This window comes from Erinaceus europaeus, chromosome 22 (assembly GCF_950295315.1).
Source record: "Erinaceus europaeus chromosome 22, mEriEur2.1, whole genome shotgun sequence".
NCBI lineage: Eukaryota > Metazoa > Chordata > Mammalia > Eulipotyphla > Erinaceidae > Erinaceus > Erinaceus europaeus.
In genome coordinates, this window is record NC_080183.1 from 1,123,409 (window position 1) to 1,264,930 (window position 141,522).

General features: G+C 48.3%; 3 protein-coding genes across 11 annotated transcripts; 1 reads left to right on the plus strand and 2 right to left on the minus strand.

Annotated features, from left to right (window-relative positions):
• The first annotated feature begins 9,898 nt into the window (after window positions 1-9,898).
• On the plus strand, window positions 9,899-76,080 carry PPP4R4 (protein phosphatase 4 regulatory subunit 4). Of its 8 annotated transcripts, none has more exons than XM_060180963.1 (25): window positions 9,899-10,101; window positions 11,232-11,305; window positions 25,997-26,099; window positions 34,269-34,416; window positions 34,968-35,041; window positions 38,406-38,512; window positions 42,097-42,204; window positions 43,154-43,275; window positions 44,265-44,387; window positions 46,015-46,184; window positions 46,504-46,623; window positions 49,158-49,235; window positions 50,259-50,342; window positions 51,576-51,758; window positions 54,031-54,136; window positions 55,308-55,455; window positions 59,096-59,240; window positions 61,682-61,723; window positions 61,821-61,898; window positions 68,553-68,622; window positions 69,312-69,407; window positions 69,688-69,781; window positions 71,149-71,222; window positions 73,786-73,936; window positions 75,229-76,080. In XM_060180963.1, the coding sequence occupies exons 1-25, from the start codon at window positions 9,991-9,993 to the stop codon at window positions 75,251-75,253; spliced, it is 2,634 nt and encodes an 877-aa protein (XP_060036946.1). In that variant the 5' UTR covers window positions 9,899-9,990; the 3' UTR covers window positions 75,254-76,080. The 8 variants fall into 8 exon arrangements, with proteins under 8 accessions (XP_060036946.1, XP_060036948.1, XP_060036949.1 ...); XM_060180965.1 differs by having other exon boundaries at window positions 75,697-76,080; XM_060180966.1 differs by having other exon boundaries at window positions 69,324-69,407.
• Window positions 76,081-77,460: 1,380 nt separating this feature from the next.
• LOC103118856 (uncharacterized) lies at window positions 77,461-100,125 on the minus strand. Its single transcript, XM_007529074.3, has 10 exons — window positions 100,009-100,125; window positions 96,424-97,037; window positions 93,091-93,367; window positions 90,512-90,650; window positions 88,388-88,568; window positions 85,714-85,802; window positions 82,353-83,106; window positions 80,632-80,905; window positions 79,046-79,190; window positions 77,461-77,819 (listed from the first exon to the last, which is right to left on the minus strand). The coding sequence occupies exons 2-10, from the start codon at window positions 97,019-97,021 to the stop codon at window positions 77,628-77,630; spliced, it is 2,649 nt and encodes an 882-aa protein (XP_007529136.3). The 5' UTR covers window positions 97,022-97,037; window positions 100,009-100,125; the 3' UTR covers window positions 77,461-77,627.
• Window positions 100,126-103,452: 3,327 nt separating this feature from the next.
• Window positions 103,453-109,882, minus strand: LOC103118879 (hibernation-specific plasma protein HP-55-like). Of its 2 annotated transcripts, XM_060180970.1 has the most exons (5): window positions 109,666-109,882; window positions 108,571-109,228; window positions 107,590-107,860; window positions 105,028-105,178; window positions 103,453-103,984 (listed from the first exon to the last, which is right to left on the minus strand). In XM_060180970.1, exons 2-5 carry the CDS (start codon window positions 109,184-109,186, stop codon window positions 103,769-103,771), a joined length of 1,254 nt encoding a protein of 417 aa, XP_060036953.1. In that variant the 5' UTR covers window positions 109,187-109,228; window positions 109,666-109,882; the 3' UTR covers window positions 103,453-103,768. The 2 variants fall into 2 exon arrangements, with proteins under 2 accessions (XP_060036953.1, XP_007529159.2); XM_007529097.2 differs by lacking the exon at window positions 109,666-109,882 and having other exon boundaries at window positions 108,571-109,286.
• Between the last annotated feature and the right edge of the window lie 31,640 nt (window positions 109,883-141,522).

The following is a 141,522-nucleotide window of genomic DNA, read 5'->3' on the forward strand; positions in this document are numbered from 1 at the left end:
GGAACTCAGGCCGGGTCAGCCACGTGGCACATCCGTGGACATATCAGAGATTTCTGGTTTGATACTTGAACCCCTACTGAGACAGCCTCCCCTAATGATAGTAGTCAGAGTATTCTGGGGTGTCTGCAATGCAGTTTACCACTTTCCTTGGAGCTCAGCACCAGCTCTGGCTTATGGTGGTGCAGGGGATTGAACCTGTGACCCCCAGAGCCTCAGGCATGAAAGTCACTTTGCATAGCCATTATGCTGTCTCATCCCCCCCCCCAGTGGTGATTATTCCAGACTTTTAGCCCCCATGTATGAGGCTCTGAGGCCAGATTCTGGGCTCCATAGGCTATGCTGTTCACCTCCCTGAGCTCCTGTGAGGTGTGCAGAACGGGCGAGTAAGAGACTCTAGCCCCATTCACAGTCAAGGCTTAGCCTTGCCGTGCCTGCCCCAAGCGGGAGTTTACTTTGCCGTGAGCGATAGACAGTTCCTTTGCACCTTACCAGAGAATTGTATGTTCTCACTGTTCAAATTACTGCTCTGGATAATTGCTGTGGTGACATAGGGAGTGAAGCTGGCATGTCCTCTCTTAGGAAACCGTGAGCCAGTGTGAGCCAGGGCCCAGCAGCAGCAGCTGTGTGTATGTGGGGGCAGCTGGCCGTGGACCACTAATGCTCTACTTCCCGAGACAGGTGTTCCCATAGCACTGCGTGGAAGGTCCCGGCACCATGCAGCGGAGAGACTGGGCCAGGGTGTCAGGAGACCAGCTCGATCCCTTTCATCCTTACGTTTGCTGTCCTGACCCAGGCTCATCCCTGAGGCACTGGGAGTCCTTTGGGTCGCCACATGTATTTATAGCAGGGCCTCTAAATAGTAAGGGACCGGCGAGAGTTCTGCTTCCTCTCCCCATCCAACCCACAGCTCCTGGAAGCCCCTGGCCGAGCGCTGTGTATGTGCTGTCCCTGGAAGCAGGAGCTAGAGACGCCCCCTCCAGTGGGCTGGTGTCTTGCTCACTCCGTCAGGAGTGAGGCCCCGCCTGTGTTTTTGCTCTTCAATCACCTTTGGTTTGAGAGAGGAGCCACTTCCTTTAAGAAGCAGGGCCAACGCTGCAGGCCAGGCGGTGAAGCCAGTTTCCAACTCTGTCTGTGGAAGCCGCTGGGGTTAGAAGGAGAAAAAGCAGACACCGCTAAGAGTGCAGTGGAGCAATGCAGAGGCCAGAGCCAGTAGGGTGGGCATTTTCCTTTCAAGATCTCTTATGTGATAGGGCAGGGAAAATAGCATAATGGTTATGCAAAGAGACTCTCATGTCTGAGGTTCTAAAGTCCTAGGTTCAATCCCTTGCACCACCATATGCCAGAGCTGATTATTGCTCTGGTTAAAAACAAACAAACAAACAAAAACTTCATTTTTCAAGGAGTGAAAGATGGGGAGAGAGAGAGAGAGAGAGGGAGAGAGACCAGAGCCCTGCTCACTGGCTGATAGTGGTGTTGGGGATTGAACCTAGGACCTCAGAGCCTCAGGCATGAGAGTCTTTTGCAGAACCATGATGCTATCTGCTTTCTCCCCACCTCTTCATATATATTCAATGTATTTTGAAAATGCTCCTGAGCTAGCCCCACACAAAATTCTTTTTCTCCCATGCAATTTGTCCCCAGTTGCAGTGTGGACCAGCTCTGCATTTCTTCAGCCTTCCTGTCTCTCTGATAATAGACACATAGGTAAGTCAGAGAAAGCCAAGCCAGAGCCCCACCCTGATACACGTGTTTCAGGGGATCAGCTTGGGAGACTGCGGCATGCAGGTCTCCTGCCAGAACTACTTCCCAGGCCACTAGAGTGAGACCGTCCCAGGGAACCGTGACAGGACACAGTGGCTGCAGCCACTGACACTTGTTCTTCATCCCCAGACTCCGTCCATCTATCCGGAGAGAAACAGGAAAGAGGCAGAGAGGCCCACAAGCTGCTGCTGATTCTTATTTTTTCCCAGGATTGCTGCCTGCAAGGCCAACCCACTTCCTAGCCTGGTCACCAGGGTAACCAGCACCCCCACCTTGACAGTCAAGTGTGTGTGAGGCTTCTTGCACCCACACCCAAGGCCTGGGGAGCAAGCCCTGTAATCAGCCTCCTGCTGTCTCTGCAGACAGCCCGGGCCATCGCTTCATCACAGCTACTCAGACACCCCTCACACTCGCATGCCCCTGCCCCAGACAAACGTGCAATCTGCTTCTGCCTGGCTCTGGAAGGAGAGAGGCATCTGCCCTGGAGTCCAGGCACAGCCCGACAGACACCCACACGGGTGAGGAAACGCCCCCTCTTGGAGGAGTAGGATGCAGGCAGGGAGCCCCTCTTCCCCTCCAGAGCTGCCGGGGTTCCTGGAGTCTAGGGAGAGTTTCTGAAAGAATAGCCTGCCCGAGGAGGGGCTGAAGTGGCCAAAATAGAGAAGACTACTGAGGGTGGGTGGGGAGAGACAAGTTCCCAGGTCTGTTGCTGGGTTAGGGGGAATAGCACAGTGGTTTATGCAACAGACTTTGATGCCTAAGACCCTGAAGTCCCAGGTTCAACTCCCAGCACCACCATAAGAGCTGAGTAGTACTCCAGGGAGAGGGAGGAGGAGAAGAAAAAGAGAGGGGGATGGGGAGGAGAAGGAACACATGGCTTAAGAAACTGGGCTCCCAGTGCCAGGCAGTGGTGCACCTGGTCATACAGAACACTATGTGCAAGGACCTGGGTTCAAGGCCCTGGTCCCCACATGCCGGGGGGAAGTTTCATGAGTGGTTAAGCAGTGTTGCAGTTCTCTCTCTCTCTCTCTCTCTCTCTCTCTCTATATATATATATATATATATATATATAGATATATACCTATATCTATATATATATATATATATATCTCCATTTCTCCACCAATTTCTATGTGTCCTATCAAATAAAAATCTTAAAAAAAAACCCAACAAAAACTGGAGTCTACCCCACAAGTGATGAAGCTGGGAGCATCACAGAAGCTTCACAAGAGGCCAGGTCTGGGTCCTCAAGAGTCCCCAGGGGGATGTCAAGAGGCCCTCCTCCAGGGCTGGGAAACTGTCCACAGGGCCTGCCTGTGAGAGGCTCTAGAGTCCATCTTCTGTACCACCAGTCACCGGAGTCGAGTGGTGATCTGGTCAGAGAGAGAGAGAGAGAGGGGAAGAGGGATCCCATTCCACCCAGTCATCCAGTTTCTGGGGTTCAGAGCCATTCAAATGGTTGTTGTGTTTGCTCTCTGCCCTGATGGACACTCCTCAGAGGCTGGAGCTGAGCACTGCTGCACCAGCTCCGGGCTGACCTCCCGCCACACACTGGGCTGTGCCTCTGCTCTGAGCACCTTCCTCAGCCTCCCCCAGTCTGTCCCGGCTCCAGGTTCCGAACCCCCTCCTCTGCATCAAGGCAGGAGAATGGCTGCTTCGAGGCTCTTCCCCCCATTTCTGCTGGGGATGAAGTTTCCCTTCCCTCCTGAGAGCTTGGAGTTCTGGTTCCTGAGGGGCTGCTCATTCCTCTAGGAGACAGTTGCATTTCTTTTTAATCTAATATTGGGATGAACTCAGACCTTATGAATGCACGACCAAGTCGAGCTGCTTGACCAGCTTGACTCTGCCATTTATTTAGAGACACCACAGCAGCCCCCCACCATCCGCAGAGCTCCCCAGTGCCACCCACAGCTCTCCCTTGTGGTGCTGGGGCTCTAACAAGGACTGTCTGCATGTGATAAGGCACTTGGTGACCTGTCTTCAAACCCCCAAGGAAGCAGTACTGCTGAACAGTGGGAGGCAGGGATACGCCTCCTCTGCCTTCTCCAGGGGGTTGGACAGTGATCAGGCCCAAATGGAGATGCCCTCTGTGTCCCACATCCCCAGGGAGCATTGTCACTCGGCCTCTGATAGTTCTTTAGGGAATCCAGACTGAACCAGTCCTAAGATTCATCTTCTTCACAGAATTCTTGTTCTATATCTGCTAGTGTTTTGACACAACTGAGCAGTGCTCCTGGCTCTCTTAAGTAAATAAGTCTTAAAAAATACATTAAAAATAGCTCCTCTAGGGTACATAACTTTAAGGAGGTATATTCCACTTTATAAGTTTATTCCAAATCATTTTCTAGAGTGGCCAGCTTTCTCTTCCTTTTGCCATCATTACGTGGATGTTTCCCTTGCCCTACACCCCTGAAAACTCCAGGTGCCCAACTTTAATTTGTTTTTGCCTGTTCAGTATGTCTGTATGTTTGTCTTCCGCTGATTATTAAAGAGGTTGAGTTTCTTTCGATAGCTTCAGTGCTGGTTACTTTTTGGTAAAGTGATTATTTACACATTTTGTCCATCTTCCTGTCTAGCTGTCTTCTAACAGAGTGTTACGAATTCTTGGTTCTAGATGGCAAGCCTTCTTCACACTATAGCAAGCATATGTTTCCAGCTCATAGCTTCTCTTTGTGGTAATTCTTGATGGATCTAATTTATTCATTTGAAAATGGCCAGACATGTCAGTCTTTTATTTTATACCTTATATGTTTTGTTTGGTTAAAAAATGCTTCCTATTCAGATATTACAAAAGTATTCTGTTAAATTTTCTTGTAAACATTTGAGAGATTTGTCTTTCATGTTAAGGCTTTTTTTTTTTTTTTTTTGACAGAGCACTGCTCAAGTCTGGCTTATGGTGGTGCAGGAGATTGAATTTGGGACTTTGGAGCCTCAGGCACAAGTATCTGTTTGCATAACCGTTATGCTATCTACCCCTGCCCTCATGTTAAGGTTTTCATGGACCTGAAATAGATTTTTACTTTCTTCTTCTCCTTCTCCTTCTTCTTGTTCTTTTTCTCCTTCTCCTCTTCCTCCTTCTCTTCCTCTTCTTCCTTCTCCTTCATTTTCTGGTATAGAGAATGAGACAGAAATATAATTTAGATGCTTTATCTCATGTCATTAATTGTGCTAGTTTCCTACTATTATAACAAATGGCCACCAGTCTTGTGACTTTAAACAACATGATTTTATTATCCTAAGGTTTCTGGGAGCTAGAGGTGGGTTCCAGAGGGCAAAAGCAAGGTGTTGGCAGGGCTGCACCTGGGGGACCTCTCCTATCTTCAAGCCAGTCATGGCTGAGTCGAGTTCCTCTTGCACCATATCACCTACACACTTTCTTTTTCTACCCCCTTTCCACCTATCAGGGCCCCTATGATGACCGTGGGCTCATTGGACTAATCCAAGATAGTCTCCCTGTCAGACATTTCAACAGCTCCTTTCCCATTAGCTGAAAAAGAAAACCGGCTAAGGTTTTTAGGTGAGTTTGGTCAAGAATCTAGCTGAGGCATGGAGCTCAGGAGGAACTTGAAGGAGGGAACAGTCCTCACGTGGCTCTGAAAGCTGATTCAAAGATGGTGTCTTGGCGTATAGATTTTCCCCATTGTGTGTGTGGACATGAGGGGAGGGAACAGCTGATGTCTAGGGGATTCTAGAACATGGAAATGCCTACTACATGCCCAGAATTAATAACATTGTGTTATTTCATACCACCCCATGGCACTTTTTGCTAAGTACTACTATTATGCTCTCTTAGAGACATGGGCTGTGTAGAACAGAACCTTGTCCATAGAAGGAAGTGAGAGAGCCAGGATTCAAACACAGGAAGCTGGGCTCCAGTTTCCAAGTGTTACTGCTGAATGAACAAAGGGAGGCATTCAGCCTCCCTTAGCTGTGTGCTCGTGCCTGAGTCACATTAAATTCTCTGAGCTTCCAATTCATTGTCAGTTATCACAGGGGCGGGCATGTGCCTCCTTGGTGCTGCTCAGGGCTGTTGTGTGGGCATTCTGAGACTAGTGGCGAGACAGCAGTTCAGATCAGAAGAACAGGACTGCGGGGGTCACTCCCCTGCAGAGCCCGAGTGGAGGCTCAGGTTCCCTTGGCAGACACACCAGGCTGGTAACTGTAGCAGCTACAGATCCCAGACACCAAAGTGAATATTTTCCCGCCATCAACTTCCTCCCCAAACCAGCAAACTTCAGAGCTCGACGGTGGGTTCAACCAAGTATTCAGCAAGAATGCCATCACGTCTCAGAGGATGCTGTTACAAAATCTGAATATGTGCTGACACTTCTTAGTTGCAACTGGGCAAAGTTCACAAGTTACTTAGTGCCCATTGCAAACCAAGAGAGAAAGAGAATTTCAGGAATTAGAAGAACAGGGATTCCTTTATCTCTCTTTATCTTTGTCTTTATATCTGGGAAAAATAATATTATTTTGTTGGTTAGCTTTTGAATTTGTAAAAAAAAAAAAAAAAAGATGAACAGGGAGCCTTCAAGGTATTTGCTAAGGAAAATTGTCACTTGCCCCAGTTTAAGCCACCAATTCTCTTTTAAAGATGTTTTATTATTTTATTTTAATGAGAGAGATAGACCAGAGCACTGCTCAGCTCTGGCTGATGGTGGTGCTGGGGATTGAACCTGGGACCCCAGAGCCTCAGGCAGGAAAGGCTTTTGCATAGTGATGGTGCCGGCTCCCCAGTCCCAAGTCACCAAATCTTTTTTTTTTCCAATGTACACATCACACATTATTACTAGAAATAGCACATAGTCATTTAAACAGTGGGGGCAGTTCTGAAGGCTCCACCCCAGGCCAGTCCTCACCCCAGGATCCAGCTACTCTCCAGGCGAACTCTGTAAATGTGATGACTTCCCAGACAAACAGACTGCTTACAAAAGATATGCTTTAGTTGAATCTCCTCTGCTAAAACAGCCCTCTCGCCTATGGAAGTCCTGTTTCCTTGCCTCCTTGCCAGCTATGTCCATTTCCTAGAGCTGTCTAGCACATGGCTATGCATTTAGCAGCTATAAAGAACACAAACTGGGTATCTGTGGAAGGCCTTACTCTGCCTATCATGTTAGCATGCAATACTGTTAAAAGGAGGGAGAGAGAGAGAGACGTCTAGGAGGTGGCACAGTGAGGAGGGTGCTGAACTTGAAAGCATGAGGCCCTATGGGGCAGGGTGTTGGTGCACCCTGTTGAGTGTACTTTACCATGTGCAAGGACCCAGGTTCAAGTCCCGGGGCCACCTGCAGAGGGAGGATTCATGAGCAGTGGAACTGTGGTATTTCTTTTCCTTTTTCTTTTTCTTTTATTTTATTTTATTTTTTACATTTTTTTAGTCACTAGAGTCACTAAATCTTTCCTATCATGATTTCATCAAACCTTCTCCTTTCACTTCTCAGTAGAATGGAAATTTCAGTCATGTAACTACTGATCATTTTTGACTGTCAGAGGCAATCTTGGAAAACATTTAAAAAGAGCAGTGGGTGGGAGGAGTCACTCTGTCAGATACTAGGGCATCAAATCAGCACAGCACCAGCACAGAAACTGATCTAGGCCATGGGGAGAACAGCAAGAACCCAGACACAGAGACAGACACACAGACAGAGACAGTGTCCCTGGGGGCTTGGCATCCACTCACTGCAGGGGTTAGGGAGGGCTGCTTGGTTGGTGCGGAAAGACTGACTCACTGTGTAGAGGAAAGAACATCCCATTTCTCCTTGTACTAGAGGTGGGATGAATTCCAGATGAAGTAAGGCCTCATTATGATGGGCAAAAGTATGAAACTGGGAGCTGGCAAGATAGCTCACCTGGATAGGCGCCTGCACTGTCTAAAATTTGGTACATTTGACTACATCAAAATGAAGGATTCTCTCTGCATTGATAGGAAAGACCAAACAAGGAGGCTATGTGACAGGAATAAATATTTTCAGTGTCCAAGGCTGACATGAGGTTAATATTTAGAATATATAGGAAGCTCCTTAATTCATTCAGAAAAATAACGTGGTTCGGGAGATGGTGCTGTGGATAAAGCATTGAACTCTCAAGCATGAGGTCCCAAGTTCAATCCCCAGCAGCACATGTACCAGAGTAAAGTCTGGTTCTTTCTCTCTCTCTCTTCTCCTATCTTTCTCATTAATAAATTAAAAAATCCTTAAAAAAAGAAAAATAATAGAAAATGTGACAGAAAATTGGGAAAGGATGCAAATACTGGCACTTCAGAAAGGAAAATGTCTCTGTCATACTTAGGTATTTGGGAAAAAATGACTAAGTCAACAGTGGTCAAATAGATAACAATGAAAATTATAGTGTGATACTGTTGTTGATATCAACTGGACACAAAGTAGGACAGCAGAGCATACTAAGTGTTAGCATGTTCACCGAAGAAACAGGAAGGGCTGCCTTCAGGTGCCAAAGATGACAATGCCAACTAGCAAGGTCAATTTTAGGAGCGACATGGAGGAGTGAAGACACAGACGCCATGGCCCAGCATTCTCGTTTCTTTCTTACAGCCCATGAGGGACAAACCTAATTCCATTGCAGTGCTGCTGGTGGTAACAAGAAGTGACTAGCAACCCGTCTTATTACCTAAGCAACTGACCAATTCAATGAGCTCAGTGTACAAATCAGTCGCTTTTAGTGGTCGGGACTTACAAACTCTTAGTGTACACTGGGCCTTCAGAAGAGCTTTGTGGCATCAGCATCATGCTGGGGGAGTAAACACGCAATAGAACGAGCTCGGCACAGTGCCGCTCAGGCCTTTCCAGAGCAGACCTATGGGCTAAAACCAGTAGCTTTGCAGGGTTTATGGAAAGACAGGCAAATCTTAAAATATGAGAGAACTTGTAAATGGAGGAAGGCAGAGAAAGAGTTATGCAGAGAGGGAACTAATGGGGGCACAGATAGAATTTTAAAAGATTTTTTGAGCTAGATTAGCATCCGTGTGACTCTTGCCCCTGAGGTCCCTGTATCCCCTGCCCCCCATGTCCCCAAGTCCAACTTCATCACTTACTGGCTGCCTTGAGCACAACTTTCTCCAACCCCCATCCACCTCCTCCTCGCACTTCTCCCAACTCCAGGCTCTACTCTGAGAAGCCGGTGCTACAACCAGGAGTCTGAGCTCCACTTCCAAATGAACTCACTCTTCTTGCTCTCGGGAAAAGTCTTGTTCATTTAAGAATCAATTTAAAGCTTCAGAATCAGTCTAAGGTTTTTGTGACAACTATGGTGGCTATCTTTGGGAGGGTGAAGACACAGAACTTTGATGGTGGGTGTGTTGTGGTGTTAAATTATAACCTGTAACCTTACCATCTTGTGACTTAGTATTAATCACATATAGAAGTTGCAAAAAGTAAAATTCAGTTTAAGCCTTTCTCTGTCAGTGAGTCCTCTTTTGCCTTAAGGTCCCCCAGTGCTGATCCCTCCAGCTCTGCGTGCCCGCACCCCATCTGTATGCCCGCATGCCATCTGTATGTCCGCACCTCCGTCTGTATGTCTGCACCCCCATCAGTGTGCCCGCACCCCATCTGCGTGCCCGCACCCCATCTGCGTGCCCGCACCCCATCTGTATGCCCGCACCCCATCTGTATGCCCGCATGCCATCTGTATGTCCGCACCTCCGTCTGTATGTCCGCACCCCCATCAGTGTGCCCGCACCCCATCTGCGTGCCTGCACCCCATCAGTGTGCCCGCACCCCGTCTGTATGCCCGCACCACGAAGTGACTGCTTTGAGGGGACCCGCAAGGCTGGAGCCGAACCAGGGAGCTCTGTGCCTGTGGCCTCTGCTGCCTGCGGCTCCGGCGAAGGTACCCCAGCAGGTGCGGCGAGCGCTCCGCCCACCGCCCGCCCCCTGCTCCCCGCTCATTGGTCCAGCCCACGCCGCCTCCGGGCCTGCGGCAGGGGGTAGGTTCCGCGCACGCGCAGTGGGGGGTGCGGGCAGGAGGGGCTGGCGGACCAAAGCGACGTTGCGCGGCGGTTGCGTCCGGCTCGTGGACTCGCGGCGTCCGGAGGGGGCGTGGCCAGGTTCGTCTGACCCCGCCCCTGTCAAGCCCCGCCCCTCGGCCGCCCGCCCCGCCCCTCGGCCCGCCCCGCCCGCCGCTCGCCGCCAGCGGACGAGAGCCGGAGAAAGTCCTGCCCGAGGGCGGCACCGGGGCCGCTGCGGCCCGGGCGGCGAAGGCAGCTCGCGGTCCATGCATCCGCCGCCCGCCGCGATGGACTTCGGCCAGAGCAGCCTGTTCGGCTACATGGATGAGCTGCAGGAGCTGACCTTCATCGAGAGGCCGGTGCGCCGGAGCCTCAAGGTGCGCCCCGGACCCCCAGCCGGCCCCCCGGACCCCCAGCCGGCCCCCCGGGGCACCCCTTGCTCGACGGGTCCCGGGACTCTGCGCCTCGAGGGACAGGACCCCCGGCCGTGCCCTGCGGCCCGGGGCCAGCCGGGGCCCCTTGGGTTCAGCACGCCCGGCCGAACCCCCATTCTCCATGGCCGGGGCCCCCTCCCGCCGGCCCTGCAGGAGCTGCCCGGTGGCCGCTGCAGCCCGTTGGTCCCCGATCCCCAACCGGCTGCCTCCCCGACGCGGCCTCCCTGGTGCTGCCCGCGTCTCATCCTCCGTCCACCCAGCCCGACCGCCCCCCCCAAACCCAAAATCTCTCCTGGAGACCCCCAGATCCCACGCTTCCTTGCCCCCCCCCCCCATCCAAGTAGCTCATGTCCCACGGGCCCCTTGCCACCTTCCATCCTTGGGAAACCCCGGACCCTCTCCGCACCCCCATCCCAAGTCACCCCATTTCACCCCAGCCCCTCCCGGGCTCCAGCTGGGGGCCCTGCAGACCCCCCGCTCCCTAGAGGGAGCCCATGCCCAGCCTGCAGCCCCCCATCCCGCGCTCGCACCCCCACCCCGCCTCCCAGAGGAGGGCTTGCACCCCCACCCCGCTCCACTGCAAGCCCCCGCCCCCAGTCAGCCCCTCAATACCCCTCTTTAGCCTCACTGGCTCCCACCTTCCGCAGTGTCGCTAATCTTCGGCTTCCTTCCAGCCCTAGAGTTTCCGGTCCGTCCACCCCCCACCCAGATTTTGTCTGTCCGATTTGCTGCAGTCTCCCACCGTCCCTCTCCCCCTCTCTCCCCGCCCCTTTCTTTCCTGGGATGGAAAATGCTGGAGAGAACAGCCTTGGGATACCAGAGAGCAAGAGTGTGCTGGTATTTTGTACGTGCAGATAAAATTGGTTTCTGCAAGGTTCCAAAGCCATAACCACTTCCCAAGCTCCAGCCTAGAAGCTGGGCCAGTAAACAGACAACACCCAACTCCCGGAACCCCACTCTGGGGTCCTGACTCTTGGTACCCTTGCTTACTTTCCAGGCTGAGGCTTAACGCTCTTGGGGGCTAGGTAGGGTGGGCCCCCTTGTGTGCTGAATTTGTATTTTTCATTTGACAGACAGCAGAAGAAATAGAAAGGTTGACAGTGGACGAGGACCTCAGCGATATTGAAAGGGCTCTTTACCTGCTCAGGTAATTGAATCTCTCTGTGAACTTGTTTTTCTTCTGTTGGCAGAACTGATGAATACTTTCTGGAATGTCATGCTACAGTTTTGTCCAAATTTACTTCACCACTGTAGCAGTCTGCATTGCACAAACAACACTGGCCCTTAGTTATTATTCTACATTAAGATTTGGGTCTGGGCTCACTCACAGGAGAACTTGAATATTGCCTTGATGAGGAGGAGGGGCAGAACAATTAATGAGTCTCTCCTCCTCCTCCTCCTCCTCCTCCTCCTCCTCCTCCTCTTCTTCTTTTTCTTTTTTTAAACTTTCCAGCTTTGAATGTTTTCACATAAGATCCAGTAAGCTCAGATGAGATTTAAGAATACCCAGTGATTGATTAAATTTAAACTTATTGTAGAGTCCGAACAGGACATGCTATTTACTATACAGGGAAAGAAAAGCTCAAATAAGGCAATTTTGCTTTGTACTTTTGCCTGAGGGATTTTTTTTTTTTTTAATTTGATCGATCCAGTTCTCATTCAAATTCCATCTCACAAGCTCTACAGAATTACTTAAGGCAAATGGTCATGACAAATATTTACAGAATTTCCTTTAATTTTTAAAAATCATGTTTTGAATCTTCTTCTGAGGAACTGATGAGGTGATCACCACAGCACACACAGGCATACAACTCTGAAGAAATTAAAGACATTTCCTAAGACGTTCTGTGTGCTTCTGTCTTAATATTTTCATTTCACTGATGCGGCATTTCCCCAAGTACGGCTTCTTCTTGTGCTTTTTAGAGTCTGCTTTTGAAGGTGGTGTTACATTCCTCCGAGGATATCTGTCATCCTTGATACTGCAACTGGGGTCGACGTTGTGGCAGGTGCTGACACTTTCCTTGTCCTCCCTATTTAGAGATCATGTTTCTGGCCCCATACTACTCATGGAGTGATTCTAAACAAAAAAATTCCAATTTTCTCAATTTATTATTCTTTAACCTGTCAGTGGTGTCTTGACTTTTTGTCCTCTGTATATCAGCCAGTTTATAATTTAGACCATTCTTTCCAATAATTCCATCACATAAAATGTGTCCATGTTATTTTTTATTTTGTTTTTTTATTTCTTTATTGGGGGATTAGTGGTTTGCAGTTGACAGTAAAATACAACAGTTTGTACACCTATAGCATTTCCACATAACGATACAACTACCATTAGGTCCTCCTCTGCCGTCATGTTCCAGGACCTGAAGCCCCCCACCCCAGAGTCTCTTCCTTTGGTGCAGCGCGCCAGATGTTGTAACCATTTCTAATGATTATTATTATTGTTACTTTTTAAACTTACTATGTATGAACTAATTGTATGTGTCTGGTGCTTAGAGAATAACCCAACGCTAGACCAATTTTTCTGTGCCTTAATAATTAACATTCACCACCAATGTGTCCTGGAGCTCAGCTTCCCCAGAGACACACCCTACTAGGGAAAGAGAGAGGCAAACTGGGAGTATGGACCGACCAGTCAACGCCCATGTTCAGCGGGGAAGCAATTACAGAAGCCAGACCTTCTGCCTTCTGCAACCCACAATGACCCTGGGTCCATGCTCCCAGAGGGCTAGAGAGTGGGAAAGCTATCATGGGAGGGGATGGGTTATGGAGATTGGATGGTGGGAATTGTGTGGAGTTGTACCCCTCCTACCTTATGGTTTTGTTCATTAATCCTTTCTTAAATAAAAAATTTTAAAAAAAAAGAAAAAAAATTAACATTCAGCGTCCTGAACAATAGCTTTAACATCTGACTTTTCCCTGTTGAACTAGGCAGACAGCCGGTCAAACTTTGGGTGAATCTCCTTTCATACACAGGAGTTAGTGATTTGTCCCAAGCTCCTCCTCATTCCTAGTGAACTCTTTAGTATCGGCCCTGACTTGCCGTTAGGAATCGGAGAGTTTTGCTCTCCTTAGTGGGGACAGCCGGTGCCGATGCTTCTAGATAACAGCAACCAGATAACAGGCTGCTGCTTCTCTTTTTGCAGGATGGCTCATTCGTTTCCTAGTTTGCTTTTACCATTTGTTAGTGAACCAGGTCATCTAAGTTGTCTTTATTTCTCAGACACAGAACCCAAGTTTTATCTACTTCTGGAACTTACAAAGCCTGTATAGAGACAGAAAGATCTCATTCTGAGACAAGAGTTTGCAAAAAAGATCTGATAACTTCCTCTAGTTTCTTGTGGAAGGCTCATCTACCTGGAAGGAGATTTGCAAATGGCTCAGAAGTGGAATACTGGTTTGCTTGTGTCTGAGTCTTCTCTTGTCTTCCTGCCTTCTCACCACCACCTGGGGGCAAGTGGGATTTCAGCTGTTGAAATCCCTTCAGCTTCTGAAGGGACCATACCAAGCTTCAAAGGGTCTTTCTTCTCTGGGATTTTCAGCGTGTGCCCTAGATGAGCTGGATACTTTATACCTGCGAAAGCCTCCTCTGCTTTTATTTGTTGAGCCTTCCATTTTAAATATAGTTTCATTTTCTTTTTTCTAATTTCTGTTTCCTGTCGCTATAAATTCTGACACTTATTCCTGTTTTCATTTTTTCTCTGTCATTTTCAGGTTTGCTTCTGAGTACTTTACTTTTCCTCTGTGAGTTGAGTATTTAATACTCAGCTTCTCTCTCTCCCAGGCTTCTGTATGTCTAATCTGTTTCTTCAGAGCCCTTCGTCTGCATATCAGAAGTATGTGCTAACTCAGAATTCAGAGTCAAATGTGTACAGCCAAAAAGGAAATGCTTTATATTAGTGGTGATTCTGGTAACTTTTGAGTCTAATATCTAGAAAACCATACAGACAATAGCAAGGAATCCCTCTGATCATTCTCTGCCACAAAAGCATGGCAGGTCAACACTTAATGCTACTTTCAGAATTTTTAGAACATTATGGTATTTGGAGATTTGGCACAGATGAGTTTGTAGCTTTGCATAAAAATGATGCGATATACCCATCTGTGGCATTCAGCGATGAAGCAAAACAATTTCCCTAATAGTCACAGCTTGTGACTTAGTCACAATCCGACCACAGCATCTTTTTCTGTTCTCTCTCTTCCTTGTGGCTTTGGCATAGATATTAATAATGTACTTAAAATGTGCATGATTTTGTTAGAAACTTGAGTGTATATATTGTAATTTGATTAGATCAATCTTTTAAAAAAGTATTTATATATGTATTTTGGCTAGAGATAGAAATTGAGAGGGGTGAGGAAGAGAGGCACCTGCAGCCTTGCTTCACTGTTTGTGAAGCTTCCTCCCTGCAGATGGGGACCAAAGGTTTCAGCTGGGTCCTTGTACACTGCAGTATGTGCTCAATCTAATTAGATAATTTTTTTTAGTAAGTATATACTTTTTAGTGATTGAATAGTGATTTACGAGGTTATGAGATACTAGGGGTCTAATTCCACACACTCCCACCGCTAGAGTTCTGAGCCCCTCATATGGTGACCACCATACTTCTCCCTAAACCATAGCTATGGGTTGACTATGTTTTTCCTTTCTCTCTTTTTTCCAAGTTCCTTTTTCTCAATTTTCTGTATTCCAGTTATGAGAGAAATCACTCTGTATCTATTTACCCTTCACCTCCTTCATCAACCACAGTCACTGTCAGTGGCACTGATCAGATGCATCTTTACCCACTAGTGCATTCCCATAAATAAGTGACGCCATCTTAGCTGTGCAGCGATGCCCCACCAGGCCCTCCCTCATGTCTTGTTCCTGACTTGATTGAGATGCGTGCAGTTCATGTGCCACATGCCACACAGTTCACTTACTTGGCACGTAGCTCCGTGCTTTGTTCTGTCTTCTTGGAGGAGACTCTCACTGCCACTCCAAGTCAGTTTTGGAATGTTGCCATCACCCCAGAAAGAAATTCTGTGCCCAGGAGTGGACCCTCTTCACTTCTCCCAACCTCCCCAGCCTTTTGAGAATGACTAATCTGCTTTCAGTCTCTGTGCTGGTGCCTGCCCTGGACCTTTCATGTAGATGGAAATTTCTTTCTTTCTTTTCTTTTTCTTTCTTTTTTTAAAAATATTTTTCTTTTTTTAAAAATATTTATTTTCCCTTTTGTTGCCCTTGTTGGATTTCTGTTTTTCTTATTGAGATAATTTAAGCTGTATTTGCAATATATATTGCATATTTAATGTGTAGCATAGCTACTGCACTTAATCTAGATTTTTCTATTGCTCATTTTGCAGCCACCAGTCAGTTCAAAACTATTTTACATTTCGCACTGTGAGTTTGAGAACACTTTTGCTTTTCACCTTGCACGGATGGTCAGATAAAGTACATTTTGAATTATGGACACACCCCCTCTTCTTATTTTTGGAGTGAGTGCTCCCTTTAGTGATGTCAGAGTAGGATTTAAAAAATAATTTAAAGAAGATTTTTATTTCATTTAAAATATTTATTTATTACTAGGTAGAGACAGAGAGAAATTAAGAGGGGAGTGGGAGATAGAGAGGGAGAGAGACACCTGCAGCCCTGCTTCACCACTCATGAAGTGTTCCCCCCATAGGTGGGGCCAGAGGCTTGAACCCCAGTCCTTGCACACTGTAGTGTGAGCACTTAACCAGGTGCACCACCGTCTGGCCCAGAGTGAGATTTTTGTAGTAAAATCTGGCACTTAAAGGAGTAAACAGAAGCTTAAACTGTGACTGTGGCCAGTTTCCATCCTTGATTACAAATGACATTGGGGGTGCTGAGGAAGGACCCCACTTATCTCCTTGGCCACCTGCCTAGCTCCTGGCTATTTCATTTTGAAAAAGACACGTTCCGTTTACTGTCAAAAGCCATGTGGAAAATGTTTTTATATGTCTACATTTCTAAGTTCTTCTGAATCACCACCTGTCATTTCCTTTCTACCTTTGAGTGCTGTTTTTATGAGGTAGGGATGTGAGGGGTGTGTGTGTGTGTGTGTGTGTGTGTGTGTGTGTGTGTGTAAGAGGGTCTCCTGGCTGTGCTGAAGGTGGGCATCTTCAGTGGTTGTTGGTGAGGATTGTTTTTAACAACTTACAAATGGGATGGACCCCTTTTTATTTTATTAGACAAATCGGTTGAGGCTGAGAATCATAAAAAGGATACAGACTTTAAACATTTCACTTTAGCTTAAGGATACACACACACACACACACACACACACACACACACTCTTCAAATCATGTATCGTGTGTGTGTGTGTGTGTGTGTGTGTGTGTGTGTGTATGTGTGTGTCAGTCTTTTGATAGGCTTGTTAGCTTGTCTTTCTGTGGAGGTCTGGTGGCTGCAGTTCAGAATCCTTTCTTTCATCAGTCACGCCCATATTACGTTTACAATATCACATCTGGCTTCTCTCAAGTTGAGCAAGAATTTCAAGATGCATACTAAGTGATCTGCAAACATATGGGCTGAGACTTTTAGGATCCATTATGTTTGCTGTTGTTGTTTCTTATTTCCTCCGTCAGCAGCAACATACCTTCATTGAATTTTTCTAAAACTTTCCAACTAGGTTTTCACAGCGGCAGCTCTTTCTCACATTCCTATGATTATGTAATCCTTAATCAACTTATGCAACTGCAGTGTCAAGTGAACCTGGGGTAAACCTGTCTGGGAACAAACACAGCAGACTCATGGCTACACATTCCTGAGTGAGAATGTTCTGGAGAGCAGCCTGCCAGCTTTACGTTTGCACCATGCCTTTGGCAGGCAGGTGGACAGTGGTGCTTGATTGGGAGACTCTCCTTGTACCTCTTGGGAGAGGCACCCTCCCTCTCCAGAGCGCGCACATGCTCGTGTGAGCTTCTCGCTTCCTTTCTGCCTCCCCATGGTTTCCCTTTTCTGTCTCTGCCGAGTTTGGTTCATGATTGGGCCTGTGCTGGCGTCACCTCCATTCACGCTAAGAAAGATCGAAGCTTAGTTACCGAAGTGCTCTTCTCTCATATCATGTTTTGTTCTTGAAACCCAGCTTTTTTGAACACAAGTTGATATGGGCACAAGTAGTTTGCTGAGTTCTCGCCCATGAGCACACCCTTGTAAGCCAGCACCCAGAGAAAGAAGCAGAACACTATCTCCGGTGTAGTCTGCAGGAGGGCCTCGCCCTCCCTGCCCAGTGACCTCAAGGGCAGCTTGTCTGACTCTGCTCTTTATGTGGTCGCTGTATTATACGAGTGTCTTTAACTCAACTCTGAAAAGAGACTCCACCGTGTTGCTTCATGGGGAAATGGATTGTTTATCTTTGTGGCTGTATGAAGTTCCTTTACCTGGCTACACACCAGAATTGCTGGTATTCCTGCTGTTGACAGACACTTGACTTAGCTCTGGGTCTGGGCCGTTATGAACTGAGCCACCCTGAACGTTGCCGTCTAGGTCTCTTGGTGACTATACCCACACGTTTCTTTTAGATAACGCCACGGAGGTAGAAGCAGATGTCCAGGTTATCGTCATGAAGCAAATATGGGTTTTGTAGTGCACCTAATTGGCACTGAGAGAAATGAGTTTTGGGTCAGACATATTTGATCTGTGAGGCTTGTGGTTAGCGTCTCCCAGGAAGTGACTGGCACTACCCTGCAGAGGATTGTGCTCAAGGAAGCATGTAAGAAGGCAGAAGCCAGACCTTCCACCTTCTGCACCCCGTAATGACCCTAGGTCCATACTCCATGTCGTTAAAAAATAGGGAAGCTATCAGGGGAGGGGATGGGATACGGAGTTCTGGGGGTGGGAATTGTACCCCTCTATCCGGTGGTCTATGGTCTTGTCAGTGTTTCCATTTTATAAATAAATACATTAAAAATAGTAATGAATTACAGGAGCCAGTTGGTGGCTCACCCAGCATTAAAAAAAAAAAAAAGAGGCAGTGCCTTTTTCTGAATTTCATTAGATGTCACCTCCAGTTAGCAGATGTGTTGGACACTGAGGGAGCAGCTGTGCTGTGTCACAAATACTGTATATTCAAACAGAGTCAGGTTTATTCCTGGTGGTCGAGGCCGACTCATTCACTCACCAAGAGACTGTAAATGATTTCTCTAAGTCAAGTCTGCTCATCCCAGATGGGAGAGAAGACCCTTACATAGTAAAGAAAAGGAGAATAAATGTCTGGTGAGGCTGTCGGACTTGGGCAGTCATTCTCAGTAAAGACTCAGAGTGGTTTTTATTCCTTTCTTTTCTTATCTAATCAGTGATATTTATTTATTTGCTTACTTACTTATTTATTTTAACAGAGCAGTACTCAGCTCTGGTTCATAGCGGGCCTGGGGACTGAACCTAAGGCTAAAAGTCTCTTATATAACCACTAGGCTGTCTCCCCAGCCCAGAGTGTGCCTTTAGTTCCAATACACCCGGGACTTCACCCAGAAACTTTATGTCCTTATACAGCTTTTTCCCTGCATGGTGACCCAAGGCAACCACCAATTGGCCTTTTGTTCCCAGATATTAGGCTTTCCTGATGTGGGCTATAGACGTGTGTGTGTGTGTGTGTGTGTGTGTGTGTGTGTGTGTGTGTGTGTGTGTGTGATGTGTGCTGTGGGATCTCCTGTTGTGGCAAGTCCTGTGAGGGCTGCATGTTTCTGCACTTTTACTAAGGCATTTAATAAGGTGTGCATTTGGGACTGTTCCATTGGATGATTTTTGGTGTTTATATTACCTGCAAAAGCACTGTCACAGTTAAGCCCGTTAAGATACCCCCAGCCCCCAAGTAATTTAGTTCCCTTTGCGGTATCTTCTCTCCCTCGATTCTCTCAATCCCGGCACCCAGCAGACAGATCTGCTTTTTGTCAATAGAGGTGAAGCTGCACTTGCTGGTGAATCACATGACAGTCACTCTTCTATATGGCTGCTTTTACTGCTCAGAATTACTTTGAAGGGCCGGGTGGTGGCACACCCGGCTGAGTGCCCATGTCACCAAGCACAAGGACCCAGGGTCACTCTCCTAGTCCCCACCTTGAGGGGAATGTTTCATGAATTGTGAAGCAGAGCTCTAGGTGTCTCTCTTTTCTCTCAATTTTTCTCTGTCCTGTCAGGGAAATAATGAAAAAAATTAAATATTTGAACTTCATGACATTGCGCTCCCTTTTCACAACTGATAATCACTCTACCTTAGGAACCTGCACATTTTGTTTACCCACCCCTCCGTAGATGGCGTTTGGGTGCGTTCCGGCGTGTGGCGATCACAGGCATCGTGGCTGCACACATCCATGCATAGGTCTTCCTCCTCTCTGGTGATCAATCAGCCAGCGGTGGGGTGATTGGACCCAACAGTAGGCGTCTGCTTACAGTTTTAAGAAACTGCTGTTTCCCAAGTGATGGCCGTTTTTTCATTTCTACCAGCAGCGAATGACACTTCGTATGTTTAGTTTGCCTAGCGCTGGTTAGTCTCTTCTAGCGGCTTTCTTGGCTTAGAACATGGCGACTCCCTGTTGTGTTTGTCATTTGGATTTGCCTAACGGACTGTGGACACGGAACACGGTAGCGTGTCTGGGAAACCACCATGTATCTCGCTGGGTGGTATGTCTGTCTCTTCCCATCCTTTTCCGGTTTGTTGAGTATGTGCTTTGCAAATATTTTCTCCCAGTTTCTATGACTGGTCTTCTTTTGTTGTCAACTGGCCCTCACCACTTGGGGCCACGCTTTTCAAGTAGAGAGAGGCAGGAGGCAGAGAGGGAAAGACAGTATAGTACTGGCCCTGTGTTGTGAGGGCTGGGCTTGCAAAGCAAGCACCCTTCCAGGTGAGCTATCTGGCCCCTGTGACTTACCTTTTAATTTTTGTAAGAATAGTTTTTTTTTGGGGGGGGGCTGGTGGTGGTGCGCTTGGTTGAATGCACACATTACAGTGCACAAGGACCTGGGTTCAAGCCCCTGGTCCCCACCAGCAAGGGTTAAGCTTCCTGAGTGGTGAAGCAGGGCTGCAGGTATTTGACCACGCCACCCTCAATCCTAGTGATGAGATGCGGAACCTGTTTCTTATTTCTTCCACTAAATAGTGCAAGTGGACATTGCCTCTAGAGCAGAAGCCACATGGGTAGGTGAAGTGATGGAGTTTTTGATCGATGCTTACTTATTATTATTATTATTTTAAGTATTTATTTATTTATTTTTATTTGGCAGGACAGAAGGTGAAACAGGAAGGGAAGACAGACAGACACAGAGAGAAAGACAGACACACCTGCAGCCCTGCTTCACCACTTGTGAAGCTTCCCCCCTGCAGGTGGGGATTGGAGTCTTAGACCCTGTCCTTGTTCACGTGACATGTGCACTCAGCCAGCTGCACCACCTCCCAGCACCTGTTCTTCTTATTTTTGCAGAGCTAGTATCTTATGTATGCAGACGTCCCTACTCTCAAGAAGATCCCCTCCCCCTACCCCATTCAGTTAAAAAGATCGTTCATTTGCAAGTTAGATTTTCCTGATCCTGAATGGGCCCAGGTTCACAGGAATCGACTGCAGTGATATAACTGAACCAAAAAGGCTGTTCCTTTAGTCACACTAAAAATAACCAAGTATTGAGCAGTGTGGTTCTTTAGCTTCAAGAACTGTGCACATTATAGAATTGGCTAGAGTAGATCTGGGGCAGAGCGAGAGTTCTGTGACAACATAAAAACTGCTCTGTGTTCTGGACGAAGAAGTCTGTTAAGTCCTCTTGGTTTGAAATGTCTCTTGGTAATTAAACTGTGATGTTAACATGAACCAGCTCTATATACTCTGTGTAGATTATTTTTCTAAAACTAACTTCAATTTGAAATACTTTTATATATATTTCCAGGAAAGTTACAAAGAGAGTTTCTGCAGGCCTTTTAAGTTTCCTCTAAAGTATCTTACATAAGCAGGAACATTTGTGAGCGTCGCCACTCACTGAACTCCATCCAGGCTTTATTTGTCTCTCACCGTTTTTTGTTTTGTTTTTTTCCACTAATGTCTTTCTCCCATTCTGCCCCTGTCTTGGGACTTTTTCCAGAAGCCCACGTTGCACTTACTGCATACATCTTGCTGGGCTCTATCTGGCTATAACAGTTCGTTAGTCTTTTCTGGCTTTTCATAATCTGATGGTTTTGAAGAGCACTGGTTAGGTGTTTTTTAGACTGCTTCTCAGCTGGGGTTTGTCTGGTATTTTCCACACTTGCAGGTTGGATGATGGAGACTGGAGGGGCGGGGACCCAGGTGATGGACTACCTTCTCCTTCCATCTCTTGACTGGGTGATGCTCTCAGTGCGATTTGTGGCTGATGATGGTAATTTCTTTTGAAGCAGGAGCTGCTAGCTTCCTCTGCTATAGGACAGGTGGGAGAGGATTCCCAGCCTTGGGTCTCATGTCAGGGGAAAATGTCCGGTCTCTCACCGTCATCTGTGATACCGGCAGGAGGTGTTTATAGATAACAATAAGTTAAGCATGTTCCCTATAGTCCCAACTTGTGGACTTCTTTTGAAATCTTTGGTAGGTATTGGATCTTGTTGTGTGTGTGTGTGTCCCCCGCCCCCAAATCTACTGATAAACTACAAAAACTACAAGGATTTAAAAAAAAAATTATTTATTTATTCCCTTTTGTTGCCCTTGTTTTATTGTTGTAGTTATTATTGTTGTCATTGATGTCCTCATTGTTGGATAGGACAGAGAGAAATGGAGAGAGGCGGGGAAGACAGAGAGGGGGAGAGAAAAACAGACACCTGCAGACCTGTTTCACCGCCTGTGAGGCGACTCCCCTGCAGGTGGGGAGCCGGGGGCTTGAACTGGGATGCTTACACCCGTCCTTGCGCTTGGCAAAGGATTTTCTTACTTAGCCATTAACACAGTGAATTACACTGCTTGGTTTTAATATGATGAGTCAGCCTTGTGTTCTTGAGTTGCAATCTATTTGGTTGTGAATAGATTGTTTCGCTTATGAATCTTTTCTTATTCCTTTTGACTTTTTTCACTTAGAAAGAGGAAGAGAGAGAGAGAAAAGTCACAGAACCAAAGCTTCTTTCTGTGTGGTGGGGGCCAGGCGCGAGCCTAGATCGTGCATATGACTAAGTAGATGCACTATCCATGTGAGCTTTTTTTGCCAGCCCTCTTTATAAATCCTATTGAGACGTGTGCTCAGCCAGGTGCCACCACCCAGCCTCAATATAAATTCTTTTGTATGCTATTTACATTGTTTCTGTATTCTTGAGGTTTTTTGTTTTGTATCTACATTAAGTAGAGATAATTGATTTGAAATGTTCTTTTCTTATATATTCTTTGCTTAGTTTTAGGTGAATGCTCATGAAATGACTCAGGAAATGATTTTCTCTTCTCTGGGAGAGGTTGTTTAGAAACGGCGTGTTTTTCTTCCATAATGTTCAGTAAAATCCACTGTTAAGTCAGCCAGGGAAGGGATTTTCCTTTTTGAGAGTTTTTTTAAAATTTTTATTTATAAAATAGAAACGCTGACTAAACCATAGGATAAGAGGGCTATAATTCCACACAGTTCCCACCACCAGAACTCCGTATCTCATCCCCTCCCGTGATAGCTTTCCTAGTCTTTATCCCTCTGGGAGCATGAATCCAGGAGTTACAGAAGGTGGAAGGTCTGGCTTCTGTAATTTCTTCCGTGATGAACATGGGGGTTGACAGGTTGGTCCATACCCCCAGCCTCTCTCTTTTTCCCTAGTGGGGCAGGACTCTGGGGAAGTGGAGCTCCAGGACACATTGGTGGGGTTGTCTGTCCTGGGATGTCCAGTTGGCATCATGGTAGCATCTGGAACCTGGTGGCTGAAAAAGAGTTAAGATATAAAGCCAGACAAATTGTTGAATAATCATGAACCTAAAGGCTAGAATATCCCTTAATGTAGGGGTACTTGGATCATCTGTTTCTTGAATGAAGTTTTGATAATTTTATCTTTCAAATACTTAACGAACTGTTATTTTATAAATTCCTGGCACAGCTTGCCAGGCTCCTCCGCTAGGATGATTCTTCCAGAATATCTGGTGGCAATTCACATGCAAAGGGCCAGAAACTGAATCCATCACTTTCTCTTTTATTGTCTTTTCTTCTTTTACTTTAGGGGGCTGGATGCTGGTGCACTTGGTTGAGTACACCTGTTACCATGTGCAAGGACCTGGGTTCAAGTCCCTAGTCTCCACATGCAGCAGAGAAGCTTCACAAATGGTGAATCAGTGCTACAGGGGTCTCTTTCTCTCCCTGTCTCTCTCTTCCCCTCACTCTGAATTTCTCTGTATCCAAAAAAAAAAAAAAAAACTAAAAAACATTTTAAGGGGCTGGGTGGTGGCGCACCTGGCTGAGCGCACATGTTACAAGGCTCAAGGACCCAGGTCTGAACCCCCCGGTCCCCACCTGCAGGGGGAAAGCTTTGCAAGTGGTGAAGCAGGGCGGCAGGTGTCTCTCTGTATCTTTCCCTCTCTGTCTCCCCCTTCCTCTTGACTTCTGGCTGTCTCTATCCAGTGAATAAGTAAAGATAATTAAAAAATTAAGAAAAACATTTTAATGAATGATTTAATAGTTATTTACAAGATAGTAAGATAATGGGGGCATGGTCCCTCACCACTTCCACCACCAAAGTTCCCTGCCTACCTCCTCCACCCCCATGACAATCACTGTAGTTCTCCCAAGGCCTTAGAGACAGAATCCATCATTTCACCAAAACACACCAACAGAATTCTCTGTCATTCAGCTGCGTGATGAAGTTATTCTAGACAGTGAAGGGGCTGAGATGACAAACCTTTTGTAATGGGAAAAGGCTTGAGTGGAGTCACACGTGTTTCTCCTTAGCTTAAGCTGTTCTGGTAACTGACTCTTGAAAATCGGTGCCTCTCTCTCCCAGAGGAGATGGAATAATAACACCTTCATTTAGAATTCAAAAGATAGCTGTCCTAAATCCAGTATTTGACTAGTCCTTTTATGTTCTCCTTCCTATTTCCTTTCTGGCCATTGGCGTAGTGCTGGAGCAGTGATTTGTGGACCGGGCTTCTGTGTCTGTGTCCCAAAGACTGGCGCAGCCGGGGCAGCAGAGGACAGCTCCTCTATACAGACGGTCTCCTCAGAATGGCTTTTCTTGGTGCATTTGGGTTGCAAGTTAGGGATTTTGAAGTCTAAGAAGTGTCTTTTATTAGAGGGGGGGGAAAGGATGATATTGAAACAGTTATTTTGAAATTATTGATACCTATACCATCTCAAATAGCATAAGCAAATTTACACTCTTCATTTTAAAAAATTATCTATTTGGGGCTGGGTAGTGGTGCACCTGGTTCAGTGCACATGTTAGCAATGCACAGGTTTGAGCCTCCAGTCCCCACCCGCAGCGGGAAAGCTTTTTGAGTGGTGAAGCAGTGCTGTAGGTCTCTCTCTGTCTTTCTCCCTCTCTATCTCCCCTTCCCCTCTTGATTTCTGACTGTCTCTATCCAACAAATAAAGATAATTAAAAATTATCTGTTTATTATTTTTTAATTTGATAGGACAGAGAGGGGGAGGGGGAGATAGTGGTGGGGGGAGCAAGATGGAGAGACACCTGTAACCCTGCTTCACCTTTTGAGAAGCTTCCCTCTCCCCCCCCCCCCCCGCAGGTGGGGATGAGGTTCTTGAACCTGGGTCCTTGAGCATAATAACGTGTGCAGTCGCCTGGCCCCTACATTCTTTATTTCAGCCTGTGCCCAAAGGGATGGGCCTGTGACACAGTAGTCGATGCACTTACCCCCACTTTAAGCAGTGGTAAGACATTTATTATTCACCAGCACATTACCCATAATGGGATTTTTCTCCCTGGGTGGGATTCTAGAAATTAAATTTAGATTTGATATGGGACAGAGGTTGTGGTGCTGACAGTTTCGGTGCTGGTTAATGTCTCTTCCACGCCCTGTTCACACTGAGATGTGTCAGCTTCAGACTCACTCACTTTACCACTGTTGAGAGCACATATGAGTGAAACCCTTCAGTGATGGCCTTTCACCTCCTTACTTATTTCTCTAAGAATAATCACTTCCAGTTCCATCCATTTTTTCTCTCAAAGGACCAAATATCCTCCTTTTTGACTTCAGAGTAGTACTCCATGGAGTGTATATCTGCTCTTCCCTCCCATCCTCTTCCTCTTTTAGGAGAGCTGGTCTGTGGTGCTGGGGATTGAACCTGGGAGCTCAGTGTCGCAGGCATGAAAGTCATTTGCGTCACTATCCTGCACATAGTCTATTTTTAAAGCAAAGAATTTTGTTTTATGGAAACACTCCTTTTCTGAGGTCTGTAGGCCTCTACAGTGTCACTGAGTCTTTTCTGATAAAGCCTTAGTTACAGAATGGATATGATGGCAAGAGGGGCTGTACAGATGTCCCGTGTTGGCCTTTGGGAGGGTTTTAGACAGTTCTGTCAACTCATAGATTCAGTTTAGTGAAGCAGGCGGCTAGAAGCAACTCCCATGCTTCTGAAGTTGATCTTATGACTATCAGTTTTCACACACTTTGTCTTTTATGTTTTTTTTAATATACAACACACAGATCAGACACTTTCAAAGTAGGTATTTAATAATATTCCCAAAACTTTTGGATTTAAGACATGTATATAGGATAAAAAATATCTTGTTTGATTGTAAGTATGATTTTCTAACATTTGATCATTATTTAATAAAATTTCAATTCTAGGTCTTGCTTTAATATGCAGATTCAGTGTTTATTACTAAAAGCAGTTTTTTTCGAGTTAATAATTGTAAACCAGGCATTCATCTTAGAATTATAAATCTGAAATTTGTGTTTCCTTTGGAAGTGCTGGTCAGGATATCCAAGGAACCAGCGCAATTGCCAGTCTTCCATTTCTGATGCGGCAGAGCCCTGCGGAGACACTTCGGACCGTCTTGCCGAAAGTCAGAGTAAGTGGTTGTGAAGGCAGCTTGGTGGTGACCACCAGCAGAAACATCCCGGCACTCCCAAAGGCTGATCTGTATGTACCTGGTCACTGAGTGGAGGCAAAGTTGTGCTGCTCAGAATTATGATGGACATATTCAGAGAATTGTCGCAGGAGGTGGAGAAATCAAATCCGAAACTGTAAAGGTATCTTTAGCTATTTTGCACAGCTGAGACATTTTAAGAAGTTCACTTTTTAATAGTTTAAATCGAAATTTAATTATAGCTATCTGACTGAAGTCTTTTGACTTAACCTTCTTTGTGGCCATCACTGGGACTTCACTGCAGCTGCCTAACTTTGTCAGATAGAGAGACAGGAACAGCGATCGAGACAGACACCACGGCACCCAAGCTTCCTTCAGTGTGGAGGGGACTAGGACATACCTGGGCGACATGATTGTTTCACTGGTAGTATTTCTACAACGTTGATCATAAAATGTCGCTAGTATAATGACTGGAATGTGACATCACCATTTTGCCTTTATGCTTACTGCTTCTGCAATCCCTCCAGAAGCAGCTCTGTGTCGGTAAGCGAGTTATTTGGCCTTCTACTACATTCTTTTCTCTACTATTTACTAATTATGAATGTAGAATACCAAATACTTAGTAAGTACTTGTTATCTTTTTTGGCTTCCTGGGTAAGGCACGATCCTTATAGGCGTTTAATGAAGAAGCAGACAGTCATACATGCGGCCTCATGGAGCTTTCCTGCCTGTGGGGCCAGGAATTACCTTGGCTAGTAGTGTGTGCTGTGTATTCACTTGGGATTTTCATTGGCATAAAAATATAAAGAGCACAAGTATTAAAAGACCCTAACGATTTGCCCACGGGCTTTGTGTGTAAGTATTTGAGTGCCCTGGCTCTAGTGACTGGGTTGGATCAGGGGTGTACTGAGACCACGTTGCGACACAGAACACCCATGTTTCTGTGCAGGTGCTAGGATTTTATTATTATCACTGTTATTGGTTATGATGGTGAATTGAGAAGATGTGTATTTTTGCCTAGTATGTGATTCAAAAATGAACCGAACTTTTTCATACCTGTTTTCCCCAGAAGCAAGTCATAATTTGTGCAATTTGCAGTCCACATTCAGCTTGAGTTGCGTTAACCCACCTGAGCATCTCAACATGACACCTGGAAGCCCCAGTTAACAACAGTAGAAGGGATCAGGTGGTCAGGGGTTCCTGACGAAGGAGTCATCATCTACAAACCGAAACCAAGATTACCGTGCAGTCATGATGCTTAATGTGCTCTGTGGGACAGGCTGAGTCTTGCCTGCTGGGATAGACTACATTTCTAAGGAGTCACAAAACAAGAATGAGAAATGAAGAATAGAGAGTACTGACCTTTAGAGGTCGCTAAGATAGTTTGAAGATATTTTACTTAAGGAGTTTGTAATAAAGTCAATGAAATAATTCCTCCAGGGCCAGGCAGTGGTGCACCTGGGTAAGTGCACCCACTATCGTGTGCAGCGATGCAGGTTCAAGCTCCTGGTCCCCACCTGCAGGGCGAAAGCTTCACAAGAGGTGAAACAGGGCTGCAGGTGTCTCTGTCTCTCTCCTCTAGCTCCCTCTCCCCTCTCTATTTCTCTCTGTCTCTACTCAAATAAATAAACGAATAAAATTTAGAATTAAAAACTCAGTGTTTTGCGATGAATATTTTGTTGGGAGGTTCCTAGGAAGCATGAAATTTTATACCTTGTGCAAGAAAAAAAAAGGTCTTAATTAAAGGAATGCAGCATAAGAATGCTAAAAATTGCCGTTTTCTTAGACTTGAGAAACAAAAATCAAGGTACCTGACTTCCAGCTCATGTTTCCTGAGTTAAATGAGATGAGTTCAAAGTTAATTTCTTAGAAAAGCAAGATGACTTTGTGAAAGCAACGCCATTACAGAAAACAAGCAGTCCCAGACCCCCCCCCCCCCACCACCACACACACACACATTAGAAAAAGCCCACAGTCAAGTATCACATGGTGTTGGCAGGCTAGGCAATTGGGACACCGATGGAAAGAGAAACACCATCCGTAATGTCAGGCTAGTGGGGAGAAACAGGACCAGCATTGACCTCGCTGGGAGTTCTTATGGCCCAGAAGCATCAAATTATATGTCATTCTTTTGGCTCACTCAGAACACAGACAGCGATGCTCTTGATTACAGCAATAAGAAACCGTATCTCTGAGGATACGGTTGCTCTTTCTTTCATGGTGTTTAGCCACCCAGATAAAAGTACATTGACCACAAGCATGTGGAAACCTTGTCTGTGATGCTTTTGATTTTTTTAAATTTATTTTCTCCTTTTGTTGCCCGTGTTGTCTTTTTATTGTTGTAGTTATTATTGTTATTGATGCCGTCATTGTTGGACAGGACAGAGAGAAATGGAGAGAGGAGGGAAAGACAGAGAGGGGGAGAGAAAGACAGACACCTGCAGACCTGCTTCACCACCTGTGAAGTGACTCCCCTGCAGATGGGGAGCCGGGGGCTCGAACTGGGGTCCTTTTGCCAGTCCTTGTGCTTTGTGCCACATGTACTTAACCTGCTGTGCTACTGCCCGACTCCTGATGCTTATAAGTTTTATACTGACTGCTTTGTGTTTAAGGACAAAGTAGGCCAGCATTATGTTATCTTGTAGTCATAAATTGGGTGGAAGCAGTTACTGAGTACACGCTTTTTTCCTGTGTTAACGTGTCTAATAAAACAGACTACCTTTCAGTATATTCTGTGAAAGACCAGTCCTCTCACACTGTTCCCTTCTTTTTTTCTTTTCCTTTTTTCTCTTTTTTTTTTTTTTCTGGCACCAGGATTATTACTGGGGCTTGGACCAGCACTACAAGGCCACAGCTCCTGGCAGTGAAGGGGAGATAGAGAGGGAGAGATAAAGAGAGATACCTGCAGACCTGCTTCACTGCTAGTGAAGCGTTCTCCCTGCAGGTGGGGAGCAGGGACTCGAACCCAGAATGACACGGTGTCTTTCTCATCCAATCACTTGCTATCGTCCACCCTGCCTACAATAAAAATGAAGTGGAACATCTGAAATTCTTGATCAGAAGATATTTTATTTCTGGGGCAGTACTAGGATTATTTAATATTCTTTCTTACTTGAGCTAACATGAAGTCCTTGTAGAATTATAAAACAAAAAAGGACATTTACACGCTCTGCTGCAACAAAGGCCAATCGTCCTTTTGACAGCGTGGTCACCTGTGTCTCCTAGAAACCCTGTCTGCACCAGAACTTGGAGAAACTCCTGACAGATTACAGTGAGTTTTCTTTACAGTGAGAGATCAAGCTGCTAAGAGAGGAAAGACTATATCCAGGACCCTAAACCGAAACAGTCCGTCTGCTACGCTTCTACTTGAGAGGAAGATTGTGCCTGAGAACATTGCTCCTCACGACAGCGGGGTTAGCAGCACAGTCCGCGTGACTGTCACTTTCGACATGTTCAGAGGCAGCTCTGGACACTGAATTCTAAGGAGCAACCACTCTCTGAGCTTTGAACGATATCTTCCTTGGGAGGGTTGGAGAGAGCTCACAGTGGGCCTTTCCTTCCAGTGCTCTTCCTCCCGAGTCATCACACTAACCCTGAGCACATCTGCATAGCCTCCTACCCCCACACCCGGAGATCCCCCCCACCTAGGAATCATTCTTAGCCCCACACAGATCAATCGGCTGCTTTCTAAATTATTAGAAAAAAAAAATCCAGAATTTGCAGACATTCTGCTATCTTTATTTCGACTTCAGTTATTCATTTTGGTTAGAGGCAGAGAGAAATTGAGAGGGGAGGGAAAGAGAGAGAGAGAGACCTGCAGTACTGCTTCACCACTCATGAAGCCTCCCCCACTTCAGGTGGGGACTGGGGGCTTGAACCCAGGTCCTTGCACTCTGTAATGTCTTGTGCACTCAGCCAGGTGCACCACTACCCAGCCCCGCCATTTAGAGTTTTAATTCCACAGCAGTCTTTTTAATTGAGTGGAATGTGTTTCTGGTATCCGTTCTCCACTCTTGGTGTCCTTTCCCAGTTGGCGGGTTCCCTTACACCTGTGTCCTCAGGTACCGTTGGGTGGGCCATCAGCCCGCCTACTCTGTGGAGTTCCCAGCAGACCTCAGTGTCAGGTCTGTGTGTCCAGTTCCCTGCATGTGAACTCACTCGGAGACATCAAAGGCATCTCAGGACCACCAAGTCCCAACGCCAGCCATGGATATTCCTCTGCACATCTGGACTTGCGCTGGCATCCTGTTTTAATGGCACAGTGTTTCCCTTCTGTTTGAACATCAGGACTTTGAGTCATTCTGTTAGCATCTGTTCTTTCACTTGTTGTCCTAAATGTCTCTGTAGGCTTTATTGAGGCAACATTGGTTTATACCCAGTATAGTTCCAGTGAAAGGTACAACTCTGCCAATGTGTAACCACCCAAGTCACTATCTACTGTCTTCCACGTGCGGTCCTTCCATCAGCTAGCAGCTTGCGCTATAGAGCTGCACCATCTCTGCTTCTGCTCAGGATGAAGTCTCTAGTACCTGGCACAGTGTGCTGAGCGTAACTGAAGGAACATCTGCCAGTGATTGGCTTTTACTGGAATTCCATCAAAGGTGGGGAGCCGTAGCTCTGGTTTTCCAGGTTGCCAGAACCCTCAGTGTATTGCTAGTACACCAGTTGTGATTGGAAGTAATGGTATTATCAGAATTGTGTTGTCACTGGGCTACTTCAGAAGGTGTGGCTAGGGGCAGGGATAGATAGCATAATAGTTATGCAAACAGACTATCAAGCCTGAGGCTCCAAAGTCCCAGGTTCAATCCCCTGCACCACTGTAACAGTGCTCTGGTAGAGAGAGAAAGAGAGAGGGAGAGAGAGGAGAGAGAGAGGGAGAGAGAGGAGAGAGAGTGAGAGAGGAGAGAGAGAGAGAGTGAGAGAGAAGATAGGATAATGTTCAGACAGATGACAAAGAAAGTCCTATTTGTTACAACTTCTCTGCCCCAGAAAAGCTTATAATTTTTTCCAAACTGTTTAACTTAATAAAATAGCACTGCAGGCTGCGAAGACAGCATAATGGTTCTGCAAAAGACTTTCATACCTGAGGCTCCAAGATCCCAGGTTCAATCCCCAGCACCACCTTAAGCCAGAGCTGAGCAGGGCTCTGGTCTTTCTCTTTGTATCTCTCTCTCCTTGAAAATAAAATTTAGAAAATTCTAGCTGCAGTGGATTATTAGGAATTGTTATGTGTAGCTAATCTATCCATTATGTATAGATAACTCATTTCAGATCACTTTTTAGTTACTTTTAGAGCTCAAGTCATAAAGTCACTCCTGGTTCTGGTTTATTTATATATAGAAATGACTTGGCAGAATAAGCTGGCTAAAAGCTAGCTTTGAATTCACAATCTTATCATTTATTTCTGTGCTGTTTGTTCTCATGGTTCTTCATTGTGGCAGTTATGTGAGTTGCTTTGCTGTTTCTTCTACAGAAAGGAACCTCTGGGGTTTTTTTGGATGTACCTCCACATAAACCCTGCCAGTCACTGAAATACTGAGTTAAAAAGGGTAAAACATGCTTTTTATTCCTGTTTACTGTTTCCATAGCCTTCCTCTCCCCGTTTCTCTCTCTGATCTTAGTTTTGATTTTTAGTGCCCTAAATGACTTCTCCTCACACTTTATTTTAGTGTAGCACTTGGCTATAAGTGGAAGGAAAAGACTGAAGCATCCAAGCCTTAGTGGTTAGAGATAGCTAAGGATAGCGTGCTCTGACTGTTTATGTTCATAAGGATAGCGTGCTCCGACTGTTTATGTTCATAAGGATAGCGTGCTCCGACTGTTTATGTTCATAAGGATAGCGTGCTCCGACTGTTTATGTTCATAAGGATAGCGTGCTCCGACTGTTTATGTTCATAAGGATAGCGTGCTCCGACTGTTTATGTTCAATTCAGTTTGAAGGTCTCTTACAAAATGTGCTTCTAGTGAAAAGAGCTGTTCACCTTTCATTAGGTAGTTACTGAAAAATTTCACATTTATGCTATTTAAGTGCTTGAGCCGGGTCTTCAACATTTTAATATTTAAACCCCTCTTTTTTCTTGTCTTCAAAATCATTAGTGACACTATCTTTAAAAATAAGCAAAGATGCTTTGCAGTTTTAGGCCTCCTTTCCTTGTTGTACCCAATAACCTTTATGGTGAATGCATTTACCAAGTTGATACAGTAAGTTTAGCTTCCAGACGTTGAACACATTGTGTCGGCTGTTTAAGCAAAGCTGGTGACTTATGGAATACGCCTCTATTGTGTGTACTGTAGAGAAATATCTCCTAGGTGCCTGGAGTTCCAATTCATTAGAGGGGAACAGAGCAATTTCCCTCTCCCGACAGGGACTGTATTTTGTGTTACAAATTACCACATTTATAAAATCTCATTTCACTTTTGAGGGCTTCCGGTTGGAAATGCCAGGCCCGCAGTAGTGTGTAAGCGGAGCCATGAGGGGCACTAAACCTTGCTCTTAAGCAAGAGAGGAATCTACTTTCCAGCGTCTCCCAAGGCCCGTGAAGATGCACAGTTGTCTGCAGACCTCACTGCCCGTGAAGATGCACAGTTGTCTGCGGACCTCACTGCCCGTGAAGATGCACAGTTGTCTGCGGACCTCACTGCCCGTGAAGATGCACAGTTGTCTGCGGACCTCACTGCCCGTGAAGATGCACAGTTGTCTGCGGACCTCACTGCCCGTGAAGATGCACAGTTGTCTGCGGACCTCACTGCGTTTGTCCCGAGTGCAAGACTGTGGAGAATCCTTACTGCTAAGTGTCAGACTTACTGGATCGTGTGTCTGAAAAATGTATTTGTGAAATCAGTTGACTTCTAGGAGTGATCAAGTCACTTAACTAGTGCTGGTTTCTTCACAGTGGACCATCCCCGATGGTGAAGTCAGCCCAGGAGAAGAACCCTGATCCTGAGAAGACTTGAGGAATTTTAGACAATTCAGTTAAAAATAGTTGTAGCGGATGTTACTGTAGGAGTGAAGACTAAATCACAGAGTCTGAAGATAAGAAGGCAGAAGGCATGTGTCCTAACCCAGGGTTTCAGTGACTCCAACACGGGCCAGAGTCACATGTCTGAGCCTAAAACGGGAGCCTCACGTGAACCCAGATGTGCATGGTGGCCCTGATGACTCCTCTGAATATTTCTTTGCCAACAGCTTTTCTGTCCCTAAATAAAGACTATTGCTTTCTGAAACTCGTCTTCGATGCATACTGGCCACAGCAGGTGTTTCGAGTGTTTTCCATCCTGACTTGCTAGTTGGGTGGAACAGTGTTTATTTTGGAAGCAATCTCACCAGGGGAGGTGCTGACTAAGCAAAGCACTTTTAACTGCCTTTACATTACACACACACATATACACAAATACATACACACACACAAACACACATAAATACATACATACACACATACACGGACACACATGCATACACACGCACACACATACACACATGCACTTTTAGAAAACTGGAGGTAATATCTTTGATGAGATTTACATGAATGATAAGGTTTTGACTTTGATATCTTGATAATGAATATTCTAATATGTGTTTTAACTTTAAACAGTCTATGGAGGTGGTTGTAAATACAATTTTTAACAGTGTTCTTTTGCTTTTAAAATTCCGTCTTTAACAGCAGTCTACTTCATGTCATTTTGTGTTCTTGTCAGTCGTTCAATTTGTGCGGTCTTAACTATATTCTTGGCTGCAGTAGGACACATGCTGCTTATTTTTTGAAGCAGAAATACAGGTAGTGAGAACCGGTGTGATTGTCTGGTCTTTGACCTTGCTGATAGACAGGATGACGGACTGCCCATAGTAACAAGTCTCTCCAAGCACCCAGTGTATTATTTAAAGGTCTGTGTTCTTCCACCATTTCTGTTTAATGAAACAATGAACTGTTATTTTATAAATTCCTAAGGCGCTTGAACTTTGTGTGGTCAAATGGATTCAATAAGCAGAAGCAGATTGTCACAGTAAAGAAAAGTAATAAAGAGGAAGATGTCCTCAGAGGTGAAGTGATTTTGTGGAACTAGAGTTGTGCTTGATTTCTGTGGCCTTGGGCTTTTAAAACGACGACTTCTGCTCCCTGAGTAACAGCCAACCCTTTCTGCTTCCTTCCACAGGAAGTGCTGCAGGCCGCCGGGGCTGAGATGCAGCTGACTGCCGCACTTGCGTTTCTGACCATCCTCCAGGAAGAGTCGGTGTCCGTTCACACCTACGCCCACTCCTTCCTTCACGTCATTCTACTCCACCTGGAGCACAGGGACACAGGTCAGGGCGCCGCTGTGCTCCCCCCACGCCCCATGGTCGTCCCCGGGACATGAGCGCGACGTTTGTCCACCTTGCTGGCCTTCTGAGGGTGACTGCCTGAGGCCCGGCTCCCGGAGGCTTGGCAGGCCTGGCTGACTGCCTCACAGTTAGCATCTCTGAGAACTGAAGACCTCTCTGTTCCTCTTATCAGTTCTACTTTCTTCTTAGATTTTTCTTTTCTTTCTTTTTTTTTTTAAGATTTTATTTATTTATGAGTAAGATAGGAGGAGAGAGAAAGAACCAGACATCACTCTGGTACATCAGTTGCCGGGGATTGAACTCAGGACCTCATGCTTGAGAGTCCAGTGCTTTATCCACTGCAACACTTCCCGGACCACCTTAGATTTTTCTTTTACAACATCTGTGTTTATATCAGTACACAGCAAAGGTTTTTGATGTTAACTAAGGAGTATAGCTGAGAAACTTCTCACAGGTATAAAAATAGGGAGCATACCTGCCACCTAACACCGCTGTGGGGACCACTGCCTGAATTTGCTGTGTTTGTCCACCAGGGGTCAGCAACGCGTGGCTGGAGACCCTTCTGTCTGTGATAGAAGTTTTGCCCAAGGAAACCTTGAGGCATGAGGTAACGCTGTTCTTTTTGCAAATACTAAAAAGGGAGACTTGTTTCACTGTTAATAAAAATATTTTCAAAAGAACTTATCTCCCACTCTTATTAAAGCAATGCATGTTCACAGCAGATCATTTGAGTCACAAAAATGGAGAAAAACCTATTTAATCACCTTTAGCTCTCTGCCATTTCCTCTCTCTGTCCGGCTGCTGTCCACGCCATGTTTAGTGATCATATTGAATTCTTCAATGGAAACACTTAGCACTATCCTCCTGTGATACTTTCTGTTTGGTTGTAACCGCAAACCAGTTCACTTGCTTGTTAAACATTTTGGTCTGTTTTGTAATATTTCCCTATCAAAATAAGGCTTTGGTGAACAGATTTTCTACAAAGATTTTCTTGCTTTCCAGAAAGCTTCCTTAACTTTAACTTCCAAAACAAAAGTGGAATTACTGGATGAGAGGCATTCACTAGCCATGTATAAAGTGCCTTGTGGAGTGACTGTTCCAGTTTTAGCAGAATGACTTTTTAATTGGGATAACGTTCCTGTTGGATATTTTCCTACCTACTGTGTTAATGCCTGTTCTGGTGTTTAGGAATTGTCTGGCCATATCCTTTGTTTGCTGTTTGTATGAGCCACTGTGACTCGTCAAGGCTGACAGCCCTCTGTAATACTTATTACAAGTCTCCTTACCAGGCTGTTTGCTTTTGTTCATCAGCACTTCTCAGCATACTTCTCTGTAACTTTAGTAAATTAAGATGAGATAGTTAGGAAGTTAGAAGAGAAATGTATTCCCCGATGAGACGGGTTTTTATTCTTTGAACAATATATATATATAGGTATATATGTATTTCCTTTCAACTATATTATGGTTGACAAAGAAATTATCAGTTGGGAATGCTGTCTGGATGTGTTTTTACCCTGTTGTCTCTGACAGATTATGGTCCTATGTTGGTGCCCAAATATTTACCTGAAAACAGGAAGATTCACACATTTATTAGACTGTATACTTGGTGCCGTGCAGCTAGATGCACTCGTCTGAATAGCTAGCATGATACTGGCCGCTGTGGTCGATGTGCTTGAAGAATGATATGTAGCAGAGTGCAGTTTTCACTCAAGGATTCTGTATTATTTTGTGTGAAGCTTTCAGAATTTTCAGTATGCCTTCTATTTCAAGCCCTCCCCACTTACAGTTAGCACTGTACGGCCACTGTGAGTGGGGAAAAGCAGTCCTCCTATTATTACAGTCTCAGGATTTTAAGTTTTTGCTCATTTTTTTTGAGGTATTGTTGGTTTACAAGGTCTGCAAATTTTGGGGGGAGGGGATTCACTTTCTGTATAACTCGTTACCACCCCACACCCACCACCAAAGTATCAGTATCCTGCCCCCAAAGTTGATTGGGCCCCCTGACCTCTGTGCCACAGTTCTGCAGTCAGAGTCCGAGGTCTGCCTACCTGCTCACTTTCTTTATGTGGTGCACGTGAGTGAGCTCACTTGGTGTTTATTCCTCCTTTCCCCTCTGAGCTATTTCACTTGGTGCCACCCTCTCCAGTTTACCCGTGTTGTAGCAAGAAGCAGGCCTGGATCTTCTCTGAGAGCTGAGGCCTATCCACTGTGGATGCATACCAGCTTCTAGACCCAGTCTTCTGACCCAAGCAGGCGGCGTGCTTCCTTACCTGGGCTGCTGTGAGCACAGGTGTGCTCAGAGCCTGTGGGCGAGGCTCCTGTGTTCTTCAGGCAGCCACTTAGGAGTGGAATTGATGGACCACATGTTAGTTCTATTTTTAATTGTTTGGGGGCGTCTGCACGGCTTTCCACAGAGGCCGAATCAGTGTGCATTCCCACCAGGTGTGTACAAGGACTCAGCATTCCTTGTTCTTTCCAGCTTTTTTTTTTTTTAAATCTTGACCATTCTCACAGGTGAGAGTTGATATTTTATTGTTTTGACCTGCATTTCCTAAAAATTAGATATAATAAGCTCTTTTTCATGTGCTTGTTGATGACTTTATGTTTTCTTCAGTGAGATGTCTTTTTGGCTCTTTCCATTTTTCAGTGGGATTTTTTATTTTGCTATTGAATTTTGGGAGTTCTTTATATAGCTTGGACATTTGATCTGGGAGACGACGTGTGAGCATTTTCCCGTGTTGGTAAGGCGCCTTTTAGATTTACTGTAGCTTTTTTGACTGTGCAGCAACTTTTAATGTGAGGTGATCACATTCATTTGTTCTGACTTTTGATTTCCTTTCTGTGTGAGTCGACACTTTGAAGACATCCTGAATCCAGCCTCACGGACAGCTTTGCCTGTGTTATTCACTATATTTTACGACTTCAGGCTAATCCCCAAGTCTTGAATCCCTTTTTGTTTGTTTTCCCTCCAGGGTTATTGCTGGGACTCGGTGCTGGCACTATGAAGCCACTGCTCCTGGTGGCCATTTTTTCCATTTATTGGAGAGAAGAGAGAGATTGAGAGTGATGGGGAAGATAGAGAGGGGAAGAGAAAGACACCTGCAGACTTGCTTCACTGCTTGTGAAGTGACCTCCTCCCCTGCAGGTGGGGAGCCGGGGGCTTGAACTGGGATCCTTGCTTGGGTCCATGTGCTTAGTACTATGTCTTTAATCTGTTTTGAATTTGATTTTCTGTGTGTATGCTGTGGGCTAGTAATCCCATTTCACCCTTTTGTGCGTGCTACCCAGTTTCCCCAGCACCATTTATTGAAGAGATTCCTTTCTCCATTTTATGTTGAGTCATAGAAGGTTGGAACTCATAGTGCCAAGTAGTTTAATTTCCACTTTAATTAGATGCAAAGCCTGGGGAATGGAAGGATTTCTTTTTTTCTTTTTCTTTTTTTTTTTTTAGCAGAGCACTGCTCAACTCTGGCTTATGGGGGGGGGGGGGGCGGGGACTGAACCTTGGACTCCGGAGCCTCAGGCATGAAGAGTCTCTTTACATAACCATTATGCTATCTACCCCCTGGAAAGATTTCTTGAGAAAATTAAAGAGCTGAGGCCAGAACTAGGGTCTAATCTTTATTGTTGTGTCTATTCTATACATAGTCAAGCCAAGGGCTGTGGCGTTTTTGAGTGTCTAATATAAGACCACACACTTTGGTTATTGTACCTACAATGCAGAGACACTTAATAGAGTCTATTTGAAGCTATAATACTTTGTTACCCTTTTGGGATAAATGTAAAAAATTGTATGGAATAAAAGCAAATTTCAAGTTATGTGGCAATTAATTTGCTTCTTGGCCATCAAAATATCTATTATAAAATTATACTGTGTTAAAATTTTATTTGAAGATAATAATTGACATTAGTAGCAGCAGTATGTAAAATTTTGTGTATTTGTTCTCTAAATGTTTTTTTTTTTTCTTCAGATTTTGAATCCACTTGTGTCCAAGGCACAGCTTTCTCAGACAGTTCAGTCTCGGTTAGTTAGCTGTAAAATTTTAGGAAAACTGACCAATAAATTTGACGCCCACACGTGAGTATTGCATGTGACTTTTATGTACTTAGTGAATGAACTTAAAGATGTGTGACTTTATGATCGTTTTATTAGTTGTGTATTATGCCACACCACATCTAAGTTGAGCTGTCTTAACTATGTTATTCTTAGAAGTCTACTTATTCAGACTCAGTTCTAGAATTCATGACTTCTAGAATCAAGATGGTGAAGCTTTCCCTCTGTTTCCCTTGATTTCCCATTACACATGGTGCAGTTTTGAGGCTAAAATGGTGTTATCTTATAGACTTCAAAGATTGGATGATATAACATGAACTTTCTGTTTTGTTTCATTATTATTTTGTATTCATTATGTGACTATTTTTTTTTTAAACTAGAGCAGTGCTCAGCTCTGGCTTATGTTGCTACTGGAGTTTGAACTGAGGACTTGGAAGGCATGAAAGTCTTTTGCAGAACAATTACACTATCTTGCAGGCCCTGAGTAATGTGTCTTATTTTGACACTTTTTTGTCTTCCATAGCTACTCTCTTCCCATGTGACAGATCCCAAGTGGGAATAATGGAGCCCGCCTAGCATGGCACCAGGAAAATGTCACGTGGAGGGCGGCTGCTAGATCAGACCCACTTGCTTGTTACAGCCTTTTAGCTAAGATAGTTAGCTGCACATCCAGACTTATCCATTATCTTAAAAGACTCAGTCAGTTATCAAAAACCTTGCCAAGAATAAAAGTCCTGGACCAGATGGTTTTACAAATGAATTCTACAAAACCTTCAAAGAAGAACTAATACCTCTACTTTTAAAAGTCTTCCAGAAGATTGAAGACACTGGAATACTCCCTTCCAGCTTCTATGAAGCCAACATCACTCTGATACCAAAAGCAGACAGGGACACAACCAAAAAAGAAAACTACAGACCAAAATCTCTGATGAACATAGATGCTAAAATACTGAACAAAATTCTAGCCAACCGGGTACAGCAGTATATTAAAAATATTATTCATCATGACCAAGTAGGGTTTATCCCAGGCATGCAAGGTTGGTTTAATATACGTAAATCAATCAGTGTCATCCACCACATCAACAAAAGCAAGACCAAAAACCACATGGTCATATCAATAGATGCAGAGAAAGCCTTTGACAAAATACAAAATCCCTTTATGATCAAAACACTACAAAAAAAATGGGAATAGATGGAAAATTTCTGAAGATAGTGGAGTCTATATATAGCAAACCTACAGCCAACATCATAATTTCTCCTCAGATCAGGTACTAGACAGGGATGCCCACTATCACCATTACTATTCAACATAGTGTTTGAAGTTCTAGCCATAGCAATCAGGCAGGAGCAAGGAATTAAAGGCATACAGATTGGAAGAGAAGAAGTCAAACTCTCCCTATTTGCAGATGACATGATAGTACACATAGAAAAACCCAAGGAATCCAGCAAGAAGCTTTTGGAAATCATCAGGCAATACAATAAGGTGTCAAGTTACAAAGTTAACATTCAAAAGTCAGTGGCATTCCTCTATGCAAACACTAAGGTAGAAGAAGTTGAAATCCAGAAATCAATTCCTTTTACTATAGCAACAAAAACAATCAAATATCTAGGAATAAACCTAGCCAAAGAAATGAAAGACTTGTATACTGAAAATCATGAGTCACTCAAGGAAATTGAAAAAGACACAAAGAAGTGGAAAGATATTCCATGTTCATGGGTTGGAAGAATTAACATCATCAAAATGAATATATTACCCAGAGCCATCTACAAATTGAATGCTATCCCCATCAAGATCCCAACCACATTTTTTAAGAGAATAGAACAAATGCTTCAAATGTTTATCTGGAACCAGAAAATACCTAGAATTGCCAAAACAATCTTGAGAAGAAAGAATAGAACAGGAGGCACCACACTCCCAGATCTCAAACTGTATTATAGGGCCATTGTCATCAAAACTGCTTGGTACTGGAACATGAAAAGACACACTGACCAGTGGAATAGAATTGAGAGCCCAGAAATGAGGCCCCACACCTATGGACATCTAATCTTTGACAAAGGGGCCCAGACTATTACATGGGGAAAGCAGAGTCTCTTCAACAAATGGTGTTAGAAAAAATGGGTTGAAACATGCAGAAGAATGAAACTGAACCACTGTATTTCACCAAATACAAAAGTAAATTCCAAGTGGATCGAAGATGTGGATGTTAGACCAGAAACTATCAGATACTTAGAGGAAAATATTGGCAGAACTCTCTGCTGCATACATTTTAAAGGCATCTTCAGTGAAACAAATCCAATTACAAAGAAGACTAAGGCAAGCATAAACCTATGGGACTACATCAAATTAAAAAGCTTCTGCACAGCAAAAGAAACCACTACCCAAACCAAGAGAGTCCTCACAGAATGGGAGAAAATCTTTACATGCCATACATAAGACAAGAGACTAATAACCAAAATATATAAAGAGCTTGTCAAACTCAGCAACATGGAGACAAATACCCCTTCCCAAAATGGGGAGAGGACTTGGACAGAATATTCACCACCGAAGAGATCCAAAAGGCTGAGAAACACATGAAAAAAAATGCTCCAAGTCTCTGATTGTCAGAGAAATGCAAATAAAGACAACAATGAAATATCACTTCACTCCTGTGAGAATGTCACACATCAGAAAAGATAACAGCAGCAAATGCTGGAGAGGGTGTGGGGTCAAAGGAACCCTCCTGCACTGCTGGTGGGAATGTCAATGGGTCCAACCTCTGTGGAGAACAGTCTGGAGAACTCTCAGAAGGCTAGAAATGGACCTCCCCTATGATCCTGTAATTCCTCTCCTGGAGATTGATCCTAAGGAACCCAACACACCCATCCAAAAATATCTGTGTACTCATATGTTCATAGCAGCACAATGTGTAATAGCCGAAACCTGGAAGCAACCCAGGTGTCCAACAACAGATGAGGGCTGAGCAAGTTGTGGTCTATATACACAATGGAATACTACTCAGCTATTAAAAATGGTGACTTCACCATTTTTAGCCGATCTTGGATGGACCTTGAAAAATTCATGTTAAGTGAAATAAGTGAGAAACAGAAGGATGAATATGGCATGATCTCACTCTCAGGCAGAAGTTGAAAAACAAGATCAGAAGAGAAAACACAAGTAGAACCTGAACTGGAATTGGCGTATTGCCAAGCACGCGCTCTACCACTGAGCTACACCCCCTACCGTTTTGGAATTGGCGTATTGCACGAAAGTTAAAGACTCTGGGGTGGGTGTGGGGGAGAGAATACAGGTCCAAGAAGGATGACAGAGGACCTAGTGGGGGTTGTATTGATATATGGAAAACTGGGAAATGTTATGCATGTACAAACTATTGTATTTACTGTGGAATGTAAAACATTAATTCCCCAATAAAGAAATTTTAAAAAGACTCAGTCATATGCATCATGAAGAGTCACTGACGATTTCCTATATGACACATGCAAAATGCATTGTAAACTAATGGCTTTGTAGTGAACATGACTTATTAAGCTGTACGTTTGATAATTGTGTGACAGTGTTAATCAGGCTGAAATACTCACCTGTTGGCGTGTTTTTCCTCTCCTCTGCTAAGCATTAAAAGAGAAATCCTTCCCCTGGTAAAATCCCTCTGCCAAGATGTGGAATATGAAGTTCGATCTTGTATGTGCCGGCAGTTAGAAAATATAGCTCAGGGCATTGGGTAAGTGCACCTTTGCGCCAGTCACATTCTTGTTTCTGAATTCAGAAACTGTCAGACACACTCTTTCCTCCATTCCATGAGTGTGTGCTACTGGAATAGTAAAATGTCATCTGGTTTTTATTTTATTTTATTATCTTTTATGTTGTATCATTACTTCACTGCTCCAGGATGACTTTTTCAGATGCAAACAAGAGAGAAGAAGAAGAGACAGGGACGGAGAGACAGAGAGAGACAGAGACCATGGCATGGAAGCTCCTTTTAGTGTTGTGAAGGCTAGGCACCAGCCTTGGCTGTGTATATAACCAAGCAGCCACGATCCAAGTGAACTGTTTTGCCAGCTCTGATTTTACTTATTTTTATTATTTTGTCTCCAAGGTTATTGCCGGGGCTCGGTGTCTGCACCACAAATCCGCTGCTCCTGGAGGCTATTCCCCCCCCCTTTTTTTTTTTATCATTGTTGTGGTTATTATTGTTGTTATTAATGTCGTTGTCATTGGATAGGACAGAAAGAAATCAAGAGAGGAAGGGAAGACAGAGTGGGGAGAGAAAGATAGACACCTGCAGACCTGCTTCACCGCCTGTGAAGCGACTCCCCTGCAGGCAGGGAGCCGGGGACTCGAACCGGGATCCTTAGGTTGGTCCTTGCATTTCACACCATGTGTGCTTAAGTGCTGTGCTACCGCCGGATCTCTGCTAGCTCTGATTTTTAAATGTGACGACAACTAGAGGTATCTCATGATATGTCTGGACTAAGAGAGATACAAGTGAAGATGCCTGACACAGTGGCAGGCATTCTGTGAATGCTAATTTCTTTCTAAGTCCCTGCATTCTAGAAGGGCCAGTGGAGGCAGCATGATAGTTACATGATAGAGTCCAGTGCTTTAAAAGCTGCACCACCTCCCGGGTGGTTTAGTTTGATTTATTGTTTCCATTTCTTCTATTGCTGCAGGGCAGAGCTCACAAAAAGTGTGGTTCTCCCTGAGTTAATAGAGCTCTTCAGGGATGAAGGCAGCAGCGTGCGGCTTGCAGCTTTTGAGACCTTGGTGAACCTGCTTGACAACTTCGATACAGGTAACCATTCCATGGACATGTCTTCTGCGGCCAGTGGTCTCACTGTCTCTTGCTTTTTACCTGTTTTGTTTCTTTGCTGGTCTGAACTGGTCAAGATTAGACACCGTTTATTCCTCATAATTCTGCTTCAGCTGTGCATAATAGCGCTCATTCTGTTGTCAAATGAATGCCCTTAAAAAAACAAAGAATGAGACACCAAAATGTGACAATAACATTAATAGTGGAGATGCTAATAAAATTTTACCCCAAATGAAGTCGGGATTCGTTTTGGAAAGCTTTAAGGGACTGTGGGGGAACTCGGAGATTATTTAAGGTTAAGGCTTAAAATGTGCTTGTGGGACAGGAAGTGGCCTAGTAAAACAATTTGTTTTAAGGACAATAGCATCTAGGAGTCAAAGTTAATTTTTTTTTTTTTTGCTGCTCTTTGAGAGATTATTTTTATTTGACAGTTTCCACAAGCCATCATTTTAAGGATCCACCCATAAACATCTGAATTCACGAGCACTTTGATTTTATAAAGAAATCATGGTGGTTGTGGTGCACAGAATCCTTCTGAGTGATCGCTGGTGTCCAGAAAGTGGATGAATGGATGTGGAGAACATAGAAATTCATTTGATCTCACTCACAAGAGAAACGAGAGAAGAGCCTGAGCTTGAGCTCGGCAGATGCACACGCAGGAGGGACTGAGCGTCATTCTCAGCGGTTCTGGTGATTTAGACGCAAAGTCGCAGTCACCTCCGCTTTTCAGTTTGCAGTCACGCTGTGTATTTCATGTCCCTTGGCCCTCGAGCTAAGGCCCAAGCTGCATCATGGGCCTTTGGCCATTTCAGTTTTTCTCTCTGCCTACTTCAGTATTGTTCTCAGATCTTTTCAGTCGCCAAGAGGCTAATGGAGGTGTTGTTCTCCCTGGGATCTGTGAGTCTGTGTGGCATTCATGTCCCCACGTGTAATTGCATCTGAAATACCTCTTCTGTTGCTTTGCTTTTCAGATGACAGAAGCCAAACTATACTTCCCTTAGTGAAATCCTTCTGCGAAAAGTCTTTCAAAGCTGACGAGTCCATTCTCACCTCCTTATCTTTTCACCTGGGGAAACTGTGCCACGGACTATACGGTAGGATACAGCCTAAGAATCTCCAAGTTCATTTTCCCCTTTCTCCTCTGTCTTACACACTAGCTGATCAGTTGTAAAGCGTATATCTGCGTGTGTAAAATCTTGAGACCTTTACGCACTGACTGCAGTTTAGTTCCGGAGTGATGGTGGCACTCTTTGAAAGCATGCTAACAGTGAAGGAGGAATAGCATTTTCAGTTCTGAGTACTTTATTTTTTAGTTTTTTTTATTTTACAGAAAACATACTTCTTTTTTAACTGGGGAGAATGAAAACTGTACCATTTGAATAAAAGATCACTTCTAGGAGAATACACACAGAGAGCCACAGCCAGGGGCAGGAGACACCCCCAGCTGCCCCCCCCACTCAAGTAGTCCTGTGTGTTCACATATGGATTGAAGCCTGACACCTAGCAAGGACGTCCTCACACTATTTGCTGGCTGTTAGATACCGTGTGGCAGGGTCACGTTAACATACAGAGTAGCACTCGTAGCTCCCAGCATTTTGAAATTCCCAGTTTTTGGCTTCCTGTCATAATAATAGCACTAGTTAAAGTGTGACCATTGACACAGTAAAACATTTGAATGTGGGTGGGGGCTGCCTGGCCAGCTGCTGAGCAGAACATACTGCAACACCTCCCTGACACAGCGGCTCTTCTCACTTCTCAACAAGATGCTTTTTTAAAAAATTTTTTTATATTATTTATTTTCCCTTTTGTTGCACTTTTTAAAAATTGTTGTTGTAGTTATTGTTGTTGTTATTGATGTTGTCGTTGTTAGATAGGACAGAGAGAAATGGAGAGAAGAGGGGAAGACAGAGAGGGGGAGAGAAAGACAGACACCTGCAGACCTGCTTCACCACCTGTGAAGCGACTCCCCTGCAGGTGGGGAGCCGGGGTCTTGAATCGGGATCCTTACTCTGGTCCTTGTGCTTCATGCCACGTGCGCTTAACCTGCTCCCAACAAGATGCTTTGAATTCACTTTGCTAGCACTCAGATGCAGTTCCTGTGTGGACACACCCATCTTCTCTGCAGGCAATCTTAGAATCCTTACCATGAGCAAAGTCCTGGAATGGCCATCATATTGTGATCATAATGGCTTGCTGGGAGTCTTGGCGTGAACCATGCTACAGATACTGATGTCTGCAGGATGCTCGCCTTGAAGTTTAGCAATTTCTGGCGTTCGTGAATTAGAACACGATTAGAAGGATCCAGTGAACCTGTACATTCCCTCATGACAGTGCTCTTATCCCTGTTGCTTTATTTTTAAAAAATTTTTAAGCTTTACTTATTGGATAGAGACAGCCAGGAATCGAGAGGGAAGGGGGCGATAGAGAAGGAGAGAGAGAGAGAGAGAGAGACCTGCAACCCTGCTTCCCCACTCGCAAAGCTTTCCACGTGTAGGTAGGGAACCGGGGGCTCGAACCCCCAGGTCCTTGCGAATTGCAACATGTGCACTCAACCAGGTGTGCCACCGCCCAGCCCTCCCTGTTGCTTTTACTCAGGATCTCTCGTCATTTATAAACAGTTTTTGGCTCCAGCTGTGGTTATGTGTGTGCACTCTGTACTCGTCTCTTTTCTTATTTTGTTTTTAGCTAAAGTGCTAAGCAGAGGTTTGCACTTTGTTCTAGGAATTTTTACTCCAGATCAACATTTGAGGTTTTTGGAGTTTTATAAGAAACTTTGTACACTGGGCTTGCAGCAAGAAAATGGACACAATGAAAGCCAGATTCCACCCCAAATCCTAGCACAGGAGAAGAAATACATCACAGTACGGAAGAACTGTGCTTATAACTTTCCGGTAATAACTTATGTGTTTGTATTGACTGGATGTTTTTATTATGACGTGGAATTACCCAAGTAGCCTTCAAAAACGTTGTACGGGCACTTGTTACTATCATGCCTGCTCTATACAATGTGTGTCAAGTAAATATTGGGGCGATTGGGATTTATCTGTATAGACGAATTCTGTGCCCGTGTTGGCATTTCCAAATGTGGTTTCTAAGTGGGCTGTGATTTCAGGGGCCCAGTTTCTGTGTAAGTGGAATGATTTTAATACTGAGTATCAATGCGCTTTCTTCTCTCCCCCCCCACTCCTCTTGTCCTTCTACCCCCACCAGGCCATGACTGTTTTTGTTGACCCTAAAAACTTCCACATGGAACTCTATTCTACATTCTTCTGCCTCTGTCATGACCCGGAAGTACCAGTCAGATACACGATTGCTATTTGCTTTCATGAAGTAAGTCAAAAGACCGCTACCCCTTTCTATGTGCTTAGATTCTATCTATATGTGCCAGGTGATTTTTTGATACTTTGTTCATTTCTTTTTACAGATATATGATACAGGCTCCATAGCTTCCATAGCCAAGTCCTAGATCTTATTTTAAGGTTTCCATAAATCTCTCTGGTAGCAGGATTCACCTACGTAGGTGCATTATACTCATGTGTCTGGTTCATCTTTTCAGTATTTCTCTGCCGAGTACCTGCTAAAAGCCCGACAGGGAGGTGTAGAGATGTGTGTTGGAGATCTGGAAGTGAAATAAGTCTTTACATGCTTAACAATACTGATATTTCCCTTTGTACCTGGACTTGGGAATTGGAGGATAGCTGGAATACTAGATTATTTAAATTCATTTTATTTTGTTTATTTTACTGCACATGGATCATGTTCATGAGTATAGCTTTTGTTTTTATTTATTGGGGAATTAATGTTTTACAGTTGACAGTAAATACAATAGTTTGTCCATGCGTAACATTTCTCAGTTTTCCACATAACAGTACAGCCCCCACTAGGTCCTCTGTCAGCCTTTTCCAGGACCTGAACTACCCCACGCCCCGCCTACCCCAGAGTTTTTTACTTTGGTGCAATACACCAACTCCAATATGAGCATAGTTTTTAGATAAAGCTTTTTCAATCCTTGATAAGAGCAAAAGTAAATATAAAACTTTGATATTGAACAGAGTTGCCTTTCTAACCCTTGAAGCTGAAACTTGAGGCAGCGTTCTTAAAGGTTCACATAGAACAGATAAACAAACGTTTGCTCCAGCAGCTTCAAAGCTCTTGCATGAAATCTGTTTTGTAACAAGACATTCTCTTTTTAGGTGACACAATTCTTATATCAGTGTGACTAGTTTGTCCTGTATCAAAATATTGCTAGCTTATTTAAGACTATCTTCCTGCAAGATATTCATAGCATCTTTGTAGATACTAAGATTCCTTTCTCTGTTGGGTGACGGGTGCGATTCTTCAGTATCTTCCTTTTTTTTCTGGTATGAATGTAGTGCTTGTTGTATAAAATCTGGGAGACACTCCCTTAGCTAGTGCGATTATTAATCAAGTCATCTTTACAAATATACCACTGGAAATGAACTTTTAGAGCAGAGGAGAGGGCAGAGGGCATTGGCCTGCTGAGAAATCCACTGTCTTGAGTACAGAGTAAGCAGTTTCAGACTTGATTTCCACGCATAGTTGCAGCTTTTATTTTCTCCTCTCCTCTCCTCCCCCCTTCCCTCCCCTCCCCTTAGAGCACTTCTCAACTCTGGCTTATGGTGGTGCAGGAAATTGAACCTGGGACTTTGGAGCCTCAGGCATGAGAATCTCTTTGCATAGCCGTTATGCTATCCACCCTGCTCTCATACTTGCAGTTGTCTAGATCAGTGGTTTCTAGAGATCACTGCATGTGACTAGAGCTATAGAATGAGATTATTTCCGCAACACGGGAGTTCCTATTTATGTGCCTTTTTGTCTCTTGCAACAATATTCCATTTTTACATATGCTTTGTAGTGGCCTTAATGTTTCCGGACCACGTGAGTAGACCTATTTAAATGAGTGTGCACACATAGTTCCCCAGTAGGAGGGAGTTAGATTGCTCCATGGGTCACGAGCAGCCAGTGGGGAGGCTGTGAGTGATATTCTGCCATCTAGAGCAAGGATTTTTAAAAGCACTTATCCACAGGTCTTTTTGCTTTCTATTTATTTTGATTTTTATTTATTATTGGGTAGAATCAGAGAGAAATTGAGAGGGGTGGGGGAGGTAGAGAGGGAGATAGAAGGTGAGACAACTGCAGCCTTGCTTTACCACTTGTGGAGCTTACCCCCTGCAGGTGGGGACCAGGAGCTTGAACCCAGGCCCTTGGATACTATAACGTAAGCAATTAACCAGGTGCACTACCGCCTGTCTCCCCCCTTGTTGATTTCTAAAGAAACCCTACTTAGAAGCCTCAAACGTGGGAAGAAATTAAAGGGAGATGAAGTAGTGAACAGTGAATCTACTACAAGGGGCTCTGAGTTGGGGAGCAAAGAAGCCTGTTTCCCAGAGGAACTGGGTCAGTGGGAACACTCCCTCTCCCCTTCCTGTCTTGCTGACCAAGGAATCAGATGGGGACGTCTTGGACCTTTACCTTGCTCTCAGGTTGATCTCTGCCACTGTCAGCAGAATGCACACCTTTGGGGGAACTGACCTGAAGAAATGGCCTTGCCCCTGGGTGCCCTGTGAGGCCCTGTTGGCTGGTCCTGGATGCTTAGAGTAGGAACTGGAGGCCATAGTTGTGTCCTTGCTTGTGTCAGGGAAGTTAGGACTCCAGTAAGTCCCTTCTGCTGAGCCTCCCAGCCCTCCAGTACTTAGGACACACTGAAGAACCCTGAAATCAAGTTTGATGTTTACATTGTAACCTAGCCTCATCTGAGAAGAAGTGTCTTTAAAAATTATTATTATTCCAGTTTTCATTTGCCTAATAGTCTCAAATCTGAGAGCTTTATTGCTGCATTTTAGGTGTCTAAACTTCTGGATTCTGGAGTGTATCTAATACATAAAGAACTGATAACATTATTACAAGACGAGTCACTGGAGGTAAAGTCTTCTTACTCTCTGGTTGTCCTTCTCTGACGCTTGGTGCCAGCCATCTGTCCCTGTTCTTCATAGAGATTTGCATGAACTCAGCGGAATAGCCCCTGGAGCTCAGTCTATATGTCCAGTGTTGCAGACTGGGGTTTGGAAAGATCCTCTAGGTTTAATATGTGCAGACACACACAGCTATGTGTTTGCTAAGGAAAATTCAGGAAATGCCAAAAAGTGGACAGAAAGCAGATTACCTTTAGTTCCAATCACCATTACTTCTTTGTTACATTTTATTATATTCTATATAAATATATTCATTTTTTCTATACATATAAAAGTTTTTATTTGACACAGTTGTAATCATATATCATACATCTTACACACACAAACACACACACACACACACACACACACACACATTATCTGTTAGTCTTGTTGGGGAAGTAATACCTGTGAAGATTTTTTTTTTGGTCTCTAGGGTTATCGGCTCAGTGCCTGCACTACAAATCCACTGTTCCTGGCGGCTGTTTTTCCCATTTTACTGGGTAGGACAGATAGAAATGTAGAGAGGAGGGGGAGAGAGGGAGAGAAACAGACACCTGCAGACCTGCTTCGCCACTTGTGAAGCCTCTCCCCCTGTTGGTGGGGAGCTGAGGACTCGAGTCCAGATCCTTGCACTTTGTACTATGTGCGCTTAACCAGTGCGCTACTGCCTGGCCCCCAAGATTCTGAACTACCTTTATTTTAAAGCTGCATTTCATCTGTCTGTACCACCTAAATTACCCCTGGCTGGTCAGAGGCTGAGTGCTCATTAACATATGGACGCCACTGGGGCTGTTACCTGACTTAAACAGTTGGCTGTGTTCATCATCCCTCTCAGCAAGAATACGTTAGAGTAAGAAACTAGAAACCTCTTACCCCCATATCATTTGGCAAATAACCCACTTCTGTGTAGAACCTGCTGTGAAGTTAACTAATCCGAGGTCAGAACAAGATCTTAATGACTCTGAGAGTAACTAATGTCTCTATTAAAAGGTGCTCGATGCTCTCATAGACCACCTTCCAGAAACCCTGGAACTTATGTCTGCTGGCGGAGAAAGCACCACTCAGGAAAATAAGGTAACCCCCTAAACATGTGGGAGGTTTGTGACCATCAGAAGTGTTGCTCCAGAGTCATGAGTCAATGAGGGAGGAAGACGAACACTCAAGTAGTGCTCCTCACGTCCGCCAGTCCATGTGACTGGTGCTCAGTAGCTGTCACATTAGACGCTTGCATTCCTTCTCCACCTCTCACAATACTGCTGTCCTTATTTATTGTCCATTCATGTATGTATATGTGTATATGTGTATATATATATGTATATATATATATATATATATATATATACATATATATATACACATATACACACACACACACACACACATATATATATATATTGTGCCTCCAGGGTTATTGCTGGGGCTCGGTGCCTGCCCTACAAATCCACTGCTCCTGGAGGTTATTTCTCCCCTCTTGTTGCTCTTGTTGTTTATCATTGTTGTTGTTGTTGGATAGGACAGGGAGAAATCGAGAGTGGAGGGGAAGACAGAGGGGGAGAGAAAGATAGATACCTGCAGACCTGCTTCACCGCCTGTAAGTGACTCCCCTGCAGGTGGGGAGCCAGGGGCTCAAACAGGATCCTTACGGCGGTCCTTGGGCGGTCCTTGGGCTTTGCGTCATGTGCGCTTAACCCGCCCCTATTTTTTCCCTTTAGTTGCCCTTGTTTATCATTGTTATTATTATTTCTTGTCATTGTTGTTGGATATGACAGAGAGAAATTAAGAGAGGAGGGAAAGACAGAGAGGGAGAGAAAGACAGACACCAACAGACTTGCTTCACCATTTGTGAAGCAAACCCCCACCCCGGCAGGTGGGGAGCTGGGGGCTCGAACCAGGATCCTTGCGTCGGTCCTTGGCACTTTTAACCTGCTGCGCTACCGCCCACCCCCCATCCATTCATATTTTTATTTTTATGAATTTCTGAGTAGTAGCCCCTGATAAGGCAGACTGGAAGGAGTTTATATGGTCAAAGTCTACAGTGAAATACGTGGTACAGTTTTCTCTGGCAGCAATGTGGCTGGCTGTTGGAATCAACCAAACAAGAAGTATGCTTGAGTCCCAGTTTTGGTTGCAAAATGTAATTTCCAGTGACTGTGTGTTTCACTTACGGATTTTCTGTCTAAAGTATTTGACTTCACCAGATACTCGACTCCCTGTGACAGCTGAGGCGCCTGCCAGGTTTGAGACACGGGACTGGACAGTGTGACCGAGGGACACCCATTGCTGCTTCTGCTGTGTCTTCCCTTCCAGCTGTCATCTCTGCCTGATCTGATCCCAGCGCTCACGGCCGCTGAGCAGCGAGCTGCCACATCCTTGAAGTGGAGGACTCACGAGAAGCTCCTGCAGAGATACGCCTGCCTGCCACACGTCATATCCAGTGACCAGATCTACTACCGCTTCCTGCAGAGGATGTTCACCATCGTGATGACCAATGTGAGCCCAGCACCTTTCCCTCCTTTGAATGTTCTTCTGGAAACAGCCCCCTCTGCCTGGAAGGTGGTGTCCTTCCGGGTCCTTGAGGAGGGGACTCCAGCTTCCCTGTGCTTTCCCCGTTTCTCCTGTAGTTCAACTTCTTCTGTCTAGCTGAAGAGAGAAAAGAGCAGATGCCCCTCTCCCTACCTTTACTTAAAGCTGAGGCGGGTGTAGTAAACTCACTTCAGTCTCCGTAGTTCTACTCAAGGGAACGTTGGCAGGAGTTGGTGGTGTCTGTTTCTCTGGTGTAAATTAGTCTAATGTAGCCCTTGTATGGATCAAGGTCTCTGCTCAGCCATTTTTCCATGACATTCATTTTTTTTTTATTTCTTTGTTGGGGGATTAATGGTTTATAGCCGACAGTAAAGTACAGTAGTTCGTACATGCATCACATTTCCCAGTTTTTCACAGAACAGTACAACCCCCACTAGGTCCTCCTCTGCCATCATGTTCCAGGGCCTGACCCCTCCCCCCCTTTGCTTTGGTGCAGTGCACCAAGCATTCACTTCTTCAAAGATTTATCATGAGAGAAATACAGAGACCAGCACACTGCTATGTCGTGAAGTACCAGAGACTGAATTTCAGGCATCTAACAGCTGAACCACCTCCCTGGCTATCTGCCTCCTTCCTCTTCCTGCTTCTCCTCCTCCTCCTTCTCTTTTCCCTCTTCCTTCTTACATTATATATAATGTATATGTTTTAGAAATTGGTTTTTAGTAAGAAGTACTTCTAATTCTTATTGTTTAAAAGAGAAATAATAGAATCTTGCAGTCATCTCCAAAACCTCAAATTAGTTTTAGTCTTAAAGATTAAGAGTCAAATGTTTTTATTTAGTTTATCTAAAATTAACTTCCCCTAATTCTGGTGGTGATTCTGTTTATTAACATTTCCATTTTCGGTTCTAATTCAGAGTGAATATTGTCTTCTTAAGTCAACAGATTAAAAACACCACCCAGAATAGTAGCCCGAAGAGTGGAGATAGCTTGTATAAAATATGAGAAGCAAATATTCTCTCAGCAATGTGAACATTTTACTGTATTTGAATTTCAGGAGTTGAATATTACAACACTGACATGTAAGTTGAGATGATGGGTGTGAGTCTGCACCGCAGAAGATTTTATTTTCTCTAACACATACTTTGTACTTAACTTTAGTAAAGATGAATGGTCAAGTCTGTGGCATCAAGTTTCTGCTTAGAGCGCAGACAGCAATTCATGCTCTTCAGCCCTGCGCTCTAGCCACTGCACCACATCCTGGGCCTCGACAGAAACTCAGTGAGGGGGCTGGTGTGGTGGCGCACCTGGTTGAGCGCACATATTACAGTGATCAAGGACCCAGGTTTGAGTCCCCAGTTCCCACCTGCAGGGGGAAAGCTTTGCAAGTGGTGAAGCAGGGCTGTCTCTCGCCCTCTTTGTCTCCCCTACCCTTTCAATGACTGACTGTCTCAATCAAATGATAATTTAAAAACATTTAAAAAATTCAGTGAGCAAAGGTGTTTAGAACACTCGTGTGAACAGTTTGACATGGTGTCCCCTGGACATGAAGCTTTTCCCTGGAAACCTCCGAGTTGGGTTGTGAAGGATCCGAGCAGACCTGCTGAGAAATATACATTCATCACTGGGAAGCTAGGTAGGATACTGCACAGGTGTGACTCTGAGGACATCCTGTCTACATCCATCACTGGGAAGCTAGGTAGGATACTGCACAGGTGTGACTCTGAGGACATCCTGTCTATATCCATCACTGGGAAGTTAGGTAGGGCGCTGCACAGGTGTGACTCTGAGGACATCCTGTCTACATCCATCACTGGGAAGTTAGGTAGGGCGCTGCACAGGTGTGACTCTGAGGACATCCTGTCTACATCCATCACTGGGAAGTTAGGTAGGGCGCTGCACAGGTGTGACTCTGAGGACATCCTGTCTATATCCATCACTGGGAAGTTAGGTAGGGCGCTGCACAGGTGTGACTCTGAGGACATCCTGTCTATATCCATCACTGGGAAGTTAGGTAGGGTGCTGCACAGGTGTGACTCTGAGGATGTTCTGTCTATATCCATCACTGGGAAGTTAGGTAGGGCGCTGCACAGGTGTGACTCTGAGGATGTTCTGTGGTGTTTAGAAAGAAAGCCTCTAGGCCACTCTTGGCCAGTAACTTACAGTGAACTTGTGAGGCGACGTTGTGCAGAACAGATACTGTGGGACTAGTCTGACTGTCTCTCTCCCATTTCTTTAAGAATGTCTTACCTGTCCAGAAGGCAGCATCAAGGACTCTATGCATTTTTCTGCGGTATAATCGCAAGCAAGACCAGAGACATGAAGTCATTCAGAAATTAATTGAACGTAAGTCATCTTTGCCTTTCATTTTGAGAAAAAATAAGTAGTGGATTGGCCTTATACTTGATAAATGCTTGTGGGGTGAGTTCAGCTGTGCGCTTGAAGGATCAAAATAGTGTGTTTCACTATTTATGAAATATTTATGGAATTAGATCCATTTCTGTTTTTGTTGCTTTTTGAGGTATTTTTAATTTGTGATGTACAAACTAGGGATCTGAAGGTTGTTTTTGTTTTTGGGAGCCCACCAGTGGCACACCTGGTTAAGTGCACACATTTCCACGTACAAGGACCCAGTTCGAGTCTCTGGGGGGGTGTGCTTCACGAGCAGAGAAGCAGTTCTACAGGTGTCTGTCTTTCTATTTCCCCCTCCTTTCTCAATTTCTCTCTGTCCTATCAAATAAAATATATAGAGAAGAAAGGCCACCAGGAGAGGTGGATCCATGTGCTGGCACTGAGACAAAGTGATAACTCTGGTGGCAATAAAAAAAATAAATAATCAAATATTTATATCTGGGGCCTGGTGGTGGTGCACCTGGTTACACACACATAGTACTAAGGACAAGGACTGCTCCCCACCTGCAGGGGGGTCGCTTCACAAGTGGTGAAGGAGGTTCTGCAGGTGTCTCTCTTTCTCTCTCTTCCTCTCTATCTCCCCCTCCTCTCATCTTCTCTCTGTCCTATCCAATAAAATGGAAGAATAAAAAAGAAGCAAAAAATGGTCACTGAGAGCAGTGGATTCTTAGTCCTGGCACTCAGCCCCAGTGATAACTCTGGAGGCAAAAAAGAAAAGAAAAGAAAATGAAAATGAAATAAGGAAGGCAGAATATAACTGGAGGAAGCAATGACAGAAGCCAGACCTTCCACCTTCTGCTCCCCACAGTGACCCTGGGTCCATGCTCCCAGAGGGATAGAGAATGGGAAAGCTCTCAGGGGAGGGGAGGAGATGCAGAGTTCTGATGGTGGGGATTGTTTGCAGTTGTACCCCTCTTATCCTATGGTTTTGTCAATATTTCCTTTTTATAAATAAAATAAAGATTGTTTTTGTCTTTACTTCCTTGCAGCTAACAAGCCCGTTGAGGGTATTCAGCTTGTCATGGATTCTGTTTCTGATTTTGTCAGATGTCTCTTCTGTGTCAGAAATCTAAGCTGCTGCTGTTTGTCTTCTTCTTACTCTTAGAACTGGGCCAAGGGAAGAGTTACTGGAACAGACTCCGATTTCTCGACACCTGCGAGTTCATCATAGAGATCTTCTCCAGATCGTTCTTCTGTAAATATTTCTTCTTACCTGCGATTGAGCTGACACATGACCCTGTAGCCAATGTGAGGTACGGTACACCAAGCCCAGAAAACACCTGGAAATTTCTTTCTTTTCTCCTTTATTGGGGTGGAGGACTCACAGTTCACAGTCATTGGTCCATGTGTCACACGTCTCATGTTTCCACACGGCACTCTAGCCCCCACCCAGGTCCTCCTCCGCCATCATGTTCCAGGACCTCAACACTTCACCTCCCCTCCCACATCCTTTACTTTGGTGCAGTGCAAGACACCAAACCCAGCCCCAGTTCTGCTGTGTGTCGGAAATTGCATTCTTGTTTATCTATTGAGTATATGTAGCATTTTCTTCTTGGCCAATTGAAAAATCAAAGAATCTATACTTGTTTAGAAGCGAGTGGTTGCAGGGGGCTGGAGGGGTGGGGGGTGTTCCCCATCACCTAAAACTGTCTCAGGTCCTTGTGGGGCTGGCAGAGCGGTTATCAGAGCGAGGCCGGCAGCCTTGTTGAACCGAGAGAAGGCTGAGCAGCACTGATTAACTTTGTAAGACCCGAGGAGAGCTTGTTTACTTTTTGCTTGGGGAGGACTAGTGTGTCTTTAGGATCCCGCTCATTCAGAAAAGCAGGCCTGTCTTCTCCAGGCTGCCTCACAATTTTGAGATCCAGTAAGTGTCCATCGGAGGTGATTCATGAACGGTTAGCTTAGATGAAACAGACCTTAGAATGCCTTGCTTGTCAGCAAAGACAAATCTGTCTTGTTTCTTCCCAAGCAAGCATTAGTATTTCTTCTTTAAAAATCATGATTAGATAGTGCTGGCCGTTTTAACCAGTTCCAGCAGACAGCCCAGTGACACTGAGGTACACGCAGAACTTCTTACAAGTTATGTGTGCGCTGCATACCGGGCTGAGGAGCAGAGACTTTTAAAAGCGCTCACCAGCCAGGCTCCCGTGTTCATTCTGTGTGTTCTCTGCGTCTGTTCTGTAGGAGAGGGAGATACTGAGTCAGTGGCCGTGATCCCCTGAGCAGAGCTCCAGAGCTTCTTGCTGAGTTGCCATATGCTGGCCCCACTCGCTTTTATGCTGTGTGGCATATGTGCGTCTGCTATAAACAGCCGAGACAAACTGCAGGCGGCAGTAACACTCTCTAACTTTATGGAAGACTTGGCCAGGCAGCTACCTGTAGTGTGGAAGCTGAGACACACACAGCCAGCAGCACTGCCAAGGGCAACGGAGACATGCAGCCAAAGGATTTGCTGAGCATGGTTTAGGGGAGCAAATTGAAAGGGTTCTCGCTCTCAGTTATAGTGTGAAAAGACACAGAAAGCTGAACCACACTAGCTTCAGTGTTTTTACATGTCTTTGTGTGTGTGTGTGTGTGTGTGTGTGTGTGTGTGTGTGTGTGTGGTATAAAATGAAAGGAAGTTTGCCTTGACTTGTGTCTTTTTTTTCTTAAGATGAGGAAATTTTTCTTTCTTTCTTTTTTTTTTTTTTTTTTTTTTTTTTACCAGAGCACTGATCAGCTCTGGTTTATGGTGGTGCAGGGGAGGAAATTTTACTTTTCTTCCCAAAACCATTATTGTTCTAGGCGTACGGTTTCCCAGTTTCCTTAGACAGGTGTCAGCATACCTCATCCACCAACAAATTGTCTTCTACCTCCACCAAAGAAGCCTGCACTTGAAATTTATGGAATATGTACATTAAGCTGTTGATAATTCTTTAGAATTTAGCTCTTGCTAAGTTACTGATGGGTCCAACCTTACTGTTAACACTGGCTGATTGAGGTTGTGATCCTGGAATAGAAGCCTTTCCAATGTGATGAATTATCACTTCGCAAGCACTTAACAAGTTGTTCGAAAGGACACGAAGTCATTTCTGGCCTGGTGGTCTGTGGCCCAGATGGTAGAGAGAAAGCAGTGAGCTAGTAGTGCAAAAGCCAAATGAAGACCAAGGGAATGAAGCTTTGTGACTTTTTTCAGAAAGAACTGTGCTCACAGTCAGCCTCAGAGGGGCCACGTGGTGGTAGTAAGGACAGGGCTCTCTTGCACACCAGTGGGCTTCCTCCTACCTTGATAATGTCTCGATTCAGCGAACAATGAAACGGAGTCTTTCAGGAGGAGTTTGGGCCCCTTAGTTGGAGGAATTATCGCCGGACTCAGGGGCACCTGAGAAGCACCGAGTGAATCTCGTCTGCTCAGAGCTGTTTTCAGAGCAGAGAAATCCAGAGAGGGATCTTCTTTCCCTACTTTTGGTGGAATGAAAGGCAAAATTTTAATGTGCATACTTCTTTTTAAAAACATTATTTATTTCGTTTTGATGAAAGAAATAGAGAGAGACGACAGAAAGGCTCAACTCTGCCTTATGGTGGTGCTGGGGATTGAACCTGAGACTTCAGAGCTTCAGGCATGAAAGTCTCTTGCAGAACCATGATGCTATCTCCCCACCCCATTAGGACTTCTCCTTCTCCTCCTCCTCCTCCTCCTCCTCCTCCTCCTTTTTTTTTTTTTTTTGCCTTCAGGGTTATTGCTGGGGCTTGGTGCCTGCACTACAAATCCACTGCTCCTGGAAGCCATGTTATTCATCTTCGTTGCCCCTGTTTTATCGTCGTTGTGGTTGTTATTATTGTTATTGATGTCGTTGTTGGATAGAAGAGAGAAATGGAGAGAGGAAGGGAAGATAGGGGGAGAGAAAAGCAGACACCTGCAGACCTGCCTCACCACCTGTGAAGTGACCCCCCTGCAGGTGGGGAGCCGGGGGCTCGAACCGGGATTCCCTACACCTGTCCTCATGCTTTGCGACATGTTCCACCGCCTGAAAAGGCAGCTAGGGGTGTCAAGCAGTTGAGAAAACATCCTAAAAATCTAATTCTAGGAAGAGGACTTAACTGTCTCAAGAATATACATTGCATCATCATCATCATCATCTAGCTACAAAGAAATACAGAACACCCCAGAACTCAAGTCAGTCCCCACAGTGCCTGCAGAACCCGGGAAGGTTGGCTTCCCATTGCCTCTGGCAGGTCTCTGGCCAGTTGCTGGTCTGGGCAGCTCTGAAGCCCCCTTTACAGGAAGCTTGCTCTTGCTGCAGCTGCTGCCTGCTCTGGAGTCCTCCGTGGTTCTCTGCCTCATTTTCTTTAGTTCAGTGCTTGAAAATCATATTTTCACTGAAGCTCTCCTTGACTATCTGTTGTAAAATTACAGCCCTCTGGGGGCCAGGTGGTGGTACACCTGGTTGAGTGCACATGTTACAATGCACAAGGACCTGGGTTCGAGTACCCAGTCCCCACCCGAAGGAGGAAAGCTTTCCAAGTGGTGAAGCAGGTCTGCAGGTGTCTCTGTCTCTCTCCGTCTATGTCACCCCTCCCCTCTTGGTTTTTGGCTGTCTCTATCCAATAAATAAAGAAAGATAATACAAAAAAAATATTAAAGTACAGCCCTCTCCCTCTGAGACTCCCTGGTTGCTTTCCTATTTTCTGCTACAATGTAAGCTCCGTACCAGCAGTCCTGGTGTGGGCCTCCCCCATCTCTCAGTAAACAGCGTGGTGAATGCTTGACTAGAGGACAGGCCCTCTAGGCTCATGTTGCTGCTGAGTAACCAGACCATCTGAAACTTGAGCTGCCCGCTTCCTGTTACTATTACTCAGCTTGCCGTGACTCATCCGCTCAAAAGCAAGCAAGCACTGTTGGATTTCTTCCAGAATGAAGCTTTGCTACCTGCTGCCCAAAGTGAAGTCCACCTTGAAGATCCCTGCAGACAAGCACTTACTCCAGCAGTTAGAGATGTGCGTGAGGAAACTCCTGTGTCAAGAAAAAGATAAAGACGTCCTGGCTATTGTAAAAAGAGTAAGTGTTACTCCTGACACAGCGCGTCAGCGTCTTCCATGGCAGCCGTGCTGGTCACACTGGGGCTAGTGCAGTTTGATGCACAGCAAGCTGTGTGTCAGGTGATCCTTGCCGGAGTGGCTGGACTAGTGAGCGAGCTGGTCTGCTGCTTTTAATGGGCACTGAGACCTTAGGCCCATTTTATCCGTTTTGGCATAAACTCCATTAAGAGCTCGGCACACTCAAGGGCTCAGGTAATACTGTTCAGTTAATACTCAGTACTGTTCAGTGAGTACTCAGTTAATACTGTTCAGTTAATATTCAATACTCAGTTTATACTGTTCAGTTAATACTGTTCAGTGAGTACTCAGTTAATACTGTTCAGTTAATACTCAGGTAACACTGTTTAGTGAATACTCAGTCAAATACTGTCCAGTTAATACTCAGTTAATACTGTTCAGTTAATACTCAATACTCAGTTTATACCATTCAGTTAATACTGTTCAGTGAATACTCAGTTAATGTTCAGTTAATACTGTTCAGTTAATACTCAATACTCAGTTTATACTGTTCAGTTAATACTGTTCAGTGAATACTCAGTTAATACTGTTCAGTTAATACTCATTCAGTGCTGTTCATCACCAGACCTGGTAAGCAGTTATTATCCAGGAAGACTTTTTGGTGACATTGAGGAAGTCACATTTGACAGGAACTTAATCCTGCAACTTCCTCAGAGTTAGTTCCCTGTTTGACTTTTAAAGGCTCTTGAACTAAAACCCTTGAATCCCTTAAGTAAGAGGCAAAACCAAACTCTGCATACTTGCTCTGAGGGCCTTCTGATTTCAATACCGTGACGTTGTGTCTTGTAGTTTTTGTTTTGTTCCACTTTAGTCTGTGATTTCATTTGTAGTGGTTGGCAGTGCTGGAAGTCCGAAACTGTGACAATCTGGATTTCTGAAATTAAACCTTAAAAGACTCTATAGTTAACAAAAATTATTCTACGTGATATATTTTTATGAGGCTAAATCAAGTCTTAGCAATCTGAATGTAAACTTCAGGACAGTTTTTGAACATTTATTTATAGCTAGAGAAATCAATTTATTAGCGTATTGTATATTAGTATTGATGGTGACACTTTTCTTTTTTTGCTATAGATTAGTGCTAAATGACACATGAAGGATTTTTAAAAATAAAGTGACTTGATAACAGTATCAGTACACATTTATTTTTACTAAGATGTGAACTCCTCTTTCATCTACAGAAATAGCCCAAAACATATCAAGTGTGACACACACATACACTTTACAACATACATAAACTTGCTTCTGCTAGCCAGTTCTGTGCTGCCATTTAATTATAGAAGTTTACTCAATAAAGTTAACTTGTCAAGAAATAAAAACAGCATGAGAGGATTAGTTAAATTCCTGGAAGGATTTATTAACTCAAACTAATCTGGTAAACAGACACAAAATGACATCACAGAGTTAATGGATAACTAATCTTCAGTGAATTCCCCTGGAATACTTGTATTTTAAATGCAAAGTTACATTTATCCCATGGGGGAGAAAAAGTGTGGTATAATGTTTATAATCTGAGGTACTCATGAGGTGCCTTGAGAGCTACTCAAAACTTCGGGATAAATGTAGAATAGCTGGGCAGGGGGAGACAGCATAATGGTGATGCAAAGAGACTCTCCTGCCTGAGGCTCCACAGTCCCAGGTTCAATTCCCCACACCACCATAAGCCAGAGCTGAGCAGGGCTCTGGTAAACATAAATAAATAAATAAATAAAATAAAAACAGAATAGCTCACTCTAGTTGATGAAAAGTGATTTTGCTTAGAAGGAAGATTTCATGTCATAAATCGTAGAATTTCCATCAAGGCCAGCATGAAACAGCGATTTGAATAAGCACTGTGTTCGCAGTAGATGCCTTTGGCATGTGAAGGTCTGTAGCCTCATTTGATGCTTTTAGTAAGGTTAAAAGTGGGACCAGGTGGTGGCGCACCTGGTTAAGCACTCACATTGCAGTGCAGAAGGACCCAGGTTCAAGCCCCTGGTCCCCTTCTGCAGGGGGAAAGCTTCCTGAGTGGTGAAGCAGGGCTGCAGGTGTCTCTCTGTCTCTCTCCCTCTCTGTCACCCTCTCCCCTCTCCGTTTCTCTCTGTCTCTATCCAATAATAAACAAATATATTTTTTAAAAAATAAGGTTAAAAATCTAAGAGTTCAAATAGATTCTGGATTGAACACACAAAGGCCGACCAACATACAGAGCAGAATTAGGAAGAGCGGTAGAGGCTTTCCCGGTTAGCCGCCTGCATTGCAGGCTGAGCCTTGGCAGCACAGGAGCTCAAACTCGAGGGGGGCAGAGAAGGCTGGCCCAACCACACAGCAGGTCTCCTCTGGGAATCCCACTCTGGGAAATGATTGAATGACTTTGATTAATTCGTGAAACTTCCTTTGTAGACGGTATTAGAGTTGGACAGAATGGAGATGTCTTTGGATGCTGTAAGTACATTTTTTTTTGCCTTCTATTAAAAGAAATATTTAAAACTCGGAAGAAGCTGTTCACTAATGTTCCATGATTTTGCTTTTAAACATTAAGCAGTTTCAGAAAAAAAATTACGAGAAGGATTTGCTGGATCAAGAGAAAGAAAGAGAAGAGCTGCTGCTTTTGGAGATGGTATGTCACTGTGCTCACGGGCTGACAGGGTGTTTACTTTCAGAGATGGTGTGTCACTGTGCTCACGGGCTGACAGGGTGTTTTACTCTCGGAGATGGTGTGTCACGGTGCTCACGGGCTGACAGGGTGTTTTACTTTCAGAGATGGTGTGTCACGGTGCTCACGGGCTGACAGGGTGTTTTACTCTCGGAGATGGTATGTCACTGTGCTCACGGGCTGACAGGGTGTTTACTTTCAGAGATGGTGTGTCACTGTGCTCACGGGCTGACAGGGTGTTTTACTCTCGGAGATGGTGTGTCACGGTGCTCACGGGCTGACAGGGTGTTTTACTCTCAGAGATGGTGTGTCACGGTGCTCACGGGCTAACAGGGTGTTTTACTCTCAGAGATGGTGTGTCACGGTGCTCACGGGCTGACAGGGTGTTTTACTCTCGGAGATGGTGTGTCACGGTGCTCACGGGCTGACAGGGTGTTTTACTCTCGGAGATGGTGTGTCACGGTGCTCACGGGCTGACAGGGTGTTTTACTCTCGGAGATGGTGTGTCACGGTGCTCACGGGCTGACAGGGTGTTTACTCTCGGAGATGGTGTGTCACGGTGCTCACGGGCTGACAGGGTGTTTTACTCTCAGAGATGGTGTGTCACGGTGCTCACGGGCTGACAGGGTGTTTTACTCTCAGAGATGGTGTGTCACTGTGCTCACGGGCTGACAGGGTGTTTTACTCTCAGAGATGGTGTGTCACGGTGCTCACGGGCTGACAGGGTGTTTACTCTCAGAGATGGTGTGTCACGGTGCTCACGGGCTGACAGGGTGTTTTACTCTCAGAGATGGTGTGTCACGGTGCTCACGGGCTGACAGGGTGTTTTACTCTCAGAGATGGTGTGTCACGGTGCTCACGGGCTGACAGGGTGTTTTACTCTCGGAGATGGTGTGTCACGGTGCTCACGGGCTGACAGGGTGTTTTACTCTCGGAGATGGTGTGTCACTGTGCTCACGGGCTGACAGGGTGTTTTACTCTCGGAGATGGTGTGTCACTGTGCTCACGGGCTGACAGGGTGTTTTACTCTCGGAGATGGTGTGTCACTGTGCTCACGGGCTGACAGGGTGTTTTACTCTCGGAGATGGTGTGTCACTGTGCTCACGGGCTGACAGGGTGTTTTACTCTCGGAGATGGTGTGTCACGGTGCTCACGGGCTGACAGGGTGTTTACTCTCGGAGATGGTGTGTCACGGTGCTCACGGGCTGACAGGGTGTTTTACTCTCAGAGATGGTGTGTCACGGTGCTCACGGGCTGACAGGGTGTTTTACTCTCAGAGATGGTGTGTCACTGTGCTCACGGGCTGACAGGGTGTTTTACTCTCAGAGATGGTGTGTCACGGTGCTCACGGGCTGACAGGGTGTTTACTCTCAGAGATGGTGTGTCACGGTGCTCACGGGCTGACAGGGTGTTTTACTCTCAGAGATGGTGTGTCACGGTGCTCACGGGCTGACAGGGTGTTTTACTCTCAGAGATGGTGTGTCACGGTGCTCACGGGCTGACAGGGTGTTTTACTCTCGGAGATGGTGTGTCACGGTGCTCACGGGCTGACAGGGTGTTTTACTCTCGGAGATGGTGTGTCACTGTGCTCACGGGCTGACAGGGTGTTTTACTCTCGGAGATGGTGTGTCACTGTGCTCACGGGCTGACAGGGTGTTTTACTCTCGGAGATGGTGTGTCACTGTGCTCACGGGCTGACAGGGTGTTTTACTCTCGGAGATGGTGTGTCACTGTGCTCACGGGCTGACAGGGTGTTTTACTCTCGGAGATGGTGTGTCACTGTGCTCACGGGCTGACAGGGTGTTTTACTCTCGGAGATGGTGTGTCACTGTGCTCACGGGCTGACAGGGTGTTTTACTCTCGGAGATGGTGTGTCACTGTGCTCACGGGCTGACAGGGTGTTTTACTCTCGGAGATGGTGTGTCACTGTGCTCACGGGCTGACAGGGTGTTTTACTCTCGGAGATGGTGTGTCACTGTGCTCACGGGCTGACAGGGTGTTTTACTCTCGGAGATGGTGTGTCACGGTGCTCACGGGCTGACAGGGTGTTTTACTCTCAGAGATGGTGTGTCACGGTGCTCACGGGCTGACAGGGTGTTTTACTCTCAGAGATGGTGTGTCACTGTGCTCACGGGCTGACAGGGTGTTTTACTCTCAGAGATGGTGTGTCACTGTGCTCACGGGCTGACAGGGTGTTTTACTCTCAGAGATGGTGTGTCACTGTGCTCACGGGCTGACAGGGTGTTTACTTTCAGAGATGGTGTGTCACTGTGCTCACGGGCTGACAGGGTGTTTTACTCTCGGAGATGGTGTGTCACTGTGCTCACGGGCTGACAGGGTGTTTACTTTCGGAGATGGTGTGTCACTGTGCTCACGGGCTGACAGGGTGTTTTACTCTCGGACATGGTGTGTCACTGTGCTCACGGGCTGACAGGGTGTTTACTCTCAGAGATGGTGTGTCACTGTGCTCACGGGCTGACAGGGTGTTTTACTCTCGGAGATGGTGTGTCACGGTGCTCACGGGCTGACAGGGTGTTTACTCTCGGAGATGGTGTGTCACGGTGCTCACGGGCTGACAGGGTGTTTTACTCTCGGAGATGGTGTGTCACTGTGCTCACGGGCTGACAGGGTGTTTTACTCTCGGAGATGGTGTGTCACTGTGCTCACGGGCTGACAGGGTGTTTACTCTCAGAGATGGTGTGTCACTGTGCTCACGGGCTGACAGGGTGTTTTACTCTCAGAGATGGTGTGTCACGGTGCTCACGGGCTGACAGGGTGTTTGCTCTCAGAGATGGTGTGTCACTGTGCTCACGGGCTGACAGGGTGTTTTACTCTCGGAGATGGTGTGTCACTGTGCTCACGGGCTGACAGGGTGTTTACTCTCAGAGATGGTGTGTCACTGTGCTCACGGGCTGACAGGGTGTTTTACTCTCAGAGATGGTGTGTCACTGTGCTCACGGGCTGACAGGGTGTTTACTCTCAGAGATGGTGTGTCACGGTGCTCACGGGCTGACAGGGTGTTTACTCTCAGAGATGGTGTGTCACTGTGCTCACGGGCTGACAGGGTGTTTTACTCTCAGAGATGGTGTGTCACGGTGCTCACGGGCTGACAGGGTGTTTACTCTCAGAGATGGTGTGTCACGGTGCTCACGGGCTGACAGGGTGTTTACTCTCAGAGATGGTGTGTCACGGTGCTCACGGGCTGACAGGGTGTTTGCTCTCAGAGATGGTGTGTCACGGTGCTCACGGACTGACAGGGTGTTTGCTCTCAGAGATGGTGTGTCACTGTGCTCATGGGCTGACAGGGTGTTTTACTCTCAGAGATGGTGTGTCACGGTGCTCACGGGCTGACAGGGTGTTTACTCTCAGAGATGGTGTGTCACGGTGCTCACGGGCTGACAGGGTGTTTGCTCTCAGAGATGGTGTGTCACTGTGCTCACGGGCTGACAGGGTGTTTTTTGTTGATTGTGCTCTGACATTAAGCTTACTGGCTAGAGAGGAGTTCTGATCCTTTGATTCTGTTCTCTTCCAGACTGAAGGAAAACTCCAGCTTCAGTGGCGTCTAGCTGCTGTGCAGTTGATTGCGTATATTCTGTGTGCATTGCTGGATGAGCGTTGGTTGTTGTATGGCTTATCCACGAGACCATACCACCACCAAAACCACTAGATATTTCCTCATGTCACATAATGCGCTTAAAAAAATCTTTTTACTTATTTATCATTAGAGACAGAGAGAAATTGAGAGAGCAGAGGAGATAGAGATAGGGAGAGAGACAGAGAGACAGCAGCCCTGCTTCACTCCTTGTGAATCTTTCCCCGTACAGGTAGGGAGCAGGGGCTGGAACCCTGGCCCTTGTGCACGGTAATGTGTGTGCTTAACCAGGTGCACCACCGCCTGGCCCCTATAATGCACAGTGTTTGTCAGATGCACATTGCGGAGCTGTTTTCTTCGAGTCTGTGACTAAGATTTTTTCATTCATTTAAGAGTACCACTTGAAGAGCAGACGTTTTTAATTTTAGTGAAGTACTTTCAAAATTGTTGATTTTTCTTAAAATGCTTGCCTTTTTTTTTTTTTTTGGTCCTAAGAATCTTGCAAATTTGTGGGTTTTTTTTTTTTTTCTGTCTTCCTCTAATAAATTTAAAGCTTAGTTTTGCATTCAAGTCTGTGATACATCTCAAGCTGACTTTTTATTCCTGGTTTTCTTTTTCTATATTTATATTTATCCCAGCATCACTTGTTGAAAATTTGCCTGAGTTCTCCATTGCATTGTCATCATAATGTCTTAAACAAATTAAATGTCCAATATGTGTGTGTGTGTGTGTGTGTGTGTGTGTGTATTTCTGTTTTTATTGTGATATAACAAATTAGTTTCAGGTACATGGTATGATTATTTGATATATATATATTGAGATATATAATTATATATAATATAGTATAATATAATTATATATAATAATATAATATATAATATATATAATAAATATATATTATATATAATAATTATATATATGTATATATATATATATATTGAGATTGACCACCACAATAAGCCTCTGTGTGTGTTTCCTGAACATGTATGTTTATCTTTTGGCAATACCAAATCGCCTTGTTCAGTTTCTGTGAGAAGCCTGGTGAAATTCTGTCCACCCAGCTTGTTCTGTCAGTCAGCTTGGAGAATGTCCCTCTGAATACTCAATCTTCTCATCTATCAACACTGGCTGCTGCTCTCCCGCCCCCCACTACCACCACTACTTGGCTCTGGTTTATGATGGTGCAGGGGATTGAACCTGGGACTTTGGAACCTCAGGCATGAGAGTCTGTTCGCATGACCATTATGCTGCCTGCTCTGTTTCTCTAGTTCTCTTTCTTAGTAACTTTTGTGTTGTTGATATAGAGTTCAGGGAAGGCCTTTGTTAGATTTATCCCTAGGCATTTTATGGGGTTTTTTAATGGAATGATTTTTTTTTTTTTTGCCTCTAGGGTTAGCACTGGGGCTCTATGCTGGCTCTACAAAGTCACCCAAGTCACCACTGCTCACAGAGGCCACCCCACACCCCCATTTTACTGGATATGACAGGGAGAAATTGAGAGGGGAGGGGGACATAGTGAAGGAGGGAGAGAGAAAGAGAGACACCTGCAGACCTGCTTCACTGCTTGTGAAGCATTCCTCCGTGCAGGTGGTGAATGGAGTTCAAACCATTGCCCAGCTCCTGTAATGATAATTTTTTATTATCTTTATTTATTTATTGGATAGACACAGCCAGAAATTAAGAGGGGGGGGGAACAGATAGGGAGAGAGACAGAGAGACATCTGCAGCACTGCTTCACTACTTGCAAAGCTTTCCCCCTGCAGGTGGGGACCAGGAGCTTGAATCTGGGTCTTTGCGCATTGTAACATATGCACTCAACCAGGTGCTCCACCACCCGGCCTCAAAATAGTAATTTTTAATTTCACTTTATTTATTTATTTTACAGAGACAGGGAGAAATCAAAAGGGAAGAGGGAGCTAGTGAGGGAGATAGAGAGAGCACCTGCAGCTCTGCTTCACTCAAGAAGCTTCCTTCCTGCAGGTAGGGACCGGGGACTTGAACCTGAGTCCTTACCCATGCGCTGCTGGGGACTGAACTCAGGGATTCATGCTTGAGAGTCTAGTTTTTAATTTTTTTTATTATTTATTTTCCCTTTTGTTGCCCTTGTTTTGTTGTTGTAGTTATTATTGTTGTTGTTGTTGATGTCCTTGTTGTTGGATAGGACAGAGAGAAATGGAGAGAGGAGGGGAAGACTGAAAGGGGAAGAGAAAAAGAGACACCTGCAGACCTGCTTCACCGCCTGTGAAGTGACTCCCATGCAGGTGGGGAGCCAGTGGCTTGAACTGGGATCCTGACCCTGGTCCTTGTGCTTCGCGCCACTTGCACTTAAAGCGCTGCACCACCGCCCGACCTTGAGAGTCCAGTTTTTATACACTGTGCCACCACCTGGGCCACTTTCTCAATATTTTAAAAATATTCCAGGGACTGGGGAGACAGCATAATGGTTATGCAAAGAAAATTTCATGCCTGAGACTCCAAGTTCTCAGGTTCAATCCCCAGTACCACCATAAGCCAGAGCTGAGCAGTGCTCTGGTGTCTCTCTCTGTGTATCTCTCATTTAAATAAATAAATAGATAAGTAAATATTTAAAAAATTCCAGAAAATGGAAGTGAACAAGAATAAAAAGTATCTTTCTGATGGGAATCAGTAAACATCTTCTAGAAAACAGAAGCTCATGATAAAGATGATACAAAACTCATTTCTTTAGTTTGACAGGCCCTCCAAGGGTACAATTCTGAGTAGGTTAAAAAGGGGGGGGGAAGCTATGACAGCAATCCTTAGACCATCATTTTCCCAATCAAGTAAACACACACACGAGAGAGAGACACACACACAGAGAGAGATCTCTAACATTTTTAGATATTAATTTGGAAAGAAAAAATACTTCTTTAATGTATTTTATAAGATCTGCTTATAAAATTAAAAATACTTATATCTTTAAGAAATAGAATGATTTTTCCCACTAGAGTAGTTTTCTAGATCTACTTCTGCTGATTTTTAATGCCAAGATCCTGTTTTAATACTAGGAACAATTAGAGAAAGAGAAGCAACAGAATGATGGAAGGTCCATGAGTGAAAAAACCCTTGAAAAGAAACGTAAGTAATTTCCCTGTGTGTTCAGCACTCAGTCATACTTTTTCGTCAAGAGAAATTGGTTTTCAGATAGACCCCAGAGCCTCAGATGTGAGTCTTTTGCACACCTCCCAGCTCCTTTACAGTCACTGTACAAAGGATTCAAAAGGTTGTGCAGAATTTTCACTGGATAGGGAAGATTGCCTCACTTTCTGTCTTCTTCTTTTGAATGTTGTTTTCAAAACTTGGTCACTGAAAAAATAGCTTGGAATAGTTTGAGTTAGTAAGTGTGTAACCCTTTAACAGAAAAAGCTGGGTGGGGGTAGACTGCATAAATGTGTGGAGGGAGATAGCATAATGGTCATGCAGACTTTCCTGCCTGAGGCTCTAAAGTCCCAGGTTCAATCCCCAGCACCTCCATAAACCAGAGCTGAGCCCTGCTCTGGGAAAGAAAGAAAGAAAGAAAGAAAGAAAGAAAGAAAGAAAGAAAGAAAGAAAGAAAGAAAGAAAGAAAGAAAGAAAGAGAGGGAGAGAGAGAGAAAGAAAGAAAGAAAGATGAAGCTTAAATTTACTCACAGCAATAATACCTTGAAATTGAGCCCTGAGTGACTGAGATGAAGCTATGTAGCTGGAAAACGTGGGTATCTGGCCGAGTGCTGCTCAGCCAGGCAGATGGGTGTGGAGGTGCCTGGAAACTGAGGACGGCACAACAGACTTTGTTTCAGGCAGAGAAATGAAAACACCAGCAGCTCTGCCCAAGAACACCCCCACTGCTGTTCCTGGACCCTCTTCTGGCACCCCGTCAACAAGTAGGAAATGAGTTCAGTTTGTGCCCTCCCAAACTAACTACAGGGACAGATTATTCTGAAACACCTTGTGCCTTGTTGCTAGTTGTGCTGAGAGCTCCTTCTGCTGGCGGGTGTATGGGGGTGGGGGTGAGTCCTGCAGCCAGCTCACTGTGAGGCCAGCGGGCCAGAACCCTGAGGGCTCTGCCAAGAATGGGGTGATGGGAAGAAAGGGGGTGGGGGGCAGGGCTGGGCGAAAGGATGAACTGAACAATGGCGCTTTCCCCTCTGCTCATTGCTCTAGGCAAAGAAGTCAGGAAATCCAAACTGATCCGAAGCCAGTCTTTTAACAGTCAAGCTTTTCATTCTAAATATGGCAACTTAGACAAGTGTGCTAGGTAGGTACGGGCTGTCAGATTTTCACAGCTCAGCTTAATTTTATTCTATAGTCCCTTACTCCGACTTGTGCAGAGTATGTGCATTTTTACAAAAATCGGGATTAGGGGACCAAGTGGTGGCTCAGTTGGTAGAGCAGACATGTCACAATGTGGAAGGACCTGGGTTCAAGCCCTTGGTTCTCACTTGCAGGGGGAAAGCTTCATGAACGGCGAAATAGTGGTAGAGGTGTCTCTCTTTCTCTCTCTGTCTCTATCTCCTCACCTCTCAATTTCCCTCTGTTTCTACCCAATAAATAAAGTATTTTTAAAAATTGGAATTAATTCTGAAATTTTTGTAGGCCAGTCATCTGTAAAGGTTCTCTGTAAAGATTGTTTGTTTATAGTGGTCTGACATTTTGTACGAGGGTATCCCGCTCTCCTGACATTCCAAGACGAGCATACGGCTCAGGTGTCATCTTGGGAAGGAAGTGCTGCTGTCACTTGCCACTGAGCTTCTCAGCGGGCATGGAAAGATCCCATTTGGAAACGGATGTAGGTCTCCGCTTGTTACTGTAAAGAAGCCACTGGCATGTTTCAGGGATAAAGCGAAGCCAATAAAGTTGCTCTGACAACAGATGAATGTTTCCTTTACCCTCTGCCCAGCAGACAATATTATAAAGATTTAAGGTTAGGGGAGTCATCGGCTGGCCAAGTGGCTCACTTGGATAGAACCCTGCTTTGCCACCCGTGCAACCCAGGCTCTAGCTTGGCCCCACTGCATTGAAGGCAACTTCAGAAAAATCATGATGTATGAAAAAAAGACTTTTCTTTTATTAAAAGTAGATTACTCAGGGGGCAGGCACTGGCAAGCCGGGTGGAGGGCACACGTTACCAAGTGCAAGGACCTGGCTCCAGCCCCCACTCCTCACCTCCAGGGGAAGCCTTGTGAGCAGTGAGGCAGTGCTGCAGGTGTCTCTTTTTCTCCCTCTCTTCCCTCTGGATTTTCTCTGTCTCTAGCCAACAAATAAATAAAGTATTAAAAATATCTTATTATGGTTTTAAACTATGCTTTTCATGGTCACTAGATCTACTTGTAGTTTTTAGGCAAAGGGTCATAGTAAGATGGACAAAAGAGGTTAGAACCGAAGGTCACATTATTTCAAGAAAACGTTATACCCCTGACCAGTCTTGGCTGAGCTCAGAAGAACAGATGATAGTCTGACGCAGCGAAAGATTGAGGAGGTACTCCTAAGTCAGACCAGTCAGCCACTGTGATGTACAGAGTGTGTCTGGGAAGTAGAAAAGCATTACATATTTTAGAAAAGATGGGTGAGTGGGGTTGAGGGAAACCTGCTTTTGTATATAAACTAAGTCACGCTCTTTTCCAGTAAAAATCCTACAATGGCTTACACGTCTTCTGCCTCAGGGTTAGCAAAGACTTCTGCTATGATCTCACTAACTGGTAAGTGGAAACCAGGACTCTAAGATTACTTTCATTAAGTAAGATTTCCTTTCAGTGGCCTACCTGTCTGTATAAACATTGTCTTTATAAATTTGTTTTGAAAGAAACCTGAGAGTTGGACAGTTAGGCAGTTACTGCTTTAGGGCGTCCACGTTTCTTGAAGTTAGATCTGTAAGTAACAAAACCGTTGTTTCCTTTTGACAAAGACATACAATCTTTATGAGGACAACATACTTTTTAAAAAAAATATCTATGTATTCCCTTTTGTTGCCCTTGTTGTTTTATTGTTGTTGTTATTGATGTCGTTGTGTCAGATAGGACAGAGAGAAATGGAGAGAGGAGGGGAAGACAGAGAGAGGGGAGAGAAAGACAGACACCTGCAGACCTGCTTCACCGCCTGTGAAGTGACCCCCCTGCAGGTGGGGAGCCAGGGGCTCGAACTGGGATCCTTGCTCTTTGTGCCACGTGCGCTTAACCCTCTGGGCTACCGCCTGACTCCTGAGGACACAGACTTTGAGAGCCTTCTTCACAATAGAGAGCCACCTCTGTGGGAATTGTGGGTGTATGGAAAGTTCAAGCAAAATCAAAAAAGAAAAGAGTCTGGAGAGCCCTGTTTCAGATGTTGAGAGAGCCAGATGTGTATGTCGACAGTCAGTCTGAATGACCTCACCTGGAGCTGAACTCCCACCTTCTGCACCTCATAAGAATTTTTTTACCCATACCCCCAGAGGGGTAAATGTTCAGGGAAGATAGCCAGAGGGCTCTGAACTCCAACTCCATCAGGACCCAGAGAGGAGGAAAAGAAGGGGAAAGGGGAAGGACACTCAGAAGTAGTATGTGTGACTTAGGAAGAGAAGGCAGGACCATGGAAAAAGTGGGCAAATAAGGGGCCCGGGGGTTAAGCGCACATAGTATGAAGTGCGAGGACCCTTGCTTGCAAGGATCTCAGTTTGAGCTCTCAGCTCCCCGCCTGAAGGGGGGGGTCTCTTCACAAGTGATGAAGCAGATCTGCGGGTGTCTATTTTTCTCTCTCCTTATTTTCCTCTCTTCTCTCAATTTCTCTCGGTCCTATCCAATAACATGAAAGAAATGGCCTCTAGGAGCAGTGAATTCATAGTGCAGGCATACAGCCCCAGTGATAACCCTGGCAGCAAAAAAAAAAAAAAAAGTGGGCAAATATATAAATATAGACAGATGGTCATAGAAATAATAATCAACCCATATCTGTGACCTTGGGTTTCCAATAGAGGGAATGGGGACACAACTCTGGCAGTGGGAAACATGTGGAATTATACCCGTTATCTTAGAATTTTGTAAATCAATATTAAATCACTAATATAAAAAATACAGGTTGAATGAAATATCTCTTAAGTTTCTAGGCTAGAAAAAGGTTCCTGTTGTGTATTATCATTTCTTACATGATGAAATATCGACGTAAATGTCACAATTACTCAACTGTAAAGAGAAATTGAAGAAGCTTGTTTAGCATATATATTGTGTTCATATAGAGAAGATATTTTTTTTTCCTTGTGGGACTTAAGATAGTCCTCAAGGTGATGACATCTTTTGAGATAGCTTTTAAAACAGGCTGGCATTTTGACAGGCAGAGGCAGGCATGAGGTACTGTTCTGTGCAGCTGTCTGCTGTGGCAGACACAAGAGGGCCAGGCAGTGGCACACCTAGTTAAGTGCACACATTGCAGTGCACAAGGACCCGGGTTCAGGCCCCTGGCTACAGGGGGGAAGCTTCACAAGTGGTGAAGCAGGGCTGCAGGTATCTCTCTCTCTCCCTCTCTATCTCTCCTTCCCCTCTCAACTTCTCTCTGCCTCTATCCAATAAGAAATAGAGGATTGTAAGTTCTTCGAAAGCTGTTTTGTCAGGTTAGGTTTTGTGTTGAGAGCAGGACAGTCTTAAAACAGCTGCCTCTTCACCCATGGTTGGTGCATTTTAGAAACAGCTAGATAGGCTGGGTGGTGGTGGCCCTGGTAGGGAGCCCGTGACCATGCACAGTGCTCAGGGCTCAGGCCTCTGGTCCCCAACTGGGGAGGCTTCACAGATGGTAAAGCAGCCCTGCAAGCCTGCCTGTTGCCCCTCTCCCTCCCGTCTTTGTTTCTGCCATACAACAGGGAGACGGGTACATCGCGTAGGGCCTGGGCCCCAGTGATAATAACCTTGGTGGCAATTTTTAAAAATAGTCAAATAAAATTTTTCCTCCACAAAAAAAAAAAGAAAGAAATACAGGATTAAGAAAACTCTTTAAAAAGCACTTCGTGTATGATCCCACTTATATACAACTCTAGAAAATACAAGCGGACCTAGAGTGTCCCCTGAGGCATCTAGGAAGGGGAGGAGCAAGGACAGGAGGACACGTCTGCAGTGATAAGCCTGGTTTGTGGAGGCCTTCACGGGCTGCAGTCAACGTCTCACCTTGCCTGCTGTGTACATGCCGCACCTTAGGTGGTTTTAGAAAGAAAAGCGGAAGTGCTCGTGAACCTTCCTTCTGTAAGTGACACCTGTCCGGGTGGATTCAGTGTGTCTGACCGTGTACCCGCCTTCCTTGCAGATGACTCGTTCTGGACTCCTCGGAATGCCAGCAGTGCTCCAGCCACCTTTGCTTCCAGTGCGCCCCTCCCGAGCACCTCCCGGGGGACAGCAAACCCTGTGGACATCAAGAGTGCTGGCAGTAAGGACATGCAGCCTCGGAAAGCTGCCCTGTAAGTGCCCAGCCCAGCCACTCTCTCCCCAGCTACCTCCCTTCCCACTTCAGTGTCCACAGAGCATGGCAAGAGTCCGCAGTGGGGACTTACTAGGAATTCAAGGAGAGGGTTAGGGAGCTAGCATAGTGCTTATACAATAAGATTTTCATGCCTGAGGAAGAAAGAAAGAAAAAGAGATTCATTTTCACACATGCCTCTGGGAGTTAGATACTTTCTGAATGATTGTATTTTTGAGGGTAGAATTTTGATGGGTAATGCATTTATTTTGAAACCTCTAGTCTAAGTGCTATTTTAAGGTGATGTTTTGAGTTTCTGTTATTTTCTTTTTAAAACTTTAATTATCTTCATTTGTTGGACAGACACAGAAATTGAGAGGGGAGGGGGTAACAGAGAGGTAGAGAGAGAGAGATACCTGCAACCCTGCTTCATCACTTGTGAAGCTTTCCCCTGCAGGTGGAGACTGGGGGCTCGAACTCAGGTCGTTGCTCATTGTAACGTGCGCTCAAGCAGGTGTGCCACCACCTGGCCCCAATCTTATGTTCTTTTCTGCCCTTCTTGTTCCACAAGAGAAGTTTGAGGATCTACTTTCCCCCCCCCCACTTAAGGCACTTCTAAACTCTAGTTTGTGGTGATGTGTAGGGAATTGATTGAACCTCAGAGTGTAGGGAATTGATTGACCTCAGAACCTCGGGCATGAGTGTCTATTTGCATAACCATTATACTGTCTCCCCTGCCTGATTTTTGTTTTTATTTAATGAAAAAAAAAAAAAAAAGAAAGTAGGTAGAGACAGGCAGAGAGAGAGTGAAAGAGACCACAACACTGACGCTTCCCACAAAGTAATTTCAGAACGTCTGTCTTCGTGATCTCAGTTCTGGCTGCCTGAATGACTCTGCACAGCACAGGTCGCCTCTTCCCTCTTCCCTGTGTCTCAGTGGTGTCCCCCCAGTGTTGACGGACATCAGTCATAAGTGTTCCCACATGGTAGCGTGTGTCTCCTCAGGCATATATTTAAGGCTATTTCCTCCCATTACAGTTATTTAAAAATGTAGGGAAAGGATGAATGAGTGGAACTGAATGCTCTGTCAGGTGCGTGCGAGGGTTCGGTAATCAGAGGTGACTGTAGTGAGCTTGAAGGCGAGAGCCACGTGTTCATTTTATCTGCGTTCTCATCTGTCGGTTTATTCAAAGTAGACTATATTTATCTTTTCAAGCATAGGATGGATAAGATTTTTCATGGTTTTTTTTCCCCCTCTCTTCCTTTCTCCTTCCCATCCCTTTTCTTCCAAAGAAAATCCAGAAAATCCAATCCTTAAATCACCTGCATGATGAAAGAGGCAAAACAAAGGCGCCTGGAGGCAACGCACCTGGTGGGAGTGGGAGAAGCTCTGCAGTGGCTGGGCCTTGGTTTTTTTTTTTTTTTTTTTTTTTTTTCCAACAAGTGGAAAAGAGACATAAAGGCAGCTGATGCTAAACTCTCCATGTTAGAAATTCGATTCCCTAGGAGGTATCACATGCGCTTCTCGAGTAATAATGTGGCCAGGGAGTTCTAATATTGTGGAAATAATAAGTGGAAAGGGTACAGCACTTGCCCACTGTGACTCGGCCTTGAGTGGAGCCCAGGCCTTGCAAGCTTTACCTTTGGCTAGGAAAATTCTACAAGGATTTCGGGTAACTTTTCTCCCCAACTACCTAAAGAATGATCGATTGATGATTTCCTAGGAGGATTTATTTTATAAATACTTTGTTTACATTTCAGGTTGTTTTTATCCTGACTTATTTAGAATGATGACTCTAGTTTGAACCAGCTGTTATCCCAAGCTATCATGCCTAAGCTCTGTCAACAGCATCTCTGTGTACCACTGCACATCTGTCCATCCGAGTCTGCCTGTGGGACACATACAGTTCTTAAGTGTGAAATGCCAGTTCTTGAGATGAACTGTCTGAAGCTATTGTCAGCTTCTCTATTTCAAAATGCAATCAGCATAGAACTATATTGATATTAGAGATATTTGTTTTTTTAAGTATATTGATGTATGATAAAGATGATCTAATTTGTGAATGCACATGTGTGTGGTTACTTTTTATAATGTGAAATAATGAATAATGGATTTACTCAAAAATAAAACATAGGTTAACGAGATACCTGTGTTTGTGAGAAAAGTCTTAAGTACTTTGCTTTGGTTTTCCTCCTGTGGTGAAAGTGTGAGGCAGTACGCTTTTACTTGGTGAGGAAAGAGTCCGACATCAACTCTGAATCACTCAGGAAATGGAGTCGGTGTGAGACTTTCTCAGGTTGTGTTTGCCCTTTTTCTTTTGTATGTTCTTTTGGCTGCTTCCAGTGGTTCTTGAGAGGCAGCTGGCTAGTTCACTCACTCTCTTTCATGCGAGTTCCTGCGCGGTGACTTAGCACATGCCTTGTGGCTTGAGCTCAGTGCTCAGGTGGTGTCTCCTAGAGTCCCTCTTGTGGACTGGTGATGCTGTGCCCACAGGGACATGGGTGCAGAATGCTTTTTCCACCACTCAGATTTACATTTAGCATCTCCTCTGTTGCTTTAAATAAAATGAAAAAACGTGGGTGTGTGTTTGTTCCTAATAAATGGAGCCAAATGAGAGGCCTTTAAAGGAGAAGAGAAGGGAAGGGGAGGGGACGGGAGGGAAGGGGAGGGGAGGGGAGGGAAGGGAAGGACTGTAACCTGACAGAGAAGAGTCACCACGGTCACAAGCCCAGGAGCATTACACACCCATGGTCATCTTGTTCCCGGACACCAAATTGCCATGACTGCAGCCAGTCAAAATGACTCACGGAAATTCCTGCCCCTCATACACAGAGAACTCAGCAGTCTCTAGAATCACCAACATGCTTTTCAGAGGGACTCTGAGGACAGACATGACAGCAGAGTGAAAATGCTAACACTGGTGGCTTGCCTCATCTATCTTGATTTACTCTGGAGATGAGATGGATCCTCTTAGAAAAAGTCCTCAGCTGGGGGCCGGGTGGCAGCACAGCGGGTTAAGTGCACATGGTACAAAACGCAAGGACCAGTATAAAGATCCCATTTCAAGCCCCCGGCTCCCCACCTGCAGGGGGGTCGCTTCACAAGCAGTGAAGCAGGTCTGCAGGTGTCTATATCTTTCTCTCCCCCTTTCTGTCTCCCCTCTTCACTCCATTTCTCTCCATCCTATCCAATAACAATAATAACAAAAGTGGAGAAAATGGCCTTCAGGAATGGTGGATTCGTAGTGTAGGCACTGAGATCCAGCAATAACCATGAAGGCAAAAAAGAAAGAAAGAAAAAGAAAGGAAGAAGGAAAGAAAGAAAGAAAAAAAGTCCTCAGCTGACCAACTTATCTACAAGGTGGGTACAGAGAAGGTGGCCCTTCAGCTGTTGCTGCCGGGAAACAGTAACAGCTCTTGTTCACTACGGACGCTCGCAGCGCTAGGAGAAAAGTTTTAGAATTTACACCATAACCAGAATCAACTAACCTAGCAAAGTTCGAAACACCCAGCAGACGGCACAAATAGATTCTTAAATTCAACTTTAATAATTTGGGTTCATCTAAGAATGGCCTGGACTTCCGGGACACGGGCGAGGCGTACCCTCCCTCCACCCAGTGCCACAATGCTGATGGCTCAGAGACCTCCCACCCAGCATTGCTCCAGGCCCGTGCAGTGCTGTGTGTCCCGAATCACGGGAGCATGGGATTCACCACCCTGCCCAGAAATAGGAGCGCCCTGGAGACCTCTTCATAGATCATGAAGTGAAAGGGCCGGTCCACCTTGATGACGGGGGGCATGGAGTACGCCATGATCTCCAGCAGGGTTCCTGCGGCCGCCTCGGTTCCCTTCTCATCGACCTCGATCACTGCTCTCTGTACCATCTAGAGAAGGAAGCAGCAGGTAGACAAGTGGCGCCATAGCAGAGCCCCTCGGCCCTCTGATCCTACCCACAAGACTGTGCTCCTGGAATTCAGCAGTGTAGCGCCCGAGCTTACGCCAGAGCAATGTGAGGTGACAGCAGAGACACACCCCAGGGGCTGCCCAGGACTCCGGCATACATTCACTGAATCAGCACTTAGTGAGCACGGACTTTAAGATATTTTAGTCATTTTATTTTAATGAGAGAGAGACCAGAGTGCTGCTTATGGTGGTCATGAGGCTTGAACCTTTCATCTCAGAGTCTCAGACATGAGAGTCTCTTTAATTGTTTATTTAGGATAGAGACAGAGAGAAATTGAGAGGGAAGGGGGAGGCAGAGGGGAGAGAGAAAGACACCTGCAGCCCTGCTTCACCGTCCATGAAGCTTCCCCCTATAGATGTGGACTGGAGGCTTGAACCTGGGTCCTTGTGCACTATAGTGTGTGCACTCTACCATGTGCGCCGCTGCCCAGCACCGAGAGAGTCCTGGGCACCTGAGTAGGGGGACCTCGGGGCCCTCTTTCACCCTGAGAGCTGTGACTTCATGAAAATGTAAATGAGTCTGTGAGCTGGTTCCCTGCAGGCGTGTAGTTTTCCTCAGGAGTTGGGCGAGGGAGGATCCGCATAACAGATACGAAACGAGTTGGAGAAACGTCTCAGTAAAGCTGTTCGAAAGTCCTCAAACACCCAACTGGAGACCCGTTTCCAGCCTCTGGGTATCTAAATGGGACTTTGTGCTGCAGTTGGCACATGAGCCCACTGAAGTGCACGTCTTTCTCAGCAAGGCCCCGGTCATGTGATCTTATCGCTCCTGAACTTACCTTTTTGAGAAAGAGAGAGAAAGGGCCAGGTGGTGGTGCACCTGGTTAAACACAGTACATAAGTACATAAGGACACAGGTTCAAGCCCCTCATCCTCACCAGCGGGGGGAAGCTTCAGGAGTGGTGAAGCAGGGCTGTAGGTGTGTCTCCTCTCTCCGCTATCTCCCCCTCCCCTCTCTAATAATAAAATATTTGAGTATTTGAGGTGGGGGCACACAAGGAGCTTCCTTCAGTGCTGCATAACATCTCATGTGGAGCCAGGGCTTGAACCTGGGCCACACTCAGGCTCAAGCTGTGCCCTGCCTATGAGCTACCTCTCTGGCAGTTTGCAGTTTGGGGTCCGGTCTTGTCCCCAGCCTAGCCCTCACCTGGGACACTCTGAGGTCCTGCGCAGAGACCTCGCTCAGCTCAGCCCCCTCAGAGAAGACCCTGCTGACCCCCAGCTCTTTGAGCAGCTCCTGCATCTCAGACTTCTGGTCCAGCTTGAACTTCGGCAAGAAAACTTCCATTTTTCTGCAACAACAGACAGACAGACGCCCTAGGTGCCCAACTGTCAAGAGAACCCTTCCTCTCGCCCTCCAACGTACTTTCCATCACCCAGTCTTGGCGGACTGAACGCCGCCCAGGCCACTCTGATGGTCCTGCAGACGGGCGCAGCGCCGCTGGCTCTGGAGTCTCTCAGATGTTAGCTGCTCAGCTGTGGCTGGGATTGAAGCTGAGACCTAGAGCCTCAGGCAGCACCATCTTGCCCACGATGACTGCACTGTGTCCCTGGGGAGGCCCCAGAAGCCAGTTTGATCTCCCTGCCAGTGACTCATTCTCTTTGGCCAAGGGTACCCTGACTTTGTATGTACTTCTCCCTGTGGTTTAAAACCAGACCACCACCAACAAAACCCCATTTGCTTCCAGCAGCCCTGAAGATGGTGATTTTCTGCCGCTAGATTCTGCAGGCCCCTGATGGGTGAGCTACTGCCCACCTGCTGGTAGCCAAGAGCACAGAGACCAGCTTTGGATCCTGGAGCTCTCTGAAAAAGTACAGTTTGCAAAGAGGACTTCTACGGCTCAAAAAAAGGGGGGGGGATGTCAAAACTATGGACAGATAAAAAATTAATTTAGAAAAGGCTCAAAGTTCTCTGTGACGTACCGCCCAAAATGCCAACACTAAGACTGATTTCTAATCACAGTGACTAATTTCACAGGCAATTACTAATTAATAATTAAACAATTATAATTAATTAATTAAATTTAAATAATTAAAGTAATTTAGGGAATTGAACAAAATCACAGATGTCAGAGCCCAGAGCGATGCCCGGTGTGTGATTAGGAGCTAGATTATTTCCCCCTACTTTGTCCACCCACCCATCCACCCATCCTTTCCCCTTTCTCCTTTCCTTCCTTTCTCCCTCACTTTCTCTCCCCACCCCTTCATCTCCCTGTGGTCGTCTGTCTTTCTCTCTCACTCTGTCAAGTTGGGGCTGGGTTGTGGGGCTGGGTGCACTGAGGATGCCCCTGTCTTTCTGGCTGACCTGTGCCTTCCCCCCTGTCGTGTTTGAGATCCGTGTGGGGCCCTGAGGGTCTGCAGGAGAAATACAGTGACGCCAACACCAGGGACCTTTGGCTGGACTTGTTTCTGAACCCAGTTCTGGCTTGTTTCTGAACCTAGTTCTGGGGTGACTGGGTTCAGAAGACAAAGCTGTGGTCCCCTCACAGTCCCCGTGTCCTCTGTGGATGGACCGACTCATGTCACAAAGCTCCAGGTGCCCCTGCCAGGCCTCTCCCTCGCCCAGTCCCTGCGTGCAGGCCTGCCCCGTCGCCTGTCCCGGCTCTGGGGTCTCAGTTCCATCCCTCTACTGACTCCCAAGCTGGAAATAGCAGCCGATTATGAGTAACCCCTCACCTCCCCCCAACTGAGGATGAGGAGGGGGACCGAGCTCGTGCAGGGCCAGAGCAGTACCTGGTCTTCATGTTCCTCAGCCACTCTTCCACCAGGGCTGTGGTCAGGAAGTCTTCCAGGGTCAGGTGCTCACCCACTTTCTCTGAGACGACCACCAGCATGGTGGCGTTCCCCTGGTAGGGCAGCTGCAGGACGTGGCAGCGCAAGCTCTTGTCAAAGGTGCTGGCAAACTTGCCGGCCCTGTACATCATAGGCACCTTCACAGCCTGGTACTTGTCCAGGTAGAAAGTGTTGACCTCGGTGGACTCGTGGTCGAAGGGGTTCAGCCATTTCCCTGGAGAGAGGAGAAGTGGAGTCACTGCCCTGCTTGGGGACACAGTGGACACAGGGAGCCAGGCGGGAGAGATGGCGTCTGCCCCGGGTGGGTGGGGCTGGAGGTGATGGTGCTCTGTGCAGTAAGGCAGGAAGTGAAAGGCAGCCACCAGACAATTCTGCACACACATGGAGTAGAAATAAGGGGCCTGGCTGACAGCCAGTGGTAGAACACACACATGTAGCAATGCTCAAAGGCCTGAGTTCAAGTCCTCAGTCCCCACCTGCCTGGGGAGACCTTCCTGAGCGGTGGAGCTGAGCTGCTGATAGCTCTCCTTTGCTCTGTCCCTTTATTGTTCACCCCCTATTAAGGAAAAAGTAATACATTAAATTCTAGTTTTTAATAACAATATAAGTGAAACAAAAGAACTTGCAGAAGATTAATAGTAGTCAGGCTGACTAAAGACTGTTGAAAACTCTGCTGGTTATCAGGACAAGTTGGAGGGAGAGTGGAGGAGAGGGCCGCAGGGCTGGGTGTCTCTGGGGTAATGGTAAGGACTCTGGTCTGATACACAGACATATGTGAAACTAGACCCCTTACACTGAGAATGCTCTAAGTTATTGTTAAATTAATCAAAAACAAAACTAGAGATCCCTTGGCTCTAACCTGGCACCACACACGAATGCTGTAGACAGCACTGGAGTAGCTGCTTGGCGGAGGCATGTTGCTTCAGTGTCTCCTCTCTGTCTCTCCTCTCTCCCCACGCCTCTCTAAGTGAAAAAAATGAAAAGATTGGGTCTGGGAGGTCACTAAGATGTGTGAGGGCATAAATTCATGCCCCAGTGCTGTGAGAGTGGGAAGGTGAGAGGGAGAGAGAGAGAGAGAGAGAGAAAGAGAGAGAGAGAGAGAGAGAAAACAGTCTGGGCGGTGGCACAGTGAGTAAAATGTTGAACCCTCAAGCAAGAGGTCCTAAGTTCAATCCCTGACATTGCATGTGCCAGACTGAAGCTCTTCCTCTTCCTCCTCTTTCATAAATAAATAAATTTTAAAAAGAGAACCCAAGAATAAGAAGCTTTGTCGCATGCTCCTGGTCACAAAAGACCCACAGTGGAGGAGGCAGGAAGTGACCCCTCGTCTCTCCACCCACAGTGGAGGAGGCAGGAAGTGACCCCTCGTCTCTCCACCCACAGTGGAGGAGGCAGGAAGTGACCCCTCGTCTCTCCACGGCCATGTTTCCTTCTCCTTTTGAGTGACCCGAAAGCTGTGTCAGACGTTCAAGGGGAGCAGAGCTGGGGCCCCATCAGGTAAGCCTGGGGGTGGGAGCCCAGTGGCAGGGGCAGCCACGCATTCCCTGCCAGTGTCAGCCATGCTCCCTGGCTCTCTGGGGCGTCAGTCCCACGCTGCTGCCCAGACAGAAGGAAAGAGGGGACAGAGCTGGAGCCTTGGTCCCTTGGTGGCATGGAGGTACCTTTGAGCAGGATAAAATCCACCAGGATCAGCTTAGTGTCAGGATCCACTCGGTCGAGGAGCCTGGGCACCTTCCCCCGAGTCTCCCTGCTAACAAAGCTGTTCAGGAGTCCTCGGGCCTGCGAGGCGTTCTGGAAGTTCACGGACACACACTGGGTATCAAAATACCTCTGGGCCAGGGCCAGGAAGGTGTCCTTGGCCTCCAGGTCCTTGTGGAGGAAGGCCAGGCTACCCTGGGCAAGGCCCAGCTCCTGGCTGTGGGAGAGGCTGTCCCGGAGGCGCTTGAAGAGGGTGGGTAGGCGTCCCGGTCGGCTCAGGTCCAGGGCCTGCAGGCCCAGCCCGCTCTCCAGCTGAGCTCTGGTCTGGCCCGTGGTCCCCAGCATCAAGATGGCCATGGCCAGGGACAGGCCAAGTGGGGAGAAGACGATGTTGTCATCATGCCTCAGGGCAAGCTTGCGGAGCAGGCTGAACCCCAAGTTGGCAGAACCCTCAGAGAGCTGCCTGCTGGCCTCCAGCCAGTCGGCCTCCTCTGCCAGCTGTTCCTGAGAAGTCAGAGTCCCCTCTGTGGTCTGGGCCTGGGCAGTGGGGCTCTGCAGACTCTCAGGCCCCGCCCAGGCCTCTGCTGCCTGGAGACTTGGGGTTGGGGTCCAGCTGGCCGCCAGCCACCCCTCAGCCAGAAGGCAAAGCAGCAGGGGCCTCAGTACCAGCTTCATCTGGTCAGCATGGAGCTCACCCCTCGGCAGCACGACCACCTCCTCGGGAGAGAGCAAAGGACAGAGGTTGAGGTTTTGTCATTTATTTATTTATTTATATTTACTTTGTTTTGAGGTGAAGATGCATTGAACATTTTATTTATGTATTTATTTATTATTGGATAGAGAGAGAGAAATTGAAAAAGGGAGAAAAGACAAAAAGGAAAGAGCCTGCGGCTGTGCTTCGCCGTCCGTGAACGAAGTTCCCCCTGCAGGTGGGGACCAGGGGTTTGGACCCACGTCTCTGTACACAGTAGTGCGTGCACTTAACCAGGGGTGCTACTGCCTGGCCCCTGAGTTTCTGTCTTTGTTTTCTGTGGAGCCTGAGCCTTGCACACACTCCATCCCGTGGTTCTAAGCAGCATCTTCATTCCCACAGAGAGACACGCTGGGAAAGGGAGACACTTCATCACTGAGCTCCCTTCAGTGCCATGGGGACTCCTCTCTGGTGCCTGGCTTGCTGTTTTGTCACAATCCCTGGTCCCCTCCCCCTGCTTTTTTCTGACTGGAACATCACTCAGACTTTTTCTGACTAGAACACCTGATGTCGGTGACACCGGGGGTTGAACCTGGGACTTTCTGCATGCCATTCCTCTACAGAGCCACTGTGCCATCTCCTTGACTGCCGTGTTTTTTCTTTTGTGGGGTGTCAGGATCTCATGTGTGTCATACCTCTGAGCAGCCTCCCAGACCCAGTTTCTCAAATTTTCATGGGGGGGGGGGGCAGGGTGACGCCACAGTACCATTCCACTATCCCCAGTGCTTGCCAGGTGCTGTGCATGGTGCTCCCATGGGGGCCAGGGACTTGAACCCAGGCCTCCTCTCACTCATGGTGCAGTCTCTGGAGACCTCACTTCCTCCCTGCTGCCCCCAGCCTCACCCCTGGAGACCCCTCCAGGCTAGAAGCTGCCTTTGTTACCCCAAGAACGGCAGGTGCTCTGCTTCTCCACACAGCCCGGGTCTCGGCAGCTCCCGGTGCCCCAGCTTCTCACTGTTTCCAACGTGAGCACCGAAGCAAGAGGAGGAAGAGCTTAGGCCACGCCCGGTGCTGACAGTGAGGCCAGAAGGCCTCTTGCAGGCCTGCCACCCTCAAGTGGCTTCCCCAGCCCACGCTTTAAATCTTACAGTTCCTAGCGAGAGCCTCCAGGCAGAGGGGTGGCACACACCACCACTCCACCATTCAGTGAGCTTCCCTGGTTCGGTCTGTGATGCTCCCATGTGGTGCCAGGGTTCGAGCTCTCATGCAAAGTAGGGCTTGTGCTCTACCCACTGAATCTCCACGTTTTCTGGCTCTCCTTAACCTTTTATTCACCTGTTTCATATTTCCTGAGGTTTCAAGGCCTTACAGCTGGGTCCTGGGGACCCAGCCTGAGCTCCTGCAGAGCTGGGGAGTTAGCTGGTTGGGTGGAGGTCAGGGCAAGTGCTAACTAGGCCTGACTTTGTGGTCAAAACCCCCTGCCCTGGCGAGGACACACACACCCCTCCTCCCAGCCCCGGCTCAGCCACCTGGGCCATCTCATCCAGAGCCACCTGAGAAGTGTGGTCTTGCTCTAGTGGCAGCCCTGCTCTCCTCTGTCCCACCTCCCCAGGCCCCCAGCATCCTTGAGCTCGGACCCCAGCTCCTGAGCAACTGTGAATAAATGTCACAGGTGGGGGGGTCCCTGGGGTGCAGCTGAGGGCTCCAGGCTCTCAGAGGCCGGCTCTGCTTTGGGTGGGTGGGACCCCCAGTGTGGTGACTGAGGAGGGTGGATGGTGGGTGTTGCTGTCCCGGTTCAGAGACCCTCGTTCTGCAGCAGGTCAGATAGCTGACAGTGGCAACGGGATTGCGTGGGCCCTCGTGAACGACTGTGTTTCCTCGATTCAGTGTTTGGGCTGCCCTCCCCACTGGAAGAGGGGTTCTGTCAGTCACTCTGGTCTCTTCTGGGTTTTCCCTTTTGCATTTGTAAAAACTGACTTAGCATCGGCTTGCTACACTCTAAGCGTTAGACGTCCACCATGCCAGAATAATCACTGCTGGGAAGTGCCTCCTGCAACTTACCAGTCAAGCGGGGGCCCTTCAAGCGGCTTGGAGACTCCTGGAAAGAGTGACCCTGCTCTGTGAGGGCCATTAGGGAAGACCCCAGCACCCCAATACCTTCCCCCACCTGTGCTCACTCTTGCTGTAAACCTAATCTCTCTCTTTCTCTGTACTTCTCTGTTGATTGGTCTCCAGTCATTAATCTGAGCTCAGCCCAGCCCTCTACAGGACCCTGGTCCCCTCAGTTCTTGGTACAGCTACTCAAGGGGACAGGGGATAGTTTGCTGTATAGATGGCCACCCCCAGCCCGAGGGTGAGTGATCCCAGACAGAAGCCAAGGAAGGGGTTTGAGAAAGCCCGTACCTCTCTCTTTTCTGTCCTTAAGGTGCCCAGAGTAAGGTGCCCCCTGAGCCCTCCACCCCAGAAAGCCAGGAGGCTGCTTGTGGTTGGCCTTGGGGGGGTGTTCAACATCTGGAGCCCAAATCTTCCTGCAGAGAAAGCTCCATGACCCTGTCATGGGCAAGCCCCCAGCCCTGCCCCAGGGAGCCCCCCAGGGGAATGAGAACACCCCATGTCTCCCCTGCACCTCTTACCTGTGAGTGGCCTTGGTGCCCCAGGGTCTTGCCTCGGAGAGAGGGCAGAAGGTTAGGGTTTGCAGGTGCAAGCCTGCTGCAAATATTTGCTGTTCCAAAGTGTGGTCCCCACGGGACTGTTACTGATTGACAGGCTGCTCTGCTCAGAGAGAGGAAGGCACCCCATGTCCCCTGCTGTCTGTGCTGCCCCCAGTGTGCCCAAGTCCCTCCAGCAGGGCTCTGGAGACCCAGCTCCTTGCATGTGGAGGTAGCACCCCATACTGGCCTCCTGAGTCCCTCACCCAGCTGGGCTTCACACGGGGGGGAGCAGGGGGTGAGGTGATTCAGACCTGCTCCCCACAGGGAGACACAGGGTCCTCTAGGCATGAAAAGCCGATTTCTTTCCTCTTGTTTTTATTTTAATTTATTGCCACTAGGGTTACTGCCTGAAAGATGGAGCCACTGCTCCCATTTTTACTTTTTATTGGATAGGACAGAAAGGTGGAAGGAATAGAGAGGAAGCTTTCCCCCTGCAGGTGAGAAGCCAGAGCCTGAACTCAGGGCCTTGCACACTGTAACACGTGCTCTCAACTAGTGGTGTTACTGACCAGTCACTACCCACCTTCTCTTTCTTTCTTTCTTTCTTTCTTTCTTTCTTTCTTTCTCTCTTCCTTCCTTCCATCCTTCCTTTATTTTCTTTATTCCTTTTTTCTTCTCTTTCTCTCTCTCCCCCTGATTGCTAAAGTTAGCCTCTGGGCTAACTTCTTGAGGTAGGAAGGCAGAGAGAGAGGGATGAGCCCCGCAGGACTGAGCTTCCCCCAGTGAACTGGGGGCAGGGCTCCAACCCAAGTGGCCTGCTTCACAAAGCAGGTGCCACCCAGGGCTGTCCTGCCAGCTCTCTTTAGTCTGCTCTAGGCTTTGATGAATGCTTAAAAGCTAGTTTGACGGAGGGGGTCTCCCATGTGTTCTTCTCACACTTGACAGTTTTTAAATAAAAATTAGATCTCTGATTTTTAGTTTACTTCTCCATGTCGTGGGGGGACCTCATTTTATTCTTTTCACCTTAAATATACCCAGGTGCCCCCATGCAATTTATTTAAAAGCCCCTCGTCGAACACTAAGACTCCAATCATACGAGAATTGCTCGCTACACTTTGAACTGTATATCTGCGACATGCCCACCTATAGGTGTGGAAATACGTAAGCACCAGGCCTCATGCAGTTATACAGCCTGTGTGTTTGCTTCAAGGTCTGCTGCTCTCGGGGGCAGGCGGTGGTGTACTTGGTTGAGCGCACACATCACAGTGCACAAGGACCTGGGTTCAAGCCCCTGGTCCCCACCTGCAGTGGGAAAGCTTCTCAAATGGTGAAACAGTGATGCAGGTCTCTCCCCTCCCTCTCAATTTCTCTCTGTCTCTATCCAATAAATAACATATCTTATTTATAAGATTTATTTATCTTATAGCTTATCTCCTGGCCTCTCCACCTCTCTTCCTCCTCAATGTCTTTGTGAATGTTCTTTTGTTTATTTTTCTACATGGACTTTGGAACCACCCTGTTTTTCTCCAGAAAGGAACGTGCGAGGTGGTTTCCTGTCTGATACTATTGAAGTGATAGGTTAGGTTATGACTGTGAGTCATCACACTCAAGAATGAACACTTTCTCGTTTGTTCTAATTTTGCATCACTGAGGGGATTATAATTTTCTCAATGTAGATGACTATTCATCTCCTCTCTTCATGTCCCCCCAACCCTCCTGTCCTTTATTTTATCCCTTCCCCTTCTTTGTCTCTCCAAGTTTCCATCTGGAATCTTGTTTTTTTTTCTGCCTCCAAACTGTAACATTTTCTGGAGGCCATAAACTTCTCAGCTTTCCTTTGAGGAAAAAAATATCTGTGTGCCCTCCCCTTTACCATCCTTTGAACACCGTTTCCCCACTCCCACTCTCTCCCAAGGCTCTAAAGATGCCTTCCTATTGCATTTTGACTTTCATGGTTTTTTTCTGTCCTTTTTGTTTAGAAATACTTTCAAACGTGCAGACATGTACATAAAGAATCATGCTACCATAGGCCCTCCCAGCACCTTGACAACAGATCCAAGACAAAACTGCACAGAAGTCTTTTTGCACAAAGGGAAAAGATTTTATTGGACTGTGTTGAGGCTGGGGTATCTCTTATTCAGATTCATCTTTCTCTCCTTCAAGAAAAGAATGGCTACTTTTATATTTGGGGGTAAGGTGGGGGTGGGGAAGGGCTAGAAGCCTGCAGTCCAGCTCTCCCTGATTCTCAGGCTCTTTCCCCCTACTCTCCTCCTGACTGACTGGATGGTGGAGCTGGACTGGGCCCTGCATCCCCACCTTCTGTGACTTCCTGCCATGGGGAGAAGTGAGGGCTCTGGGTCTCCTGCTCCTCCCCTGAGAAAGAAGTAGGGGTGGGGATGGTTCCCAGGGCCTGTCTAGTGTTGGCAGACGGACACACCAATGACTAGGTTCAAAGTTCCCAGCCCCTAGCTCTCCCTGACTCCAGGGTCCGACCCAACAGCCCACACTCAGTCCATTTTGGGGGTCTGACTAGCAGCTGTACTTCTGTCAGGCACAGTGGCAGTTACGAGAGGAGAGGAGAACCGGAGAAGACTGGGGAAGGCCCCCATCCCGGAAGAGTCTTGTGGGGTCCCTCGTGTCCGAAGACACAGGCCTTAGCTTGGGTTCACAACAAAATTCAGGAAGGTGTTGCTCCAGGTGAAGTGGTCGAACTCCATGGCCATGAAGGGCTGGTTGAACTGGACGGTTATGGGCTCAGGGTCCGACTTCTTGCTCAGGGTGGGTGGGGCGGGCTCAGCACCCTGTTCGTCCACCTGCAGCACCGCCTTGTGCAGCACCTGTGGGTGAGGGCAGGAGGTGGAGTGAGTCCCCCCGGAGCCTTCCAAGCCTGGTGTCAGATCCCCCCACCCCCCCCACAGCCACCGTTCTCAGGAGGCAGAGAGGGGCTCAGTCTCCTGCTGGCTTCTGGCCTGGTGGCAGCCCCCAGATTAGAGCTGAGGTCTGTTCACCTCCCAGACCCAGGCACCTGCTTGATTTCTCCTTCCTTCCTCCCTCCCTTCCTTCTTTCCTCCCTTTCTTCCCTCCTGGGAGCTGGTGGGCCCCATCCTGTGGAGGTTAGGCATCTCCTGGTTCAAACTCAACCTACCAGTGGGCAAGCCGCAGGATCTGTGGCTCCCTTTCTTCTTCTTTTGATAAAGAACCAGGTATCCAGGGGCCAGGCATCACCATGTTCAAAGACCGAGGTTCAAGCCCCTGCTCCCTACCTGCAACAGGAAGCTCCCCCGGCAGTGGAGCAAGGCTGCAGGTGTCTCTCTGTCTCACCCCCTCTCTATCTCTCCCTCCCCTCTTGATTTTTCCCTTTTCTACCTAATAAAAAACATTTTTAAAAAAAGAACTAGGATACATTTCTGCAGGATATTCCCCAACTGATGAGGCCCCTCTGTTAGGACAGAGAGTAGAAGAGACTGTCACATCAGTACGCTTATGCAGCTGGTATAAGAAGCCTCAAGCCTCGAGGGGCTCAGAACTGGCTACTTAACATCCTGGAGGAGGGAGGGGTGAGTGTATGGTTCAGAGAGCAAAGGCTCCCATGTGAGGCCCTGGGTTCAATCCTGGGCGACATATGGTGACACCAAAGACAGCACCAAGAGAACTCTGTGGTTGGTGGAATGGTATATCTCCCTGGTTATCCTCTTTAAGTATAGAATTGTTGCTATTTTTATAATTTTATTTATGTATTCATTTATTTGATCAGAACGAGAACAATTAAGAGGGAAAGGGAAATAGAGAGGGGAGAGACAGAGAGATACCCGCAGACCTACTTCAACACATGCAAAGTTCCCCCTGCAGGTGAGAGCTGTGGGCTTGAACCCAGGTCTTTGTGTATTGCAACCTGTGTGCTCAACCAGGCGCACCACCACCCGGTTCCTCTAAAATTCTACAGAATTCTTAAAAAATTGGGTCAGGAAGGAGGTTTAGCAGAACTGTGTGTGTACGTTAGACCCTCGGTTTGTTCTCTGGCTCAGGGAAAGGAGGAGGAGGAGGAGGAGGAATGAGAAAGAGGAATAGGACAAGGGGGAGGAGAATGAGGAAGAGGAGGATGAAGAGGGGGAGGAGGAGGAGGAGGAAGAGGAAGAGGAGGAGGATGCCTTGTGAGGTCGGGATTGTCACTGGTAACAGCTCTGGGCACGAATATGAGGGGGACAAGCCCTCCTGCAATGAGTTTTTTGGGAAGTGAGTTTGTCGTCCAACAGGATCCCTGATCAGATGTCATGATGAAAGTCTCCATCTCTGTGATAAGTTGGGCACCAGCCTGGGCCGGGTGAATTACCCACCTGCCAAGGCAGTAGGCAGGACTCATGCCAGCATCACCCATTGCACATTTTACTGAGCCACTACTCTGTGCCTTGTGCCACAGTGGCCAAACCTCATGTTCTGGGTGGCAGTGAGGGCTCCTGACAGCTTTGTCCTACTCTCTCTTCTGCTCTGTCACCCAAAGCTGGTGAGTTCCACCAGGGAGGGGCCTGCCTGAGGATGGGGGCTCAACACAGCCTGGCAAAGTTGGACACAGAGTAGGCACCCCAGAAATATTTTCTGAATGAATGGAGGGCTGGCAGAGCAAAATGGCTTGGGGGGTTTTGAGTCTGACCCTGTGGGGACATGGTTCCACTCTGCTTGCCGAGCCCCGCTTTGTCCTGGGCCACTGGACCCGGGCCTGAGACCTTCCTGTCCTGGACTGCAGTGGATTTCAGGAAAGGAGATAGGCACCTGGAAGGCCTACCTTGGGCTTCTTGAGCTGGTCCTTCTGGGCCATGCCTGAGAGGTCCACCTGGTCACCCACGAGGCCCAGGGTGACCATGATGTTCCAGAGGTCGTGGACCCCGGAGATAGAGACCTTTGGAATGGACAATTTCATCTGGCTGCAGGGGAAGCAGAGGGGTTATGCCTCCTTTGGGCTGGTGTCACTCTGTGTCCCCCGGTCCTTCTGCCCCTGCCCGCCAGCTGCTTCTGCTGCCCGAGCGCCACAGGAGGGGGGGCAGGGCGAGAGGAACTTGCCTTCCCTTCCATCCCTCTGGGTCTCTCTCTCAGCCTCACACCCCCTCCCTCCCCAGGCCACTCTGCTGCGGTTGAGGCCACTTCTCCCGCTCCCAAGGGGACGGCCAGGGCAGGGCACCGGGCAGCCTCCATCGTTCCTTCCACTCTATTGAGGGTTTGCGGGCTGACACTCAGTCACTTTGCACTTTTTCTTGCTGTCCTCGCTTCCTGTCCTCTGGCTCAGACATGTATGTAAGGGGTGACTCCCCTCCTTCCTCCCTCCTTCTTTGCTTTTCTCTTTCCTTCCTTCCTTCTTTCTTTTCTTTCTCCTTTTCTCCTTTCTTTCATTCATTCATTCTTTCTTTCATTCATTCATTCTTTCTTTCTTTCATTCATTCATTCTTTCTGTCTCCTCCCTCCCTCCTTCCTTCCTTCCCCCTTCATTCTTTCCTTCTTTTTTTTCTCTTTCTTCTCCTTCACTCCTTCCTCCCTCCTTTCCTTCCTTCCGTCCCCACTACTTGCCTGCCCAGCCCAGCTCCCTGCGTGTGGACTCTCGTCTGCCCCTCCCTGGGGGCTGAGGCTGGGTGGGAGGGGACCCCCATCTGGGCATATAAACCATCGCTCTTCACACATCACTCATTTGTGACCTACTTCCTCCCTCCCTTTCTTACAGATTTCTTGCAGCTGAATCAGATCCCAGAGTGACTAGGAAACCATTCCCTAGGCTGGGGGGTGACTCACCTGCTAGAGTGCATGGCTCACCAGCCAAAGGGCCCTGGGTTCAAGCCCTGGCAACACGTGGGCACAGTAGGGGTGGCACCTGGGAGTTCTAGGGGTGCTAAAGCAGGGCTTAGGTCTCCCCCCATCACTCACATCCCCTGGAAAGGGCCCTCATTATTTGGACCATCTCAAAGTAAGACAGTGCGCAGGAGCAGCAAAGACAAAGATGAACAGCACTCCTGGGATGCAGTGTCTCTCTTTCCTACAGACGGAAGAGCTGTGGGGCTGGGTGGTGGCTCACCTGATTGAGCACACCTGTTACCATGCATAAAGACCTAAGTTCAAGCCCCTGGTTCCCAACTGCCGGTGGGAGTTTCGAGTGTCTCTCTATCTCTCTTCCTGTGTACCTACGCTTCCTTTCAATTTCTTTCTCACCTATCAAATAATAAATAAATATTAAAAAATAAATAGTTGTGAGTCGGGTGGTAGCGCAGCAGGTTAAGCTCCGATGCAAAGCGCTAGGACCGGCATAAGGATCCTGGTTTAAGCCCCCGGGTCCCCACCCGCAGGGGAGTCGCTTCACAGGTGGTGAAGCAGGTCTGCAGGTGTCTGTCTTTCTCTCCCCCTCTCTGTCTTCCCCTCCTCTCTCCATTTCTCTCTGTCCTACCCAACAATGATGACATCAATAACAACAATAACTACAACAATAAAACGAGGGCAACAAAAGGGAATAAATAAATATTTTTTAAAATTAAAAAAATAGTTGTAGTCTCTCTGCTTTTCTGTCTATCTAAAAATAAATAAAAAATAAATAAAATATGTTAACTGGATTGGAGAGGCGCAGGAGGTGGTGCTGTGGCTACAGTGTTGGCCTTAAAAATACGAGGGCCTGAGTTTGATCCCCGACAGGGCTTGGGTCAGAGTGCTGCTCTGGTTCTTTCTTTCTCTCTCATGAATAAGCAGCTCAATCTTTTTAAAAAAATGTATAAGGAAGAGAACTTATGCATTAGGGAGCATACACAAGGCTCTGGACTTTATCCATAGCATCACATCTAAAAATGACGGGAGGTGGGACAGCAGAGACAGCATCATGGTTCTGCTAAAAGACTCTCCTGCCAGAGGCTCCAAAGTCCTGGGTTCAATCCCTTCAGCATCAGATGCTACAGCTGAGCAGGGCTGTTTGGTCTCGCTCTTTCTCTCTCTCTCTCTGTATCTATTTGATTAAAAATAAATAAAATATTTAACAAGAGATACAGCACCATGGTTCTGCAAAAGACTTTCCTGCTTGAGGCTCTGAGGTCCCAGGTTCAATCCTCAGCACCACCATCATCAGCCAGAGCTGAGCAGGGCTCTGGTTGGTTCCTCTCTCTCTCTCTCTCTCTCTCTCTCTCTCTCTCTCTCTCTCTCTATCTCATAAAACAAATGCATGTGTTTTAGAAGATCATGAGAGGTAGCCAAGAGATAGGGCGATTCCCCTGGAACACAGTTCCCACAGCCCATCCTTTAGCCACCCACATGCAACCCGTCTACCTCATCATGGTGGGACCTCACAGCCTCCAGCAGACAAGGGAGCAGCAGGCTGTGGGGGCAAGGATGAGGGCTTACACTCTGCTCAGGGATGTGGACCAGCGGCCAATAGTGTCCCGGCTCAGTGCGGCCAGCACGGTGTCCAGCGCCCCCTCGTCCTGGTCCGGGAGGATGAAGAAGACAGTCCCGTTGCCCGTGTACTCCAGCTGTACCACCTGGCAGGGCAGCTCCGGGTCCCTCAGGTACCTGATGGCACTCGACATGGACATCATGGACACCTTCACGGTCGTCGTCTTGTTCACGTAGAAGTTCTCCTCCTGGGTCCTGGCTGGGTCAAAGCCGTGTGCCCACAAGCCTGAGCGGGGAGCAGGAAACCATAATAGGTTGGAGGAGCCTCCTGACCCCCCACCCCCGGACATCCCCACTAGTGCTACCAGCTGGCCCAAGGGTGTGAAGCTTGCTGCTCTCACATATGCAAGTCCTGTGCTGTGCCACTGAGCTATCTCCCTGACTGCAGCTGGCTGCCAAATACGACCAGAGGAGTGGGCAGAGAGTGGGATGGAAGAAGCTGTGGCCTCTCTCCAGCTTCGGCCTCCCTGGGAGTCTGCTTCAAGGTCTAAGGCCAGACTGCACGCTGAGGCCTGCCAGTGAAAGCCCAGCTGACCGCTGCCCTGTCCATTAGAGCTACTAACCAGCAGGAGTCCCAGACCGCCCCTGTGAAAGGGGGAAGATGAAGGGGCGGGGGGGGGGGGAGGGAATCAGTGGGCAGAGAGCACAGATGCCTATGCCTGGGGGCACGGGTTTAAATCCCTGGTCCCAACGGTAGGGAGGCAGCTTCATGAGCGCTGCAGGTATCTCTTGTTTTCTCTGTCCTTCACTATCTCTCTCTGTCTCTCACTCTGTATCAGAATGAAAAGAAAAAAAAAAGCTGCCAGGAGCTATGGAGCAGTGCAGGCACTGAGCTCTGGCGATGATCCTGGTGGCAAAACCGAGGAAAGAAGGAAGATAGAAAAGGAAGAAAGGAAAGAAGAAAGGAAGGAAGAAAAAGACAGAAAAGAAAAGAAAAGAAAAGAAAAGAAAAGAAAAGAAAAGAAGAGAGGAAGCGAAGAGCCAGGCAGCGGCTTACCTGCTAGAGCACACACTACAGTGCACAAGACCTGGGTTCAAGCCCTTGGTCCCCACTGGCAAGGGGGAAGTTTCACAAGTGGTGAAACGGCTGCAGGTACCTCTCCCTCGTTCCCTATCTCCCCCTTCCCTCTCAATTTCTCTCTGTGTCTATCCAATAAATAAACACTTTTTAAAATAGACTCGTGGAGTGGTTCTCTCCCTCTCCATCTATCACAGAAATAACTTTAAGTGGAAGAGGGAATCCAGAGAGCAGGAAAGGGCTTGAAGCAGGGGTTGGAGGGATGAATGGGAAAGTCAGGTCTTGGGGCCACCAGCTGTGAGGAGTGTAAACTTGATTATCAGGAAGAACCACCCCCAATTTGGGGATTGAAAATACAGATCCTAGAACTTCCCTGAGGAGGTTTTGCTCCAGTAGGTGGGGTGTGGGCTCTGTTGAAATGTCCTGCCTCCTTGGCTGTTGGCAGTACGCCAGCTCCCCCCTGCTTAATGTGGTGGTCTATTTACATAATCACTGTTTTACCTGAGAACCGCCCTGCCTGCAGGGCACTGATTTAATCTCACTGGTTTGCATTCTCCTTTTGCTCTGCCCCCTCTCCTAGTCACACCCTGTTTTCCACCACTAGCTTGCACTCTCTTTTGGCTCCTCCACCCTCTCCACGTCATATCCTGTTTTCCACCCTACTAGTTCCTTCTTGGCGAGTATAAATACAGATGCTCTTCTGATTAAAGATTGAATTGCCTTCTGGCTCCGAGAGTCCCAGAGTCTCTCTCCTTCGACGCTAGCCTGGCACGAGTTCCTGATCCCTCTCCCACGCAGCAGCCTAGGTTGGCTCCAGTCGAGTTCTCTCCAGCCCAGAGAGTACTTGCTCGGGAAGAAGCACCCTCAGGCTATCCCGGCATCTGGCGATTTTTATGGACAGACATCTCAGAAAACCTCACTGCATCAGGTGAGAGGGACGGGGTGTGGCTGATGCGGGTCTGGTCAGAAGTGGACAGTGTGTGCAGGAGGCCGCCTGGAGCAGTCTGGGAGGCCCTGGCGGGCGAGAGCCCTCTGCTCTGAGGCTGTAGTCCTGGCCCCAGGTCTGACTCCTCCTGGATCTTGCCTACTATTTGTGGAGTGTGGGGCTGCCAGACTCGTGTGGTACCTGCTTGGGCCTCACACCAGCCAGCAAGAGCTTGTGAGAGGCTCCAACTCCTCTGTGCGTCCACCTTCCTGAGACAATCCGAACCAGAGGTTCACAGACCCACACCTCCACCTCTGGTCTAGGCACTATGTGACATAGAGGCTTTGCCCAAGACTGTAACGTTGCAGCCTGGGTTTTCCTCTCTCTCTCTCTCTCTCTCTCTTCTCACTCTCTCTTTCAATCAAGTTAATTAATTAGGTGTTTGTTTTTTTTTATTGCCACTAAAGTTATCTCTGGGGTTTGGTGCTGACACTATGAATCTACCACTCCCAGTAGTCATTCCTCCTTTTCCCCCTTCTGTTTTATTTGATAGGACAGAGAGGAATTGAGAGGTGAGGGGGAGAGAGAAAGATATACACTTGCAGGTGAGGATCAGGGGCTTGAACTTAGGCCCTCACTCCTGGTTGCTCAACAGGATGTGCCGCTGCCTGGTCCCTTCTTCCTTCCCTCCTCTCCTTTCTTCATCGTTCCTTCCTCCCTTCTCTTTCTTCCCTCCCTCTCTCCCTCCCTTCCTTCTCATTTTTCTCTCCTTTTCTCCCTTCCTTCCTAACTTCACCTCTCTTTTTCTCCCTTTCTTCCTCTCCTTTCTTTCTTCTTTTCTTTCTCTCCTTCCTTCCTTCCTTCCTTCCTTCCTTTTCTTTTCTTTCTTTATTTCCTTCCATCTTTTCGAAAGGCAGAGAGAAGTGGTGAAGGAGATCACAGCACTAAAGCTCACTTCAGTACAGAGGCCAGGCTCACATCTGGGCCACACACACAGCAAACTGCGCAGCACAATATGCAGGTGAGCTGTTCTGCCTGCCCTCAGCTTGGGTTTCGATGACTCTGACGTGTCTTTCTTTTTCTGTGCACTCATGACTACAATGGCCCCAGGCCAAAGCTTTCATTTTTTTATTTTTAGAAGAAAAAGAGAGAAAGGGAGAGGGAGAGGAGAAACAACACAGCACAGCCCCATGGATCTACCCACGGTGTTCCCTTGTAGTGCTGGCGCCCAAACCCAGGGCTTCATGCCTGATAAGACATGTGTGCTACCAGCAGACCTACCTCCTGGCTCTGGATGCCGCTGACCTAGAAAACAGTGAGAGGGACCCATCGGCTGTACCTTTGAAGAAGATGTAGTTGACCAGGATGAGGGGGGCTGAGTCCTCTGGCTCCAAAAACAAGTTTGAGATCTTGCCCTGGGTTCTGTTCTTGACAAATTCATTGATCTGCCTGCCAGCGAGGTCCCAGTCCTGGAAGTCTGCAGCCAGGCCCTCCAGAGCGTAATAGCGCTTGCTGACTGTCAAGAATGACTCCCCCAGATCCAGGCTTCGGTTGAAGAACAAGGCGTTGCCCATGGCCAGCTCCCCGCTGCTGCTTGGCTCTCCGAGGAGGCCGCGGAGATGCTGGAAGCCCCGGTGGATCTCAGCCTCGGGAATCTGCGTGAGGTTGAAGCCCAGGCCCTGGAGGATCTGTGTGCGTGTGTGCCCATGAATGCCCAAGGACAGCATGGCCAAGGCCATGGAGATGCTGATGGGGGAGATGAGGATGTTCTCGCCAGGAGCTGAGGCCACGAGGTGCTTATATAGCTTGAGGGCAAAGTCAGCATTGTTGGGAGCCAGCTGACGTTCATCTCTGCTGGTATCTAGCTCCGCCTGGGCCGTCTGGGGGCTGCTGGCACAGAGCCACAGCAGACAGATGGACAGCGTGAACAGCATCATCCCAGGTGGCCAAGCCCTGCAGGGTCAATGGTGCTTGTTAGAGGGTGTGGGGTGCCATGCCACAGAACAGTAGACAGAGGACCCCGGAGAAGACTGCACTCATGGTCTGCGTCCTCCTGTGGCCTGCCTGTGTGAACAGACCAGACAGCCAGCTAGCTGGGCTTCCATTTCTTCCCCCTAAAGTGCGAATTCAGCCTGCTGTGATCTATCAGCTACCTGCCCAATGCTGACATTGACTGCGCACACAAACATCACCCAACCTTCAGACCAGCCAGCAGGCTCCAAGCACAAGTGGGGCCTCAGAAGGGTTAAAGACCCACCCACATGACATATTCAAAGCACCAGTGGGGACAAATAGGACATTTGTATCTGGCAGGGCTGTCTGAACAGCACAAGGGAGAAATAGCAACAGCTTTGGTTTAAACTCAGAAGGGTATCAGAACTTTAGGCTCCCATTAGTGGGTTTCCTTCCTTCCTTCCTTCCTTCCTTCCTTCCTTCCTTCCTTCCTTCCTTCCTTTCTTCAATTTATATTTATTTATTTGAGGAAGGGAGAAAGACTAGAGTGCTGTTTGTCCTAAAATATCTTTTATTTATTTATTTTGGATAGAGACAGAGAAATTGAGAGGGGCTCTGGGAGACAGAGAAAAAGAAAATCACTAGCAGGCCTGATTTTGATCACTTGAGAAGCTTCTACCCCACAAGTTGGGACTGGGGACTCAAAACCCAGGTCCTTGTGCATGGTGATGTGTGTACTTGATCAGGTGAGCCACTGCCTGGCTCGTCCTCCGTATTGATCCTCCAGCCCAGTACTGAGGCCAGTGGTACTGTGTGGAGTGTCTGCCCCCTTTACCAAGGACTCATGTTGCGATTCAACTTGGTTTTATGGGTGAGATAGTGAGGGTATTGAATGAAATGGCTGAAACTTGGTTTCTCATCTGGGAAGAAAAGAGAGAAGCCAAGGTCTGGGAGGTCTGGGGAAATTGGCAGGAGCAAGATGGGGGCAGCCAGAGGAGAGTCGCAGTTTTGTGCCCAGACTGAATTTGAGGTTTCCTGGGAGATAAGACTCAGCCAGGAAATGCAACTCATCATGAAGCAGAACCTCTGTCAGAGACAAATCCATCAACTGGAGACAAGTCCAGAAAGCTGGACAGCTTGTCTCTAGTCACTTGACTGAGCCTATGCCAATTCTCATTCACACCCTGGAAGAGTGAATGAAGAGCAAAGTAGTTGCCAGAAAAGGGGGAGGAGAGAGAGAGAGAGAGAGAGAGAGAGAGAGAGAGGATGCTCTGACCCAAGGTTTAGGACAGCACCAGAGAAGTATTTGTCTTTCTGGAGACGGTCTACCTGGCTAGAGTGAAAGTGGCAGCTCTATCTGGTTGAGTCATGATAATATCCACACAAAAGATGAGAAATAGGGGCTGGGTGGTAGCACACCCAGTTGAACACACATCACCATGCACAAGGACCCAGGTTCAAGTCCCCAGTCACCACCTGTGGGGGTGGGGTGGGGGTGGAGCTTTGAGAGCCGTGAAACAGGCCATCAGTATCTCTCTCCTCCCCCCACCCCGCCTCCTGCTTCCATCAGAACTGTTCTCTGTCCTATCAGACAGAGAAGAGTCTTGTAGTGGAACAAGGGGACATTTGGAAGGAGCAGAGCACAGACTGAGCCCACTGGTTAAGTTCTCTTGGCTGTTTTAGTTCTTCTCTTTGGGACTGTCCAATTATGATTTAAAAGCAAAATTCAGAGAGTTTGCTGGAGTGAGTTGAGCTTGTCTTTCCCAAGGGAACCTTTAGATTCAGGACATAAGAGTTTCCAGCATCCTGGACCCCCAGGGGGGCATCCCAACCCCCCTCCCCGACAATACCTAGGAAGAACCCCCCCGTCTCTGCCTGCTTGAGGTACAGGACCCCCCGCAGGGAGCCAGAGTGGGTGACAGTTCTTCCATTTAGCACCTTTCAATCCTATGCTCCAGCAAAATGACATTCTCCCTGAGAATGGGGTGAGCCAAGCTGTTTGGGGTGCTAGGGTCGCCAGAGTGGGTGCTTTTCCCGGGCAGCATTTGCTCTAAGCTCTACTGTGTGCAGGAGTTGCAGCAGTGTTCTGTCCATCTTGTTCTCGGGCCCTTCCTGGGTACTTTGGCACATTTGCAGTTGGTTGTAATCTGCTCTCTGCAAGACAGGTGTGGGGTACCACACCTCAACCCCCACTGAAGGGATCACTGGTTTTCCTGTCTGTTGGCCTACTTGACAACAACAGCATTTCTTCAGAGATGTCACTGAGCCAATCAGCACAGGAAATAATATTCAGCCAGCAACTGTGAAGGAAGTTCAAATCAAAACTACAATGAGACACAGATCACACTTTCAAGGGTGACAGTTATGAAAACAAAACAGAACATCAACAGAAGAGCAAGTGAGCGCTGACATGGATGTGGGGACTTTGGAAACCGGCTGCATCGTCGTGTGGGAAGAAATCAAACACGGCAATGTGTGGAGAAATTACACACAGGGACCCTGATTCAATAATCCCACTTCTGAGTCTATACACACAAGAGTTGGCAGAGGGGCCCAGACAGATGTTTGTACACTCTGACATTCCCAATGGCACGGCTCCCAATTCCCCCAAATGCTAACAACTCAAGTGGCCATCAGTTGTTGGGCAAACAAAAATTGTAGTTCTTAGGAAGACACTCCTAGTTTTCTCCTTTTCTCTCAACCCTCCTGCCACCCTCCAGGCTGACCCAGATGTGTGGCTGTGACACACGCTGAGCCATTCCCTGTCCCCAGCTGGGCTTCTGGCATATCTATCTACCTGGAGATCACGTCAGAGCTCACAAGCTAGGGGCTCAGTGCCTCGAGCCTGCCCTAACCTCCAAAGCCACCTCCAAGTCCCAGACCATCACCTGCATTTCTGAGTGCTCCCCACACCCCCTCCGTGGAATTGTCAACTGGTGGAGTGTACCACAGGACCCAGGGCAACACTTACTGATGCCTGCTGAGTGATTACCAGGGCCTAAAAAAGACGGGGAATGGTCAGGCAGAGGTTTATCTGCCGTGGTCCAGAAGGGCTGTGGGAGCAGGAATCCTTGTCCACGTGGCTTCCACAGGCATCACCCCTGTTCACGTGAAGATGGGCTGGCTCTTGGAGAAGCTCTTGGAATGCCAAGATGGCAGAGTTTTTATACCTTCATCAGGGAGGTGTGATTGATGATTAACTCAACCTCCAGAACTTGCTCCTTCCCAGAGTGTGGGGGTGAGCTGAGAGATCAAAGCTTCTGGTCCTGGCGCTGTTCTTCTGGCAACTAGTGACCCCCCCACATATATGCGGGGGCTAGTGGTGGTGTGCCTGGTTAAGTACACATATTACAATGCGCATGGACCTGGGATCAAGACACACCTGCTTTTTGAGTGGTGAAGCAGGGCTGCAGGTGTCTCTTTGTCTTCTTCCTTCTCTATCACCCCATTTTCCTCTTAATTTCTGGCTGTCTCTATCTAATAAATAAAAAAGATAATTAAAAAAATAAAAATATGCTGCTATCATGCAGGACATTCAAAGGGCCTTGAGACCTGTGTGGTCATAAACAAGTGTAGAGAGAAAGACCAGAGTGTCAGAGATGCCGCATGCTCTTATCAGGAATTTACAAGGGTCAGGAGCTCAAGGATGAGCTCAAAGATAAATATTAGAACAAGATAGGCTCTTATCCTTCAGCAAGGTGCAAGGAGTCAGGGCCCTGCATCTGGGCTCAGACACAGACCAACATGCATTCCCCCCCTACAATTCCATAGCAGTAGACAAACAATCAGAATATTTCTGAGTCTCAAACAAGAAGAAAGTTCCGGTGTAGGCTACAACCTGGATGAATCCTAAGGCCGTCATGCTGAGCAGAGTCATCCGTCTCTGGAGAGTCCACTCACACGAGGGTCCTGGCACAGGGAGACGAGTCTCAACTTGGGGAGAACGAGCTATGGAGACAGGTGGCAGGGACAGTTGTGCAATGATGCATTACTCAATGCTGCTGAACTGTATGTCCATCGTCCACCTCTGGTGAGTTTCATCAAAACAAAAATTCAGGGAATGAAACAGTTCATTTCAGAAAGCTGGGAGAGAGCCACTGAAAACAAGACGTGCAGCCTCTCAGACCTAATCACAGCCACTGCCTGCCAGACTGGTGGCCCCAAGTCCCTGTGTCATGAAGGAGGGTGAGGGTGCCTGGCCACTTTGGGGTGCAGGCGGGAACCAACAATGAAAGCAGCCCCACCCCCAAATCCCAGGGAATGTAGTTCACGGTGACTGTGGGAACCACTGGTCTGACCTGGAGCATCCTTTCCCTGCACCCCATTAGAGATGACTGAGCACCCCACTCACTCCCAGAGCCCTTCCTGCCCCTTTCTCCAGGGGTGGGGAGAAGTAGCTCTCCTCCCAGGCCTCATCCATGCCCTGCTGCCTGTAGTGTGACTGTTAGGCTACACTTTCACTTCCTCTCAGCTCATAGACTGAGTCCCACCACAGGAGACCCCAAGTGGGGACGGTGCAAACTCTGCCCTGGCTTCTGTCCTGGTGAGCCTTGCCCATGAACCTGCCAATTTGGGGATGTCTCCTCCTCTCCGATCTCAGCAGCTGGCCCACGTGTGGGGCTCACTGGGGACTGCAGGGTCAAGCTGTAACCCCCTGCCAGCTCCCCTGAGCCTTAGCTCCTCTCTGCATTTGTCCTTCTATCTGGGAAGGCATCTGGCAAGCGGACTTTGCAGATACATCTGTGAGCAAGACTGGAATCTGGAGCTTAGATGCAGAGAAGACCCCAAGAACAAGGATGCCCCCTGCAGCCTGTGAGTCTTCCTCAGAGAGAGCAGCAGCTCACACTGCCCAGGCACCTTGCCCGGGAGCAGGGCAACAGATACACCTCTGTAATAATCATTAATCACTGTATGCTGCCCCGTGGCCTCGAGAGAGGAGAGGAGAGGAGAGGAGAGAGCAATCAATGTAACAGGGTGGTTCTGCATTCTTTCTGCCTTTTCCTTGCCCCCTCCTTATTGGATTGCAAAAGAGAAAAATTGAGAGGGGAGGGTGGATAGAGAGGAAGAGAGACAGAGAGACCTGCTTCACCACTTGTGTAGCTTTCCCCCTGCATGTGGGGACCAGGGGCTTGAAGCCAGGTTCTCGTGCATGGCACTGTGTGCGCTTAACCGGGTGTGTCTTCCTGCCTGTATGTGTCTCTGAGTGACCGCATTTCTGCCTTTACCTGAACGTGAGGTCTCAGGTCTCACTGTTTCTACCTGACTAGTGAGAATTTTCTGAGAAGCAGGGCCCTGGACTGACTCATTCTCATGCCCCATGATTGTCAGGAGCCAGAGTGAAAGCCACCAGTTACGTGTTCCAACAGGGCTTTGCTGACAGGGCAGCCTGAGCCCACTGGTCCCATGAGAACTCAGGCCAGGAGGGAGCAGGCACTGGTCAGAGCTGAGGATTGAAGCCCCGCTGGCTGCCTTTGGAGCTTGGGCCCCTCACAAGCCCTGTCCTGCCTTGCTTCCCAGAAAACTCTGCAAAGCACCCATAATGCTGCTACCTTGTGTTTCATGTCCTTCCTCCTTATCTCCTGCCCACCCCACCCCACCCCCCAGCTGTCTCGGGTAACAGGCACAGTAGACTACCACTCTGACCTCTGGCTTCTCAGAGGCCCTTGGTAACCAGGTGCTGTCTGGGTCTCTACAGTTAAACCTCCTGCCGTGGGTGGGGGTAGTCATGTTGCCTGTGCCACCAGCTGCTCCTGTCCCCTCCCTCGTCCCCAAGCTGGTCCGTCCTAGCTGTCTCCCTCTCTGAGACCCTTTGGCTGAGCCAGTTCAGACACGTCTGGCAAAGTGGCTCAGAGTCCAGCATCAACCCCTACCAGGCAGGAGGCCCGGGCACAATCAGAACCCCTGTGGTGACCTCTGGCTTCTGGGAAGCCCTGGCCAGGATGTCCTCCTCCCACCTCTAGCTGGCCTCATGCTCAGTGCCCCACTGGGAGAAAAAAAAATCTGGTAGGCTGTCCTGGGATGAGGCTGCTCTGGTGGGTCACAGATGACAGAGGCTGGGTGCCTTGTTCAATCTTGTCACCATCCCTGCTGGCTATTGGTGATGGGAGAAGCAGTGGCCCTCGCCATCTGGCAGTCCCTGGACCACGGGGGGGCTTTCTTCCTGGTGAGTGTTTTAGTCAACACTCAAGCCCCCCTCTGTGTCTGGTTCCCTGGGGGTTTATTCTTAATATCAAGACATGGCTGGAGTGTGTGAGTGAACTGGTGGCAAGCGGCATGGAAGCCACAGGTGTCCTTGACTAGTGTGAAGATACACCACCTGATTGAAGAGAAGCAGGTGTGACCCTCAGGCTGGACAAGGGAGCGGGGCCAGCCTGATCCTGTCCCCAAGGGGACAGTGGGAGAGACAGACACAGAATCAAGTCACCACTGCAACTTTATTCTGGGAAGGATACAAACCAGTGGACTCTGGAAAGGCTGTGAGAGCCAGGAGCAGAGAGAGCTGTCCCAAACCCTACAGAGACAAGGCAGTCAGCAGGAGGTCGGGAGAGCCACTGGGGTCTCTGGCTGCTTCCAGGACAGGTGGGCAGTGGGGCGGTGAGCCCTGGCATCTGGACTCAGTTCGCTGACCTGTGAAATGAGGCTAATGGCATAGGGCACAGGTCCACCTCTGTGGGCCCAGGTCTGCCAGGGCAGGAACCCCACAGGGAGGAGGGTGGTGGTGGCGGGAGGAGTCACGTGCTCTGCTCCCAGCTGGCTGTCCCTACAAGGGGGTTCATCAATTTCCCCAGGAAGAGAACATTGGTGTTGGTTTCTTCCAGGACCATCACCAGGAAGGGCCTGTTGAAATGGATCAGTGGGAAAGAGAGCCCAGCCTGGTTCTCCAAGTAGCTCAAGTCCTCCACTTGCACTCCGTCCTCCTCGATGGCCAGGCCTGCCCCATGCGCCACCTGGCAGGGAACAAGGCCCACGGGGCAGCTCTGAGCTCTGAGGCTGCCACCACCACTGCCACTGCCACGCTGATCTTGCCCTAGGATGAGGAGGACATGCCCAGGGCCCAGCCACAGAGCACACAGGGATGGAGCCCAGGGCCTCAGAACCTCATGCCGGCTCTGCCCTGTTCAGCTGTGTCCCCCGGCACCTTGGCCCTGGTGGTGGAGACTGAGTTTCTTCCTCTGCAAGGATGCCACCTATCCCCTCAGTGCACATTTGGAGGGGGCACTGTCCTCTGCTGTATGGGGTCCCCTCTGCACCCCCAGTCTCGCCTCCAGTCGTGCCCATGGTTGGTCCTCCCACCCCACCCCCAGCCTGGCACCTCCTCTTAGAGTGGCATCTCCTTTGTCTTCACCCCTCCTTTCACCTCTTTCCATGCCCCCCCGAGACTGTTCCCACCCCTCCCCTGCTGCATTTCCAAGAGACAGTGCTTCGACCAGTCCCATCCACCTCTTGTTCACGGCCACAGGTGGCCTTCCTCCTCAGGCTCAGAGGGACAAGGTCCTTGTACACAGGGTTCAGTTGGTGACAGTGGAGTCCCCCACCATCCTCCCACCCCCATTCCCTCCAGCTAGCCTTTCCCGGGAAATGGTGTGGCATTCTCACCCCCTTTCTCTCCCCCGATGGATGCAGCCTAGTGTTCAGCACCCTCCATCCTTTGGCCATTGTGAGACCCCTCCATTTCCTGATTTATGCTGTCTTCAGGGCCCCAGTAAAGAGCTGGGGGCCAGCCTAAGTGAGTGCTTGGGAAAGAGGCGTATTGGGCTTCTTCGCTCCTACAGACCTGCCTGTCCTCAAGTCACCAAGAGAGCTATCACTTGTCATTGCTCTAAACTTTGACTTCAGAACCAGGCGGGGGGACCAGGCAGCTGGGGGGTGTCCAGCAAGACCCAGCAGGGGGAATGGCCTTGCCCGGGTCCCCTGGAGCAGGTGGAAGAGGAGGGAAGAGGAGCGGAGCAGATGCAGAGGACCCGGGGTCCACAGGGGGCTGCACACTCGCCTTGAAGAGCCTCATGGGGGACGTCTGCACGGATATGCCTCTGATACCCATCCTGTGCCTGAAGATCTCCGAGATGCCCACTGCGGGCAACAGCTGGTCCATCTGGGCGGTGCCGTTGAGGGAGAACTTTGGGAGAAACAGCCTGTACCTGCTGCTCGGGGCAGAAGTAGAAACAGAAAGAAACTGAGCCCAAGTCAGTCCTCCCCAGGCTGCTCTGGCCAGACAGCTCCCCTCATGGCTGACTCAGCAGAATCCTACCACCTGTCACCCTGTCACCTCATCAAGGGCGCAGAGAGCCTACACCTGTGTGTTAAAGGCTGTCCTGGAAGCCCGGAGCCCTCAGCACCAGCTGCTCAGAGCAGAACCTGTCTGTGCCAGTACTTGGCAAGGGAAGCTGGTTTCCTTGCTCAGCCATCCCAGCAGGGGATGCTAGGAATGGAAGCAAGTGTGAAGGTGGTGGTGCGTGCAGAGCAGTGAATAAGGACCTGGGTTCAAGCCCCTGCTTTCTTTTCTTTTTTAAAATTTTTATTTATAAAAAGAAAACACTGACAAAAACCATAGGATAAGAGGGGCACAACTCCACACAGTTCCCACCACCAGATCTCTGTATCCCATCCCCTCCCCTGACAGCTTTCCTATTCTCTATCCCTCTGGGAGTATGGACCCAGGGTCACTGTGGGATGCAGAAGGTGGAAGGTCTGGCTTCTGTAATTGCTTCCCTGCTAAACATAGGCATTGACAGGTCGATCACACTCCCAGCCTGTCTCTCTCTTTCCTAGTGGGGCGGGGCTGTGGGGAAGCGGGGCTCCAGGACACATTGGTGGGGTCGTCTGCCCAGGGAAGTCCGGTTGCAAGCCTTTATTTTCTACCTGATGTGGGAATGCTTCACACATGGTGGAGCAGTGCTGAAAGTCTCTCTCTCTCTCCATCTCCCCCCCCACAATTTTTCTCTGTCTCTATAAAATAAATAAAAATGAATTTACAAAAAGCATTTTACAAATAATACAGTGGAGACAGGAGGAAAATAGTGCAGTGGTTGATGAAACAGACTCTCCTGCCTAAGGCTCTGAGGTCCCAGGTTAGATCCCTGGCATCATAACCAGCCAGAGCTGAGCAGGGCTCTGGCCCAAACAAACAACCTGAGAAGCAAAAACTCAGAGGAGTTAAGTAGATCTGCACACGTGTGCATTTCCCAAAGAACAAGAACCTGAAGCCGACATCACAGGCTTTCCTGCAGCAGGTGGACTACTGCGGGCCTGGTATAGACTCTACTGGTCCTTGGCGACATCGTCTTTCCGGAAGGTAACAGGCACGGCAACGGAGGAGGAGAAACACCGGCAGCACCAGCCTGCCACTAGCAAAGCGTCAGCCCTGCAGGTGGGAGCTGGGGGCTCCACCTTGTGCGCAATGACTCGTGTGTCTTAATCTGGTGAACCACCGCCTGAGCAAGGTCTCTAGACTGACTGGGAGCTGCCACTGGGCCCAGTGGAGTAGGGGAGCCTCTGTCTATCTGTCTTTGACCCAGCACAACCTTGCCCTGCTTCCTCCCGTGTGTGGCTACCTGAGCTGGACAGACAACCAGACCCCCCCCCCCCCTTCCATGTCTGCACCTCAGACCTAGAAAGTCTCCCTGGGGTGGGGAAGGGGAGGGATGGCTCCAGGCCAACAGGGTTTACAGCATCTGGACCAAGTGCTGAGAACACATGTGTGTCCCCCACTCTGGGGTCCCTCCCTGCACCTGAGCTCAGAGGGTCACATTGCTGTTTTTGTTGAGGAAGAGTGCTGGGGGCAAGAAAGCCTATCAGTGCACAAAGTGCAGCTTTAAAAAGGAGTATTTATCTTAAATAGTATTTTTATTGCCACCAGGCTTATTGGTGGGGCTTGGTGCTGGCACTATGACTCTACCACTGCCATAGTCATTTTTCCTATAATTTAATTATTCCCCCCCCCCTCCAGAGCAGTGCTCAGCTCTGGCTTATGGGGATGTGGGATATTGAAGCTGGGGCTTTGGAGCCTCAGGCATGAGAGTCTCTTTGCGGTCTCCACCACCCCTCTTTCTATTGTACTTGATAGGACAGAGAGAAGTTGAGAGGGGAGGGGAGATAAGGAGAGATATCTGCAGACCTGCACAACCTGAGCAGGTCCTTGTGGACGATAATGTGCGCACTCACACAGGTGTGCCACCACCAGGCCCCTATTTATGTTTTTATTTTCAGAGATAATGAAAGAGCAAGAGAGTGGGACCAGCGATATCTCAGCTCTGGCATATATTAATACCTGGGATTGAACCCGTGGCCTTGGGGGAGGGGTATCAGACATGCCAGGGGGTGCTCCAACAGACTGAGCCAGCCCCCCAGCCTTCAAACACCAATTCCTAGCTCAGTACAGACTGATGGGTGGGGAAGCCCTGGGGACCTAGGGACAAGGTGTAGGAACCCACAGACCACCTGGGACCCGTGTCTGGGGGTGGGGCGGGCATCTGGGGTGTTGGAACATATGTGCTGGCGCAAGGCCTCGGTCTCCCGGCAGGGGCTCAGAGGAACTGCTTGGGGGTCGGCTTACCTCCTGGGAAGGGACTGAGTGGACATGCTCAGAGGGTCCGCCATCACCGCCAGCTCCGCCTCCTTGAAGTGGCCCGAGTCGGGGAGGATGAAGATGGCAAAGGCGCCACAGCTGAAGGGCAGGCGGAGGATGTGGCTGTGCAGGTGCTGGTCGCGTTTGATCTGGAAGTCGCCCAGGCGCTGCATGGTGGGCACCATTACCATGGACTCCTCTGTCAGCCAGAAGGGGTGGCTCTCCGTGTGGCTCGAGTTAAAGAGGAACTGCCATTTGCCTGGGAAGAGAGGCCATGAACAGGATCAGAAGAGACCACCAGAGTGCCTGTCCTGGACCTATCTACAGGGCATTCATGGGACAGGGGAAGCGGGGAGCTCAACAGATGGTGCTGAGAGACAGAGGGAGTGAGGGAGTGAGGGAGAGGGAGAAAAAGAGAGGGGGAGGGGAGGGGAGGGGGAGGGGAAGAAGGAAAGAGAGAGGGAGGAGAAAGAGAGGGGAGGCAGGGAGAAATAGAAGGAGTGAGAGAGGTAGAGGGAGAGAGAGCAAGAGAGCAGTATATAGAGAGAGATAAAGATAGAGAGGAGGGAGAGAGGGCGTGAGAAAGCAAGAGAGCAAAAGAGAGCAGTATATATAGAAAGAGAGGGAGGGAGACAGAGACACAGAGAGGAGGAGAGGCAGAGAGAGACAGAGATAATGACAGAGGCAGAGAGACAGAGACAGACTGTAGCAGAGCCAGAGACAGTGACAGAGACACACAGACAGAGGCAGAGAGAGACAGAGATTTAGACAGAGGCAGAGAGACAGACAGACAGAGATATGAGACAGAGACAGACTGTGGCAGAGCCAGAGACACACAGAGAGGAGGAGAGGCAGAGAGAGACAGAGATTTAGACACAGACAGACAGATATGAGACAGAGACAGACAGTGGCAGAGACACACACACAGACAGACAGACAGACACAGAGACAGAGCCAGTGCCCGCGCACCTGCGAAGGCGGCGTAGTTGGCCAGGTGGAAGGCCCAGTCGGGGCTCACGGCGCGGATCAGCATGCGGACGCTCAGGCCCAGGCCGCCGTAGGGCCGCTCGCTCAGGTAGGCGCCCACCTGGCCGCGGGCCGCGTCGTAGCCGCTCAGCGACACGGGCACCACGTCCATGAGGAAGAGCGAGGCCGCCACCTGCACGAAGTGCGGCCGCAGGAAGCGCCGCTGGTCCACGAAGAGCGCGCTGCGGGTGCGGGTGCGGGTCTGGGGGCCGCAGCCGGGGGCCAGCAGGGCGTGCAGGGGCCGCGAGTAGGTCGCCAGGTCCGCGTCTCCCATGGGCGCCCCGACGCGCACCCAGCCCAGGCCCCGCAGCAGCTGCGCGCGAGGCTCGGGGGCGGCCAGCAGGCCCAGCAGCGTGAGCGGCAGCGCGGCGCCCAGCGGCGAGAAGAGCACGTTGTGCCCCGGGGTGCGCGCCTGCAGGTGCCGGTACAGCGCGCCCGCGAAGAGCGAGTTGTTGAGGAACGGGGCCGACCGCGGCCGGGACGCAGCCACCCCCTGGCCGCAGGTCCGAGCCCCGAGCCGCGACACCAGCAGCCAGAGCAGCAGGGCGGGGGGTTCCATCCCGGCCCGCACAGGGCCCCACGGGCACCCACCGCCACCCGCCTCACTCACCGCCACCCAGTGTCACCCACCGCCACCCACCGTCACCCAGTGTCACCCACTGTCACCCACCGCCACCCAGTGTCACTCACCGCCACCCACCGTCACCCAGTGTCACCCACCGCCACCCAGTGTCACTCACCGCCACCCACTGTCACCCACCGCCACCCAGTGTCACTCACCGCCACCCACCGTCACCCAGTGTCACTCACCGCCACCCACCGCCACCCAGTGTCACTCACCGCCACCCACCGTCACCCAGTGTCACTCACCGCCACCCACCGTCACCCAGTGTCACTCACCGCCACCCACTGTCACCCACCGCCACCCATCATCACTCACCGCCACCCACCGTCACTCACTGCCACCCACCATCACCCACAGCCACTCACTCACTCACCCTCAGCCACTGCCACGCACCCTCACCCACCGTCACCCACCGCCACCCACCGCCACCCACCCTCACCCACCGCCACCCAGCCAGACAGGTGCCACCGTCACCCAGCCATACACTCTGGGCTTTCAAGGGCGCGGGCGGCGCTCTGCAGCCAGGGCGCCTGAGTTCAAGTGCCGCCCCATCCCCATGCGGGGTGAGGACTCAGGTGGGTGCTGAACGCAGGAGAGGTGCTGGGGGAGGGCGGCAGTTGCAAAGGGAGCTCGAGCGTTGAGACCGGAGACCAGAGGGGGGAGGGGCAGAGGCCCCGCCCGCACCCGGGATGCGCCCTTCTTGCCCCGCCCCCACCCACCTTCCGGAAGGCCCTGCACCCCCCTCTCTCACAGTCGCTTTCCTGGGAAGGAGACCCCGAGCCTCACCCGACACTCTTGGCTGAAATGGAAGGGTTGGGAACTGTAAGCTCCCTATCTCTTTTGGGGGAACGCTTGCGACTATGGGAATCTACATGTTTATTTATTTATTTGGCTCAAAGGATGTCTTAGTCTAAGATAAAGTGTGGCAAGCCAAGTGAACGAAAAGTCTCCTGGGAAGTTTTGGCGGTGGAGAGAGAAGTTCACAGGCTCAAAGCAAAACAATATAAAGCATTTGACCGCGGAAGAACAGCCAGCAACCAGGATATGCAAACAACGAAACAGGCATGCCCACCCCAGAGCTGCAGGGCTGGGGAGAGAAGGCGGAAAATGCGCAGGAGCCCAGGAACTGGGGGCCTGGGTGACCACTGGGTAGAGCAGACAGGTCTCCATGAGCAAAGACCGAGTTCAAGCCTCTGGTCCCCACCTGCGGCCAAGAAGGTGACGCAGGACTTCAGGCGCCTCTGCGGGATGCATTGGATCAACCTTCTCGTGGTGCATCCGGTGAGTACCCATTCAGTGGGGAAACTGACGATCCTTCCTAGCCGACTGAATCCACATGGATCCCAGTCACTTTCAAAGCCAGCAACAAGCAGCTCCTGACAGCTTTCAACCTGACGCTGTTGACTGGCTACAGAAGAAGGGCAAACGCTAGAAGAAGAAGGCGCCTCTCTTTATTTCTCAGCCTGCCTTTTCATTGTTGGTGGGTTTTGTACAAGTTGTATACTTATTTCTACGGTATATAGCGTTACCTCCGACTAGGATGGGCAAGGACCGTGATGCAAGCCCCCACTCCCCATCTGCAGGGGGAAGCTTCATAAGCAGTGAAGCAGGGCTGCAGGTGTCTGTTGTCTCTCCCCCTCTGCTGCCTCCTTTCATCTTAGTTCCTGGTTGTCTTATCCAACACGTGAGTAAATAAATTAAATATTTTTAAAAAGTCACTTCTACAGGAGTGTTCATCATTCTTCACAGCTGAATAGTATTCCATTGTGTATCTACACCACAGCTTGCTCAGCCACTCATCTGTGGTTGGACGCCTGGGTTGCTTCCAGGTTTTGGCAATTACAAATTGTGCTGTTATGAACATAGGTGTACATAGATCTTTTTGGATGCTTATGTTTGGTTCCTTAGGATCTATCCCCAAGAGAAGAATTGCAGGGCCATAGGACAGGTCCACTTTTAGGTTTCCAAGAGTTCTCCAGACTGCTTGCCATGGGGGTTGAACCCATTTTCATTCCCACCAGCAGTGCAGGAGGGTTTCTTTGTCCCCATAACCTTGCAGTCACTTGTTACTGTTCTTTCTATTTATTATTATTATTATTATTATTATTATTTTGCCTCCAGGGTTATAACTGGGGCTCACTCGGTGCCTACACTATGAATCCACTGTTTCTGGAGGCCATTTTTTTCCATTTTTGTTGCCCTTTTTGTTATTATTGTTGTTGCTGTTGTCGGATAGTACAGAGAGAAATCGAGAGGGGGAAGACAGGGACTGGGAGAGAAAGACACCTGCAGACCAGCTTCACTGCTTGTGAAGCGACGCCCCTGGAGGTGGGAAGCCGGGGACTCTAACACTGGTCCTTGTGCTTCACACTGTGTGTGCTTAATCCAGTGCACACTGTCTGCCCCGCCCCCGCCCCCGCCCCCACCCCACCTCCACCGCACCCTGGTACTTTTCTTTCTAATATGTGGCATTCTCACAAGAGTGAAGTGGTGTCTCATTGTCTTGCATTTTTCTGATCATCAATGACTGAGCATTTTTCCTCAGTCCAGGGCCCTTTGAAGATTCTGGACATATCCTCCCTCATTTTTTGATGTGGTTGATTGTATTTTTTTATGAGTTTGGTGAGCTCTTTATGTACTTTATGTGTGATGCGTGACATGTCAAGATCTCTGATCTACAGAAGAGAAAACACAAGTCGAACCTGAACTGGAGTTGGCATGTTGCACCAAAGTGAAAGACTCTGGGGTGGGTGGGTGGGGGGAGAATACAGGTCCAAGAAGGATGACAGAGGACCTAGTGGGGGTTGTATGTTATATGGAAAACTGGGAAATGTTATGCATGTGCAAACTATTGTATTTACTGTTGAATGTAAAACATTAATTCCCCAATAAGAAAATTAAAAAAATAAATAGATAAAAAAAGGAAAAAATATCTCTGATCTAAATGCTACATCAAATTGAGAAGCTTCTGAGTGGCAGAAGGAATCACCATCCAAACTGAAGAGAAGATGAAGTGGCAAGACGTTTGATTTCCTTCTATAGATGAGGCAATGGTGGGAGAGAGAGAGAGCATGAAATGGTCCTTACTAAGGGATATACAGTGTAGGGGAAAGGGGGCATTAGGAGTCTTTTTCTTGTCTCATCTGTAAAGTTTTGGTTGTGGTTTTGTTTGGTTTTTTGTTACACTTTCTGCTGTATTCTCCCGGGCTCGACCGAGTTCACAGTCGGCTCTCGCCACATCTAGTGGGGCTGACACCTGATACCACCCGTGTGTTGCTTTGGTGAAGCCCAGCTGACCTTCACCTGAAACCACTTGCTGATACACCAGCTGGGCTTTAAGCTCATTTTAGTCCTCAGAGAGTGTACCTCAGTCTTGCCCCTGAATTCCGCCCCCCCCCCTCTTTCTTGAACTTTGTATATTTTGCTTTGCTTAACCCTCCCAAGACCCTGTTGTCTTGGTGAGTGGGAAGCGTCCCTTGATGAGGTTGCCAGAGTGTCCGAATGTTCCCTTCTTATTCTTCTGTCCTCGTCCCCTGGACACAACACCTTAGGGAAACAACCCCTGGAGGCCTCAGTTTAAGTTGCTTATCCCTACAAATACCCTCTGTCAAGGACAGTCACACTGTGAAGTTCTGAGGGTTAAAATGTCAATGTGTGAATGAATTGGGGGGCACAGTTTAACTCCCTGCAGTGTCTTTCCAGCCTACACTTATACTGATGAGTGGGGTTTGGGGAGGGGGCTCTCTCAACATTTTATTACGACACATGTGAAACAGTGCACAAAGTCAAAGGTCTTCTTTCTTTTTTTAAAAAAAATTATTTAGTTCTTTTTTTTTCAAAGTTAAAAACCTGATTTATTATCACTGAGCAAATGTCGCTCATATTGGAAATGCTCATATTACATTTCCTAATAATTCTGACAGCTATTAAAATTATCTTTGAATATTAAAATCCTCAGAACTTAATTCTTTTTTAAACATTTTTAAAAATTTATTTTAAAAAGGAGACATTAACAAAACCATAGGATAAGAGGGGTACAAATCCACACAATTCCCACCACCAGCTCTCCGTATCCCATCCCCTGCCCTGATAGCTTTCCTATTCTTTATCTCTCTGGGAGCATGGACCCAAGATCATCATGGGGTGCAGAAGGTGGGAGGTCTGGCTTCTGTCATTGCTTCCCCGCTGAACATGGGTGTTGACAGGTGGATCCACACTCCCAGCCTGTCTCTCTTTCCCTAGTATGTTGGGACTCTGGGGAAGTGGATTAAAATTCTTTCTAATTTAAATTCTTTCTAACTGTTTCTAATTCTCATTTTGACTTTGTGCTTGCAGTGAAACTTATGAATTAGCAAGAAATACTAAGTAATAAGTTGACAAATATGTCAGTACTTCAATGTGTTACTTTTTTCCTGTAAGACCTAGAACATTGTATATACTCCATACAAGCAATAAACATAAACACAAATAGTTATTATTTTTTCTTTTTTACAAATCATCTATTGGGGGATTGATGGTTTACAGTCAACAGTAAAACACAATAGTTTGTACATGTGTAGCATTTCTCAGTTTTCCACATTTCCATCCAACCCCCAATAGGTCCATAATTTACTTACTGAACAGAGGCAGACGTCAATAAATTGAGGAGGAGAGTTACCTGCAGCCTTGTGTCACTGCTCATGAAACTTTCCCCTACAGGTGGAGACCAGGGGCTTGAAGCTGGGCTTTCTTTAGAAGGTAAGATACACACTCAGGTGGGTGCCCCATGGCAAGTCCCCCAAAGGTATTCTCTCAAAGAGGATGACTCAGACCCGCCGCCTGCGGATGAACTCCATCACCATTGTACTGCACTTGCCAGCGTATAGCACCTTGGTCAGGTCACTGAGAATCACCTTCTTCCTGAAAGGGGGCTGTGGAACCCCAGGCTTGCTCTTCCTCCTTGCTGGGTGGGGCCAGGGATGAAGTTCAGGCCCCATGCTGCCTGCCTGCTGCAGAATTCTGGGGTGAGAGTCTAAGGCCAAGAGAGAGCCAACGATGGGTGTAGCCAGCAAGGTGAGCAGAACAGTCTTTTTAAAAAAGTTTTTAAAAATTATTTATTTATTATTGGATAGAGATAGAAAGAAATTGAGAGGAGGAGGGGGAGGTAGAGAGGGAGAGAGACAGAGAGACACTTGCAGCCCTACTTCACCACTCGTGAAGTTCTCCCCCTGTAGGTGGGGACCAGGGGCTTGAACCCAGGTGCTTGTGTACTGTAGTGTGTGTGCTTAATCAAGTGAGCCACCGCCTGGCCCCAGCAAAGTAGTCTGCAGTGGGCAGTGAGTTTGGGGCTTAGTGAAGCTGCCCCTAGACTGTAGGCTGAGTTAATATTTACAGGCCTGAGGTGGTGTGGGCTTGTGCAATCATGGGCTGCCCTCTCCCCTCTGCAGAAGGCAATCCTATTTGTCCTTGCACCTCAGCTGCCCTCCAGCAAGGACAAAGGTGGGCGCTGGGCCAGGCCTCTGCACAGCAGCAAGTCAGCCCACATGGAAAATGCCCACATGTGGGCAGGGGCAAGTTAGCCCAGAAAGGGGTGGGCAGAGGTGTGTGACTGCAGAGAGCTCTCAGCTTTCCTAAGTGTCCCCCCCCCCGTCCTGCCAAGCACCCCCTTGCCCAAGCCCTGACCCGGTGAGGAGATGTTACACATTTCAGAACCTCTTCACCTATGGCAGTGTTTCTGCAAAACGTGTTCCCTGGAGCCCTGGAGATGATGCATTAAAATTAAAATAAAACCAAGGGGCTGAGTGGTGGTTACCATGCTCAAGGACCCAGGCTCAAGCCCCCACATGCCATCTGCTGGGGGGAAGCTTCCTAAGTGCTAGGAAAGCAGAGCTGCAGGTATCTCCTCCTCTCCATCTTGCCCTCTTCTCTCAATCTCTCTCTGTCCTATCCAATTAGCAATAAAGGAAAATAGTAGCTGCCAGGAGTGGTGGGTTTGTTGTGCATACAACCAAGCCAAAATAAAATCCCTGGTGACAATATAAATATATATATCAATAGACAAATAGATAAACTCTATGGTTGTGTGAGTCAAGAAAATGCCTCTCTCTCCCCCTCTCCCTCTCTCTCTGTCTCCTCTTTCTCCATGCATTTCAAAAGCATGCAGCTGTCCAGTATACCTTCTCTGGATGTTTCCAAACCCATTTCATCAAGTAACCCCTAGCCCCCTCGGCACATCAACATCATGGGGAATTCTGGCAGAGAACACTCCTCTTGTGTATCAGCTGCTATTTCTCAGTCAAGTAAATCTACCACCTTGGACTCCTCTGAACCCACCACCTTCCCCCTTTCCTGAGCACTTGCTTGTCCTTTTTACTTGATTGTTTTAAATTAACTTTATTGATTGGATAGAGACAGCCACAGATCAAGAGAAAAAGAGAGATAGAGAGACACTGCTTCACCACTCACAAAGCTTCCCATGCAGGTGGGAAGCAGGGCTTGAACTAGGGTCCTTGTGCATTGCAACATGTGCACTTAACCAGGTATGCCACCACCTGGCCCCCATTGCTTTGTAAATTAATATTTAAGACTTTCAGAAAGAGGGAATCGGGCTGTAGTGCAGCGGGTTAAACGCAGGTGGCACAAAGCACAAGGACCGGCATAAGGATCCCGGTTCGAACCCCGGCTCCCCACCTGCAGGGGAGTCGCTTCACAGGCGGTGAAGCAGGTCTGCAGGTGTCTGTCTTTCTCTCCTCCTCTCTGTCTTCCCCTCCTCTCTCCATTTCTCTCTGTCCTATCCAACAACGGCAACAACAATAATAACTACAACAATAAAACAACAAGGGCAACAAAAGGGAATAAATAAATAAAATAAATATTAAAAAAATTAAAAAAAAGACTTTCAGAAAGAGACTACCCTGAAGGATAAAGCTCTAGATGGATCTGTGAGTCCACTGCCCACGTGCAGAGTGTGTCAACATCACTCTGGGCCTCTTCTGGGACCCTCCGGTGCACCAGCTTGTCTTAAGGAAGGCCAGTGCATGCAGGTGTACAATAAAAGTCCGTATTAAAATTCTTTTCATTAATGATTTAATAATGATTAACAAGATTGTAAGACAATGGGGATGCAATTTGACACAGTTCCCACCACCAGAGTTCCATGTCCCATTCCCTCCATTGAAACCTTCCCTGTTCTTTATCCCTCTGGGAGTCTGGACCCAAATTCTTTATGAGGAGCAGAAGGTGGGAGTTCTGGCTTCTGTAACTGCTTCTCCGCTGGACATGGGTGTTGGCAGGTGGATCCACACCCCAAGTCTGTCTCTGTCTTTCCTTAGTGTGCGGGGCTCTGGAGAGGGGAGGTTCCAGGACACATGGGTGAGGGCGTCTGCCCAGGGAAGTCAGGCTGGCATCATGGTAGCGTATGCAAGTTGGTGGCTGACTAGGTGTAAGATATAAAGCAGGACAAAGTGTTTAATAAACAGGAACCCAAAGGTAGAAATAGAGCAGATAAAACTAGGTGTCTTCGTGTGAAGCCCCCTATTTAGTGCTGTGTGCCTCTCCGTCCAGCTGGGGTGGCCCTTTCCCAGGCCTCTTCTTTCTTCCGTGTTTCTCTCTTAAACACTCCTGCTCCCTGAACCCCCTCCTCACGCACCCCGGCCCTCCCCTGCTCTGTGCACCCCCTCCTCGCGTACCCGGCCCTCCCCTGCTCTGTGCACCCCGCCCCTCCTGCTCCATGCACCCCCGGGGTCCTCTCGCACCCCGCCTCTGCTCGTGCTCCCTGCACCCCGCCGCTCCTGCTCTGTGCACCCCACTCTTAGCCCGCCCCAGGTGTCGGGACTCAGGTGCAGCAGGTTCATTTCCACAATCGCCTGGACTCCTGTCCCTCCTTCCCTCCCCGCCTACAGCCCCAGGGCCTGAGCCCAGCTCAGGAGAGAGGGGGGCTGGGGTGCAGCATGTCCAGTCCCCAGGGCGACAGGCATCTGACCTCCCCGTCTGTCCTGGACCCGGCGCCCTCATCTGTAACCAGTGTGCTCCCGGATGGAGCAGCCTGGTGAGTTTGCTGCAGGCTGGAGGCAAACTTTGCTGAGGGCCTATTTCTGCCCCATGTGTGAAGGCGGCCATCACGGTGGCAGTGTGGCCGTGGGGTAGAGCCGCTGAGGCCGGCCTACCTGCCTGTCCACCGTCAGGCCCCAGCTGTGAGTGATAGAGAACTTCCAGAGTTTCAGCCTCAGAAAATGTGCTTATAATATGCTTGTGGGGTGTGTGTGAGTGTGTGTGAGTGAGTGTGTGTGTGAGTGTGTGTGAGTGTGTGTGTGAGTGTGAGTGTGTGTGTGTGTGTGAGTGAGTGTGTGAGTGTGTGTATGTGAGTGAGTGTGTGAGTGAGTGTGTGTGTGAGTGTGTGTGTGTGTGTAAGTGTGAGTGTGTGAGTGTGTGAGTGTGTGAGTGAGTGTGTGAGTGTGTGTGTGAGTGAGTGTGTGTGAGTGAGTGTGTGAGTGAGTGTGTGTGAGAGTGTGTGTGTGTAAGTGTGAGTGTGTGTGAGAGTGTGTGAGTGTGTGAGTGAGTGTGTGTGTGTAAGTGTGTGAGTGTGTGAGTGTGTGTGTGTGAGTGTGTGTGTGTGAGTGTGTGAGTGTGTGTGTGTGTGTGTGTGTGTGTGTGTGTGTGTGTGTGTGTGTGTGTGAAGGCCTCAGCACAGAGCAGAATAACTGAGAACAGGGCTAAGGATATGTAGAAAGGCTGAGGGTGTCAGGGTCTGAGATGGTGCAGGTGGTGAGTGCTGGCTGCCTTCCCTGGGGGTGCTCCTGAGGGCCGAATAGAGACATGGAGGATCAGACTGAACTTTCCCGAAAAGGCCCCAACTCAGAGCAGAGGGCCAAGAAAGCGTGCGTTATGTTTAGGCTGAACTTTCCCAGACAGCTCTGCTGGAAAGATTACAGTAACTGCCCAGGGTCCGCGTGCCAGAGGGTCCAGGTTCAGCCCTGCCCCCCCACAGGTGCCGCAGGGTGGTCTGGCTTCTGTCTCTCGTGTCTCTCTGTAAGAGACTGGTCTTTGCAGCTAAGCGCCAGACTGTGCCCCCAAACAGATGCGCCTGAGAGGCGAGGCTGCTCTCTGCTTTTCCTTCCCTGCGGCTCTGAGTCTGGAGTCAGGCACAAGCTGGGCTGTGCCGTGTTGCTCAAGGCACACTTGGCCCGTGTTCATTTTGTCATTTAAATTTTTTATGAAATAGCGATTGATAAGATTGTAAGTTAAAAGGGGTATATATTAACACCTTTCCCACCACTAAAGGTCTGAGTCCCCACCCCCTTATAGTGGGGCTGGAAATCTCCCCCGCATCCCAACCACCCTGCCCCCCCCCCAAGTTCTTTACTTTGCTGCAATACTCCAAACCCAGTCAAATTCTGTTTTGTGTATCCCTTTCTGGTCTTCTTTCTCAATTTCTGGTTAGAGCGGGACTATCCTTTATTCATCCTTCTCTTGCTGGCTTTTCTCACTTTAACACAGTTCCTTCAAGCTCCATCCAAGATAGATCAAAGAAGGTGGATTCCTTATTCTTAATAGCTGAGTAGTATTCCATTGTGTATCTAGACCACAACTTGCTCAGCCACTCATCTGTTGTCGGTCAGCTGGGTTGTTTCCAGGTTTTGGCTGTGACACATTGTGCTGCTGTGAACATAGGTGTCCACAGGTCTCTCTGGATGGGTGTGTATAGTTCTGTAGGATCTATCCCCAGGAGAAGAATTGCAGGGTCACAGGGTAGGTCCATTTCTCTCCTTCTGGAGTCTCCTGACTGCTCTCCACAGGGGTTGGACCCACTGACATTCCCACCAGCAGTGCAGGAGGGTCCTTTGTCCCCACAACCTCTCCAGTATTTTTTGCTGCTACCTTTTCTGATGTGTGACATTCTCACAGGGGTGAGGTGGTATCTCATTGATGTTTTTATTTGCTTTTCTCTGACAATCACTTTTAAAATATTTTTGATGGAGACAAAAATCTTTATTGCAGACACTACAGCACATTTAGCAAATATTTCAAAACAAATTTGTAAGCATGATACATTTTTCTTCTTCACCACGGCACTGCTCAGCCCTGCCTTATGGTGCTGCTGAGAACTGCACCTGGGATGCCAGAGTCCCCGGCAAGTTAAGTCTTTTTGCAGAACCATCATTCTGTCTCCAGAGCCAAATCCTTCCCTTTACGACTGGCAGCACAACTAGAAGCAGCACTAGTTCATTTTTTATTTTTATTTTTAAATTTTTTTACCAGAGTCCTGCTCGACTCTGGCTGTTGGTAGTGTGGAGGATTGAACCTGGGACTTCAGAGCCTTAGGCTTGGGAGTCTGTTTGCATAACCATTACGTTATCTTCCCTACCATTACATTAATTCAACATCCTTATACTTTGACCACATCACACATGAGTCCACAGGACAAAGCAAGTGATGGTTTAAAGCCACATTAGCAGATAAACTCCATTGAATGAGCTGTCTGTTTGAGGAGTCACGGTTTGTTCTGGATAATCTATCCTCTTTCTCTCTCTCTCTCTCTCTCTCTCTCTCTCTCCCCCTCTCTCTCTCTTTATTAGGGTGTATTTCTGTGAGAGTGGGAGAGAACCAGAGCATCAGTCTGCTCCTAGTGGTAGAGGGATTGAACTCAGGACCTGTTGCTTTTTTTAAATAATTCACTTAAAATTTTTTTTCATATTTATTTATTTATTTCCTTTTGTTGCCCTAGTTGTTTTGTTGTTATAGTTATTGTTGTTGTTGTAATTGATGTTGTCACTGGTAGATAGGACAGAGAGATGGAGAGAGGAGGGGAAGACAGAGAGGGGGAGAGAAAGACAGACACCTGCAGACCTGCTTCACCGCCTGTGAAGCGACTCCCCTGCAGGTGGGGAGCCGGGGGCTCAAACCGGGATCCTTCCATTGGTCCTTGTGCTTTGTGCCACCTGCACTTAACCCTCTGCGCTACCGCCCGACTTCCAACCTGTTGCTTTTTAATTTTTATTGTATATATAGAAAGAGGAATGGAGAGGGGAGGGGAAGATAGAGAGGGAGAGAGACAGAGACAGAGAGACTCCTGCAGCCCTGCTTCACCACTTGTGAAGCTTTCCCCCTGCAGCTGGGAACTGGAGCTTGAACCAGGGTCCTTGTGCGCTGTAATGTGTGTGCTTCGCACCTGTTGCTTTTCAATTCAGTTCTCTTGCCACTGTGGTAACATCAGGAACACAGAGCTATTCTTTTTGATATTCTCAATTTCCAGGATGGGGGGGAAAAAAGAAAAAACATTTTAGAGTGGGGAGAGAGCATAATGATTGTGCATAAAGACTCATGCTTGAGGCTTGAGACCCCAGGTTCAATTCCCAGCACCTCCACTAGCCGGCGCTGATAGGGCTGTGGACAAACAGACACCACAGCCCCCCTCTAGACACACATTTTCCCACACAGGCCAGAGATTTCTGCATTATTGTACTCCAGAAACAACTTATAGCAAGACCCAAATAGCATACCCGCACACTTAGTGTTACAACTGTGACTCAAACAGGGGGTGGGTTTCACTTCTGCGCTAGTCCTTTCAAGGAGGAATTCCTGCACTCAACACAGGACAGGACACAAATGTGCGTCAGGCCAGGAAGGGCGGGAAGCCAGCTAAGCACCTCACCTGGGCAAGTGCTGACCACACTGGTGATCTGAATCCCTGGCTGGTCTATTTCTTTGCACAAGAGTCCCAGTCTGTATCCAATAATATTTTCTAAAGGTGACACTGGTTCACAATGGATTTTCTGCCGAGGTGCAATCTGCTCCGTGTCCACAAGGCGGCGACCTAACCCCGCAGTCCCTGCTGTCTGCTACCCCCTCCCTCAGCCCCCTCCTTCCTGCTCAGCTGCTCTCTGTTCTGGGCTGATGCCACCAATGGCCTGGGGTGATTTCCCACCTGCCTTCATCCTAGAACAGTGGCGAGTGTCAGGAGAACTGCGGCATCCGCAGAGCCCAGGGTCCGCGTGCCTGAGGGTCCAGCTTCAGCCCTGCCCCCTCCCCACAGGTGCTGCAGGTTGGTCTGGCTTCTCTCTGTCTCTTATGTCTCTTTTTCTCTCCTGTCTCTCTGTCTCTCCTGTCTCTCCCATCTCTGTCTCCACCTGAATCAGGAGCAGACTCTTCAGTCAAGGGAGAGAGACCAGGGGCTCAGTGTAGGAAGCAGCAGGGGAGGTGCTGGGTCAGTTGAGCTGGGAACAAGTGTCCTTGGTGAAGGTCTTCCCGGGCCCCCACTCAGCCTCTCTCTTGACCTTCAGAGGTGCGGGTGGTGCCCTGGGGGGCAGGGGCTGGATACCCAGCTTTGAATCTGAGGTTCTAGAGGGACTCTTCTCCAGGGGCCTGAGCACTGCACATATCTGGCTTGAGGAAGAATTGGTAGGTCACCTTCAAATGATAGCCCCTGCTGTTTTAATGATGACACTGAGGAACATTCCCCTCCAGCAAGGCCCCTGGGCTTTGGATCGGCGTGGGCTTTGTGGCCACAGCAAGGTGCTGCCCCAAATGTGGGCCGAATGCCCATGAGGACTCTGCTCCCTGCTCATCTTGTCTCCCGAGTCTGCACTTAGTCACAAGGTGTGGTGTGCTGTGTTCTTGAAGTCAACATTTTGCACGCTGAGCCTGTGTTCATTTTATCTTTTAATTTATTTATTTTTCTGTGGGTTTTTTGTTTTGTTTTGTTTTTTACCAGAGCACTGTTCAGCTCTGGTTTATGGTGGTGCAAGGGGATTGAACCTGGGACTTGGAGCCTCAGACATAAGAATCCGTTTGCATAACCATTATGCTATCTTCCCTCCACCCTATTTTTATCTTTATTTATTGATTGGATAGAGACAGTCAGAAATCGAGAGGGAAGGGAGTGACGGAGAGGGAGAGAGACAGAGAGACACTGCAGCCCTGCTTCACCACTTGTGAAGCTTTCCCCCTGCAGGTGGGGACTGAGGGCTCAAACCTGGGTCCTGGCACATGGTAATATCTGTCTTCAACCATGCACACCAGCACCTGACCCCTTATCTTTTAATTTTTTATGAAGACAAACATCTTTATTGGAGATACTTCAACACTTTTGGCAAAATTTTCAGGACAGGTTTATTATTTAATAGTTTTTTTTACCAGGACACTGCTGAGCTCTGTCAGACGGTGGTGCTGGGGATTGAACCTGAGACATCAGAGCCTCAGGCATGAAAGTCTCTCGTATAACCATTACGCTGTCTCCCTGATCAATGCTTCTCCTTTCTTCAGTTCCCTCCTTTCACATTTCATTGGTCTACTTCATTTTAAATAAAAGTGAGACAGGGGAGATAGCAAGGGGGACAGACAGGGAGACACCTGCAGCCCAGCCTCGCCACTCATGAAGCTCCCCCTTGCAGGTGGAGGCTGGGGGCTTGAACCTGGGTCCTTGAGCATGGTAACATGTGCACTCAATCCAATCTGCCAGCACCCAGCTCCACCCCCTCCACTAGACAGTGCTGGTCGTGGGTGAAGGGATGGGATTTGGGAATGCTGTTTTTCAGCTGTCAGCATTTGAAGAGAGAACAGACAAAGAACATAGCCCGACTCAACGTGCTGTCAGGACCCTTGTGTTTCTGGCCCATGGCAGATGCCCAGCATGATGAGACAAGTGCCAGTTTACGGCAACGTGAGCAGAGAAACTCGTTCAGTGTAAGTTCTGCTTGATGGGTCACACGTGCTGTAGGTCATATATATGCTCTTTGATAGGATTCATTGACTGACTGATTCCCTTCAGAGCATCAGAGTGGTGCATGTGGTGACATCAGAACTCTGTGGCTTTCAGCCTAATACCCCTGTCACTGCACCACAAGCAGATTCGTACATGTGCTGTTTTTTATTTTCCTGGTACCCAGGATGAAAAACAAAATAAAACAACTCTAAGTCATCCGGGAGGTGGCACAGTGGATAAAGCATTGGACTCTCAAGCGTGAGGGCCCGAGTTCAGTTCCTGGATCACATGGACCAGAGTGATGTCTGGTTCTTTCCTTTTCTCTTCCTGTCTTTCTCAGGAATAAATAAATAGATAGATACAATCTTTAAATTTAAATGTCAAGTAAGGAGGGAGCTTCTTTGCATGTCTCTAGGCCATGAATGCTTTGTGGCACCAAATAATCAGATTACATCCAAATTCAGTTTAATTTTTTCTCAAAGCAATGTATCTGTTTCATTTTCTGTATTTTTTAAAAAGTATTTCATTTATATTTAAGAGCGAGAAAGAGGCAGACCAGAGCCCTGCTGAGCTCTGGCTCATGGTGGCGCTGGGTTGAATCTGGGACCTCACACTCTCAGACACAAAGGTCTTTTTATGCAGAACCTCTCCAGCTCTGTGTCGACTTCTTTAGAAAGGTATTTGTGTATTTCACATAGGGGTAGAGAGAGCTCAAGCCTCAGCCAGGCCTAGGAGGTGTGAGGCTCAAACCCGGAACCTCGCATGGGCAAGCCTTGATCCCACCAGTGATGTTCCTCCCTGGCGGCTCTATTTCATTCCAGAGAGTCGACATGTCTATTGGATGCACGGCTGCCTTTAGGTTCAGGAAGTCTTGTCTGCCGAGGTGCGTTCTGCTCCGTGTCCACAAGGCGACGACATAACCCCACAGTCTCTGCTGTCTGCGTGCCGCACCACCATAAACCAGAGCTGAGCAGTGCTCTGTTCTCACTCTGTATCCCTCTCATTCAAATAAAGTAAACAACTTCTTGACAAATAAAAAAAGAACCTGGGAATGGACGGGGGTGAGCTGGTCCAGAAAGATGCTCACTGGGCAAGGCACCTGTGTCGCAGGGTGCTTATCCAGGCCGGGGCCCTGGTCCCACCAGGAGAGCTGCTGTGGCCGCACAGGAAGCCTGGGGGTCGTGCTGTCTTCTCCCCTGGCATAATAGGGGTCTGGAGACGTGAAGTCATTCATGCGTGAGACCTCAGCTCCAGAAACATTAACATTCCATATAAAAGAAGTTGAGGCGGGGATGTTCGCATGTACAGAGGAGGGCCAGGAAAGAGCCCACACAGAGCAGCCCCCCCCCCCCGACTGGAGCAAGGAGCCCAGGGGAGGGGGCTGCAGGACACGCTGCCCATTGCAGAGCAGGCGGGAGGGCGCTGTCGGCAGGTGACGGGTGCTGCTCGCCTGGGGGTGTCGGGGGTGTTAGGGAGCAGTGGTTCTTCCCCCACGTTGGAAGGAGAATTCCCACACGTGGGCAAGGAGATAGCTCCCTTGGGTAGTGCGCTGCTCTGCCATGTCTGCAACCCAGGTTCGTGGAAGCTTTGGTGCCGGCGCCACTTTCATGCTCTCCTTTCTTTCCTCTGGGTTGCTTCCAGGTTTTGGCTATTATAAATTGTGCTGCCAAGAACATATGTGTACACAGATCTTTTTGGATGGGTGTGTTGGATTCCTTAGGATCTATCCCCAGGAGAGGAATTGCAGGGTCATAGGGTAGGTCCATTTCTAGCCTTCTGAGAGTTCTCCAGACTGTTCTCCACAGAGGTTGGACCCATTGACATTCCCACCAGCAGTGCAGGAGGGTTCCTTTGACCCCACACCCTCTCCAGCATTTGTTGCTGCTGCCTTTTCTGATGTATGACATTCTCACAGGTGTGAAGTGATATCTCATTGTTGTCTTTATTTGCATTTCTCTCACAATCAAAGACTTGGAGCATTTTTTTCCGTGTGTTTCTCGGCCTTTTGGATCTCTTCGGTGGTGAATATTCTGTCCATGTCCTCTCCCCATTTTTGGATGGGGTCATTTGTTTTCTTGTTCTTGAGTTTGGCAAGCTCTTTATATATTTTGGTTATTCAACTCTTGTCTGATGTATGACATATAAAGATCTTCTCCCATTCTGTGAGGGGTCTCTTGGTTTGGGTAGTGGTTTCTTATGCCTGGCAGAAGCTTTTTAATTTGATGTAGTCCCATAGGTTTATACTTGCCTTAGTCTTCTTTGTAATTGGATTTGTTTCATTGATGTCTTTAAAATTTATGTGGAAAAGAGTTCTGCCAATATTTTCTTCTAAGTATTTGATAGTTTCTGGTCTAACATCCAAGTCCTTGATCCACTTGGAATTTACTTTTGTACTTGGTGAAATATAGTGGTTCAGCTTCATTCTTCTGCATGTTTCAACCCATTTTTTCCAACACCATTTGTTGAAGAGACTCTGCTTTCCGCACTTAATAGTCTGGGCACCTTTGTCAAAGATGAGATGCCTAGAGGCGTGGGGCTGCCCATTCTTTATGGATGCTCAGTATCAGTCCAGACTCCAGAGCTCCCCAAAGAATAGAGAAGCTTCCAGTGCAGGGAATGGGATACGAAACTCTGGTGTGTGGAATAGTAGCCCTGTTACCTTACAATATTGTTAATCATTAGTAAATCACTCATCAATTTTCTTTAAAAAAAAATAGTTTCTTGGGAGTCGGGAGGTAGTGCACTGGGTTAAGCGCAGGTGGCACAAAGCACAAGGACCGGCGTAAGGATCCCGATTCGAGCCCCCGGCTCCCCACCTGCAGGGGAGCCGCTTCACAGGCGGTTAAGCAGGTCTGCAGGTGTCTGTCTTTCTCTCCCCCTCTCTGTCTTCCCCTCCTCTCTCCATTTCTCTCTGTCCTATACAACGATGACAACATCAATAATAACAACAATAATAACTACAACAACAATGAAAAACAAGGGCAGCAAAAGGGAAAATAAATAAATAAATATATATATATATAAAGTTTCTTGCCTAGTATCTAGATCTCTGCTCCATTCTGACCTGACTTTGGTGCGTGGAGTGAGCCGATGATGTGGCTTTATTTCCTCCATGAGGCTGCCCAGCTGTCCCAGCGCCTTTGGTGACTGGCTCTTCCTTCCCCCATTGGAATGGCTTTGGCCCCTCGGTCACATAGCAGCTGATTCCGTATGTGTATGTTCAGTTCTGGGCTTCCAGCTCTGTTCCATTGATCCTGGGGCCCGTTTCTACTCCAGTATTGTGCTGTTTTAACTACTATTTCTTTGTAATATAAACTGAAGTTGGGGAACATGATACCTCTGTTTTATCCTTTTTTGTCAAAAGTGCTTTGGCTATTTTTTGTTTGGTTGTATTTGGTGTGGCTTCACACAGATTTTTTTTTTAACAAGTTTGATTTACTTGAAAAATGCCACTGAGGTCGTGACAGGATTGCATACAATTGTTAATTGCTTTTGTTAGAATGGCCATTCTAGTAATGTTTAATCTTCCAATATAGGAACAAGGAATGTCCTTCCATTTCTATGACTATTTCTGTTTTTTCTTTTTATCAATGTCCTATATTTTTCCTTGTAAATATTTTTACCTCCTTTGTGAGGTTCACTTTGAGGTATTACATTTTTGTTTGATTGATTGTAAATGGGATTAAGTTCTTCAATTCCTTTCCTCTACCTCATAATTTATATATAGAAATGCTACAGATTTGTGGGTGTTGATTTTGTATCGTGCTACTTTACTGAATCTACTAGTTGTTTCCAGTAATTTTGTTTGTTTACTAACGTCTTTGTTATCAGCAAATAATGTTAGTTAATGTTGTTTGTTACCTTTCCAATCTTTATAGCACTGATGTCTCCTTGTCTGTTCGCAGTGAGAGGACCTTCAGGGCAATGTTGAATAACAGTGGTGATGGAAGACATCCTCTGTGGCTCCAGATTTTTTGGGGGAAAGCTTTCAGTTTTTCCCTGTCGAGGGTGATGTTAGTGATGGGTTTCCTATAGACGGACGTTCTAATGCTGAGGAATTGTCCTTCAGTTCCTGCATCTGGAGCGTCTTTATCATAAATGGATGTTGGCTTTTGTCATATTCATTTTCTGCATCAGTTCATATGCTCACGTGGTTTTTATCTTTCTTTTTCCTGGCATGGTGGGCTCCACTGATTTTCGAATGTTGAACCATCCTTGTTTCCATGGATGAACCCCAGCTGATCTTGGTGAATTATTCGCTTATATATTGTTGAATTCAATTTGCCAAGATTTTAATGAGATTTTTTTTTCATCAATGTTCATCCAAGAGATAGGTCTGTAGTTTTCTTTGTTGATAGATCTTTTCCTGTTTTATGGATTAATATGATGTTAGTCTCATAGAATGTGTCTGGAAACAGTTTCCTCTCTCCAATTCTCTGAAACAATTTGAGGACAATTGTATTAGTTCTTTGAAAGTCTTATAGAATTCATTTTCGAAAATATCTGGACCTGGACTTTTAGTTACTTATATATTTTTCTATTACTATTATTTAATTTATTTTCCCTTTTGTTGCCCTTGTTTTTTATTGTTGTCGTAGTTATTGTTGTTGTTATTGATGTCGTCATTGTTAGATAGGACAGAGAGAAATGGAGAGAGGAGGGAAAGACAGAGAGGGGGAGAGAAAGACAGACACCTGCAGACCTGCTTCACCACCTGTGAAGCGACTCCCCTGCAGGTGGGGAGCTGGGGCTCGAACCAGGATCCTTATGCCGGTCCCTGCGCTTCACGCCAGGTGTGCTTAACCCCACTCCCAACTCTTATTTTTGATTGTCGGTTCAGTTTCTGTGTTAGAGATTGGCTTGCTTGTTTAGGCTGTCAGCTTCCTCTTAGGTTAAGCTTGGCAGGTGGTATGACTGTAGAAGTTCATCCTTTTCATCGAGATTGTCGAATTTATTTGAACAGATGGGCTCACAGTGGCCTTGTGCGATCTTTGAATCTCCCCACCTTCCATTGTGGTTTCACCTCTCTCACTCCTGACTGCTTTTCTCAAAACTTTTTTCTCTCTCTTCCTCTCCTATTTTAATTTTTTTTGAGAAGTCTAGCCCATTGGTTTATTTTATTTGTCCTTTTGAAGAAACAACTCTTGGTTTCATGAATCCTTTGATTCAGCTTGCTGGTTTCTATTTCATTAATTTCCGCTCTGATTTTAGTTCCCTTCTCATGTTGGCTTCTGGACCTCTGCTGCTTCTTTCCTAGTTGGCTCGCTGGCAGTCTTGTAACCCAGCAGTGTTAGCATTTGGTTTCCAGCTATTCTTATTCTTACTGTCGCCATTGTCATTGTCACCACCACCGTCATATTCTGGCACTGCTAGCTGTGGCCCACAGGGGTTCCGTGCTGAGAAGTGAACTCAGAGCCTTAGGCATAAGAGTGCTTTGCATCACAAACAAGTGATCTTCCTGGCCCCACAGCAAGGGATGGTGCTCTGGAGTCTCTACCAGTCTCTTAAAATGAAGAAGCCGCCTGGGAGCAGTGAGACTGTGCATGTTTGAGGCCCCAACTCTATGAAAAGAGGAGAAGAGGAGAGGGGAGGGGAGGGGAGGGAGGGGAGGGGAGGAGAGGGGAGAGGAGGGAAGGGGAGGGGAGAGGAGGGGAGGGGAGAGAAATCATCATGATGAGGGTCCACTGGGCTTTGACTAAATAAGGTGTCGGTGACATTGGGGAGCAGTTTAGCCCGATGACTGTTCCCTCCGTGTATATGATTTAAATAAAATACAACCAGAAGGCAGCACAGTGGGCGGGGTGTTGTATTCTCAAGAATTAGAGTTCAACCCCCAAAATGATGCTTTGGAATTTTCTTCTTTCCTTTAGCAGTAAATAAATAAATGAAAACACACACACTAATTTAAAAATGCCAGGGTAGGGGAGATGGCATAGTGGTTCTGTACAACAACATTCATGCCCGAGACTCCAAAGCCCCAGCACCACTGTAAGCCAGAGCTGAGCAGTGCTCTGGTTGAAGAAGAAAAAGATAAAAAAGAAAGCGTCTTTGGGACTGTTGGCAAGCTCAGCTGGGAGGGCACCTGCTTTGTCCCGCATGAGGCCTGGGTTTGAGCCCCGACACAGCAGATGGGAGCATCAGGGCACGGGGTAGATCTCATGCTGTGCAAGCTCCCCCCTCTCTTTCTGTTTGGAAAAATTTGACCCGTGGTGGTGAAACCTTGGCAATGAAGAAGCAAAGAACAAAACAGACAGAACACCCATTATCTGCCCTCCTGGTTGTTTTCCTGGCCTCCACCCACCTCTGGCCTCACCGGCCTGAGTTCAGTTTTCGCTCTCTCGCCCTCCGGTTGTCCTGTGGGCTGAGTCAGAACTCTGCCCACAGGAGCGGGTGTCTCCTGCCGCCACTCCAAGTAAGCGGATCCTTTCGCCGGAGAACTGGAGGGGCAGAGCCCAGCTCGTGCTCTCAGCGCGGGTCCGGGTGGTGCCTCCCTCTGCGGCCGCTGTGTGTCGTTTGTAGAGTGGGGCAGTTATGGGTGCTCTGCTGGGCCTTGCAGGTGGGAGTCAGGCTGGAGCAGCCCAGGCTGGGGTGTGCGTGTGTGCGTGCATGTGTGTGCGTGTGTGTGCGTGTGCATGTGTGTGCGTGCGTGTGTACGCGTGTGTGCACGCCTGTGTGTGCGTGTGTGCATGTGCGTGTGTGCATGTGTGTGCGCATTAGTGTGCGCATTAGTGTGTGCATGTGTGTATGCATGTGTGTGCGCGTGTGTGCATGTGTGTGCGTGTGCGTGTGTACGCGTGTGTGCATGTGTGTGCGCATTAGTGTGCGCATTAGTGTGTGCATGTGTGCATGCATGTGTGCGCGCGTGTGCGCATGTGTGTGCATGTGTGTGCATTAGTGTGTGCATGTGTGTGCACTTGTGTGTGCATGTGTGTGCATGTGTGTGCATGTGTGCGTGTGCGCGTGTGCGTGCACATTAGTGTGTGCGCATGTGTGTGCATGTGTGCGCGTGCGTGCGTGTACAGTCCTGCTATTGCTTTTTTTCCCCAGACTTTGTTTCCCCCTCCTCCTCTCCCCTCTCCACTGCTCACTTCCTTTCCTGTCCCATCCCTTTTCTTTTTCCTTCCTTCCTACCATCCTTCCTTCCTTCCTGAAAGGGCTTTGTGTCTGTGTGACTCCACTGCTCCTGGTGGACTTGTTTTCTTTCTTTTCTTCCTGATAGAGAGAGAGAGAGAGAGACAGAGGGAGAGGACAGACACCACAGCACGGACTCAGTACGTGTGAAGCTTCTCCTTTGAACGGTGCTCCCCTGTGATGGCCGGGGATTCAGACCTGAGTTCTCGCACATGCTGAACTGTGTTCACTACCAAGGGAGCCACTTCCTGGTCCTGCTCCATTTTTTAAAATAAATTATTTATTGAGGAGAGAGAGAACTGAGAGACCAGTACCTTCTCTGGCATATGCGGTGCTGGGGATGGAACTCAGGATCCCAGCTCACAAGTCTTATGTTCCACCCTCTGTGCCACCTTCTGGCTTCCAGGCTACTGGTTTGATCCCCAGCACCACCCACTAGGATGATGCTGTGGATTCTCATGGAATGTGTGCGAGCTCGATCTAGTTCATGCGAAATAAGTAAAAAGTACAGGTTTCAGAATGCTTTAGACTGGACTGAGAAGATAGCTCACTGGACAGTAAACCCGCTTTATCTACACTTGACCCCTTGACCCAGGGCCCAGCTCTGCCCCCATTGCACTGGGGGGGCTTTGTTGCTAGGATGCACCTCTCTCTCTCTGTGTGTCCCTCAGCACTAGGGCTATTGACGGCGTTTTCTGCCTGCACAATGAATCCACCTTTCCCTATGATCATTTCTTCTCTTCTTTTTCCCTTTCTTTGTTGTTAGAGAGAATTTGAAAGGGAAGGGAGGATAGAGAGGGAGAGAGAAAAAACAGACACCTGCAGCACTGCTTCACCGCTCATGAAGCTTGCCCCCTGCAGGTGGGAACTGGGGACTTGAACCTGGGTCCTTGTGCAAGACAGCATGTGTGCTCTACCAGGTATACCACCGTCAGACCCGTTTCTGTCTCTGGAACAGTGGACTTGGCGTGGGGATGAGATAGATAAATAAATTCATAAATAAATCCCAGGCTCTCTCAGCCCCCCCCCGCGGAAGAATACTTGTAGTTCTTTGCAAAGCCGTCTTTGCATCTGACCCCATCCAGGGCACTTCCTGTGGTGACAGCAGTGTCCTGTAGCCTACGCCGTGCCCTGTGGCAATCATGGGGACACGCAGCTGCTGAGCTCTTGAAAAGTGTTGAGGTGGGCGGTGGGACGGGGGTAGGGCACTAGGTTCTCCCATGTGAGAGGCAGAGCATCGTGCTGTTGTATGACCGGGGTCTTTCTCCTCTTCTGAGAAGCCTGTGGTCTGTATCTGTTCATTTAAAAGCACTTTCTATCCATGTTAAGAGGGAAAGGGCTCCAGAGAAACAGTCAGGCCGAGAAGGGGCAGGGATTGAACCTGGAATCACACATTTAAGACCCGCTCTCCACCACTGAGCCATCTCCCCAGCTTCTATATTATTATTATTATTATTATTATTTTACCTGAACACTGCTCAGCTCTGGCTGATGGTGGCTTGAGGGGTTGAACCTGAGATGTCAGAACCTCAGGCAGGAGAGTCTCTTTGCATCACCATTATGCTGTCTCCCTTTGTCCTCCATTGTTTCTAAGAGCAGTGACACGGATATCTTTGAATATATAGAGCTTACATGGAGCTGAATTCGTCTATTCAGATGCATTCTACAGTGTGTCCACAAGGCGGCAGCAACCACCACAATGCAGAGTGTTTCTAAGTGTTTTGTGGGAAGGAGAGGTCAGGTTTTGTACACAGTACATTTCATTTAAAATTATCTGTTTATTATAGGATAGAAACAGAGAAATTGAGAGGCAAGGGGAGATAGAGAGGGAGAGAGACAAAGAGATACCTGCAGCCCTGCTTCATCACTTGTAAAGCTTTCCCCCTGCAGGTGGGGACCAAGGGCTTGAACCCAGGTCCCTGTGCACTGTAGTGTTTGCATTTAGCCAGGTATGCTGCCCCTCCCCCTCACAGTGCGTTTCTTAGAGATTTTTTAAATGAGGCTCCATGTAAACATATGTATTACCTAAAGAAGACAGGAGAGTCTTTTTCTTATTCAGATGCATTCTTCAGCATGTCCACAAGGTGGCAGAAAAACCACCATCTGGTTGTTTCTAAGCATTCTTTGTAATGCGGCTTTTTGCACAGGGGATTTTAACACGTGAATTGCACAAATTACTCTCAAACCATTGTTTTGTTTTTTCTTTCCCTATGGCATATTGAGTGTCTTGTGTTTAGAATATATTAATTTATATTCGATGAACATCTTTAGTTAGGCACCCGGTAGATTCCACGGATCAAGATTGACTGCTGTTACTCCACGTCTTGTGAAGCTTCCCCCTGTAGGTGGGGACTAGGGCTTGAGGCTGAGTCCTTGCGCTCTGCAGTGTATGTGCTTCACCAGGTGCGCACCGCCTGGCCCCCTCAAGTGAGCTACTTTGCTGACTCCAAGTAACTTTTTAACCCTGCCTGGCTTGCTTTTGTTTTAAAGGTAGAAACCATTACAAAGTAGATGAGGCAGGGCCAAGGCATGGCCTCCGAGCAACCCAGGCAGGTTTAAATCAACTGCCCAAAGCCAAGGTTTAGAACTAACTGGGGTAATTAACACTTCTGAGACTCCCTTGAGTCTACTTTTAAAAAGTTGCATACTTTGAAATTTTATGGTTAAAAAAGTAAGTTGGGAGCTGGGGAGACAGCATGATGGTTCTGCAAATGACTTTCCTTCCTGAGGCTCTGCGGTCCCAGGTCTAATCCCTGCACCACCATCAGCCAGAGCTGAGCAGTGCTCTCTCTCTCTCTTTCTGTATTTTTTTCTCTCTGTATTGCTCTCATTAAAATATTTTAAGAGAGAAAACCACTCTTTAAAAATAAGAGTGGTGATATGTTTTTGTTTACTAGGTTATAAATAACTCTTGCTATTTAAATTGTAAAAATTCATTTTGTTTTTGTTACCTTTACCCTTGTGCTGCTTATGCTATCTTGAAACTATGTGGCATCTTTCTTGACCAAAGAAAACATGCAAGTCGTGTTTGCTCACATGAGGTGTTACTATAGCTCCCCGGTACTTTAATCTGTGAGTGTGAGTGTGTGTGCACATGTACCTGCCAGAGCTTCGTCTTATTCCACTACTGTTTGAACTCTTCTCTTTTTCATTTTGTTTTCTTTATTTTTATCATTTAAAAATATTTATTGATGGAGGATGGAGGAGGAGGAGGAGAAGCAGGAGGAAGAAGGTCGCACCAGAGCATCACTCTGGCACCTGCTGTGCTGGGATCTAAGTCAGCGCCTCAGGCTTGAGGCTCCAGAGCTTCACCCCTGTGCCACCTCCCCAGCCCCACGTTTGTCTGTCGTTTAAGATGAAGCGAGAAACAGAGACGGCCCGAGACTGCACCACCTCACACCGGAAACTGACTCGCCAACACGGTTCTGTCTTCCCTTGATTTTAGCATATTAGACTGGCGGATAACACCGTCTCTGCCTCTCTCAGAGTCCTGCAACAAAGCTGGACTGTATACGGCCATCAAGGCAGCTGACATTGTAGTCTGCTGACAGCAAAGGCTGAAGATGTCCTCACTCGATTGTGTTTTCTCCTGAAACCTCCCAGCCTGCCGGCAGGTCGCTTCAGAGTCATGGAGTGAAGTGTGAGTGAGGGGCTGGAGCATCACGGGCGTGTGCACGACGGCCCCCTGCGTGCCCACCTGGCACCTGGGTGCTGCTCCGTGGGCACAGCCCCACCAGGAGGGAGCTGCTCCATCCGGGCTGCCTCACCTTTATTTCTAGTTAGTTAGTTAGGTAGTTAGTTTATTTATTTAGTTCTGCCACACATCAAGGCGCCCCTTGGTCTGCGGGGCCCCACTGTTCTTGGCTGGACTTATGGCCATGCTAATGGAGAACGTCTCCTAAGTCACTTTCCTGGGGGCAGACGTGCTGATTGGCAGGGCCGTGGCTGCCTCTGGTGTGGCCGATCTGGGGGCGCTCCACACCCTCCCCGGGCTGCGGGTCATCTGGGAATTGCTGGGATCAGCCCGCCCACCAGACCTGATGGGCGGAGCCAGACCTGATGGGCGGGGCCAGACCCTGGTGGGTGGGGCCATACCAGATGGGCGGGGCTAGACCCTGATGGTCTGGGCCAGATCCTGGTGGGCGGGGCCAGACCCTGATGGGTGGGGCCAGACCTGATGGGCGGGGCTAGACCCTGATGGTCCGGGCCAGATCCTGGTGGGCGGGGCCAGATCCCTCACCCGATGGGCGGGGCCAGGTGCTGGTGGGCGGGGCCTGAGTGAGCCGTGTGTGGGCGTGGCCTGCAAGGCTGAGTTTGCGCAGGTGCAGGACTCGGGCTGCTACGGTGGCTCTGCAGCCGCGTCCCACGTCCAGGGCGGGATCTCAGTGCGGCCGCTGCGCTGGGGGAACAGCCTTGAGCAGCGACGGGCCACCCCGGCCCCACGGCAGCCCCCACTGCCGGAAGCGTGGTGAGTCCTCGTGCTGAGGCCGGCCGGGGGCTGGGGGCCCTGGCGTGGGTGCGGAGTCACTGCCCGGGTCAGAGGTCAGGCACGGCGGGAGGGGCGCAGGGCGGCGCCCGGGGTCCTCTGTGTCCCCAAGTCAGAGGGGACGTGGCCGCTGCGAGCCGGGCGCGGAGGCCGTTTCCAGCCCAGCTCCGCCTCTGGCTCCTGCGCCTGCTCAGCGCTGAGCGTGACCGGGACGCGAACCCCCGGCCCCACCGCCATGGAGTGCGAGGCGCCCCGACAGCCCCTTCTCTCGTTACGTTCATCTGCTGGAGAGAGACGGACCGACGGCAAGGCAGCGAGAGAGCGAGGCCCCTGCAGCCCCGCTGCACCTCTTGGAAGCTCCCCTGCAGGTGGGACTGAGGGGCTTGAACCCGGGTTGTCCCCCCCATGCTGTCACGTTTCATCTTTTCTTTTCTTTCTTCCCTCCAGGGTTATTGCTGGGCTCGGGGCCTGCACCATGAATCCACCGCTCCCGGAGGCCACTTTCCCCCTTTTGTTGCCCTTGTTGTTGTGGCCTCGTTGTGGTTATTATTATTATTGCCATTGTTGTTGTCGTTGTTGGACAGGACAGAGAGAAATGGAGAGAGGAGGGGAAGACAGAGAGGGGGAGAGAAAGACAGACACCTGCAGACCTGCTTCGCCGCCCGTGAATCGACTCCCCTGCAGGTGGGGACCGGGGGATCCTCACGCCGGTCCCTGCGCTTTGTGCCACGTGCGCTTAACCCGCTGCCACCGCCCGACCCCCATGTTTCATGTTTTCATAGTTAAATGTCAGTGTGTGGAGTATTTCTTTTTTTTTCCAAAGCTGCATTTCTTTTTTTAAAATTTTGTTATTATCTTTATTTATTGGATAGAGACAGGAATCAAGAGGGAAGGGGTGATAGAGAGGCAGAGAGACAGAGACGCCTGCAGCCCCGCTCCACCACTCAGGAAGCTTCCCCCCTGCAGGTGGGGACCGGGGGCTCGAACCCGGGTCCCTGTGCGCTGTGATGTGAGCGCTCAGCCAGGTGCGCCGGCCCGCAGCCCCCACGTGGAGCATTTCTTTGTCCCCTTGTGGGTCCACGTGTCCCCGCCAGCGGGGCAGAGGAGCCAGGCGGCGCTTCCAGGGCACCGTGCGGCCCGTGTCCTTCCCGCTCCCGGGTCTCCTTCCTTTCACGGCCCATTCGCAGGGGAGGGCAAGACGGAGAAGAGAAGCGGGAGCCGCACCCGCACACGCCCGCACCGCACCGCACCGCGCCGCACCGCACCGCACCGCGCGGGCTGCCGCCAGCAGGAGCCGCTCGGTGCCCGGTGTCCCTGCCCTGCGGGGCCGCACTTCCCGGGCCGCCGGGCTGCTGGCCGAGCCGAGCTGAAGACGCCCTTGGGCCGCAGGGCCGCGCTCTCCCACCGCCCGCGTCCCGGCCTGAGGCCCCTGCGGCGGGCAGGGGGTGGCCTCGGGCGGGGCCCAGAGTTCGATCCCGGCCTCCGCCGAGGCTGCAGGATGCTCGGGTCCGTCTTCTAATAAATCTTCCCCAACGATGCTTCGGACGCACTTTTCCTTCCGTCCAGGCCCCGTGGGCCCCGGCTGGTGGCGGCCGAGCGTCTGCGCGCCTCCCGGGCCGGGCCGGCGGCAGAGCCTCGGCGGGCGGTGCGGTGAAGGCCGGGCGGTGGCGCCACGGACCGAGCGGCGGGCACCGACCTCCGGGGCCCGCGGGCGCCGCCGTGTCCCCAGCCCGGTGAGCCGTCCCGTCCCCTGGCCTCCCGCCCGCCCGCACCGCGGTGGGTTCTCGCCGTCGCCCTTCTCCCGGCGGGGCTGCTGCAGCGGGTCACCCGCAGGAGCCGAGCTGTGTGGTGTGGGGGGCACCGGGCCCGGGGACCCGGTCTTGGGTTCAGCCCTCGGTTGTCACCGCGGGACCGAGTTGCCAGAGTCGGTCTGGGGGGTCCTGGGGGGCCAGTCCCAGGGACTCGCAGGCTTCTCACGTCCCGGGTCCGGGGTTCAGTCCCCGAGTGACCCCGCCACCCAGTGTGTGAAGCGCTTTCAGCTTCTCAGGCCTCAGCCCCCGGCAGCCTGGAGGAGACTCAGGCGGGTCCCGTAGCCCCGCAGAGGCCTCGCCCCTCACGCCCCAGCTCCCGGGACCAGTCAGGCCGGTGCGCTGAGCGTTTTCACATGTGTTTGGGCTTTAGAGACGAGACCTGGCAGAGAGCTAAGTAAGTTAAAAGCCCGCTTAAGGCGGGGGGTGGGGGGTTAGGAGCATTGCTAGTGCTCTCGCCTCTCACGCTCCAGGTCCCGGGATCGGATCCCCGGGACCTGAGTGTTTTCCCGCCTCCCAGGGGAGGTGGCGGTAGGGAGGTCGGTCTGGAGGTAGGGAGGGAAGTCGGGAGGTAGGTGGCGGTAGGGAGGTGGTAGAGAGGATCCCCAAGACACTCAGGCCGGAGGTAGGGAGGTAGGGAGGTAGGGAGGTAGGGAGGTAGGGAGGTAGGGAGGTAGGGAGGTAGGGAGGTAGGGAGGTAGGGAGGTAGGGAGACCTCCCCATAGGATCCCCAAGACACTCAGGCCCCAGGTAGGGAGATAGGGAGGTGGACCCCCCCAGGATCCCCCTAGACACTTAGGACCCCCAGGGAGGTAGGGAGATAGGGAGGTGGACCCCCCCAGGATCCCCCTAGACACTTAGGACCCCCAGATGCTTTTGACACTTGGTCAGGCTTTGCTGCCTGAAGGAGACTTGTAGGCAAAAACCCGCGTAGGGAGGGTGGGAGGGCATATAGGAACATGCTCAGCGCTCCTGCCTCTCACGTCCCAGGTCCCGGGATCGGATCCCCCCAGGAGACAAGTGTTTTTCCTGCTTGTTGGGTCCTGCAGGACGCTTGTAGGCAAAAGTCTGAGTAGGGTGGGAGGGAGGCCCCATAGGAACATTGAGCGTGCTCTCGCCTCTCATGCTCCAGGTCTCAGGATCGGACCCCCAGAAACTTTTTCACACCTGTTTGAGCCATAGGCCCAGCAGCCTGGAGGAGGCGCAAATGGCCTCGGAGGGTGGCGGCTGTCTCAGTAGCCCTGTGGAGGCGACTTACCTCGAGTCCCAGGTCTCCAGTTCAAGCTGCTGCAGGAATTGCACTGACAACACGAAGCAGTTTACTTTTGTCGACGTGTTTTATTTTCATTAACTCTTGTTAAATAAAGACCGAGGGAGGAGGGAGGCCCCTAGAAACCTGTTGTTTAAACCACAGAGAAACTTCCAAACCACTAAACCTCTCCAGGTCTTTGTTTTTCAGGCAGAAACTGCAAGTGTCTGCAGGGCAGCTTGACTCCAGCCTCGTCTGCCATCTGTACTGCTGAGAGCGGCAGGAGGGGACAGGGGCTGAGTGACACGCCAGGAAGCAGAGAGAACATAAAAGTGAGGAAGATCCCAGCCCGGCTGTTCCCTGAGTTCTCGGCAACAAGTGCCGTGAACACAACCACAGTGATTAATGCTTTTAATTTTCAGCCCCCAAGGCAGAAGGACAGGCTGGAACAGGGCAGGAAGCAGGTCCCGGGGTACAGCCCGACCTGTGTCCCGGGCCCTGTGGGATGGGCACCGACTCTCTGACAACCCGGCGTGGCAGCTGGCGCCTGGGTCTTGAGTGCAGCCGAGAGACGGATCTTAGAGCTTTTCTGAGAAGGAAGATAAGGACTCAGGAGCATCTGAGGGGCCAAGAGCAAATTGCAGTCAAGTGTCCCAGGGACCCAGAGGGCTTGTTTGAGTTTTCTGGGTGATGGCAGAAGAATTCTAAACCTGCTGAGACCAAGATTGCCCCGTGGAAAGCCCAGGCCAGCGAGAGACTGCTGACAGCCGCCCCCACCCCCGCCACACGCACACACACAGAGACACACTCACTCACATACACACACACACACACACACACACACAGAGACACAGACACACACAGAGACACAGACACACTAACAGACACACACACACAGACACACAGAGACACACACAGAGACACAGACACACACACAGACACACACACAGAGACACACACACACAGAGACACACACACACACAGACACACTAACACAGACACACACACAGAGACACAGACACACACACAGAGACACAGACACACACAGACACACACACACAGACACACACACACAGAGACACAGACACACTAACAGACACACACAGAGACACAGACACACTAACAGACACACAGACACACAGAGAGACACACACAGAGACACAGACACACACACACGGCAACTTCACCAATTCTGGTTTTGTGACAGAAGAGTTTAAAGGTGCAGGAAACAGCGCACTTGTTGTCCTTTGTGGAGATGCCGCTCCTCTTCCTCCACTGTCTTCCGTCCCGTCCTGTTCGGCGTCTGTTAGGTGTTTTCTCCTCCTTCCCCTCTGGTTAGCAGGGCTTCTCCTCCAGGTGAAATCTATCCAGCTCGCTCGTTTGAAGGTCTTGGTAAACCTTAATCACTTCCCCCGTGAGGCCCAGCTGAGTTACGTGCAGACCGTGCGCTCGGATGCCTCACGGCCATGGGGCCCAGGAGCTGGCACAGTGCTTACAGTGTCGGGCCCTCTAGCATGAGACCAATTCCACAGGTTCCAGAGTGATGTACATGCACTCTCTCTCATTAAAAAAAAAAAATTAAGAATTCCCTACATCTGTGTATGTAAGCGTCACATACCTATCTGCCTACTCGCCTATATCTTACCTGTCAAGATTATTGAAGATTTGAAGATTTGAATGCTGACTTGACAAAGCAAGACACTATTGCAGACAAGGAAATCAAAGAACGCAGAACTCCAGGGTGTGGTGGGCACAGAACTAGTTTCTGCCCTGTGAGGAGGTGAGATGCCCACTGGGTGACGTCAACTCGGCCTCTGAAGGAGGAAGCTTTGGGGCTGTGAGTTCTTCCCCTCTGTCTCTTTCCATCTGAAATAAAAGTCGCCTACTGGGGGAGCCCAGGTGATGGTGGTGAGCTGAGAAAGCGTGAGGCAGCCGGGGAGTTGCAAAACCCTGGCGGCCTGAGCCTGGGGCGGGAGTCTGAGTGTGTCAGCTTTGGGCCTGCTGGGGGGACACTGGACTGTCCCCGCTAACCAGCACGACATGTTCTCAGTGTCCCCAGAGTCCCAGGCAACTGCTCAGAGGCCATCTTTCTGATTTATCCCAGAATGGAAGTTAAAATAAAAGACATTCATTGCTGGGGGCCACAGTGGTGCCCCCGGTTAAGCCTGGGCATTGCTGTGCACAAGGACCACGCAAAGGCCAGGGTTTCAGCCCCCACTCCCTGCCTGCAGAGGGGACACTTCCTGAGCAGTGAAGCAGGTCTGAAGGTGTCTTTCTCTCTCCCTCTCTATATCCCCTGTCCTCTCTCAACTTCTCCCTGTCCTATCCGATAAAATAGGAAAAAAAGGGCCTCCAGGAGCAGTGGGTTCAAGTGCTGGCACTTCTTCTAGCGTTTGCCCTTCTTCCGTAGCCAGTCAACAGGTCAGGTTGAAAGCTGTCAGGAGCTGCTTGTTGCTGGCTTTGAAAGTGACTGGGATCCATGTGGATTCAGTCGGCTAGGAAGGATCGTCAGTTTCCCCACTGAATGGGTACTCACGGGATGCACCACGAGAAGGTCGATCCAATGCATCCCAGTGCTGGCACTGAACCCTAGTGATAACCCTGTAGGCAAAAATAAATGAATCAAAGAATCGATTTGTTGTTACTGCTCTGGTGGTGTGGGGCATTGAACCTGGGACTTCAGAGCCTCAGGCCTGAGAGTGTCTTTGCATCACCATTCTGGTATCTCCCCGTCCCCTTTTCTAGTTTGCATCCACTAGGTGGATTGCTGATGCTCTGTACCAGCACTAGGGATCCAGGGTTGCTGGCGGCTCTCCCCCCAAAATCCCTCCCGTTTGTTCTTTCCCTTTAGTTTAAAGTGCACCGAGAAATTGATAGGAAGGGGAGAGATGGAGGCATGGAGAGAGAGACCCCCGTAGACCTGCCCTGCCTTTCCTCCCACTGCAGGCAGGGAACGGGGCTCTGTCCCTGCTTCTTGTGCACGGAGGTCTGGGAACTCCAGTGGGTTCCTCACAGCCCAGCAGCACAGCAGAGCCGCTCAAATCAATTTGTTTTTGCCTGCAGGGTTCTTGCTGGGGCTCGGTGTCTGCACTACGAATCCACTGCTCCTGGAGGCTATTTTTTTCTCTCCCTTTTGTTGCCCTTGTTGTTTTTATCATTGTAGTGGTTGTTGTTATTCATTTCCTTGTTGGATAGGACAGAGAAATTGAGAGAGAAGGGGAAAACAGAGGGCAGAGGGAGAGAAGATAGACACCTGCAGACCTGCTTCACCACTCGTGAAACTCCCTCTGCAGGGCTAGTTTGCTTGAACCAGGATCCCTATGCTGCCCCTTGTTCTTTGCACCATGTGCACTTAACCCACCAGGCCACCACCCAGCCCCCTCAAGTCGCTTTTTTTCCCCTGGAAGGGGGTTGGAGCAGTGCGGGAGACAGAACGGGACTGACCCATGGCACAGACACGGGGGAGCAAAGGCAGAGCCCAGGACCTTTCTGTCTCTGTGGCCACCCCACCAGGCCAGGGAACCTGGTACCTCAGCTTCGAAAGCCAGGTGCTCTGGCCAGTGAAGCCTGTCTCCTGCCTCTCTCTAGCTCCTGGGAAGGAAGCTCCCAAGAACAGACCCTGGGAACAGACTGCAAACACCCTGCCCAAAGCAACAACTAGTCCAGACCAAGGGGCCAGCCCAGGAGGGGCCCTGCTGTGTTATGTCGCCGCCTTGTGGACACGGAGCAGAATGCACCTTATGGGAGACTAGACCCAACCAAAGGGCTCCCGTTATTTCTCTGAATATTCTCTTCATTTTCCTGACACAGATCCAGGGAGAATAACACACAGAGAAATACCAGGACGCTGTCAGCTCAAGCTAAAGGGGGTGCCAGGGACTGAAACTGGGTTCTTCAAGCTACAGGCATGAAAGTCCT

Coding starts and splice junctions, on each gene's coding strand:
- LOC103118856 (XM_007529074.3), bottom strand. CDS start 97,021: ATGATGCTGTTCACGCTGTCCATCTGTCTGCTGTGGCTCTGTGCCAGC. Junction 85,803..88,387: donor TTTTGTTGTGAACCCAAGCT/AAGGCCTGTGTC, acceptor ACTTTGGAACAG/CAAATATTTGCAGCAGGCTT. Junction 83,107..85,713: donor GGCACCAAGGCCACTCACAG/GTAAGAGGTGCA, acceptor CTCTCTCCCGAG/GAGGTGGTCGTGCTGCCGAG.
- PPP4R4 (XM_060180963.1), top strand. CDS start 9,991: ATGCATCCGCCGCCCGCCGCGATGGACTTCGGCCAGAGCAGCCTGTTC. Junction 10,102..11,231: donor CGGTGCGCCGGAGCCTCAAG/GTGCGCCCCGGA, acceptor TTCATTTGACAG/ACAGCAGAAGAAATAGAAAG. Junction 50,343..51,575: donor GCACCACTCAGGAAAATAAG/GTAACCCCCTAA, acceptor CTTCCCTTCCAG/CTGTCATCTCTGCCTGATCT.
- LOC103118879 (XM_060180970.1), bottom strand. CDS start 109,186: ATGGAACCCCCCGCCCTGCTGCTCTGGCTGCTGGTGTCGCGGCTCGGG. Junction 107,861..108,570: donor CAACTACGCCGCCTTCGCAG/GTGCGCGGGCAC, acceptor CTCTCTTCCCAG/GCAAATGGCAGTTCCTCTTT. Junction 103,985..105,027: donor CCCCCATGAGGCTCTTCAAG/GCGAGTGTGCAG, acceptor GTTCCCTGCCAG/GTGGCGCATGGGGCAGGCCT.